This window comes from Vulpes lagopus, chromosome 14 (genome assembly GCF_018345385.1).
Source record: "Vulpes lagopus strain Blue_001 chromosome 14, ASM1834538v1, whole genome shotgun sequence".
NCBI lineage: Eukaryota > Metazoa > Chordata > Mammalia > Carnivora > Canidae > Vulpes > Vulpes lagopus.
The window spans coordinates 29,150,137-29,272,032 of record NC_054837.1 but is presented as its reverse complement, the minus strand read 5'-3'; the positions used below and the strand labels follow the sequence as shown (position 1 = coordinate 29,272,032).

At 50.2% G+C, this 121,896-nt stretch overlaps 4 protein-coding genes across 24 annotated transcripts; 2 read left to right on the top strand and 2 right to left on the bottom strand.

Annotated features, from left to right (window-relative positions):
* The first annotated feature begins 622 nt into the window (after positions 1-622).
* Positions 623-10,933, top strand: HPD (4-hydroxyphenylpyruvate dioxygenase). The gene is made up of 14 exons (XM_041728712.1): positions 623-739; positions 855-881; positions 1,668-1,730; positions 2,062-2,166; positions 2,750-2,792; positions 2,982-3,064; positions 4,017-4,106; positions 5,464-5,567; positions 6,223-6,300; positions 6,873-7,035; positions 7,169-7,240; positions 8,872-8,994; positions 10,445-10,561; positions 10,655-10,933. The coding sequence occupies exons 1-14, from the start codon at positions 737-739 to the stop codon at positions 10,763-10,765; spliced, it is 1,182 nt and encodes a 393-aa protein (XP_041584646.1). The 5' UTR covers positions 623-736; the 3' UTR covers positions 10,766-10,933.
* Positions 10,934-14,255: 3,322 nt separating this feature from the next.
* Positions 14,256-38,106, bottom strand: SETD1B (SET domain containing 1B, histone lysine methyltransferase). 2 transcript variants are annotated; one of them, XM_041728710.1, is made up of 17 exons: positions 37,876-38,106; positions 37,155-37,342; positions 36,829-36,927; positions 35,931-36,201; positions 33,754-33,866; positions 31,658-32,896; positions 27,356-28,183; positions 26,727-26,988; positions 26,281-26,636; positions 26,079-26,193; positions 25,032-25,511; positions 22,460-23,713; positions 21,434-21,600; positions 19,214-19,345; positions 18,998-19,117; positions 18,783-18,920; positions 14,256-16,866 (listed from the first exon to the last, which is right to left on the bottom strand). In XM_041728710.1, exons 2-17 carry the CDS (start codon positions 37,326-37,328, stop codon positions 16,693-16,695), a joined length of 5,922 nt encoding a protein of 1,973 aa, XP_041584644.1. In that variant the 5' UTR covers positions 37,329-37,342; positions 37,876-38,106; the 3' UTR covers positions 14,256-16,692. The 2 variants fall into 2 exon arrangements, with proteins under 2 accessions (XP_041584644.1, XP_041584645.1); XM_041728711.1 differs by lacking the exon at positions 37,876-38,106 and adding an exon at positions 37,454-37,580.
* A 221-nt stretch (positions 38,107-38,327) lies between these two features.
* RHOF (ras homolog family member F, filopodia associated) lies at positions 38,328-63,291 on the top strand. 20 transcript variants are annotated; one of them, XM_041728717.1, is made up of 9 exons: positions 38,328-38,475; positions 38,902-38,944; positions 40,345-40,450; positions 42,338-46,486; positions 47,211-48,670; positions 48,915-49,002; positions 57,278-57,387; positions 57,475-57,609; positions 58,505-60,100. In XM_041728717.1, exons 5-9 carry the CDS (start codon positions 48,545-48,547, stop codon positions 58,667-58,669), a joined length of 624 nt encoding a protein of 207 aa, XP_041584651.1. In that variant the 5' UTR covers positions 38,328-38,475; positions 38,902-38,944; positions 40,345-40,450; positions 42,338-46,486; positions 47,211-48,544; the 3' UTR covers positions 58,670-60,100. The 20 variants fall into 20 exon arrangements, 17 of the variants coding, with proteins under 17 accessions (XP_041584651.1, XP_041584654.1, XP_041584647.1 ...); XM_041728720.1 differs by lacking the exons at positions 38,328-38,475; positions 38,902-38,944 and adding exons at positions 38,963-39,272; positions 40,555-40,591; XR_005983761.1 differs by lacking the exons at positions 38,328-38,475; positions 38,902-38,944 and adding an exon at positions 61,664-63,291 and having other exon boundaries at positions 39,577-40,450; positions 58,505-59,067; positions 59,587-59,672.
* Positions 59,702-109,133, bottom strand: TMEM120B (transmembrane protein 120B). The gene is made up of 12 exons (XM_041728731.1): positions 108,924-109,133; positions 90,683-90,801; positions 88,843-88,959; positions 84,504-84,563; positions 83,781-83,876; positions 73,492-73,581; positions 66,768-66,833; positions 65,783-65,844; positions 64,241-64,333; positions 62,504-62,568; positions 62,100-62,168; positions 59,702-61,741 (listed from the first exon to the last, which is right to left on the bottom strand). Exons 1-12 carry the CDS (start codon positions 108,990-108,992, stop codon positions 61,628-61,630), a joined length of 1,020 nt encoding a protein of 339 aa, XP_041584665.1. The 5' UTR covers positions 108,993-109,133; the 3' UTR covers positions 59,702-61,627.
* Positions 109,134-121,896: the final 12,763 nt, after the last annotated feature.

Genomic DNA, 121,896 nt, shown 5'->3' with positions numbered 1-121,896 from the left:
CCCTATTCTCTATCAGCTGCCCAAAGCCCTAAAGAAACATAAGTAATCATAACCAACATTAGCAGAGATCTTCCTATGTGCCTGTCTCTATTCCAAAGACTTATGTTTTATCTCACTCAATCCCAACCATACTATTATTGCTTCCATTTTACACAAGGGGAAACTGAGGCTCAGGGGGGTTCCATGACTTTCCCCAGTCACATAGTATATGGCAGGCCCAGGATTCAAACCCCCAACCCATACCTCTAACCACTATGGAGTAGGACCCTTTTAACTAATTATAAACCACATACTCACTCTTCAAACAGGGCTTCAAGACCAGTCCCTAATTCCCTCTCAAATTCTCCCTAAACAACAATTCTACAGCCACTACTGACTGCACTCTGTGTGGCCTTGATTTCTGAGCTTTGGATTCTGGAGAGCAGAGATCACAGTCCCAACTTGGGGTCCTGGAGTGTGCCCTTGGCTCTTTGCCTTGGCTCTACCTCACTGGCTAGCAGGCCTGGGAGAGTCCCTCCCCTGCTCTGGGCCTGACAACATCACCTTGTCCACTGAGATGGCAGCTGGATCAGAGGCTCCGAAGCCTAGGAGCTTTCATGGTTGGATGAGCTCCCGCCCACCCCTAGGAAGGCCAGGAGGCCAGGGGCGGGATCTGCTCTGTGTTAAATACTTCTGTCCAGCACTCCACTGGCCTCTTGTCCCAGTCTTAGAGGAGGACGTTTGACCAAGATTAATCATGGTAAGTGCCTGCATGGGGCCATGGAAGACTCCCCCAGTGATGATCTGAAGTGAAACTTCCAGAAGTGCCTTATGTCTGAGCTTCCAAGTCTTATTGTCCTTTTCTTTCTCCTTAGACGACTTACAGCGACAAAGGAAAGAAGGTAAGCAGGAGGGGGAAATGTGGGGTCAGGGCAAAGAGTAGAAAAGGAATTTCAATAGGTATGTGATATCCAAGAGTCACACTCAGGTTCATCTGTGCTCACCCCCTCGTTCCCCTGAGATTGAGCTGGACTCAACCCGGTTCTCCTAAGAAAAACGTTACCTCTTCTTAAATTCCTGCCAATCTCTTAATCCTGTCTACAAGTTCTTTCTAGATTTTTAAAAATTATTTATTTATTTATTAATGAGAGACACAGAGAGAGAGGCAGAGACATAGGCAGAGGGAGAGAAGCAGGCTCCTTGCAGGGAGCCTGATGTGGGACTCAATCTCCAGACCCAGGATCACACCCTGAGCCAAAGGCAGATGCTCAACCGCTGAGCCACCCAGGCGTCCCACTAGATTTTTTTTTATGTGTAACCTCTACTCACAATGTGGGGCTCAAGCTCATGACCCCAAGATCAAGAGTCACATGCTCTACTGAGCCTGTCAGGTGCCCCTGGAAGATCTTTCTAAGGTCTAACTTAAATCCGTGTTGCTGTACCATATAGCAGTTCCCCTCTATGAAATCTGGGCATGCCTCCTAAGGGGGCTTTCCAATCCCAAACACCCAGGGGCTTGGTTTCTACATGAGAAACATCTTTTGAGGCTTGACAAGGCTGCAGGGTGTTTGGCTTCTCAGTTTTGGAATTGAGGCTGCGACAAGGAAAGGTGTTAGGGGACACCTCTCCATCTACACTTTTCTAGGCCCACATCCAGAGACAGCCTCTCCCCTTCTCTCTTCTTGCAGCCCGAGAGAGGCCGATTTCTCCACTTCCACTCCGTGACCTTCTGGGTTGGAAATGCCAAGCAGGTAAAAGCCGGGGCCAGGTATCAGAGTAGGAGAAGGCGGGCCTCCAGCTGGGCCTGTGATTGGCCCCTGTGTGGGGAGGATCAGAGCCAGTGTTGGGACCATCCCAGGAAAAACAGTCTTTAGATACTAATTACACAATCAGGCCCTCAGACCCCAGCAGGAAACTTAATCTGACGTCAGAATGGGCCAGGGAGCAGCCTTTCCTCCCAGGATGGACTCTGTACCTGGGGCAATGGGGCAGACAGGCTGAGGGGGACCAGAGGCCCTTAGCTGAGGGCGAGGGATGCCCAGGCTGGCTCCTTGGAAACCCGGTTGCAACTCTGTGATTCAGGCTGCATCATTCTACTGCAACAAGATGGGCTTTGAACCACTAGCCTACAAGGGCCTGGAGACGGGTTCCCGGGAGGTAGTCAGCCACGTGATCAAGCAAGGCAAGGTGAGTCCCCACCCCAGGACCCCACTCGCCCAGGAGGCCAGCTCATCTGCCCCTGCTGATCTCTGAGCCTCCTAAGGGCTCTGGTGCCTCTTGAGTGAAGTGGAACAGGAGGCTGTTTCTCCAGGCCCACCTGGTTTTCTCCCAGGATGTCTGGTGAGGCTGAGGGAGCATGAGCTGAGAGCCCCCACCAACCCCTCCACTGGCACCTTTGTACAACAGATCTTAGGGATCTTCGTTTTATCTCCTTCTTAGCCTGGCCCAACACTGGCCTCACAGATGTTTCGGAGAAGTTAACAGAGGCCTCAGACATCAGACCTGAAAGTCTGAGGAATGCCCTGATCCCTAGGAACCCTGGGGCTCTCTCCCATGGGCAGCCTGAGCAACAGCTCATCTCAGCGGGGATGTTGAGGCAGAGAAGGGGCTGGAACCCACAGTCAAGGGATCCTTCCTGGCTGGGAGGAGTGATGTGATCCTAATGCCCCACTGGGGTGCTTCATGGGTGGGTGGGGAGGAGGGGCTGGGGTACACCTGCACGTGCTAACCTGAACCACCAGCTACACCTCCTTTCTCCTCTACATCTTAGATTGTGTTTGTCTTCTCCTCTGCCCTCAACCCCTGGAACAAAGGTGAGGAGGCCCAAGGGGCTCAGGGTACCAGGGAGTGAAGACACGGTATGGTGGGTAGGGTCAGGGACAAGGGAGTATGTCTGGTTCAGCAAGGATTCCCCAGCCTAGAAGGAGATAGAGCTCAAAGGCTGACAGTAGAAGTGAGGGGGGCTGTGACTCCAGTGCCATGACCTCCCCTACCGGCCACAGAGATGGGTGACCACCTGGTAAAACACGGTGATGGAGTGAAGGACATCGCATTTGAGGTGGAAGATTGTGACTACATCGTGCAGGTGAGTGTGCATGCAGGCTGCCCTCTGTCCGCCACAGGAAGCCCTGCTGGTCAGGGCTGGGGGACCCGCCGTGTTGGAGTGACAAGCCCAGACACTCGTGTGATGCACACCCAGGTTCCAGGGATGCCCTGCCCCTCGCTAGCTGCCTGCCCTCTCACTCAGCCTCAGTTTCCACATCTGTAAAATGGGGACAACCACAGCACCTACCTTACCAAGTCTGACACAGAGGAAATGCGATCATAATTACCATTTCATGAGCACGACTCTGAACCAAACACTATATTCAAGAGGCAGCTTAGAGGTTCAGAGCATAGAAGCCAGAGGCACACTGCCCAGGTCTGAAACTTACTATCTGTGAGACTTTGGGGAAGTGACTTAACTTCACCACTTACAGAATGGGGACAAGAGCAGTACCTTTCCTGTAATGCTGCTGTGAGGAAGAAGGAGTTTGGTAAATACCTTCACCTTTGCCTGACATGTGATAAGCATAGACATACAGTAAGGTTTCACTAAATAAATGCATGAGCCAGGCATATAAGGCACCCTGCAGAGGGTCTGACACATAGTAGGTGCTCAACCAATGCCAGCTCTTATTCTTATCCAACCACCTGGTTTACAGATGGGCAAGATGAGGACTAGGAGCAGGGAAGTGTCACAAAGTGAGATAGCAGAGGTGGGATACCCCCCACCCCCCAACTAGTTTGTCTCTCATGCGTGGACCCAACTCTGGGCCTGGGCCTCAGTTTCCCTATCTGCCAAACAGGCACAAGGCATGGGTGTCAGGGGCAACAGTAAAGCTGGCTGTCATTCATGCCCAGGGCTAGGAAAGCTGGAGGAGCCTGTGGCAGGACGAAGTAGGGGGCCATACAGCAGAGGCAGGACCATGGGGCAGCCAGCCAGGGCTCTGGGAGGGTCCAGCACCTACTGCCTCTGAGATCCATCTTCTTTGTAGAAAGCCCGGGAACAGGGTGCCAAAATCGTGCGGGAGCCCTGGATAGAGGAAGATAAGTTTGGGAAGGTGAAGCTGGCTGTGCTGCAGACGGTGAGTTTGCTTGGATGCCCCTACCACTCCCTGTTAGCTCCTCTGAGATGCCAGGATGCCCCACACCCATCCCTCTCCCCCCCAACTCCCTAATGCCATCCCCCCCTGGTGCCTCAACACAGACATTCTTCTTCAAGTCTGACTGTCTGTAAGGCTTGGCCAGTGTGCAGAGGCTGGTTCCAGTTCCTGCTGGGTGCTTCCCTTCCTCCCCTGCAAATGGAGGGGAGGGGGAAGGTGGTAATGATAGCACAGGGATGTAACCCAAGGACAGGAGCTTTGAAGGAGGGAGCAAATAGGATCTGGGGAAGTTCCACTCTGCTCTGGCTGTGTGACTTTGGGCAAAGTACTCCACCTCTCTGGGATTCATTTAAATGAGCAAGGACTGCAGCTGGACCACCTATGTGATCTGCAATATGCCACCTAATCTTTCTGTGCCTCCAATTTCTTCAACCATCACTGATCCAGGTTCATTGGATGGGCCCAAAGGCTCAAATGAGATCATTCAGCATTTAGAACAACAGTGCTTGGTATATTGCAGACACCCAGCAAAGATTCCCAAGTCTATGCTCTTGTCATACAGAGACGATCACAGGTCCCACCTCCTCAAGATAAATACAACCTAAAGATCATTAAGATGATTGAAAGAACCTTTTTTATATAGATTTAATTTTTTTAAGATTTAATTTTTTTATGTATTTATTTAGTCATTGAGACAGAGAGAGTATGGGGAGAGGGACAACAGGACTGGCAGAGAGAGAATTTCAAACAGACTCTCTAAGCTGAGCACAGAGTACAACACAGGGCTCGATCTGACGACCCTGAGATCATGACCTGAGCTGAAATCAAGAGCCAGTCGCTTAACTGACTGAGCCACCCAGGCACCCCTTAAGATACAATTTTTATGTAATCTCTACACCCAACATGGGGCTTGAATTCACAGCCCCAAGATTAAGTCTTACACTTCACAGATGGAGCCAAATAGGTGCCCCAGAACCTTTTGATATAATTTGATCCAAAGCCCTCATCATTCTCACTTAGTTGACACATTTTTATTGAGCACGCATAATGAGCCAGGCACTACCCCAGGTGCTGAGGGCACCATGATGAGCAAAAACAGTGTTCCTACTCTCCCAGAGATTCTGGTCCCCTGCGGCAGGCCAACTGTCAAAGAAAGTCCCGAACAAATGACAGATTGCAATTCATTTCAGAAAGGGGAACTGACTTGCCCAAGATCACACAGAGAGTTAGGAGTTAGGGTCAGAGCCTAGGTGGGAACTGTGTTGGGTACCAGAAAAGTGGCCCAGTCTTGGCAGGGAGGGGAGTTCAGGGGCCAAGCCAGGCTGTTTTCCACCCACAGTACGGGGACACTACACACACCCTGGTGGAAAAGATGAACTATACCGGCCGGTTCTTGCCTGGATTCGAAGCCCCAGCATGCGTGGACCCCCTGCTTTCCAAGCTGTGAGTGCCCCTCGGGCTGGGGAAAGGAAGGGGGATAGAGAGTCCTGAGTGCAGAGTGGAAAGTGATGCCCTGATGCTCCATGCAGACTGGGCTTCTCTGAGGGGCAGAGCATCTGGGAGCCTTCTGAGGAACTCCTAAGGGTCCCCAAGGGTGACTTGAAGAGGCGGCACAGAGGCTGAGCACCAAGGCTCTTGAACCAACTACCTGGGCTCAAACCCCAGCTCTGTCATCTTTTTAAAGATTTTATTTATTTCTTTGAGAGAGACAGTGCATACTTGAGCAGGGGGAGGGGCAGAGGGAGAGGGAGAAGCAGACTACCTGCTGAGAAGGGAGCCCAATGATGTGATGTGGGGCTCAATCCCAGGACCCAGGACCCAGGACTATGACCTGAGTCAAAGGCAGATGCTTAACTGATTGAGCCACCCAGGTGGCCTATAGCTCTGTCATTTTCTAGCTATTTAACCTTCAGAGTGACTTTATTTCTCTCTGCCTCAGTTCCCCATCTGTAAAATGGGGCTAGTAATAGCGTGCAAGTTGACAGCAACGAGGTCCGTCTAGTGTGTGCCATGTCACAGTGAGCTGTCACTGCGGGGAGGTGAAGATTTAGGACGTAGCCTGTCCTCATCTCCTAACAGCTTCCCACCCTACCGCTAGGCCCAGCTGCAGTCTTGAGATTATTGACCACATCGTGGGAAACCAGCCTGATCAGGAGATGGTGTCCGCCTCAGAGTGGTGAGTCCCTGGCCCAACCCCTTGCTGCAAAGGAGACAGGCCCACTCCCCAGTTCTTGTCTCTAGACACCAGAGTGGGAAATGGAGCACAAGCCCTCAGCAGCTTACCCTGATGTCACTTGAGTCATCTGTTTCCTGGAGACCAGAGGCTTTCAGGCTCAAGGTGATCCACAAGTCCTCCCTCTGAGGACCCTTGGGGAAGCTTGGCACAGAGGGTGTCACAGTCCAGGGAGACCTGGAGGAAGCCTGTCACTACCCCAGATGGCACTCTTGTGCAAATGAGAGGCACGTGCCCTTCTCAAAGCACTTCTATCTGTTGGACCATTGCCATACCAATGGCAATGGTATGTTATAAGACACTTGTTATAAGGTCTTGTTATAAGACACTTCCCTTCCACCTGAAGGAAAATTGTGATAATAAAGATACAAGTCTACAGTGTGTGTGATGTGGATGGTGGTGGGTTCCTTTCTGGAGACTAGTCAGGGGACAAATTCTGGAAGGTGGAAGTAGGGACAAGGAGCCAGTCCCTGGCTGGCACTCAGAGTCAATGTGTCCTTACGGCCATCCCACAGGTACCTGAAGAATCTGCAGTTCCACCGTTTCTGGTCTGTAGATGACACACAGGTGCACACAGAATACAGCTCTCTGCGCTCCATCGTGGTGGCCAATTATGAGGAGTCCATCAAGATGCCCATTAATGAGCCAGCACCTGGCAAAAAGAAATCCCAAATCCAGGTGAGGTCTTACCTGGACCATGAGTGTTTGGCTGGGGAAGAAGAAAGCAGGGATGAGCTTTGAAGACTCTTGGGGGAGCGGAATGTGGGTGACAGGAGCTAATGACAATGTTTTCCTTGTTTCCGTCCCACAGGAATATGTGGACTATAATGGGGGTGCTGGGGTCCAGCACATTGCTCTCAAGACCCAAGACATCATCACAGCGGTTAGAAGCCCATTCTTGGCCCTAATTTCCCTTTCAACTCAGCTCCAGAACCAATCTGCAAAATGGAGGAGAGTGGGGCAGGAGGCAGGCAGGGAGGTAGTAGCAATCCTAGGCGCCCCCCACCAGCTCAGGTGGCTGACCAGGATCTCTCACTGGTTCCTGACACTCTGGTGCAGGCACAGTCCCACCCCAGAGAGTTGTGTTTCTCTGCAGATCACTGCTGGCTTTAAAAGTAGCAGGTGCCAGAGTAAGAGGAAGCCTGGATTCTAGTCCTAGTTCTGCAAGTGATTTGCCGTGTGTCCATGGAGGATTCAACACCCTCTCTGGGCTTTAGTTGCCTCACCTTGAAAATGAGGATATTAGGCTAGGAGATTGATTAGGTCCTTAGAGCCAGGTTAAATATGCTGAGTCTGTGGAACCAGCCCTTGGAGAATCTGGGTCTTGGCTATTCCTGAGGTGGCAGGATATCAGAGTGGACAAGAGCCTGGACTGTCCCACTCCGTCCTGGCCTAACCAAGAAATCACTGGACGACCTTTGCAATTTCACTCATTCATTCACCCACTCACTGGATGTGTAGTGGGCACCTACTATGTGCCAAGCACCCTTTTAGCTACTTGGGATACATCAGCCAACAAGACAAGAGTCTCTGCTCTAATGGATACAGGAAACAAAACAAGTAAAACACAAGTGTTAGGTGGCGTGAGTGCTCTGGAGGAGCACCAAGCAGGGCGATGAGAGAGGGAGGGTAAAGATATTGCACATTTAAATAGGGCCATCGTGAAGGGCCACATGGAGAAGGAGGCATCTGAGAAGGCAGAGCTGGAAGGAGGGAAGCATGTGGACACGTAGGAAAAGTGCTCCAAGCAGAAGTGACAGGCAGGCAGGGGAGAGTTGAAGGCACAGCAAGGAGATCAGTGCTGCTGGAACAGAATGAGTGAGGGAGAGGGTAGGAGATGAGGTCGGGAGGTGGGAGTGAAGGCAGATGGTGAGGGCTTTCAATCTGACTCTGAGACAAGACACCACCATGGGGTGAGCAAGGGAGTGACATGATTTGACTTGTCTTTTTAAATAAAATCACTCCGCAACTATGTTGAAAATAGATATTTTTTTTATTTTTTTTTTATTATTTATTTATGAGAGTCATACAGAGAGAGAGAGAGAGAGAGAGGCAGAGACATAGGTAGAGGGAGAAGCAGGCTCCATGCACTGGGAGCCTGACGTGGGATTCGATCCCGGGTCTCCAGGATCGCGCCCTGGGCCAAAGGCAGGCGCCAAACCGCTGCGCCACCCAGGGATCCCGAAAATAGATATTTAATCTCTTGATGCCTTGGTTTCCCTAGCTATGAAATGGGGATAGTAATTGTCCAGATATCTCAAGAAATTACTGCACAGACATAATGAGGCAATACATGGGAAGTACTTAAGACAGACACATAATGAGAATTCCATAAATGTCAGTGATTGCTGTTCTACCAACCAAGCCTACAGGCCCCAGGCGTGGAAGGGCATGAGGTCTGGGGGGGATGCATCCTGGCAGGCAGGGAGAACTAGGATAGGCACTCCACCTCCTCCTGGCTAGGGGTGCGGAGCAGGGAGCCAGGAGACTGACCTTGACCCTTCCCTGAGACAGATTCGCCACTTGAGAGACAGAGGCATGGAGTTCTTGGCTGTTCCATCAACATACTACAAACAACTGCGGGAGAAGCTCAAGTCGGCCAAGATTCAAGTGAAGGAGAGCATTGATGTCCTGGAGGTGAGGCTAGTGCAGGAGTGGTTTTTGTTGTTGTTTTTAACAGCTTTATTGATACAAAAGTCATATAACATATAAGGCACTCTTAAAATGCTCACTTCCGGGCTCCTGGGTGGCTCAGTCACTTGAGCATCCATCTGCCTTTAGCTCAGGTCATGATCCTCGAGTCCAGGGACAGAGCCCCACATCAGGAGGTCTGCTTCTCCCTCACCCTCTGTCCCTCCCCCTGCTCCTTCTCTCTCAAATAAATAAATAAAATCTTTAAAAAATAAAGTGCACAATTCAATGGTTTTTAGCTATTCACTATGTTGTGCAGCTGCCATCAGAATCAATTTTAGGGCAGCCCCAGTGGCTCAGCGGTTTAACGCCACCTTCAGCCCAGGGCGTGATCCTGGAGGCCTAGGATGGAGTCCCACGTCGGGCTCCCTGCATGGAGCCTGCTTCTCCCTCTGCCTGTGTCTCTGCCTCTCTCTCTCTCTGTCTCTCATGAATAAATAAATAAAAATCTTTTTGCAGCGCCACTCAGGGATCCCTTAAAACTCAATTTTAGAACATTTTCAGCACCCAAAAAGAAACCTCACACCCCTCATCACCACCCAGTGCCACCTTCCAGTGGCTCCCTGCAGCCCTAGGCAAGAATTCATCTATCTTCTGTCTCCATAGATTTTCCTATTCTGAACATGTCATATGAATGGAATCACACACTACGGGATCTTTTGTGTCTGGCTTCTCTCACTGAGCATCATATTTGCAAGGCTCACCCAGGTTGTAGCAGATGTCAGCACTTCCTTCCACTTCATGGCTTAATCATAGTCCACTGTGTGGGTATATCACATTTTTTAAATCTACTCATCAGTTGATGGACATTGGGTTGTTTCCACTTTTTGGCGATAATTGTGAGTAATGCTGCTGTAGTCATTCGTATACAGGTTTTTGTGTGGACATATGTTTTTAATTCTCTTGGGTTTATACCTAGGAGTGGAACTGCCAGGTTGCAGGTAACCACCCTGTGTTTAACCTTTTGAGGAAGTGCCAGTTTTCCCTAGGGGCTGCAACCACTTTACATATTCCACCAACAACATAGGAGGGTCCTGATTTCCACCAGAGGATTTTAAATAGGAAGGATACGATCTGATTTGTAAAAGATCCCTTGGGGTGTTTGTGGGGAGGGTGGATTGTAAGGAGGCAAGCCGGAAGCAGGGGGACCTGTGCAGAGACTACTGGGGTGATCCAGGACAACCTTGATGGTGGCTTACACGCCGCAGACTGTGGCGGGAAGGTGGTAATGGGAACTTTAAGGATCTGCTTGGAGGTGTCTGGAACTGCGGGAGAATGGGGTCTTTTCTTGGCTTTCAGGTGCAGGAGCTCTTACAGGCTTTCTAAAGACTGCACCGTGTCAGAGTAGAGTGTGGGCCAGCTGCCCCCCTAACCCAGCCTCCTGTATCCTACCTAGGAGCTGAAAATCCTGGTAGACTACGACGAGAAAGGCTACCTCCTGCAGATCTTCACCAAGCCCATGCAGGATCGGCCGACGCTCTTCTTGGAGGTCATTCAGCGCCACAATCACCAGGTAGCAGCAATTCCCAACCAGCCCCCGAGGGCAGGCAGGTAGCCTGGCTGGCTCTGGGGCCCGCCGCTCACTCTCGTCTCTCTCCCCCTCCAGGGCTTTGGAGCCGGCAACTTCAACTCACTGTTCAAGGCTTTCGAGGAGGAGCAGGACCTGCGGGGCAACCTCACCGACTTGGAGACCAACGGGACGATGCCGGGCATGTAACATCAAGGCCCATGTTTCCTGCGGAGACACCGAGGCCCCGCCCACCTGCCGGCGTGCGGCGGGCCACGCCCCCAAGCCTGGAGCCCGCCCACCCACCGCGGACCACGCCCCCATCGGCTGGGCCGCTCCCTGCGCCCGCGCTCCCGAATAAAGCCGACGGGTCCTGTGCGGGGACGTGGTGTTTGTGCCGCCCTTTGGCCTGCAGGGGGAGCTCCGGGCCCTAACGCTGCCGCACGCCTCCGAGTTCTGGTCTCAGCCCTACCGAAGCCGGGGAGGCACCGGGTGCACGCGTTTTGTGCTCAGTGGGACCGCGCGGGTCAGGGAGAATTCTGGAACCAAGGGGTGCAGAGGGATGACAGTCTAGAGGGGAAGACAGTATCATTTCACAGAGTGGCAAATGCTGCTATGAAGGTAAAGCGGTGATTGGGAGATTGTGCAAAGGTAACGCTGGGAGATGTTACAAATTTCGGTCGAGAGAAAGCCCCTCTTGGGGAGGGAGGTGAGGGAATCAGCCAAGGAAGAGCCTGCGGAGAGCACACTCAGGAAGGGTAGTAAGCCTCGAGGTGAAACCGCCCTTGACAGCATCCCCTCTGACGGCTTTACGAGAGCTAAAGATGAGCTCTCCCCAGGTTTGCTGCCCTGCGCCCACCTTGGAGAGGGGAGAGTGTCAGCCAAGGGGCTTCGGCGCACTTGCCTGCTGAGCAACCTAGGGACACGGCTCCTGGTCTGAGAAGGAGAACAGGTGGGAGGGATCTGAGCCCTTAGGCTTCGGCCCTCCCGTTTTAAAACCGGAGAAAGGAATTGGGAGCTTCTGATACTTGTCAGATCTTCCTGCGAGTGAGTCAGCTCAGAACTGGGAGCAGACGGATCTGAGTCTAAGGAAAAATTCTAAGTTGATACAATAGGGAAATTGGGGATTTTTTTCCCCCCAGCAGATTATAGAAGTCAGGGCTTCTGGGATCATGAACTTCAGAAATGAAAAGAACAGCAGTGAGAAGCCAGAGGAACAATGGCAGCCTCAGTTAAAAATACCTTCCTCTGTTTTCCCATGGCTTATGCAAAGCAGAGAAATTCTGTATCACAGAAGGTTGCAAACTGGTGGCTCATGGGCCAAATCTGGCTCACAGATGTATTTTATTTAGTCTGTATAGTTTTAAATGAATTTGAGTCATCATTTCAGAAAGTTGGGATATTTCACATACAAATTCTAGGATTCTGGTTCTTCTTGGTACAACCAAGCAGTTCTGGGCTGGCTTCTTGTGGAGCAAGAATCAGCTGGTGCCAAGTGGTGGTGCCTCCTTAGATCGCACATGGGCAGAGCAGACCCTCATTAGCTGAGCACAGACTAGGGAGCAGGATTGCCCGGGTTCACAGCCCAGATCAGCTACCTGCTAGCTGTGTGACCTTGGGCAAGCTACTTGACCTCTCAGTGCCTCAATTTTCCTTATCTGTTAAAGGGAATGGTAACAATACCCAACTCCTAGCACTGCTGTATGTTTAATAGCAGAAGTTCACATCAGTGGCTGGCATGGTGTCAGTGCTGTGTTTGCTCTTATGATTTGGGGAGAGAGAGGCCTCGGTGAGGGGTCTTTGCCAGAGTCTGCATGGCACTTCCTCCTCCCCACCCCATCCTGGTCTACATGCAGATGGCTCAAGTTGGGGCTCCCTCGTTGGCCTCCATAGCAGGACCAAAGAAGAAAGGACTTGTCCTATGGGACTGAGGAGCAGAGGGAGAGGTAGATAGATTTGAAGAAGCAGGGAGGAAGAGAACCATCTCACTGGGTGGTGGAGGGAAAATGAGAAGTCTGGGGTTTCTGGGCTTTGAGTTTAGGTAACCAGCCACAGCAGAGTAGGTGAGGGGAGGAATAGAAGTGCCATTGACTAAGGTGGAGGAAGAGGAGGAGGTTCAAGAGGGAAGATGAAGGAAAACTCAAATTTGGGCATTTCCTTTCTGTGCCTTGGGCTAGATGCCCTAGTTTGTCTTTATGTGCCCTGCAAGGCCCTACAGCATCTGCCTCCCCCTCTCCCTTACTTGGGACCTGTCAGACCTCCTTTCCCTTACTCTCCCTTCCCTCATTCAGCTACAGCCACACAGTCATCTGTGCTGGTCTTCAAATACACCAGATGGCTTTCAGCCTCAGGACCTTTGCACTTAGGGTTCCTTCTGCCTTCAACACCCTCCCTCCAGGTGTCCATGGGGCCAGCTCCTTGATCTCCTTTGAGTTTTGCTCACATGTGGGCTAAGCAGTTTCCCCTACTGTATTCAAAATCTCATACCCTCTCAATTTATACCCCTTTCTTGTAGATATTTTTCTCCTTATCATGACATGTATTCTTCAGGTTTGCCTGGCTCACTCACAACATAATCACCTAAAGACAGGGAGTGTTTTCTCTACTCCTATGTCCCCAGTGCCTAGAGAACTGACACATAGTAGATGCTCAATATTGGTTGAATGAACGGAATAGCCAGCAGCTGCTTCCTTTTTCCTTGTTCAGTCTCACCCTCAGCTCTTCCTGTCCACATGAATCCACCTTGGGTAACATTCACCTGTCTGGATGTACAATTCCAAAAACCAGCCTGCCACCAAAGACATCTTCTTGCAAAGTGAGGCTACAAAGAACATCCTTATACATACTGTTGCCTGCTTGAGGCTGTCAGGCTTGATTCCAGACAGTTGAACATTTGTGCCAAAGTTTATGTGCAGTTTTAACTGATTGTTAATATCTAATTATCCTCCTAAAGGTTGTGGCAATGTAAGCTTACGCTACTGATGCCCAAGTGCCCACCCCCCCCCCCCCCCCCCCCCCGCTGGCCAATATTGGCTATTTTGTGTAGAATCTACATTTCACTAGTAAGAAGGGAGGTTGGGCATTTTTTCTAGCCACGCTGCTTATTGCTGGGGTTTGGCATCTGTCCTCAGGGGTAAGCAGACATCTAACAAACTCTCCATTGGGCCCCTTGGCCCCCCTGCCACTGGATCAGGCCGATTGAGACCCATAGGGGCACAGCAGCTCTGGAATACCAGAGACATTGGATCCCGAATGCTTCTCAACTGTTATATCAGTCCCCTCCCCCTGAAATGCAAACCAGGGGCCTGTCTCCTTGAAAGGAATGGCAAACATCTTTAAGGTATGACCTTTTTCAATTTCTTCCAGTGAGAGCAATAGGATATTTGAATTTGTTTCCCAATTGCAAACCTTTAGCAGTGTCAGATCCGTAAGATTTTATGAAAAGTTGTAGAAGCAAAACTTAAAAGCAAAACAAATCTTAAAAGGTCTAGTCTGACTATACCTTGGCCCAGTACACAGAATCCACCTAATAGGCTTAGGGTTTAAGAGCCACTGGTCTGAGTGGACCACACCACGCCTAGCTCCTTGTACCACCTGAGCCTCGCCAGACCACCCTCCCTTTGAGCAGGGTGTGCCCCATCAGAAAGAAAGGAGAGGGAGAGGAGAGCAAGAGAGACGGCGTATCTGTAAGAAAAGTCAGTATATTTATGGTTTGCTTTATAAAAGTTACTATAATACAATGGTACATAGTATTGAATTCACAAAAATATGAACAAATATTTACAGCAAGACACACCCACAACGGAAACACTTCTCTTCAAAACAAGTTACATACGGATGACAGAGTCTATATGCACAAACATCCCTAAAATTTATGGGTTTTCTTCTTCGCAGGAGGAGGCAGGGTGGGAGGGACAAGAGGGAAAAAAAAAAGGCAGAAACCCCCAAGTTTTCAAAAGCAAAGATTTGTTCAATGAAAACGAAGGCATTGAAAGAAAAATGAGCCATGTTTCTGGATATGGCAAACCATTTTGGGGGTGGGGTGGGGGTTCCTGGGGACAGGGAGGATGCAGCCCCTCACCGGTCAGGCAAGGTGAGGCCAGGGGGCGGGGGGAGGCAGGCCCCCCAACCCTGGTTTCCTCACACCCCCCTCCACCTCTTCTCCAGGGAGAGGGGTGAGAATGAAGGCAGCCCCTTGGGGGCCGCACAAGTGACTTTAAATCAACCATCTCTACAAACTACACATTTCCTCATGTGAAAAATAAATATTTCCTCAGTTGCACAATTAGGCAGAAAACCGCAAACGGAAGAGAAGGTCGCCGCTATGCCCCGTCCCTCCTCTGTGTCTTAATGCCACCAATTTCATCGACCTTGAAACCCTGAAACCGGCGGGCATAATCTCAAACAGGGAGGGCGTGGGGTAAAGAAATTAAAAAAAAAAAAAAAAAAAAAAAAACACCAAAAAAAAAACCCACAACAAAACCAACGACAAAAAAAAAATAATAATTCTTTGTACAGAATTTACATGATAACAAGCTTGACACAAGCTGAAGATACCAGAGGCTCCAGGCCTGCATCCGCAGGGTGGGGGTGGCCCCGTTGGGAGCTCTCCCGTCTGGGTGAGGAGGACTCCTGGTCACAACAGTCACTTTCCAGAAATTATTTACATGCCTGCTCTGCTGTCTGGGGTGCGAGGGACTTGCCTTGTGTGTGTGTGTGTGTGTGTGTGTGTGTGTGTGAGAGAGAGAGAGAGAGAGAGAGAGAGATTTTTGGAAATACAAAGAAATGAGCAAAAAAATCTTCCCACATGTTTCTACAAGAAACAATGTTCCCGAGAAAAAGTCCTTTATGGCAGCCTATATACAGAAGTTGGTTCTGAACTTCAAAAACCTATTTCTTCCCTTCGTTTTGATTTTATGCACGCACAGGAAAAAAAAAAATCCATAGAAATAAACCTTGAAGAGGATGATGGGAAGGGAGTATAAAAGGTTAAGGAAAAAAACAAAACCTGTCAGACTTAGATCTGAGTTTTAAAATCTTTTCCAAGATTTTCCTTTCTCTGGGAGAATAATCTTCTCACTCCAAAAATAAATATGCTCTTGCCTTCTTGGGATGAGGGGGCTGCTGGCGGGTTAAGTTGGGGTGTGGGCTAAGGGCAAGCAGGTGAAGCTTATAAACGAAAAAATGCCACATGCATATGGTCAGAGACCCGTAGTGGCAGGACTGGAGGACCTGCCTGCCCTGGGAGGCCCCCCCGCCCGGGTGAAGGTGAGGGCAGGAGAGAGTAGACAGGACCTTTCCCAGTACCCCCACGCCCACACCGGGGCCTCCAGGAGGCTCCCTCATTGCTGGCATTTGAATGAGAAAGTAAACATTGAACCCAAGATTTTTGGGGGGGATGGCAGGGCATGGGGTGGCAGGGAGAGCCCAGGGGGTAGTTCCTGCCTGGGATGCGCTTGGCTCCACCAGGGTCTGCTCAGGGAAATAGCGCCCTCAGGCTGCTGGGAAAGGAATGGAAGGGGGGGGTCTTCTCCTCACAGAGTCGTCACCAGCAGAGAGGGGGCCTTGCGTAGTGTTCTGAGGTCAGAGCCCAGTGGCCAACCCCCTCCTCTCTGCAGCACCTGGCCCAGCGCCCTGGCCCGGGGGTTCCGGAACGTGGGCCGACACACCATCACACCAAGGCTTTTGCGGCCTCCCCTGAGGGTCCCCGCTCTCTGGTTCTGCTTTCACATTTCAACGGTTAAAATGTCTTTTCTTAGGACAAGGAAGAGAGCAAAGAGAAGACAAAACAACATAGCAGCATTCATAGGAAGAGGCTGGGGAGGGAGGGGGAGGAATATGAGGAAAGAGAAAGACAAGAGACAAAGAGATGGAGAGTAAGAGACATGGACAGAGAGAAGTTTACGCTGGAGTTCAACAAAAATCCTGAAGGGAGCATTTTAAAAAACCAAAGGGCTGTGGGCTGAGAGACGGAGAAGCCCTTTCCCGCTGAGGGGCTGGAGCTGCGCTGGGTCCTGGGGGTAGTGTTGGGGGCGCCAGGCCCTGACGTTGCCGCTGGGTAGGGGGCAGCACCTGAAATGGGGGTGGGAAGTGGGGCTGGGCCCCGGGCAGCCTTTTGCGGGGCGCCAGTGCAGGACCTAGTTGAGGGTCCCCCGGCAGTTCTCAGAGCCGCACAGGCAGGGGATCTTGACGTCCTCGATAGGGAACTTGTAGTCATAGGTGATCTCCTCATTGACGTTGATGTGCTGCTTCGAGTAGATGACAATCTTCTTCTGCGACTCCACTGTGATCACCTTGGCATAGCAGTTGGGCTGTGGGTGAGGCAGGAGGGGAGGGTGAGCCAATGACTCACCTGACAACCCACCCGGGCCCTTGGCCACAGGGCCCCTGAACCTGACTGGGCTCCACTGGAGGCCTGACTAATCTGCAGCATGACCCCCCCGCCCCCATGCCTCCTGGCTACCCATGCTAGCCTCGACTGCTCCATCTGGGTGACAGGGACCCCTTCCTCGCCTCTGATACTAAATCAGAAAGATGATGACAATAATGATAATAAATTATTCCACAGGGCTTCAACTTCCATTTATACTACAGGTGACTCCCACAGTTAGTTTGTGGCCCAGACCTCACTTCTGAGCTCTAAAGAAGAGGTTAGCCAACTCCAGCGCTAGCTGCTTGTTTCAGCAAGCAGAGTTTTACTGGCACACAGCCATACCCATTCATTTACATACTATCTACAGCTGCTTTTGTTACAATGGCAGAGTAGTTGCTAAGAGATCCTCTGGGCCACAAAGCCAAAAGTATTGACTATTGGGCTCTTTAAAGGAAAGGTTTGCCAGACCCTGCTCCAGACCCAGAAATCCAAGTACCTGCTTGATGTCTGCCTTTGGCAGCTCCAGAGGCATTTTTGACTCTGTAAACTCAAACCTAAACTCAAGGGAGTGGCTCCACCATCCACCCAGGCCTCAGCCTCCCGCACCTCCCTCTCCCAGGGCTGGATCTGGCCCCACTGCCATACCCAATGGGTTCCACCTCCAAAGGACCTAAGGATTCTGTCTACTGCTCTCCCACTCCACTGCCAGTCAGGCCCCTATCATCATTCGGTGGGCCTTAGCCGCATCCACTACCTCTTGGTGCACTGAGAAAACCTACTCCTGACCCAGTGGCCAGGGAAATCTTTCCAAAGGAACAGCAGATCCTGTCGTCCCATGACTTAAAACCTTCTAGTAGCCTGCTTGACTTTTAGAGAAACTTCTCAGCTCTGCCTGCAAGGCTGAGTGATCTGGCCACCCTAACCCTGCCAACCTCATCCTCTTACCTGCCCCCTTTCCCCCTATACTCCATCTCTACTGCCCATTTAGCTGTTCTCTCCTCCAGGGCCTCACTGAGCAGAATGTATGCTCCACTCACTGCCACCTGGGGGATTCTGTCCTAACCCTCAGATCCCATTGGAGAGGCAAGACAAAGTCCCCACTGGCCCAAGTGATGATGCAGCCATGGTTGTGAGAGCTAGCTGTGTCAGCACTCAGAGGGCCTGCACTCAGGAACACATCCGGTTCTCTCAACAACCTACAGGGAGAGACCGTTACCATCCATGTTTTACAGATCAGGAAACTGAGCTGCTGAGACATGATGTAACTAGCCTATGGACACTAGCCACATAGCGATGTCACGACTCAAAACAAGAGTTTGGCATCTTTGCTCTGGAACTAGCTGCCTGCCCCCTGTTTGAGGCTCCCCGTGGTTGTCTTCAGCATGAGAATCGTCCTCATTATCAACACTCCCTGGCCCCTGGACCAGCGCCATCCACCACCATCACTAACTAGCCACGTGTGACTATTTATGTTTAAATTAAACTAAATTAAAAGCCACATTTCAAGTGCTCACCCCCACATGCAGCTAATATTGAGTCAGTGGACGGCACAGACGCAGAGCATTTCTACCACTGCCCAAAGTGGTAGAAATTGGCCAGCACTGCCCTAGAACGAACACTCTGAGGGTTGAGCCCAGCACAGAGGAGGAACTCTGTAACAGTGAGCTGAGCAGACTACTTCTTGAGCACTTTATCTCACTGTGCCCATTTTTCAGAACAGAAAACATCCTACCCGCCCCCATCACCCTTGGGCAACCAGAGCTTGGGAGGGAGGCCACACTGATTCTGTGCCAGAAGCTTCTGGGTCCTTCAGGCACAGGTAGGAGTGGCAGTGGACCCCTGACAGGCACTCACATTGCAGCTGTGGTTAATGAAGCGTGCAAAGTTGCCGCACTTGGTGGCATCGATGATGGTGTCATGGTCCACCCGGAACATGTAGCTGCTGCCAATACCCTCGTCCTCATAACGCTTCTCTCGCATGTCCGCGATCACCTGGCCAGGAAAAGGCCTCAGTCTGGGCTGGCCCCCCTTCTCCCACCCTTGCGCCCTGATGGCCAGGCAGTGCCTACCTGGCGGATGTTCTGACCCACATATTCGATGACCATCTCGTCAGCTGCAATGGGCTCCATGGCGAACAGGCCCCAGTCGTGAATGTGGCTCTTGCAGAATTTGAGCTTCTTCTTCCGGAACTATGGGAAGGAAGGAGTTCAGAGTTGAGAGCCCTGGTCTCTATCTCTGTCCTGCTGCCCCCCACCCCTGCTACCCTGGGCAGGGTCTAGCCTTACCTTGAGCTGGTTGAACTTGAGCAGGTCACTGTCACAGCTGCCAGTGAAGGAGGACAACAGACGGCGCTGCTCGGAACGCCGCTCTGAGCCGGCCCGAGTGGAGGCGTGAGGCTGCGCGGGGATGCTCATGCCCTGCCAAGGACAATGATGGATCAGGAGAGCTGTGGCTGCCTCAGGGGAAGCTGGCCCACTCGCCGTGGTCTGGGGTACCTGTGTCCCTAGCACATCCTTGGCGACCCTGTCTTCCCAACTTCCTTGCTCTGGGCTTGTCCGCGCCTGTCCCATCCCTACTTGTTAACTCTCTTCTTCACTTGTCCTTCTTTTTTCTTTTTTTTTTTTTTCCAGAGAGAGAGAGAGAGAGGCAGAGGGAGAAGTAGGCTCCATGCAGGGAGCCTGACGTGGGACTCGATCCCGGGTCTCCGGGATCACACCCCAGGCTGCAGGCTGTGCTAAACCACTGTGCCACCGGGGCTGCCCTCACTCGTCCTTCCTGCCAGACTCTGAATGTCCTCAATATCCTCCAGGCAAACACAACAACACAACTTTCCCTTTACACTTGCTGTCTTTCCTGTCTCGGCTGGAAGATCTGAAGTACCTCCACTTTCAGGAGAGAAGATGGTGAGTGTCTATTCACCCCGACCCCTGTGGCTCTCATCACGGCCCCTTCCTTCCCTGGGCCACCTTTGTCCTCTGCCCTCCTCCCCACATGCCCTCTCCCTGGGTGAGCTCGTCTTTGCTGTGACCTTCCCTTAACACTTCCATCCTGATGACCAGAAGGCCCCCTCCCAGGTTCTCTACTGCACTCAGAAATCCAGCAGCCTAACCCCACTACCTGGGTGTTCCACAAACCGCCAAAGTCCAGCTTCCCACCTCAGTGCTGGGCATCCAGCCAGACCCAGCAATGCCCCAGCCAATTCCTTTGTCCCCTGCAGCCAATCTGGCCCCCAGTTCTGTCCTTTCGGCTTCCTAATATTCTACTATTTCTAATAGTCTTTCAGGGCAGCCCTGGTGGCCCAGCGGCTTGGGGCCGCCTTCAGTCCAGGGCGTGATCCTAGAGACCCGGGATTGAGTCCCACGTCGGGCTCCCTGCGTGAAGCCTGCTTCTCCCTCTGCCTGTGTCTCTGCCTCTCTCTCTCTTTTTCTCTCTGTGTGTGTCTGTCATGAATAAATAAATAAAATCTTAAAAAAAAAAATAGTCTTTCAAACACACTTTTTTCTCACAGCAAACCCAGTCGAACCTACTTAAGTGTCTGGACTGGGAACTGCAGCAACCATGCTAGTCTCCCCTCAGGACTCCTGCAGCCAACTCTCCACAAAGCAGCCAGTGGCAGCTTTGGAAACCACGGGTTGAACCATGTCACCCACACCCATGCAGCTCACTGTCACACACAGATCACAAATCTAACCTCAACGCCACAGCCTTCAGGCCCTGATGACCTGTTCTCTGTCTCTGGCTTCAGCTAGACTTTCCTTCCCTTTCTCATGCCACCCAAGATCCTTCCCATTTCAGGGCCTTTGCACATGCTATTCACTCTGTGCATGATTTCCAGACTTGGCGAGTACCTCTCCTGTTTTAACTTTTTAAGTAGGCTCCACATCCAACATGAGGCTCCAACTCACAATCTCAAGAGTCGCATGCTCTACTAACTGAGACAGCCAGTCACCCTTCTGTTTTAAGTTTTTATCGAAGCCTTTTTCTACTTTTCTGTGGCCTCTCCCAGTTATCCGCGTGGCTCATTTCTTTACTCCGTTCAGATCTGGCTGAACTGTCACCGTCTCTGACCCCTCTGACTCGCCAATCCCTGACCTCCTTTCCTGCTTCTCCTACTTGAAATGCCATGTTTATATGTTCACTTGATTATTTCCTACCTCCCTACTAAAAGGTAAGTTCTGTAAAGGATTTTCTTTCATTCCCTACTGTAGACCCAGAACAGTGCCTAAAATCACCAGCACTCAACAGACATTTGCTGAATCTAAAAAGGAAAGAATGAACTTTCTGGAAACACAACTCCACTATCCTCACATCCCTGATGAAAAACTCAGAGGCTCCCACTTTCCATCCTCGCCTCTTTTCCAACCTAAGCAGCCTGGTGAGGGGTAACACCCTCTGTGCCAGCCCAATTCCACAACCCCTCCTATAGCCCGGCACCCCAGCTAGGAAATCCCCCTGCCACTGCAGCCTGGGTGGCTCCGGTGTGTCTAGGTGCCTGATGGCAGTACCTGGGTGTCTGCTGGGGGTTCGTCGGTGCTGGCGCGGCTGCTGTTGAGGTATCTGAGCTTGTCCTTCTTGTCGATGGTATAGAAGCCCTCACTGCGGGCACAGCCCGTCACGTGCTCACGGATGCCATCATCCCGTTTCTTTTTCTTAGCTGAAGAGAGGCTGGTGGGTGGGCGTGGGTTAAGGGCCACATGGACATTCTTAGAGAGCCCCTCCCAGTCCTTCCAGAGACCAGTCCCACTGGGCCCAGCCTCTACCCTAAGGCCTAACTCCAGGGGGTTCTTCCCACCCCTGGAACCTAAGCCACCTCCATGAGGCTGCCCACTGGCCAGCTCTGATGGACAAAACTCTGCCAGGGGTACCTAGCTGCATGGCCCTGGCTGTTTCTTAGCCATTTCCTGCCTCAGTTTCCCCATCAGTAAACTGGGGTGATAACAATGCCTCTCTGCATGATCATGTGCTTACAGACTTCCTGCAACAGAGGAAGTGTTCAGTAAATCAGTTTGACATAATGGGGGTGATGACTGCTCCAACCTGATTGTGCTGCCTGTGGTTATTACCAACTATCAGGGCAACATCATGGTTAAGAGCCCAGATTCTGAAGGCAGACTGGCCTGGGTTCAAATCTTAGCTCTGGTACTTCATAGCTGTAGGACTTCAGGTAGGTGGCTTAACCTCCCTGAGTCTCAGTTTCCATATAAGATATGAATAACGGCCCCCTACCTCACTGAGCTGTTGGGAAATTAAATGAGGTGATGAGGGGGAATAGGAAGAGTGGGCCCTGTCAGTCTCTGCTGCCAGGATGTTGTACAATCAGCCCTGAGACCTGCTAACTCTGGGGCTGAGATGAGCCTGACACAGAAGGTGTGTCTAGAAGTGCCAGTGAGGACTCCATATGGAGTCTGGTGTGGTGCCAGCACAGATGCTGCTTGGTAGGAGATGGGCATTTGTGCTAGTGCCTCCACGGATGTCCTGGGAGATCGGGCCCAGAGAGGGGGATGAGGACCCCGCCCTGTCAGCTAGGATATAGGGATGGTAGACCCAGAGGGTGTCATTGAGCCAGTCCATGCCGTTGTCCTGCTGCAGCAGCCGCTCATAGGTGACACACAGGAAGCGGATGTCCTCCTCGTCGATGCCACCGTTCCAGATGTCATACAGAATGGTCATCTCCTCAAACTCGGACCGGGGCCGGAAGAGGGGTTGTGGTGGCGAGAGTTCAGGTGAGGCTGGGGCCACCAGGTCCTCGTGGCGCTTCTTAGGCGGCCGGCGCCAGGGCCCCCGAACCTTGGCCAGGTCCATGAACTCCTCGGTGACCTCGTCACGCCCGCGAGGGCCTGGAGGGATGGCCTCGGAGGGCCACTGGTTCTCTAGCTCCTTAAAGGGCAGCTTGGTGGGCTCAACAGGGGGTGGAGGTGGGGGTGGAGGAGGCTGGGGGGGCAGAGGTGGTGGGGGTGCTGGGATCCCCGCGTTCCGGAAGTCCAGGGTTACGGCCCGGGGGTCATGGGTACTGGGAAAGACAGGGGTCTGAGGCTGACCTGGCAGGAGGAGGAGGTCCCTGCCAAGGGCAGCCCCCGCCGGTGGCCGGACCAAGGGCCCATCCAAGGAGAGCACAGCCGGCGGGGACCGCCGGGGCCTGCCCGGCTTCCTCTTGATGGGGGGTGGGCAGGGGGTCAGCGGCGCTGGCAGCAGAGGTGGCAGCTGGGCAGGGGCCCGTGTCTGGGCCCGCAGGACAGGTACGGGCAAGGCCAGGGGCAGGGGCAGGGGCAAAGGCAGGGGGAGAGGCAGGCCTGTCTCCAGGAGCACCGGGGAGGCCAGGGGGCCAGACCGCTCATCACGTCGGCCAGCTGGGAGGGGACAGACAGGCAGGAGCAGGGGCCCACCAGGCTCAGGGAAGGTGGGTGTGAAGCTGAAGTCCCGACCAGGTGTCCTCGGGAGACCCCCGCTGCTCAAGCTGGGGGACTGGGATGGGTAGGAGAAGGGGCTGCCAGGCACCTGTGGGGAACTCAGGGACAGACCGCTGCTGCCCCCTGACAGTGGGGGCTCCCCACTCGGTGTGGCTGGCACCATCTCTGTGCTCTGTGATTTGGCCAGGCTGCCACAGAGGCCGGGAGTACGCGGGGGCTGCTCCTCCGGAGGGGGCTCCAGAGGGGCAGGTGGATGTGCAGGGTCTGGGGTATCGGGCTCTGGTGGTGGGCTCGGCGGCCGGGGTGGTCGAGGGGGTGGTAGTGGCGGCTGCAGGGGTAAGGAGAGCAGCGGAGGGGGCTCCACTTCCAGGTCATCCTCTGCAAAGAGTTAGGCAAAAACCCGACTGTTACTATTCCATTCAAACAACTCTTGGTGCCTTATTTATGCTGTCCTACTATGTGCTTAATACCTGACCTCATAGTCCTCTGAGCCTCCTGGAGTTCTTTGAGTACGGGGACTGTCCCCCTATAGCTATACTACTAGTATAGTAGTAGCTATACTACTCAAGGCTTCTCTGTGCCCAGCCCAGGGTCAGGCACACAGTAGATGCTTGAAAATGAAGGTGGGATAAATGAAAGACATAGGAGACATGGTTGCTAGCTAGCATTTGGCATTATGTCCTTAGAATGGTGATGTCCTGTGGATCAAGAAAATGAGCTCTGCTACTGAATAAAATAAATTAAATAAAATAATAAAATAAAATAAAATGTAAAAATTCAACAAGTCCCTTTTCTGCAGGACTTATCAGAGCCCTTCTCCTAGCATTTATCTTCACTGTCATATAATACATTTTTTTAGCTTATCTGCTGTCATTTATCACCCAGCCCCAGAATGTAAGCTCCATGAAGGCAGCTATTTTTGTCTGTTTGGCCCACTGTTGTATTGTCAGTGCCTACAACAATATTCAAGACTGTGGTTCTATAGCCAAATAATACAGAATTAAACAAAATACAACAGGTTTTTTTTGCTAAAAAACTTATCAGAGGTACAAACTAACCACACATGGTTATGTTAAGTTTAAATTAATTAAACTTAAATAATGTTACAAATTCAGTTCCACAGTGGCACTTGCCACATTTCAAGTGCTCTTAGCAACACTGTGTCTAATAGCTATGGTACTGGCCAGGGCAGACAGAGGGCATCTTTATCGCTGTACAAAGTCCCACTGGATGGTATGTTAGAGCTTTTAATACACTTTGTGTAGTGCCACAGAAGTGGTGGTGCCCACAGCCCCTCTTACTTGGCCCAGCATCCCGGAGCCTCCCTCACCTGCCTGTCACTACAATGACCATGCATGCCTGCTCTCCCATCCCCCACTTTTTTGGGAGCATCCCATAGGGACTAATGGGCCAAGGACCAAACCATGGGGGGAATACTGGCACTGAGTACCTGTGACAGCAGTGGTTCCCTTAAGGGACTAGCACTTTCTGGCTAATGTGCCAGGCTCCATGCTGGCACACTGTGTCACCTCACTTTGTCCTCCCACAGGACCCCATGGAGGAGACACTAGCCATTGATCCCATATTACAGATGAGGAAGCTGGAGCTCAGGAAGGTTCAGAGATTAACCCAAAGGAGCCTGGGCAGGACATCCTTCCTCCATCCCCACCGCCCCACTGGGGGCTGCAGGTATTACCTGGGGTGCACTCTGGGGAAGGCAGGGGTCGGGCCTCCACCTCTCCAGCAGGGGGTTCTGGAGACAGCAGCTTGGCCCCTTCCTCCTTCAGGCCTGGCTCCTCGGGGGGCTCCTTGCAGCTAGCCAGCTCCTCAACACACACAGGCAAGGAGGGCTCTTCCGGCACTGGGGTCCTCTCCTCGGGAGCTTCATCCTCAGCCTCGATGTCCACTTCCTCTTCCATGACCGAGGACTCCGTTACAGGTGCCCCCGTGGCCACATTCTCCTCAAAGTCCTCGTCAGGAGCCACAGGAGCCATACTTTCATCTGCTGCTGCCTCTTCCTCTTCCTCCTCCTCCTCCTCTTTCCTTCTCTCCAGCTCCTCTTCATCCTCTGAGGACGATGAGGAGGATTCGGAGCTTGATTCAAACTCAGAAGACTCAGAACTCTCGCTGGAGGACCCAGCTCCAGCCTTGGAGGTGGGGATGCTTACAGTCTCCTCTGGGCAGGGGACACAGGCAAGAGCCCTTCAGTATCTGCTGTGCTCCAGCTAGACACTTCACCAAAAGTCTCAAACTAGGGCCCCTGCACTGAATGGGGCCCTTAGACATCTGGGGGGGGGGGTACGTGTATGTGCACACACTCACATGTACTTGTGTGTGTTAACTAATCACCATTTTTAAAATTTGAGGTGAATCCACAGAATGTAAAACTAACCATTTTAAAATGAATAATTTAGTGGCATTTACTACATTCTCAGTGTTGTACAATTACCTCTAGTTTCAAAACACCCTCTGAGCTCAAGAAGAAATCCAATACCTTTAGCGTGATATCACCCCTCTATCCTCCCACCTTCAGACCCAAGCAACCACTAGTTTACTTTTCATCTCTATGGATCGACCAACTCTAGATGTGTTAATATAAACAGAATTGTACGGTATGTCACATGTGTGTGTTTTAATGACTTCACATTTTGAAGGCCCCAAAAGTATTGCTGGAAAGCTCCCCAGGCTCTGCTCTGCAGAGGGACCCCAGGCCAGACCAGGTGCCACCACCTGTGCCACTCACCTCCATCTGAGTCCACTTCTTCCTTCTCACTCGCCTCCGACAGGGCTACGTCCTCATCGTCATTCTCAGACTCATCCTGGTCCTCACTATCTTCATCGTCATCGTCATCGTCATCCTGGGGGAGAAGGATGGGAGGCCAGGATGAGCCAAAGGGGCCCCCTCACCTGGCCCATCACCCCAGGCCTCCCCAACCCGAATGTACCTTATCTGACGTAGATGAGGTTGAGGAGGAGGAGACCTGGCTTCTGGGGCCCTCCTCCTCCTCCTCTTCCTCCTCCTCCTCTTCCTCTTCCTCCTCCCCCTCCTCTTCCTCCTCAGTGCTTTCCCGCTCCTCCTTGTCGGAGGCAGAGGACGAGGGTGAGGTCGTGGAGGAACCCGAGGACGAGGATGCTGATGACGATGAGGACACTGACAGTGACTCCTTCTCGTCCTCCTCCCCACCACTGTCCAGCTCCAGCGGCCGGGCTGGCCTTCGCCGCACGCCCACTCCCTTGGGGTCCCGCTTGGTGAGCTCGCAAGGGGCGTCCGCCATGTCCCGGTCCCGTTCACGCTCTGACTCTGCAGGAGAGAAGGGTGTCCGAGCCAGGTGGAGGAAACGCCGGAGGAGACTCCCCCGTACCGGGGGCAGCGGGGGGGGAGGGTACCTACCTTCATCTTCCTCATCCACAGAGGTTGAGGGCCGCAGGCGCTTCTGGTCACCAGCAGAGGCTGTGTCTGGTGGCTCTTTCCTTTTGACCTTGAAGGAGGGCAGGCGGATGGCCCCACGTAGCCCTATGCCCAGGCCAAGGCCTTCATAGCCCAGGCCCTCACCCTTGCCCCACGACTCCAGCAGGCATGAGGCGATGCGGTCCTTGGGCTTTGGCCTGTCCTCATCCTTGTGCTCGCCTGACTTCACCGGGGTCAGTGAGGCCTGCAGTGCCAGAGAGGAGGAGACTGTCACCCTGGTTATGGTGCTGCCAGTGACTCCTGTCGGGTGGCCCTTTCTGAGAGGCCTACCCTCCCCCAAAAGTGACAGCCACATAGTAACTGATACTTCCTTCCCATAAAACTGGCTGCACTTGGTGCCCACTGCTCCAGACATTCCCTGCACCCCTCTCTGCCTCACTGAACCTCAACTTCCTCACTCACACACAAGCTAAATGCAGAAACTATGCATCCATGTCATCACAAAATAACACCCATGCTATCCTATTGGAGCAGTGACTCTGATAACATGTCTCGGGAGGAAAGAGAGTGCTTGCTGCCCACCTGGGGAACCCCATGCACCCACGGCCTACCTTGGCCATCCGCTCTTTCTTGTCCCACCACTCGTCGAAGGCCCGGAAGGCCACTACCTCCACCATCTTGCGGTTCAGGTCACGCTTCATGATGGCCTTGAGCTCTTTGAGCACCACCAGCAAGACGCCATCTACAGTGGCCTTGTGTGGGTCCTCCTGGCGTGGCACATAGCCTGGTGGCGGCACTGATGGGTCAAACTTGGGGAGGGGTGGCCAGGGCTGCCCGCGGCCTGGTCCGCTGTTGCTCAGGGAGAACGGGCCCCGGTAGGGCGGTAGGTTGACAAACTGCAGCCCAGCTGAGGCTGCCGCTGCCGCAGCAGCCACAAAGGGTGGGTAGGGGCAAGCGCCCTGGCCAGTCATCAGACGGCTCAGCATCTGCGTTTGCATCTGGAAGGACATGGGCATGCCGCCCCACTGGCCACCCAGCACGTGGCTCATGTCCACCTGCATCACGGGAAACAGCCCTGGGGGGAAGGGTGGCAGCGGTGGCAGGATGGGTGGGGGTGGGACACCAGGCGGGGGCGCTGGGAGTGGAGGGGGGGGCACTGTCACAGCTGGGTGGGCTGGGGGTGGTGGGGGTGGGGGTGGTGGCAGAGGTGGGGGCATGGGGAAGCCTGGCTGTGGTGGGGGTGGTGGCGGGGGTGGGGGCAGTGGTGGGAAGCCAGGGGGCGGGGGCAGCGGCAGGGTTGGAGCCAGCACAGAGGGGGCTGCCACGGCCGCTGCCCCTGGGGTCACCACCATGGGTTTGGGGCAGTCGGCGCTGGTGATGGGGGCTGAGGGCATCTCATCATCCGAGATCTCCATGTCCTCGCCTGAGGACTGCTGACCCTGCAGAAAGAGCCAGGAAAGAGTGGTAAGGTGAAGCCTGGGAGGCCAAGCTGGCTTCTAGAGCCCTTCCAAACACCAGAAAGTCAGAGAAGCCTTCCATGAGACTAATGAGCAACATGGTTTCTGAGGCTCAGAATCTGGTCCCCTCCCTTATGGACTATGTGGCCTTGGTGAATCACTTAACCTCACTAAGCCCCCAGTTTCCCCATCTGCATAATGGGCATCACACTATCTGCCTCATGGTTATAAGGATCCATTCATTCACTCAACAAACATTTGTTTGGCACCTGCTGTGGGCCAGGCACTATTCTAGGTGAACAAGACAAACGGAATTCTTGCTCTCATGCAGCTAACCTTCTAAAGGGAAGAGGCAAAGGATAAGCAGAATGAAGATGTGAAATACATAGCCCACCATGGAGGAAAAGGAAGCTGGGAGGGAGACAGGGAGGTGACACTACAAATGAACACTTCTATAGTGCTTCCCACATCCAACCATCTTTCTAAGGACTTGATGTATATATTAACACAGTCCTCAGACTGACTTTACAAGGTAGGTCTGTTATCTCCATTTTTACCAAGGAAACCGGAATGCATAAAGCTTAAGTAACTTGCCCAAGGCCACAGAGCCAGTAAGAGAGGGAACCAGGATTCAAACCAGTCAGCGGCTCCCCAGCCCGCATTCCCAGTCAGCCTGCTGTCCTCACTGCAGCAAAGAGGGCCAGGTGGCGAAGGTGATGTCTAAGTAACAAGGTTTAGCAGTATTAAGGCTGTATCAATAGGAGGTATGTCTTTATTTTCCTTAGTTACTCTTTGCATCTTGTCTTGAGGCTGCACATAGTGTGGGCCAGCATGGGGTTGAGTGTTGTGGGTATGAGGTGTTTTATTTCTTATCTGCACTGTAGCCTTGCAAGGTGGGACTTGGCTCTGATCCCTCTGACAAGTGAGGAAACAGCCAAAATCCACTGGCCTAGGAGGCACAGCCCTTCAGAAAGAAGGCTGGGACTCAGCTCAGTATGCCTGCCTGGACATGGTGCTAAGTGGACAGGGGAGGAGCCAAGGATGACCCCAGCTCTGAAATGGGCATGGACCCCTTTATACTGGGACACAAGGCTTTGGGGAGTTGGAGACACAGGCCTGGAATCAGAAGGAGGTATTTTAGTGTACATGGTAGAGATGGAGTGAAAAGGCAGGGCAGGGGTAGGGGAGATGAGAGTTGGATCACCCCCAGGCTCTAGCGTCAGGACACAGGTGAGAAGGTGGCTCAGGTCCTGCCCTAGAAGAACTTGGCTGAACAGACAAGAGCCTTTGTAGGCTGGAAGAGGCAGGGAGTACATTTGAAGGCTGAGGGGGAGAGGTCTGTAGAGGCTATAAGGTCGGAGGTCAGATCCTCAGGAAAGGGACTGCTCCAGTGGAAATGGGGGAGCGCTGTGGGGAGGAATACCAAACTTTCAGCAGCAGGAAGCTCCGGATTTCGTCAGACCCCCTCTACACGTGCAGGCATCCGCACGCGCACACACCCTCCCTCCTCTCAGGGTCCGCACGCACGGGCTGGAGAGGCTGCGGGCGGGCTTAATGGGATTCGCACCGACGTACCGGAGTCAGGCCGGGACAGCGCCCAGCAAGGCGAGCGCAGCACACCGAGGGTTAACCCGGCTCCGCGGCCAGCCAATCACGAGGAGACCCGGCTCCGCGCTCCTCGGCCCTGCCCCTCCCTCCGGCGCCTGGGGGTGGGGGTGAGAACCAGCGGGAACTAGCCCGGCGCTGAGAGCTCGCTCCAGCCGCGCCGCCCGGCCTGGCCTTGCCCTGCGGCGCCTCGCGTAAGCCGTAGACAGAGTAAGGCAGGTACTTGCGCCGTCCCATTTCACAGACGATGAAACTGAGACTCAAAGAGGGAGAGTACCTTACCCAAGGTCACAGAACCCGTAAGTGACAGAGCTGGGTCTCCAGGCTCAAGGACTGGAGCCTGAACCTTTAATCACCAGCCTCTGTGAAGAAAGGGAATGGCCCTCGGCGGTTCGCCCTGCTCTCCCCGGGAGTCTTCAGCCCGGGTCGGGGCTTAGGACTGCCTCCCGGTTCCGTCTGGGAACCTGGGTGCTGCTCTCCGGGCTGCCAGCAGGGGGCTCCCGAGGGCCAGCGTGGCCGTTACCAGTACTGTGGTCGTCCCAGGGCTAAAGTCCTGAGGCATCCCGACCTCACCTCTCTTGGGCCTCAGTCTCCCCCTCCCTACAATGACAAGATGGGAGAGCCCAGTCCCTCCGGTTACTCTGGGCTTCCCAGTCCTAGACGAGCCTGCCAGCATGGTAAACAAACCCCTAACCCCCGGGCAGCAGAGAGGGAAGAAAAGATAGCAAGGTCGCTAGCCCCCCACCTCTGCACACCTGTTAACTCCTTCTGCTCTGAACCCTTGGCACCAGAAACCACTTCCCTAGAAACGCCTGGAGGCCCTCTGGAGCCCCAGCCACCTGCAGTCCCCTCCTGGGCAGGCCAAGTTCCTTTCTGTTCCTCCCTGAGGCAGCCAAATCTGCCTAATCAAAGGGCCTGGGAAGGGGGGAACCCTTCTTCCTGCCACCCACGGGGCCAGAGAGCTCTGTCCAAGTCCCTGGCTGCTCATCCCCACTGGGCGCACAGGTTCCAATCCAGGCCTTCAGGAGGGCCATGACAGGTGCCTGGACCAGGAGTGGGGAGCAGAGCCAAGGAAGGTGACCTGAGCCTTCCCTCCAAGGGACTGCAGCACACAGTAGCCCCCACCTCAACCCTGAGGCTGGATATTTGGGTAATAAGACCCCAGATGAGGATCTATGAGTGAGGATGGTGAAGAACGGTCAATTTTGCCTGTTTCTGGCTGTGGCCCTCCCCCTGGGCTAACCCTTAACTCCTTCACTCCTGGAGACAGACGGAGAGGACTAAGGGAAATTTCAATGCCCTCCCTGCCCACCCGCAGCTTCCCATCTCTTTAGAGGGCACCAGATTCTAGGAGCCAGTGCTCCAGAGCTCCCCCTGGCCTAGCCTAAGAAGGCAGTCTCTAGCTAATCCCTCTTCCCAAATAAGCTTGAGCTGCAGGATCAGCCCTGACCACCCTCCAGCCACCCAACAGAGAAGGGAATCCAGAACCATTAACCACAGTCCGTACTATCTGAGGTCTCAGCAAACTCCAACCAAAGAAGCCCAAGTCAGAACTGATCCCTAGAAGATGTCTTCCCACACCTAACAGAAGACCCGACAGAACTAGGTCAATGTTTCCCTTCTCTCTATGGCTACTAGGTTGCTCAGAGCCAAACCAGCTGCTCAATCACAGCTCCTGATGCTTTTTTCATTCTCTTTTTATTCTCTGTGTTTGACCTGTTATTTTAGCTGCCCTAACCCTGTTGCTTCTGCATTTTAGCTAATCGTCCTAAGGTGATAATGTTTCAGAGGAAAGAGGGAGACACAGAGACAAAACCAATCCAAGACAGAGGTGGACAGACATGGTGGTACCTCATCCATCTTCTCTGAGGTTGGGGTCCTGTCTCCAGCCAGGTCCAAGGCTACCTCAGTTGTCTGGCCCAGAAGACCAGAAGGGTCCGGGGGGCCTGGCTCCGGAGGGGGCCGGGGCCCTGAGCCCAGGTCAAGCTCATCATCCTCATCTGAGTCAGGCAGTGGCGTGGGGCTGATATCCTCCAGGCCAGTGCTGGAGGGGCGTGAGGATGGTGGTGTGGGGCCTCGAAAGCCTGGCTGGGAGTTGGTGCCAAAGGGGGCCAGTGGGGAAAGCTGGGAGGAGGAGGAGGAAATAGGGCTGCCCTCCATCTGCAGCTCTGTATCTGAGTCCTGCTCCCGAAGGAAGGGCAGCTTGGTGCGCTGTTCCTTCAGCAGCATCTCGATGCGGGAGTCCAAGCTATCATGGGGCTTCTCCAGCCCAGCTGGGGATGATTCCAGCGTAGGCGTGCCGGGACTGTCGCAGGGTTCAGGACTCCAGCCGAAGGTGGGCCGGCCACCCAACTCCATGCTGTTGGCATCGGGAGGTGGTGGGCCAGGTGGTGTGCCCGGCTTCTCCTTGGTCAGGGGTTCGGTGGGTGGCAGGGGTGGTGGCACAGGCGCTCTCCTGAATTCCCCACTGTCGCGGGCCCCAAAGGTGGTCGTGGTGGTGGGCTCCTCGGGCGGTGGGGGGAAAGGGGGCACAGGGGTCTGATATGGAGAGAAGGTCGACTTGAAGGTGACTCCAGAAGTGGGGGTTGCTTGGGCAGGTGGCGGAGTGTGGGCGAATGTGGCCGAGTCCTGTGGTTGGGCCTTGAATGGAGGGCCACTGTTGCCTCCACTGCTGCTCACTGCCCCAAATGGGAGGTCCACGGAGCCCCTGAAGGCTGTGGGGGCCCCTGCCACTGTGGTGACCGCACAGGAGTTATGGACGTAATGATGCTCGTGGCGGCGGTTGTAGGCATCTGTGAACTTGCTTTCGTGACGCCTGGTCTTGAAGGTCACTGTGGGGTCCTGGCTGAAGAGGTAGGAGGGTGTGGGCTGACGGCTGGAGTAGCTGGAGTCCTGCGAGAAGGGGGTGCCCAGGCGCGGCGTGAGTGGCGTGCCCTGTCCGTAGGAGTTGGGTGTGTCTAGGCGGCAGCTAGAGTACGCGGTGTCCTGGGAGAAGGGGGTCCCTCCGCTATTGGGGGTGACAGAGGATGAGCCAGAGCCACAGCCCGCAGACAGGCTACCATCCTTGAGGCGCTTCAGAGCATCTGACAGCTAGGGAGGGAGAAAGAGAGGGGGAGCCATGTGTGAGGTTCTGCAGTGGAAGGAGGCTCTTCTCCCTTCTCACTCTGGGGATCTTAGAGCCAAGCTGGTCACTCTAGAACTTCAGCACGGTAAAAGGAATGGGGGAGGGGAGATGGAAGAGGAGTTTCTGGATGGTCCTAAGTTTTCTTTAATCTTAGGATAGCTGGTTATCCTCAAGGAACCTTGAGGACTTCTTATAATCCCTAAACAGAGAAAAGAGAAGATCCTGACAGCTTGGTTTGAACTGGGATTTCCTTCCTGTCTCAGATTGTCAGAAATCAGACCTTCCAGCAGGATGAACCATGGTTTGGGTAGTGAAGGGTGGCCCTGTTCCCTCTGGTCTCCCAATGTTGTAGGAGTTTAATAGCATGACATGGTTAAAAGTGCCTAATGAACAACCTAGCAAGTCAGCAAAGACTCTTCATTCTGGAAGTGCTACTCCTGAGGATAGTTGAATTGTTGCTGGGAAAGAGCTGGATTGAGCACCTCCCCATGTAAGAGCGGTTTAGGTGGAAGGCAGTGGTTGAATAAGGAGTCAGTCTTGCTCTGGAAAGAAGGACCTATACCCTGCTTTCTAGGGGTGGGGGAAGAGCAGTACACAGGGCATTAGACACAGCAACGTTTCAGCATCACCACAGAAAGTGAGTCTTAGTAGGCTGTGGGTCTGTGGGAATCCCAGCCTAGGTGAGCCAGGCTCTGTTCCCTGCTAGGCGCTGGTCTGGCACTGGAGGTGGTGGAGTGGAGGTGGGGGGCATATCACAGGTTGGTAATGAGAGAATGTGTGTGTGTTCGTGTCAGGGGATGGGTACTGATGGTGATAAACCCACCTGCAGGGTTTCATTCACGATTGGAGAGACAGCATCCAGCTCACCCACTGGGAGGGTCTGGGGTGTGTATCGGCCCGTGACCAACAGTTCGTAGAACCGCATGCGGGTTTCCCCTGTGGGAAGGACAAGGGAAGGAGAACTGAAGGAGGCTCCAGACCCCCCAGTTTGGCTTCCTTGTGGGCCCCTGTGCCTGAAACCCCAAGCCTGGGAAACCGTGTGACCCTGACTGGGTAACCACCTCACTGAGAAGTCCTGTCTATTCAACAAAGCTGCTAAACTGTATGAATCTTTTGACCTTAAGTCTCAGAATTTAATCCTCTGTGGGGCTGGGACTCCCCCCAAAACAGAAATGCCACCCCAACACAAAGCCTCTTCCTATCACTTGGGCCACGGCACCAGAGCAAAGAGTTAGGTTTTCTCACTTAACGGCCAGAGCCTATATAGCAAGTGGAGAGACCCAGGAACCCAGAGGTGACAGTTTGTTGCTAACTATCTGGGGCTAGGTGACCAGCAGAGTTTGTCCAACACACTCTAGTACCACACTACTGTGAACTCCACCTGTCCCTCCTCTGGCAGGGCTGCCCGGGCTCCCCAGCTCTGCCTGGGACTCAGTTCCACAGAGCCAGTCTGGTAACCCTTCCTCCTCAGCAGAGAGGCCTCTATAGACCAGAGGGCCCCAGATTATTGATATTTATAGAGCCCTCTGAGGCAGCTGCTTACATATGCAAAGGAGACGCATTCCTTGAGCAACACTTTACACTTTACCGGTCTCTTTCTTGAAATACAAAGTTAGTTGGCAGTCTCTGAGGGCCTCCCACTTTTTTAATTTTTTGGTCTTTTCAGAAATGAAATTTTGGTGAAAGCTGGTTACTCCTTAAAATGGGCATGTAATGGGGAGACGATTCCACATTCAATTCTCAGGGAGACATTGGACTGCAGCCACCCAAGGGATATGCAGATTTGGAAGGGTCTGTACTCCCCAGAGTGAGAAATTAAGAGAGAGGGGGGTGCTGTGGCTTAGGCAGGAACCTGGGCTTGTGCTCTGAGGAGACTCAGAACTAGGTACGGGCTTGGCAAGACTTTGAGGGATAACTGTGCCCACCCAGTTCTAGTAAGATCTTAGAGACCCAGTCAATGTACATTCATTAGTTATTAAAAGCCAAAAAAAAGGGTTTGGATTTTCCTGTTTGGATTTGATGTGCCCTGGTTGCCCCTGAACCCTGTGCTCACAGAACTCCTGGAAGCTGCCCATCTATGCCCTCCCCCGGCAGTATCTCCCAGGAGGCCCCAAGAGGCACTGGACCCACCAACAGTGCCTGCCCAGTCACAGGGCAGGCTGCTCCTCAGGGCACCCAGCACCTTCTTCTATATTGGTGGGAACTGCCCTAGAGAGGCCACAGGCGAACTTGAGGGGGATGCCCTACAGTCCTAGTCCCGAAAGCCCCTCCATTCAGCATCCAGGAGAAGCCTCCCAGGAACCTAAGGGAGGAAGAGTGGCTTCTCCAGCAACACTCTCCCAGCAGCCAGCTCAAACTGAGCACATAGCAGGATTCCGGTGCATGGGAGGTGCTGCTGTCTCTTTAAGAGAGAGGAGGGAAGGCAGAGTGTCAACCCTTGAGCACCCAGAGCAGCCCGCCCAGCTTCCCAACGAACATCATCAATGAAACCAAACTCTGGGCCCATATTGGTTCCCACTTCCAGAGGGAAGGGATAGTATTAGGGGGGTGGAGACCCTGGATTCTTGGAGGACTCTCTTTTCAGTTGAAGGACCTACCCTTTACGTATTTAAAGGCATTCTAGTGGCTCTCCCTCAGCCCCTCACAAATAAACAAACCCTGCCTCCTTCCCTAACACAGATGGCAACACTGGGGACTACCTAAACCCAGGCCACCAGGGCTCCGAGAGGGGCCCACAGGGGTGTCAGTGGTGGGGAAGCCTCTGGGTGGTCCCTGGGGGTACATGCAGTAGCCAAGGACAGCACATTTGGTAAATTATAGCTTGTCTCCTAGCAACCGACAACACATTTAGCTCCACGTGACTCTACCCTCAGGAGGGGGCAAAGAAAAAATAGGGTTGGGGGGGGCAACACTGAAAGAGGGGCTCTGGGAGGAAAGGGAGCCATAGTGACAGGGCCTGCCTCTGGCCTGGGTAGGCTGTCCTAAGGGGCCCCCACTCACCTTTGGTGTCCAGCTCCACGTGGATGATATTGCCCATGACAGAAGTGCTATGCAGGTGCTGAACTGCCTCCTTGGCTCCCCTGACCGTGGCAAAGACCACCTTGGCAATGCCCAAGTGCTTCTTGGTCTTAGGGTTGTACAAAATCTCCACCTCCTCCACCTCTCCATACTTCTTGCACATGTCCCTCAGGAAGTTTTCTCGGATGTTATCATTTAGCTTGGCAAATGTCACCTGCTTCGGAGGCACCGGGCCCACGTAGAACTCATCGATCTGGCAGGGACGAGGGGGAAGGGAGTTGGGAGAACATTGAAACGGAAGGGAAACACAACATTCCCCAGTCCCATGCCCGTTGAAAACAATGAAGGGTGAAAAATAATTTTGGGGGGTGGAAATGCACGCGGGCGGGCCCGGGAAGCGGAGGATTAAATCGTTTGGAACGTGGAAGTCCTCTGGGTTCGAAAGGAAAGGGGAAAAAGAAACAGTTTCTCTTTCCCCACCCCCCATTCCGGCCTCCTCTCCCTGCTGCCGGGTCAGGGGCGAACCTTTGGTCTAGGAAGTTGTCCCCCTTAAGCCACAAGGCTGAGAAGGGGGGCGGGTCCCGGGGCAGAGCCGCCTGGCCCAGAGGAGCCAGGTGGGGACCCGGAGCCCCCAGCTGGGCCGGCAGGACACTGTATCAGTCCTTGATTACAGTTCCACCGAGCGTTACTCTGTTCACCGCAGCTGAGAGGGGACACCCCTCTGGCTGCCATCTCCCCCTCCCCGCCAAAACTTGCCCCGGCCGTGGCTGGCGCGGGAACTCGGAATCAGGCTGGGCTCGGTCAGGACTGGCGTTATTTTCGAACTCGGGAGTGGGGAGGGGTGGGGGAGGGCCCGCGGGGCCGGGGGGAGGGGTCCTACCTTGAATTTGGGCACCGACAACTCCAGCTCCTTGTTTTTGGTCCAGATCCCAACGACCCGGGGATCTTCGACAATTTCCACCGGGCGGTTGCTGGACATCTGTGGGGAGGAGTGGGGGGGCGGGGCGGAGTGAGAGGGCCGGTCCCACTCCCCAGGGGCAGGGACAGACCCCCCTCTCCAGGCACTTGTCAAACTCCAGGGCCGGGGACCGGCTGACAGTTGGCCGGGTGGTCGGACGGGGGTGCCGCGGGCCCCTCGGACCTCTTGCCCCCGCCCCCGGCTCGGCTGGGGGGATGGGGCGGCGGGGAGGCGCGCCGGCTACTCACCGCCAGGCTGAAATGCTGCCCATCGTAGCGGTACAGTTTATGGTGTCCCTTTTTCAGAGCCGGGTCAATCATCAACTTGTAACTTCTCCAATGGTGGTTCCTCCTCTCGCCCGAAGGGCCGGGCTGCGGCGGGGGCTGCTGGTGGTGGTGGTGGGGGGGGTGACTGTTCTCCATGCCGTTAACCCAACCTGAAAACGAGCAAGTTGTTGTCGTCTCCGCCGCGACGGCGGCGGCGGCGGCCGCTTCTACACACACGCGAAAGAATCAAATCGTCCAGCCCCCACCCCCTCCCACCTTACCAGCGCGCCCCGAAAGGGGCTGTCTCGCTGGCTCCCCCCAAAATAAGGATAGAGCGAGAGAATAAGCCTTCCGGGAGAATTAGGAGCCCGCCCGCTCGGCCACCGTCTCGGGGCGGCAGCGGGGGGCTCCCGGGGGCCCCCGGGGCGTGCTGGCGGGGCCCGGGGCGCCCGGAGGACGCGGGCTCCGGCCCATGGTGCTCGTCCGGCCGCCCGGCCGCCCGGCGTGGCGCTCGCTCTCTCGCTCGGCCCGGCTCGCGCGCTGGGCTCGCGGCAGGCCTGGCGCCGCCCGCCCGCCCGCCCGCCCGCCGGCTCGGCCGGAGCCGGGGCCGGGGCCGGGGCCGGGGCCGGGGCCGGGGCCGGGGCCGGGGGCTCGGGCCGCCCGGCTGCCGCCCGCGGCCTCTCCCTCCCCGAGCCGCGCTTACATCCCCGCCGGGCGCCGGCCTCCCTGCGCCGCCAGCCAGTACATGGTGTCCCCCGCGGGAGCCGAGGCCGGGGCGGCCGGACGGGGGGCCGGGAGGGGGGGGCGCCGCCGCCGCGGCTGCCGGGCCCGGAGCTGCTGCTGCCGCCGCCGCTGCCGCTGCTGCTGCTGCTGCTGCCCGGGAGGCGGCTGGCGGCGGAGGCTCGGCTCCCAGTAGCCGCACATCCCACAATACACCGCTAAGGAGCCCGACCCGAGCGCTCACCCTCCTCCTCTTCCTCCTCCTCCTCCTCTTCCTCCTCCCCTCTCCTTCCTCGCCGCTTCCCCAGGCACTCTCCCGGCGGCGGCAGCTGCGCCGCCAAAGCCCCGGGCCCCAGCGGCCCCCCACCCCTCACTCGCGCGCTCCCACACTGCCTCCCCCCTCCCCGGGGGAAGGCCTTTTAATTTATTTATTCTGCTGGGACTTAGGTGGGGGGCTTGGCTGGCGGGGGAGGGGGGTCTCCTCCGGCTCTACCTCCCGCGGCTGGGGCTACCCTCCGAGCCGCGGCCGCCGCGGCGTGCGCCTGGGGCCTCCAAAACTGTTTCCAAACTGCCAAGACCGGAGGTGGGCGCGTGGGGGACCGGGGCAAAGGGCTGGGCTTTTTTTGGGGGGGGTGGGGTGGGAGGTGATTGTGTGTTTAGACGCTGGGAACCGTGGGGGGAGGCAAGACGACTCAAGACGAGTTGCAATCGAGGTATCTCTGCTCCGGCTTCCTCTTCTGCCCCGAGACCCCCTCCCCTTTGGAGCTGAGCTAGGGAGGGGAAACCAGGATTTTTAACCAAATTAGCATTCACATTCCTGGGAGGATGTAGCCCTCGCCTGGACCTGGGTGATAGAGGCTTTTTGCTCCGTTTTTATTTTTGGAGAGGAGCGCCCTGTAATTGTCCTATACACATGCTTCCCCCCCCCCTTCTTCCTCCAGCCTCCAGCAGAGGAGAGAGAGTCCCCCTTTTTTGCATTTATCTTTTCCTTCCCCTTTCTTTATTAAAGGTCCGGGAGTGGCGGCGGCCAATCAGCGCGCGGCTTCCATTTTGTGAGTTCAACTCCGAGGCTCCCGGGCTTCGCGAGGACGCATTTGCAGCCCCCTCTACCTCTCCTCTCGGGCGGCCGAGACGGAGGAGCCGCCTTGCTGGGGCTTCGTGGTGGTGTATTTTATATTGGGGCTCTTTTCGGGGTTTGTAATTTGGCCGTGGGTAGGTAATTGGCTGGAGCAGGGCGGCAGGGCGCGGCAGCCAATCAGCGCGCGGCTTCTATAGGGCTTGAGTTATTAGACGCTGATCTCAAAACATCGTTCATCAGACACCAAGGAGAGGCCAACAGATGAGGGGAGCCATTTTTCTGCAATGGAATTAAATGGCCAAGTGGGTTTTTCCTTTGTTGCAAATGGGGAATGTTTTTCCTTTGACTCCACCATCCAGTTCAGGACGCCTCAGTGTTGTGTTTAACATTTGTCAACAGGCTAAAGGACTCACAATTGGAAGAATGAAGAAGACTTTTTAAAAAGATCTGGATTTTTCCTTATGACTTGGAATCCATCTTTGTCTTGTATAACTAGGTCATAGCACACCATTAATGTCAGCAGTTAACAATTTTGAATTCCAAAAAACCTAAGTAAACGACATATTTAATTTTTTTTTCCTCTTTTTTTCTTGGGTGGGTGGGTGGGAGCTTGGAGCTGTCTTAATCTGTATTCTCTTGACTGAACAATAAATTTTTAAATATATATAGTTTCCTCTATTAAACACTTAAACCTGGCCATCTTATTAACTCCTTCTGCTCTCTTTTTAACAAGGTAATGTTTTAAATGTATAGCTGTAGGATTAGCGAAATGGCAGCAACAAAAAATTGTAAGCAGTTGTTATTCTTTTAAGTTTTTAAAAACCTTTTACATTGTAAGTACCCAATCCATTCTGTCCTTATGCAGTGCAGTTTCTATGTTAATGTTGCTGAGATGTCCTTAATTTTCTGAACCTTCATCTGCATGTATGTCTTTGTCGCTCTTGTCTAATATAAGCCAGTTTAAAAATGCTTCTAGACGATTTTGCTTTCTATAAAGCTAAGGTTTTAGCCTTTAAGCTTTTGAAAATGTTTACAGCAATAAATGCTAGTCAGTTTTCTTCCCAGTAACATGTACACTTTTCTTTGAAAATCGATCTATTTGAAGAAAAACAGCTCTGTTTTTCTCGTCTTGGTAGGGGGGTGGGTGAGGGAAAGGAAGACCTTCTCTTTGTGTACAGAGACTAAAGCCGTCACAGGAAACTAGATTAAAACTGGAAAACAAGTCCTAGCTGGTTCGAGCCAAACACCAACGTTAACTCGCGGGTATTTTCTATGGTGGTTGGGATGGCCGTGCTGCTTTTGCCTTTTGTTTGATTTGACTGTGTATTTTCGCCTTTTGTCTCTTAATGACGATCACACCATTGCTATATCCAGAGCAGTAAACAGTCCTCAGCGAAGCCGCCTTTTGCCAACCCAACCCTGGAAAGTTTGCAGAAGTGGAAGGAGCAGAAAATGCCATGAGAGTGTAACTTACAAAAAGGTAACAACAAGAAAAGACACCACCATTCCCCTCCAATAATCCTAACTAAACAACCCCCCCCCCCAAGATATTTTTTACATAACACGTCCAAAACCTACGCCCAGCTTGATCTTCCAGACTCCATGGCACCGGGCTGAGCGGGTAAGTTAAAAAAAAAAAAAAAAAAAAAGTGCCTTTTGCCCCTTCGAGGAAATCTTTTTTCGAGCAGGCCAAGGGCTGCAGATGTTTGGGAGCTGAGGGGCGACGGAGGTTTCTGGAGCTTTATGTTTGGCAGCGGGTGGGGAGGGGTGGGGGGGCGAGGGCTCCGCAGACCCTCTGCCCCTTCTGCCCAGGAGGCGAGGGGAGGGTCTCCCCGGCGAGCTCGGGCATCCAGGGAGCCGCCTGCGGTCGTCCCTCCAGCTTTGCTAGGTCTGAGCCTTGATGGGGAGGAGGAAATTGAAGTGTTTTTGGAGGTGGGGGGCTCAAAAGACGAGGAAGCCTCCCCGCCCGGCCTAGGACCTCTTTCTCTCGTGACGGCGGGGCTCGCACTCCGAAGCCGGCTTTTCGGGGCTCCGGGGCGTGCCTGCGCTTCCTAAGCAGAAAAGGACAAAAGGCCGGCGTCCATGTTGGCACCATGACGCAGCATCTCTCCCGCCTGCCACCGAGCGGTGCCTGTTCTCCCGGCCGCGCTCGCTCCTCCCTCCCAAGCACGAGTTTTATTTTCAGGTTCAGAGCTGAGCCGCCGGCCGGGGCCGGGGCTGGGGCCGGGGCCGGGGTTGGGGCCGGGGCCGGGGCCGGCGGGCGGGCGGGCCGGGCTGCAAGTGCTAATGGCGGCCGCCCTCCTCCGTCCTCCCTCCTTCCCCAGTTGTCGTTGGGCGGTCCGGGCGGACGGCGGCCCCTCGCCGGGCCGGGCCCGAGAGCCCGCAGGGCGTAGCGCCCCAGGCCGGAGGGTGGTCGCGGGGACTGAGGCTGGGGCCGCGAGCCCCGGGGCGTCGCGCGCGCCGCGGCTCCCGCGCTCGCCTCCGCCGGGCGAGGCGGCCAGACGGGCGCCATTTCGCGCGCCGCCCGCGGCTCGGGCGGTGGCGGCTGCTGCGCGCCAGACGGGAGGAGGGAAGGAGGCGGCGGGGCCGGGGGGAGGGGAGGCCGGCGCGCCGCCGCCCGCGTTCCAGGCCGCCGCCCGCATGGACGCCCCTGGCTGGGGAAGGCCTCGACGACGAGCGCGGGCTCCGCCGCCGCCCCGGACCGCGCGCCGGACCCGGGGGCCCGCGCGGGCACGAGGAGGCCTCCCTGCGAGGCGCGGCCGGTCGGGGCCTCGAGGCCCCCCCACTCGGACGGCGCCGCCCGCGGCGGGCGAAGCCTCCCTCGGGGCCCGGCCCTGACCCCAGGCGGATCCCCGCCGCCTCGCCGCCTGCCCGGGCCTCGGCGCCCGCGATGGCCGAGCCCGAGGGGCGGGGGCCCCCTTGTCCCCACTTGGGCTCGAGGCCCCCGCGGAGGCCACCGACGTCCCGCCTTGGCGGCTCCGGGCACACCCTCCGACCCTGTGCCCTGGAGGCCGGGAGGGGGCGGGGAGGAGCGCGGCCTGGGAAAGCGGAGCGGGCCCTCCCCGGGACCCCCCCGGGCGGACGGCTCGGGTTAAGCCCTCGCGTCTCCGGCCCTTCTTCGGGGAGGGGATGCGGACCGGGCGGGTCTTTGGGAATGCAGATGAGCCGCCTCCTGCTGCTAGTCGCCGGGGCTGAACTTCGTGACTCAGCCACCCCCACCCCCACCCCCACCCTTTCCAGAGTGAGGGCCACGGGGCAGATGAAATAAGGGGGGGGCTTTTGTGAGGCGACTTTTCCCTCCAGGAGACCCTGCCCGGTTTGTGGCCGTCCACTCCCTAACAAACCCTCCGACTTTTTCCCCTGTCAGGCTCTTGGCTGGAGAAAAGGCAGCTGCCTGGCACCCCCGGAGTGAACTATCCTCCTTTGGACAGCACGAGCAGGCCTAATGTCACTCTGACAAGAAGGTAGGTGTGAGTCCTTTCCCAGCCTGCCAGGGAGATTCGGGGGGCTTGGGAGCTCAGGGAGGGTGAGGGTGAGCACCCCAAACCCGCTGGGCTGGTTCTGCAGCCTCTCCCCCACACAGATGTGTGGGACTATGTGTGTGAAATCGGCTCCCTGCTAGGTCCATCCATCCCCGCCTGTCAGCTTCTGTTGTCAAGAGTTTGGGGTGTGCAATTCTCTGCAGTCTTGAGCGGCATAGGAGGCTGCACTTGCAAGTATTTACCAGTTGTGTGTTTTGTGGTGGGAGAGGGCCCTGGGTGCCTCTTCTGAAACGTAGTGTCTGCTGCCAGGAAACCCGACCCTGCTCTGGCCCTCCCTTCCTGCCCAGAGTGGGGGCGTGTGGGGTGACTGTGTGAGCTGGCCTCTTCCCCTCGGATGTCTAGAGCTGCTAGGGAGGTGGAGAACACAAGTACCTGAGTTTTGGGCCAGCTTCCTCTGAGAAAGAGGTTTCTTGACTCTTCTCCCCATTCCTTGGAATTCCCACGGATTCTCTGCACCACCACCACCCTCAAAAAGAATAGTTTGTAAAATCAGACCCGGGATTTGAAACCTGGCTGGCACGTAAATACGTGCTGTGACTTTGCATGAGCTGCTTGGTCTCTGAGCCCGTTTCCCTATATTGCTTAAATGGGGCTAGATCAGTGATTCCCAGCCCTGAGCCTGCTCGTTACAAACGTCTCCCAAGGCCCAGTCCAACAGCTTTTGATTCAGTAGGTGAGACCTGAGAACTTGCATTTCTAACAAGCTCCCAGGTAATGCGGATGGCTGCAGTCTGAGGACACCTTTTGAGAACCTCTGGGCTGGGTAACACCTGGAGGTATGGCGAGGATGGCGTTAGTGCACTTGAAACCCCATGCTCCGTTCTTGACAGAGACGTTAGCTTCCCAATAATGGCAACTCTCTCCCTATTCTCCTGATACAAGCTGGCTGCTCATACATAGTTAACTACTGTCTCCAGGAAACTCCACAGCTGGAGGTGGCGTGGCCCTTGATCTCTGATCCCTTCCCCATGTGATCTCCAGTTAGGGATTACTTTGATGAACCATTTGGGTCCAGGTGCCACTGATCCCCACCACTCCCCCATTTGGGCTGAGGTTTGGCTTCCTTGTGGGATGAGCCCTGCCTACTTTTGCCCCACCCCTCAATGTGAAGGCTAAACCAAAGCTTGGGGGAGGGGCGGGGCTTGACCTGGAGATTTTGTTGAGAGCCATCCTGGCGGTTAATCTAGGGAGGCTCTAAATCCTGTGGCTGTTCTGGTGACCTTGGGCGAGTCTCCAGTGTGAAACGATAGTAAAGATGCAGACTGGAAACGGGAGTGGTAGGCGTAAGTGTGATTAGGGGGCTTGGCCTCACGTTCTGGCTGCACATTAGTTGGCCTCCTTTCCCATGTGGCTGCAGGGAGTGGGGGCTGGGCTGTCTGCGAGCTCCTCCCCCACCAACCCACCCCCGAGGCACGTGGCAAAGCCTGGGGCAAAGGGGAAGACTGACTCTCCGTAGGCAGGGAGCCAGCACCGTTTTTCCTTCTGTGTGGTTTGAGTCGGAATGGTGGCCTCTCCTCAGCCTCACCGACTGCCCCATAATGGGGTCATGATTTGGGGTCACTCCCCCAAAAACCCAGAGAATAAAAGGGACGCACCCAAGGTCACGAGGCCACCAGTGGTAGCCAGGGTGGAGTTCCAGGTGTCTTGACTTCTAGCCCATCACCCGTGTCCATGGCACCCCCTCCCACCCCAGCTGTCTGGGTTATTTTGGGCTTCCTCTCGTGCCAGCTGTCTGCTGGCATCACTGCCAGGAAGCTGGGAAAGCAGTCTGGTTGAAAGTAGCCAGTGTGGTGCTCTTCACTCCTGGCCCCCTTCCCTTGGCTCTATGAGGGTCTCCAGTCCCAGATAAGCTGGGGTTGGTTCATCTTGTCCTTTGCTGTGGGGGGGGGGGGGGGGGGAGGGGGAGGAAGGAGGCTCCCTCCCGTGCACCTGGCACCACACTTCTTTGCCCCTATGCGCACGGGGGCTGGGGGGGGGGCACTTTCTAGAAGTTGATGAGGCTCACGTTCTTAATATCTCATGGGCCCTCTTCCTTTCACACTGGCCTAAAATTTGAGGTTTAAATTTGGTTCTGCTATTGAGTTGATTATTCAACCCCCTTGATCCTCAGGTGACTGGCGTGTTGCCTGAGGGTGTCCTCTGACCCTTTAGATAGAGTCCTTAGGGTTTCCAGAGACGGGGGTCTTTCTGTCCCATGGGCGTCCGGTGGCTAAATAATTGATTTAAACTTCGCCTCTCCCAGCCCCAGGCTGGAGAGCCATAGCCGGCTTCGGAACTATTAGGGAGCAATTAGGTGCTAAACTGGTCTGGGTATGACTTCGGGGAAGGAGAGGTGTCCTTAACGACCTGTAAGGGTCATACTCCCTCCTCACTTCCATTTCTTCTTTACCTCTTTCACCTTTTTTTTTTTTTGTACCCCCACCCCACACCCATCACCTGGGGCAGGGAGAGGCGGAGCAGCCAGTCTGTCCTCTGGCCGTGTAGTTCCTCCCGGCTCGGGCTGGCCCCGCCCCCTAGTCACGGAGCGAGCCCCGGGCGGGGCGCTCCTGGCGCCAATCCGGTGGGGCCAGCCTGGAGAGGGCCACGCCAGCGGAAGGGCGGCCCAAGGCTGGGAGGTGGCTGGACCTGCCTTGCTACTGGACACCAGGGTCCCGCCTCTTCCGGCCCATCCAGCGTGAGCCCCAGCCTGGAATACGACCTTTCAGACCCTCTGGGTGGAGACTGCCTCTGCCCAGACTGTGGCAAGAGGCGCCCCGCCATCTTGGAGGCCGCCTGGGTCCAGCGCCGTCTCCAACTGGCCAGTGACCGCAGCAAGTCCCCGCCCCTCCGGAAGCTAAGGTCTCCCCATGTGAAGCAGGAGGAATGTGGACGATGACCTTTTGAGCTGTTTCTGAGCCTGGCTTTGGAGGGGGAGCTTTCTGTGTTCCAGCACGACCTCCCCACCAGCACCGCCAGGTACTGAGCCCTGGAGAGAGCCCTTGACTCACAGTCAGCCCCTGGCCACCTCCCATCTCTGGTACCTCAAAGAATTAGCTCAGTTTCTTCTGCGGCCGCTGGGTTGGATGACCCCTCAGGAGTGAGGTGACCTCCTAGGATGTTCTCAAGTACCGGGGCAAGAGAAGCTGGAAGAATTGTCCTTAACTTCCACATCCTAACCTATGCTTGGTCAGACCTTGCCCCGACAAGCCAGAAGTGGATCTGGCCCTTAGTTCTCTTCTGGGCTCAGCTGGCCTTATGGCGGGAGGCGCAGGCCATATGAGTCCACGCCACTCATGCTACCTGGCGTGCTCCCCTAGGCTTCGGTGTCCAACAGCTTTATGGCAAGAACCAATTTAAGGACTCTTGCTTGCTTTCCTAAACCTCTCCAGGAATTCCTTGTGAATAAAAGGTGAATGACTTGGGGCCTCAGAACATCTCAGGTAAGGGAGCAGGGCTCCCAGAGCATGCGAGCTGGCCCTGCTCAGCGGGCCTGCCCCGGCCCAGCTGCCTCTGAGGAAGCTCTCAGCAGCTGGCCTGGCTCCTGGGTATTTTTAGGTACAGATCCAGCCCCTGCACCACTGGAGCGGAGTCCAACTCAAACACTCCAGGCCGGGTGGGGCTGGGGTTCTGCCAGCCTCCTGGTGATGCAGGGGTGGGTGGGTGTGCCGGGGCCAGTGTCAGCTGTTCTGCCTACATGCAGGCAGGGCCGGGAAGCCTCATTTTTCTTCTGCCCCGAGCGCCCCCCACCCCCTAGTTTGGTGGAAGCCATGTGTTCTGTCTTAAGTTGAGATCGGAGCCCCATTTCTCAGGAGAGAAAATGGAAACTGAGGTCCCAGATTTTGAGGAATGTCAGGAGGTATGGTTAACCCCCACCTCCTGTGGCAGTTTGCTCAGAGTGGGTTGACCCTCCTAACTGAATCTCCCCCGGCCCCTCATTCTCTTGCCCTCCAGGCCCTCCCTGAGCCTCAGGGTCAGATCCAGGGCTGGCTGGAAAGGTAAGTGGTTCTCCCCTCATTCGGAGGCCTCCTTCATCCTTCCTCTCCTGCTGGTCTCAGGCTGCCATTACACATACCCCCAGCCCTGCCTCACCAGCCAGCCACAGCTCCTCTTAGGTCACCAGAGAGAGCTTGAGTACTTGGCTTTGGCTGAGCAAAGCTCTTTTCAGGAGCTTTCCTCTCTTGAGCCTGGCAGAAAGGCCCTCCCTGATCTGACTCCAGTTACCTTGACAACCCTGTCTGGCCTCCCTGCTCACTCTCAGGCACTGTGGAACCTAATGGGGTTTTCCAGCCACCATGCCTTTGCCCATGGTGCCCATCCTGCTTCCATTGGTCTTCCTCTCAACATTGCCTATCTTAGGTTCGACCTTCCCTAAGCCCTCATCTCTAAATTGTTCACATCTCCCAGACTCCTTTAGACTGTTCCCCAAAACTTCTTGCTTTGCAGGCAGGAACATGGTTGCCTCTCAATAAATTTGTGTTGGAAAAAAGGAATGAGTTGCTGTAAATTTGTGTGGGGGGTGCTTGACCCAGCAGGTGGCCCTCTGGCCCTTGACAGCATAGGAGACTCCCTCCCTTAACCTGCAGCTGGGACTTAAACCTCCTTTTCCCAGCTCTGGGCTCTTCATTTGTGAGCTTCGACGGGCGGTCGCTGCTGCCCTCTGGTGGTCAGACCTTATCTTGCATCTGCTGAAAACCTACCCCGTGTTCATGGAATTGCCAGGTTGGCGGTTTCCTCCGTGAAGTAGTTTACCTGGTCTTTGCTGAGAGCTTGAAGATTGAAAATCTTCCCTGGGGGCCAGGAGACCGAGAATCCTTCCAACCCTGTCTGAGGAGACTACTCCTGCCGGTAGGACCCGTCTCCCTTGGCCATGCCTCAGTGCCGGCTTGCTGCACCCCGGCTCCGGGCGTCCCCTGCCACTCCTGACAACTGGCCTGGCTTGCGCGAAGGACCGTTGGTTGGCCCAGAGTCGCGGGGAGGGAAGGAATGGGGGGCAGGGGCGACCTCACGATAGTACCTGCACATTGTGCTCAATAAATGGCTGTTTTGGTCGGGGAAGTGGGAGGAGTGATGAGAATTCTTGAGATGAAGATACGTGGCTGCTGGCTGGCGAGCGCTTTATTACATTTCAGGGTGGGATGGGGGATTATCAGGGGTCCCAGTTTATCTTCACGAGATCTGCCCTGGCTTTCCCCAACCCTTCCTCGACGGTGTCTTCCTCGGTTCACGCCTCTGGCCTGTGCTAGAAAGAGGCTTCCGCCCGCGAGGTTTGGGGCCAACCCCCAAAGGGTGTTGTTCTGGAGTCGTTCACCTGCTCTCCAAGACGCCCGCCCCAGGCGGCTGCCCGCCAGGGGGCGCCAGACGTCCACCTTGTGCTCTCGGGGAGGTGGGGGGTAGGTGAGGGGAACTGCTACTCCCCACCCCGCACCCCCACTGGCGCCCGTGGGGCTGGGCTGGGTGGGCAGACCCGCCCCCCCACCCCGTGCCAGCATCTTGCCTGCATTACCAGCCTACCTCGTGGGGAAACGGCCCGGAAGCCGACCGCCGCAGGCCACGCAGCTGAGCGGGGCGACCTAGGGGGCTTTTCCTAGAGCTGGAGACCGAGGGCTCCTGGAACCCTGGTGCTGGGGCAACAGTCCGCCGGTCAAAGGGCCCCTGTCCGACGGGGGCGGCCGAGCCGGCCAATCAGAGGGGCCTGCCAGGGGGCGGGGCCTGCCAATCAGGGGTGCCCGGGGAGGAACGGCGGAAACGACCGGCTCTGGTCGGTGGGGGGCGCGCGCCTGGCGTGCGAGGGAGAAGGCGGGAGCCGCGCTTCAGCCCGAGCACCCCCGCTTCTCAGAGGTCTCAGTTTCCCCGGGAATGAAAGGTGAACTGCGCGGGCCAGGACCCCAACAGAAGGGAAAACTGAGGCCGGGAGGTGGGCCCGGGCGGCTGCCTGGCGGAGGCGACGCCGGCACACGTGGGCGGGGCTTCCCTGGCCCCGCCCCGGATGGTTCAGCCCCCGCGGCCTGCCCCGCGGCTGCCGGTGCGGCTGCCGGTGCCGGCTGCTCTCCGCTATGGACGCCCCCGGGGCCCCGGGCCCGGGCCCGGGCAGGAAGGAGCTCAAGATCGTGATCGTGGGCGACGGCGGCTGCGGCAAGACATCACTGCTCATGGTGTACAGCCAGGGCTCCTTCCCTGAGGTGAGGCCGCCGCGGGCGCTGGCGGGGTCGGGCTCGGTGGGGAAACGGGCTTGGGGCCGCCGGGGCCACGGACGGCCTCCACCCCCGCCTCGAGCCTGGGCCCCGGCTCCCGGCGTCACCCCGGGGCGCCCCCTCGGGAGTTCCAGAGTCCAGCCGGGCGAGGGGAGCCGAGCTGGGTAGGGCGACGGGGGCGGTGCAGCTGGCCCCGGGCCCCGGGAGAACCAGCCGGCCCCTTCCCCGACAGGACTACGCCCCATCGGTGTTCGAGAAATACACGGCCAGCGTGACTGTGGGCAGCAAGGAGGTGACCCTGAACCTGTACGACACCGCGGGTGAGTGCGCCTAGGGCTTCCCCCGCTTGGGTATCCCCCCGGGCACCCCCACCCGCCAGCTTCTGTGGGGCTCAGGCCTCCCATCGCCCCTGACGGTCGCGGAGGGGCGCTGGCAGGGTGGCCTTGGAGGCTCAGAGGACCCCACTCGCTCGTCTTTGAAAGGGAGGGCACTTGAATGAGGTGAGCGCCTCGGCCGTCCTCCTGGCGCTGTGTGCTGAGGACCCACGGCTTCGTTCCCCTCCTTTGGTTCTAGAGAACCGTGGGCATCGCTTCTGCTTCCCATGGTTCCAGGATTTCGTGTGTTGCATGCTGTGGTCTCTGAAGACTCTGTGGGTTGCAGATCTGAGTTCCCTGGTGCTAGGATTCTGTGGGCTGAATTTCTGGGTCCTATGGTTCTAGAATTCTCTGAGCTACATATCAGAGCCTGTGACTCCAGGCTTTTGTGGTTGACAGTCCTGAGGCTTCAGGGTCCTGTGGACATAAACGATGAGTTCCACACGTCTGAGATTCCATGGGCTACAGTGCATAGTTCTGCAAGTCTCTGCTCTACACTTTTGTGCCTGTGATTCTAGGATTCTGGCTACAATTCTGTGTCTTCCTGGTTTCCTGGGGATAAACCAAGTACTGCAGAAGGAACAGAGCTCTAAGTCCAGAATAAGGTTCTCTCTGCCACCTGCAGCTCCTAAGGCATGTGGATTTATGCTAATCTCACGTCAATTATCAGTCCCTGCTGTGGGCTGTTGTGGGGGAAGGCAGAGTGTCCGTCCTCAAGGAGCTTCCATCCTGCCCTTAATCAATCCCCTTCTGGGCTGAACCAGCATTGGAGGACAAAGGTTAAGATCCCTAGGTGGGACCTCACCCAACCTCTGTGACTCAGTGCTTAGTGGCCTGCGTGGAACCTCGTCATCAGGTGCCCCATCCACTGCCAGCCAAGCATTGTATGTATGAGGAGAAGTCTCCACTGGCCTTGGATGGAGCCCATCCCCCACCCCAAGGCTGCCAGTAGCATCTCTCATTCCACTCTGGAGAGAATCAGAACAGGGATTGTCCCATCCCAAGACCCCTCTTCCGTTCCTGATTTTGGCAGCCTTTACTATATGGTGGGGTCCACCCTGTAGTGGTTTCTAAAGGACTCCCCCTTTGTTGGATGAGGGCCCTGCTTCCAGCCCTGTGAACTAAGAAAGCCAAAGGTTGCTGAGAAATTCCCTGGGGGCGTGACCATAAGAGCAGTAAAACTTACAGTGTGTCTGCTACACGTTTAGTTTCACATGCTTCCTGTCGGGGACCCAGGGAGGGGCAGGTCCATTAGCCCCACTTTGTGGGTGGGGTGCTGGGGAGGCAGGGAGAGTCACAGGCAGGTTTTCGTTCTCCTCTGCCCTTCACCCTCAGGGCCTCTCCTGTCAGATCCCTGGGCTTCACTGCTCATAGAAGCCTCCCCCATCGGACCCAGCACAGGGACCCACTTCTGGTCTTTGTGGCCTCACCCAGAGAAAGATGGTCAAAAGATTTTTATCAGGGCAGACTGCTGTGTGGATGTTCTAGAAAGTTTCTGTTTGGTATAAGGAAGGCTTTGCTCTCACAGCTGCTGTGGGAGGGATTGGAGGGGCTCCAGGCCCAGTCATCAGAGGCACATAGCCACCACAGCGATGATGGTCTTCCTGCCACATGCTTTGGAATCAGACCTGGGCTTTGATGCTGGCTCCCCTGGGCTGCGTGTCATTAGGGACACCTGGGCCTCAGTTTCCTTATCTATAATGAGGGCTAAAGTAGTCTTGAGGATTAAATTAGACCCATGTGACATGTAACACAGGGGTCGGCTCTTGGGAAGGGCTAAACGTTGTCATGATTTTTAAGTCTCCCCCGCACGGCCCTCCCCACAGGACGCTGGCAAGCAGCAAACAGAACTGGGGGTTGAACGAACGACTCAGTGGAGTCCTAGGGAAGTAGATTGGCTTCATGGTCAACAGGACAGCCCAAGAAGGAATACTCAGGGAGAAAGAAACGTGGCTGCTCCTTCTGGGTGTGTCACTGTGACCCAGGAAGCCCTGTCACAAGGAACATGAAGGAGAGACTGGGCATTCTTTCATATGCCAGTGCCCAGTACGGTGCCTACAGAATTAATGCGGAAGATATTTAGATGCTTGTGTGATAAAGGCAGTGAGATCGTCTCCACCTGTGGGTGGGTGGATGGAGAACAAAAATAAGTGGCAGAAAACGATGGCCGGCCAGGGGACCAACTACAGAAAAAGACTAAGGAGGGTGAGGGGAGTGGCTGAGCTGGAGACAACTCTAGTAAATGTTATGTAGAAGGTTCTGGAACCTAATGAGCTAGACCTTGTGGTGGGGGTGGGGGTGGGAGTGGTACAGAGTGGTATCTTTCCAACCAACCATCGGTGACCAGAGCTCTGGTTCAGGGGTGACCCCTGGGAGGCTGAATTTTTCCATACCCAGGACCAGACCACAGGGGTCTGCATGGGAGGCCAGTGTGGCCTTGTCTCCATCCTACGGAAGCAGATACAGACTCCTTAGCGGTGAGAAGGTGGGTGGAGGGGTGATGGAGCTCTCAGTGCTGACAGGTGAAGGGGAGGCGGGCAATGTGAGCAGTATTGCCCTCGCAGCTGCTCCTGCTGGGGGCCCTGACACCCTTGACGGCAGGAAGCTGTGGTTCTGTCTGAAGTTTCCCGGGTGGAGGGGAGGTGGGGGTAGGTGGGATGTTAAGACACCAACCAGAGATGGAGCCCTCTGGGCCTTGGGGGTGAAGTCCAGGGGTTAGGGTGGCACAGGATGGAATGGAGGTTGCCAGGGAAGTGGGGAGCCACAGGCCCCTTCCCAGCCTGAGATGGGAACAATAGGATGAGTGGGGTGGGGGAGGCAAAGGAGTTTTGCTGAGATGGGGAATCGGGGACCAGAGGGCTATCTAGGAGCCAGGAGCTCTGGGGGCTCGAAGAGCTGAAGCTGCAAGACACTCCAGCTTCAGGTCGGAGCTGCCAAAGCCCAGCTACTCCTGCCCCCCACCCACCAGGGAGGAAACCCAGGTGGGCGGGCCCCAATAGCAATAAGTGGGTTCCTCTTCTCGCAGCTTCCCCTTCTCATGTTGCCTTGCCCCTCTCTGACCAACGCCCTGATGGGAGCTGGGGACCAACTGCTGGGGATTTTGGAATCCCTGTAACCCAAAGACACCCTCTCCTCAACCTAGCCCCAGGCCTTAGAGACCCCTACCCCTAGAAAGATGACTGCCACAACAGAGGTCCTTCCCACAAAGGAAATACCCTCATGCTAGGCAAGAACCTCACTTCCTCCCTGCCCCACAGCCCTGCCGGTGTCAGGAAGATGGGCCACTTCAAGGGGGAGCTGTGGCCCAGAATACCTTTCCTCACTAGAAATAAATGCATCCCTTTGCACGTAATTCCATGTGAGCTCATCTGCAGAGGCCAGAGTGGGGCCCTAGTGTGCCCCTAGACCGGTGACTTGGCCCCTTTAAGCCTTAGCATCAGTGTGGGTAAATGGGGGAGGATAATGGTATCACCTTGTGGCTGGGGGGCCCCTAAAGCTTGTGGGTTCAAAGATCTGGGGTTAGATGCCCACCCAGGTCCCCATCCCCTGGAAGTTCCTGTTTTAATAGTAACCATAGTAGCAGGCCTTCACCTTTGTCCAGCATCGCTTAGTCTATGGTTCCTTTACTTCCAGTATCAGGGGTAGGGTTATCACCCTCTTTAAGAGATAAGGAAACTGAGGCTCAGTGAGGGAAGGCACCCAGGTCACAGAATGTGATTCTAGCCTAATTCTCCCACACTCCACATCTCCCAAGGGGACATGAGGTCAACAGCATCCAAGAATCCATCATTTGTAGACCCGGTCCCCACGTGGAGGTTCACACTGAATCTTGAGAAAAGTTGAGCCAGGCACAGTCAAGCCAGGAAGGCAACCTGGAGGAGGGAGCTAGGATCTGGGCTGGCTGCCCGTCCCCTCCCAGAGCCCTCCTCTCTTGAGATACCTGTGTTGGCAGCCTTTTGGTCAGGCCTAGGGCTTGTAGGGTAAGGCCCTCCTCCTACCCTCTGCAGTGGACTGAGAGAGAGGCACCCCCAATAGTCTCACCTTCAGTCATCTGTCTTCAGTCATCTGAGCTTCCATTTAGCTGTGTGACCTCAAGGTGATTCACTTCACCTCTCTGTGCCTCAGTTTCTGCATCTGTAAAATGGGGTAACAACAGCCCTACCTTGTTAGCGTTGTAGTGAGGAACGATGAGTTAGTGCAGTCAGTGGGCTTCAAGCGAAGCCATGAGGAGCATGAGCCTTCATAAGGAGGGAGCTTTGCCGGCACGGATTGTTGATATTCATTCACTCTTCCTAGTGTTATTCTCAAGGCTCACCTGCTCCTCACATACCTATTTCACAGGTGAGGAAATCATTTGTAAGAAAACAAGGTCCAGAGATTGATTGCCAGTTGGGAAGTCTGGGGAAGTCCTCCTAAGAAAGTTCTTGGCAATTTGAGAGTGGCATGGTCAGCAGCTGACCTTAAGAGTTGAGGACCCAGCTGGTGCTCCAGCTTACAGGGAACCCGTCCATGACCTTGAGAAAGGGCCCTCTGGCCACATGGGCTCCTAGCAGGAAGAACTTCCTCCAACTAGCTTACCTCCCAGGGTGGCTGCTTAAATTAACACAGGCTTTAGAAGTGAAATGCCCTTGCCAAAATGATCATTACACCTTATTCACCCACCCACTCCTTTGTTCGTTCATTCGCCAGTTACTGGGCTCGCCTGTGTCTCAGGGGATATAGCCGAGGGTTGTACAGAGATGGCCCCTGTCGGCAGGGACTTCTGTGCTCATAGCAGAGACAAAACCAAACCGAAACCCAACATCAGGGAGCGACATGTACTCAGAAGAATAATAAAAATGTGGTCAGGCGTGGGGCAGCAGTCAGGAAAGCTCTCCTGAGGGAGGTGACATTTCTGCAGAGACTTGAAGGGAAGGAGGGAGTGAGCCATGCTACTGCCTGGGCAAGAGGGATCAATGGGCAAGGGCCGAGGCCCCTGGGGCCGGGGAGTAGAGGAGGTGGTCAGGCCCAGTCTGACTTCCTCCTTTCACCCACTGCAGCCCAACTTCTGCCCGTTTCAGCTCTGCCGAAATCCTCACAGGCCAGCGTTGCTAAACCCCCAGGCACGTTGCAGCCCTGGTCTCTGCTGCATCTGACAGGAGCTGAACAGCTCTGGACAACCACTGGCCAGGCTTGACTGGAGGCCTGCTGGGTACCAGGGATGATTTTTTTTTTTTTTTTTAAGGACAGACATGGTGCCTGTGCGCTTACATGTTCCCTGGGGAGACAGGCAGTAGACCAGTCGGTGTCTGAGCACAGATGGTGGATGCCCAGGACAGGGGCAGTCCTCCCCGAGGAGCCAGCCAGTCAAGATGAGGGGAGCTGTTGGAGCACGAGGAGGCCCGTTTTACAACTACTGTCCATTCCCACCGTATTTCTAACAGGGAATAGACATGTATGTTGTGCCAGGATTCAGAACCTCATCCTTATACCTCAGGCTCAGAACCTGTGTTTGCACAATGCAAAGTGAAATAGAGCATTGCTGCCTATCAGCAGAAGGAACACTCAACTGGCAACCGGGGGTTGAGCCCTGGCGGGGTCTCTTCTCTGAAGCTCAGTTTCTGTGTAAATCGAAGTATTCACTCCCATCAGGTGATGGCTGTAAGGATTTCTTAACCGTTTGTGGGCAAAGTGTATAGCGTATACTTTGTATACAGTGTATAAGGCATAAAGTGTTGGTGTTGTGAAGTAGAAGACGACATTATTTGACATTTCAGGACATTATTTGTCCTGAAAAGGGAAATAATGTGGATGTTCAGTCTGAATGTTTTAAAATAAAATGCTAAGAAGAGAATGGGGGAAGGGAGTAGGGTAAGTGTTCAGGTGTGGGAGGACAGCAAGTGCAAAGGCCCTGAGGCACAGGAGTTTGCTGGGTTTGAGAAACGGTGAGGGGGGTGGAGCATGGGAGAAAGGTCAAGGTCCATGGGTGCCGGGTCATGTGGCACCTGGGGAGATGTTTGGATTTTATTTTATTTTATTTATTTATTTTATTTATTTATTTATTTATGATAGTCACACACAGAGAGAGAGAGAGGCAGAGACACAGGCAGAGGGAGAAGCAGGCTCCATGCACCGGGAGCCCGACGTGGGATTCGATCCCGGGTCTCCAGGATCGCGCCCTGGGCCAAAGGCAGGCGCCAAACCGCTGCGCCACCCAGGGATCCCAGATGTTTGGATTTTATACAAAGGGCAGTAGGGAGCTATTGAAGTTAGTTTTCACTTGAGGGTAGAGAGGCAGGATCTTATGTCTTAGATTCAGCCAGCTGCTGGGTGGAGACGGGATTGTTGAGGGGCAGCAGCCAATCATGGGAGACCAGCCATGGCTTGGACGATGATGGTGCTATGCTGCCCAACAGAACTTTCTGCAGTGTTGGGATGCCCTGCACCCATGCTGCCCATTACGGGAGCCACTAGCCCTGCGTGGCAATTAATCACTTGATCCCTGCATGGAGCCTGCTTCTCTCTCTGCCTGTGTCTCTGCTCCTCTCTCTCTGTGTCTCTCCTGAACAAATAAATAAAATCTTAAAAAAGAAATGTAGCTAGTGCAACGGAGAACCTGAATTTTTAATGTTAATTCATTGAAATTAGCCACATGGGGCTAGCAGCTACCCTATCAGACAGCATAGGTCTAGAAAGACATGGACCAAGATCAGGAGAGGGGATGGTTTGCAGGAGATGGGCTGGCACAGCATCCTGGGCCAGGTTTCCACCATTGCACAAGGATTTCTCCAGTCTTCTGGTGATGAGGGCAGAAGAGTCCGAGTCAACTGGGCCCTGACAGCCCCTCACCCCCTCCACAGTGTTGGGAGGACTCTGACTAAATGGTAGCATGGAGTCCTCCTGGCCTAGCTATTGTCATAGCTGGGAGTCCCGTTCATTGCACACCGTCAGGAGTCCTGGATCAAGAGGGAGAGCCAGTGGGAAGGGAGAGTATGGCAGTGTCCTGGCAGCAGCTGGGGGTCAGGAGCAGGATGTGGCCTGTCCTTGCGTTGGCAGGGAGGGAGCAGCAGGAGGGCAAGCTGGCACCACACAGGCACCCCCAGGCTAGGAGGAGGGGTGGGGATTCCTGGGCCTCTGTGTCTGATATAATGGAAGGAAGTCACATTTCTGTCTTTGCAGAGGTGGCTGGGGAGTTGTCAGTGAGCCCAAGGGGCTTCAGTTCTCACTGTGGGAATAATAAAATATTATTAGTGTGGTGACTACGTGCATCATCCTGGGCTGGCTTCTGGACCAGGGCAAAACTACTATTGGCCATTACCAGTGAGATCTGAACTGGGCCTGTGGGTTGGGTTCGAGCACACCGCTGGTGTTGTTTGCTCCAGCTTGACATTTGTGCTACAGGCGGTGATAGAATGGGCTTGTTCTTAGAAAACCAGAGGGAAGTATCCTGGGGTGAAGCAGCAAAATGCCTGAAATCACTCTCCCCTCACTCTCACCGGTTCGAGTGTTCAAGTGTTTACATATATGAAGGGCAAGTGGCACAAAATGTAAAATTCAGGAATCCAAGGAAGGGAAGTTTTTGGCATCCTTTTACAACCTTTCTGCGAGTTTGAAATCATCATTGTAAAAAATACTTTTTAATACCAAATAATTAATAATTAAAAAATACTTTTTAATACTAAAAAGCATAAAAAAAAAACCACACCCAGCCTGGGCGTCTGATTCAGTGGGTACAGGGGAGGGGCCGAGCACCCATAGCCTTGGGTCTCCCCAGGTAAGCCTGACAGCAGCTGTGCGGGTCCCCCCACCCCCACTCTCCTCCAGGGGTTTGCCAGAAGGGCAGGAGGAATGCAGCCCAAGGCCATGCACCTCTCAGCCTGGGGGTACCCTCCAAGATCCTGCTGATCAAGGGGAGCTGATTCGGCCTGAGTCTGTTATCTTCCACCTGAGTGCCAGGGCCGGTGGCGGGGGAGGGGGGGGGAGTAATTGCCTTGGACATAATTGCTAGTAGTTCCTCCAGCTTCCCCTGATTACCCTGTAATCAGATCCAGTTCTGAGCACTACATGGGTTTTATCCCCTGTAATCTTGGCTACTGTGGGCTGCCACCTGTCTTAGAGATGAGCACACCGAGGCCTTAGAGACAGAGTCACCAACCCTTCACCCCTTAGAGCCTAGAGGGGGGACTCGGGTGGACAGAGGAGGTGGTGCCTCCCTTACCCATTGCCTACTTTCCCATTTCAGGGCAGGAAGATTATGACCGGCTGCGACCTCTGTCCTACCAGAACACCCACCTTGTGCTCATCTGCTATGACGTCATGAACCCTACTAGCTATGATAATGTCCTCATCAAGGTGAGGCCTGGGGCCCAGCCAGCCTGCTTCAAGGGTGGGGGCCACGGATCTGGCCTCAGCCCCGATGCATGTCCTCTCCCTCCACAGTGGTTCCCTGAGGTCACACATTTCTGCCGTGGGACCCCCATGGTGCTCATTGGCTGCAAGACAGACCTGCGCAAAGATAAGGAGCAGCTGCGGAAGCTCCGGGCCGCCCAGCTGGAGCCCATCACCTACATGCAGGTCAGGGAGAGGCCCCCTCTCCGCTCCCTCCACACCCCCGTACTCCCCCCACCCCTCCTTCCCCTCCTTCCCTACTTCACTTTAATCCTTATAACCCTGAAGTGCAGACTGTTAGCATACAGGGGGCTGGTGGGCACTGAGACCCAGGGAGGTGACACAGTGGTTAAAAGTCACACAGCTAACCTGCAGCTTCGCCGGGATCCTGTCCCAGTCACTCTGGCTCCAGAGTCTGAGCCCTTAACCACCATCCTGTTCCATCTGCCACACGGGACGGGAGGGTGGGCCTGGTTCAAACACAGGGTTCCCCGACCCACGGGAGTCACAGGCAAAACCAGACCCTGCAGCTTTCTGGCTGAAGCATGGGACAATAAAAAGAACACAAAGGAAAATGAATAAGAAAGTTTAATAAAAAGGAATAAGTACTAATAAAAGTAAATTTTAGAAGGAGAGCTAGTTTTTACTGTCCTCGCCCAGCTCTGTTGCTTACATGGAGCTTGTGAGGAGGGACAAGGGAGAGGCATGCAGGAAGCCCTCCGTGTCTGGAGGCCTCTAGCTCTTCTCACAGGCCCAGCTGACACAATGGCTGGCCCAGTTGGCCCAGTTCTTGAGAGTTGGGATGTGGCTCCCTCTTCCCCTGACAAGGGACGAGAGCAGGGGGCAGGGCAGAGGCCGGGATGGGCTTCCCTCAGCCGCCCTTGGCCTTCAGGCCACACCACAGGCCCTTCCCATCCATCCACACAGGCTGCCGGGGGCTGGGCCTGGGACCAGGAGGAGGGGGGCTCCACACTCCAGAGAGCCCCGAAAGCCAGCTTCAAGTCCTCAGATCTGTGAGTGAGGGGTCAGGAGGTGCCCCAGGCTCCAGGGCTCATCTAATGCAGGCCCCTCCTCTACCCAGGGCCAGATCGCCTGTGAACAGATCCGAGCTGCACTCTACCTGGAATGTTCTGCCAAGTTTCGGGAGAACGTGGAGGACGTCTTCCGAGCAGCGGCCAAGGTTGCACTCAGTGCTTTGAAGAAAGCACAGCGGCAGAAACAACACCGGTTGTGCCTGCTCCTATGACCCCTCTGGGCAGGGCTCCCAGCCCAACGTGCAAGACTGACGGGGCCCAGGCTGCCAGGCCCAGACTGTACCCCCAGAACCTGTCCTATTGCCAGCTTTCCAAGGACACTTGGAGTTGGGTGTTTCCCTGTGCCTGGAGCCTGTGGCTAGACTCTTAGAACATTCTGGAGATGTCTCCTTTCTTAGCTGGGGCTCTGACCATGAAATCACCTCCGGGTTTACACTGGAGGTGGGCCGGCATGGAGGTGGGTGAGGATGCTGGACTCAGCCCCTCCAGACCCCAGATCCAGTGTTTGTCCCTAGGACTCAGGAGTACACAGCCTCCTCGCAGCCACGTGTGTCCCATCGCACACCGATAGGTCCTGCAGACCGATGCTTGAAACAAAGAACTACATCTGGTACGTGGATAAATGGATTTGTCAGCGTTCCACACAGTCCCCAAACCCACTGCTCCTGTGTCACCCGCCTCCCTGGGCTCCTGAGATAGGCAACTGCTGCATCCTCCGACTTCTGGCTGCTTTCCTCCAGGAACTTGGGGCCACAATGGGACAGGGACTTATCGGGACAACACAGGCACCAGCCCCGGACATGGGGGCTGGCCCCTGCCCCCACCCCCACCCAGGACTTCAGCTGGGCTGCCATCTTTCCAGAGCTGGAATGGCATGTACACATGCCTGAGGGGGAGAAGAAACATTCTAAAAACTCAAAAAGCACCCTGAACCACCAGGCAACCCTGGCTCAGGGGCTTGGCACCTGCAACCCCCCCACTGCCCCCACTGCTGGAAGCTCAAGATGAAAACTGTCATCAGTTCTGAGTGGTCGTGGGCAAGTCACTGCCCTCTCTAGACTGGTTTCCCTATCTGCAAAACGACAGCACTGACTCATTTTAGTCATCAAGCTCCCTCTGTCCCTCACAGCCTCCACTTCTGCCAAGCTGAGACTATCCTGGCCTCCTGCGAGAACACCCAACCTCCAGCTACAGAATCGCTGAACCATCTGGAAGGTCTGCGTTCAGGGGCATCCAGTTTTTATTTTTATTTTATTTTATTTTTTTCATCCAGGAGTTTTTAAACAAGTGCTCCAGGTGATTCTAATGCCCCAGAGATCAGAGCTGCTTGCTTCCTGAGTGAGCCACAAGTTAGCGTTAACTGAATACAGGATAATGGCTTGAGGTGGCTCCTGCCCTCCAGGGATCTCTTGCCTCAGCCCCCACTAAGCTTGAGCCTCTCTGAAGTCATCTGCTAGAGGAAGACTTACGTATGCCACCCCATCCCACCTCACCCCACCCTGCCATGCCCTGGGGAGTCAAAAGAGCACTCAATCCAAGGCCTCGTGGACAAATGATGGTATAGGGCAGAGGTTAAGCTAATCATACTCTATGGACCAAATCTGGCAGCTGTGTGTTTTTGTAAATAAAGTTTTGTTGGGACACAGCCATACCCATTTATTTATCCATTGGCTGCTTTTGCCCGACAACTGCAGACTGAGTGGTTATGATAGATGATCTGGCCCTTTGCAGAAAAAGTTGGTTGACTCCTGGTCTAGGAAAAACCCAAGTGCCTAAGAATCAGCTCAGAAGACCCAGGCTGGAGTGAAACAGGACAGGTATAAAAGGGAGGCCTGGGGTCTGTGGCTCACTAGAATGCAAGCACCCCATCCTAGGCAGGCAGCTCAGCCTAGCCAAGAACTTTCCATTTTTCTAGGGAAGCAGAAATCTAGGTTTTTATGTAGACTCTTACTGGGGTGGAGGGGAAGTTTCCTATTTTAAAAATGTAACAATGAAAAAAGCTTAAACTTCCCTGAGGACCAAAGCATGACTATGGAGGCCAGTGAACTCTGGTCAGAGGGGTTTGTAGGGAGGTAGTTAAGGGTAACTGAGGCCAGTGTGGGAAGCAGTGGCAAAACACTCAACCAAACCTGCTAGCTTCTTCACCTGCCCCACAAATAGAGAAGCGGATGCAAGGCGACCAGCAGACTTGTCCTAGCCTCCCAAGTGCCACCTCCTGGAGGGAGCCTGCTCAGACTCTCCCCACCACATTCCAGAACATGAGGGAACAGGAGGGAAATGGAGGGAGGTGGAGGGTGGGTGACCTCCGTGATGGCTTAAGTCTCAAACAGCGCTGAAGTCTGGGTCCCCCTCCCTGAGTACTCACTGCAAGAATTCCGGGAAGTGGGTTGAGGGGTGGCGGTCAGGAAGCCAAACTCTGAAGTGTCAAAAAAAAAAAAAAAAAAAAAAAAGCCCTCACACTACCCAAGTGATGCCAGGGCTGGGACGCCCCCTGGTGGTTGCAGCAAGCCCTCTGGAAGGGAAGCAGGGCAGCTGCTCTCCTGGGGGGGGGGTGGGGGGGCAGGCAGGCTAGAGACTCAGGAATTGCAAAGAGCACAAGACAGACAGACAGTGGTTCTCTGAGAACTTAAATACCCCGGGCACGGGGCAGCGGCGGCCAGGAGAGCTTACAGCAGGAGCAGTGTGCCCCGAGGAGGGAGGCTCCACAGGACACCGGGCGTTTCCTTCCACCCGCTGGGGACTCAGCAAGTGGCAGGTGGGCACCTGGGCGAGGCACAGCTAGACCCCAACTTGAGGGGCTCCCTGAGTCTTTAGGGCCCCCCCCGTCCCCACCCCAGGAAGACCGACCAGGGCTTGGCCCTGACCAGGAGGGCAGCGGGGGAAGACTGCGGATTAGGGAGCAGTCAGGAGGCCCCCCCATGTTAAATAGGTCATAAATAGGGAGGCTGGAGCAGGTGGACATAATGCCAACAGGCTGGAGTCACATTCCTCTTGTCTGCCAGGGACCCAGGCCTCGGCTCTTCTCACAGTCGTGCGCTGACCCCTGGGCTGGCTGCTGCCAGTGACCACGGTCACTGTGGGGACAAAACCCGGCAGCCAGCAAGGGTGCCAGCTGGAACCCCCTGCAGTCTTGAACCCCGGGGGGCCGGGGGACATCCGGTTCCCTTGGCTCACGGCTTCTTCCCCTTGTTTCTGTTCTTCTGCAGCTTTGCGTGCACAACTTTGAGTGTGGTCAGGAAATTGCCAAGGAAGAGGACGAGGAATGTGAGCGCCAACACGAACACCTGGCAGGGGCAGGGCCATGCAAGGAGATGGGGGAAGGGTGGCAGGGGGAGGAGGGGAAAGGAAGAAAAGGGGGAGCCAGCTTTGATCAGCTGCTTCTGTGACCTCGCAACCCTCTTAGCACAAGCCACTGGCAAACTGCAGAGTTCCATCCATAGAAAGCAGGGCTCTGGACCAAGTGCATGAGTCCTCAGGGTCATGCAGGGCCCCGAGGTGGGGACACCCCCCTAGCATTCAGTAGGGTTCTCAGACCACTTAGGGTCTCCTTGGCCCCAGGAGCAGGGAGCAGGGTGGCCGAGGAAGCTGGCCCAGCCTTCCCCAGGACCCCTCCTCTGCCCCACCAACACACACACACCATACCTGCCATTCTCTGCATTCCTCGTGGCTGGAGAGCTCAAATAACGTGATGGCATTGTACAGCTGCCAGAACTAGAGAGAGGAGGCAGGCACCACTTACCCCATCGGGTTCCCCTGGAGACCCACATGGGGAAGCCCAGGGGGTGGACCAGGCCCCCAGCTTCTGGTGTCCACCAGGCCAGAGCAGCCTGAAGATCTGGGGCTCAGTATGCTGGTGCTACGGGCCACTGCTGGCTCCTGCCTCAGCATCCCAGAGCACAAGGCACAGATAGGGGCCATGTCTGCTCCAGGACCCAATGAGATGCCCAGCTCAGGGACAGCTGGTGAATGAGGGAGAGGCCTGAGGACCTTTTGTTCCCAGGGGTCAGCCCAGAACAGGGGATACCCACAAACTCCAGGGGACTCACATGGCCACAGAACAGGAAAGGCAGAAGGAAGGTGAGGCCCCGCCACATCCAGGACTGGAATCCTTCTGTGGAGATGAAAGAGGAAGTAAAGGGTCTGTGTGATGGGGTTCAGTTGCCCCCACAGCCCCATCAAGCACTTACCACCAAGCCATGCCAGTCTCCGGAGATTAGCCACATGAGGCGGGGGGGGGAGCCCTCACCTGTCATCAGTGGGTGACACTCAACTATGAACACCACCCAGAGAGCGTGTAGAACACCCGTCACAGGCATGACTGCTCTCATGCCTCGAGTCACCATGAACTCCTAGGGCTTGACAACACTTAAAGCGGACATGCCAGGCACTGATTTTTAATCATGTATTTAATTTGCACAGAATTTTGCAGTTTTTTTAAGGATTATTTATTCATGAGAGACAGAGAGAGAGAGGCAGAGACACAGGCAGAGGGAGAAGCTCCCTCTGCAGGGAGCCCAACGTGGGACTCGATCCCGGGACTCCAGGATCACCTGGGCATCCCAGAATTTTGCATTTTATAATGGACTTTTGCATGTATCACTTCAACTGCATCTTGACAAAGTAGGGCCTACTCTGCAGAGTAATTCAGTTGAAATGACCATCTCAAAAGATGACAGAATTTTATTAGTTTCCTGTGAAAGTTGAGACAAGAGCTCTCCAAGCTCTATTGACTGGGGACTTGATCCATGAGTTAAAAAAAGTTAAGCACACAGGTGCCTGGGTAGCTCAGTCAGTTAAGCATCTGACTCTTGATTTCTTTCTTTCTTTTTTTTTTTTTTTTTGACTTCTTGATTTCAGCTCAAGTCATGACCTCAGGGTCTTGAGATCGAGCCCTGTGTGAGGCTCTGAGCTGGGCGTGCAGTCTGCTTAAGATTTTCTCTCTCCCTCTGCCCCTCCCCACTACATTTTCTCTCTCTCTCTCTCAAAAAAAAAAAAATATATATATATATATATATATAATAGTCTAGTACACATTCCCGATGTATATATGTGTATGTGTCTATACATATTTATATGTAGCCATATTATTATTACTCCTCTTAAGTAGGCTCAGCATAGAGCCCAACTCAAGGCTTTAACTCATGACCCTGAGATGAAGACCTGAGCTGAGATCAAGAGTCAGATGCTTAACAGACTGAGCCACCCAGGCGTCCCTATGTGTAGGCATATTATACATGCACAACACTATGCTTATATAATTATGTATATTACAAAACACAGGCAAAAAATAGACATTTAAAAAGAATAAGACAGGGGATCCCTGGGTGGCTCAGTGGTTTAGCGCCTGCCTTCAGCCCAGGGTGTGATCCTCGAGACCCAGGATTGAGTCCCATGACAGGCTCCCTGCATGGAGCCTGCTTCTCCCTCTGCCTGTGTCTCTGCCTGCCTCTCTCTCTCTCTCTCTCTCTCTCTCTCTCTGTGTGTGTGTTTCTCATGAATAAATAAATAAAATCTTTAAAAAATAAAAAGAATAAGACAGAAGCTAGCATCAAGGCCTGGCACACAGCTGGCCTCAGGCTTGTTGGCTGGAACAGAATCCATCATGAATTATGAAAAGCAACTTAAGTAGAGGCTGGCAGCCCTGGCTTTGTGGGTGGTAGGTCTTGTTACCTTCTTACTGGCTCGTGCTCCCAGTGTAGGGAGTTAGTGGTGAGGTCTGAGGGAGCAGGGAGGGACCAGCACTTGCCCCCACCCCCCACCCCTCCCCAGGCTGGGCTACTCACCCACGGTGAGGTCCAGGTGATTCCTCTCCCCCAGGGCCCGCAGCCTGTAGAGGCAGCCCCTCTGGTAATAATATTGCAGGAACTGGACACAGCCTGCAGGGGGAGCACAGCGCCCAGCTCAGGGTCTGGAGGACTGGGTGCCACCTCCGTGCAGACTCAGGGGTCTTCCATGCCCAGAGGGTGCAACCCTCTCAGCCCAACACACACACACACACACACACACACACACACACACACACACACACACACACACTTCAGCCTGAACCTACTTTATCCCTTATCCAGAATACAATGGGAGCCGGTTATCTGAAGACCCAACTAAGCACCAATGAGGTTAGAAACTTCTAGAACAGATGCTCGCTGGAATGGTGGCACCATGCTGGGAGCTGTGTGTAATGCCAAGACAGCAAGAGACATTTTCATAAAATGGGATACTTAGTAGTTACTAAAAATGAGGAGACAGAATGCCATGTATTGACACAGAAAAAAAAAAACCATAATTATTGTTAAAAGAAAAAAACAGGTTATACGCAAAGCTATATGTACAGAGATCCCAGACTTATAAACTACAAAATGCAGTATATACGTATATATGAATAAATGAAAGGACTTAAATCTATTAACAGTGATCACTTCTAAGGGTGAGATTATATATAATTTTCATTCTCGGCTTTGTTAGCAGAGTTTTCTTTAAAAATTAAATTGTGGGGGACACCTGGGTGGCTCAGCGGTTAAGTGTCTGCCTTCAAATCAGGGTGTGATCCCAGAATCCGGGATCAAGTCCCGCATGGGGCTCCCTGCATGGAGCCTGCTTCTCCCTCTGCCTGTGTCTCTGCCTCCCTCTCTCCCCCTCTGTGTCTCTCATGAATAAATAAATAAACCTTTAAAAACAATTAAATTGTATTTTTGTATCAGTTATATGCACACAATAAAATTCAAAGGGAACAACTAGGTATTTGGTAAAAAACAAAACTCTGTCTGTCCCTATCTCCAACTATCCAAACTCCTCTCAGAGGGGACCCCTAGGACCAATTCACTCATATAAATCTAGAGCTGCTTTTTTTTTTTTTTTTTTTTTTTTAGATTTTACCTTTAAGCAATCTCTATACCCAATGTGGGGCTTGAACTCACACCCCCAAGATCAAGAATCACTCACCCTACCGACTGAGCCAGCCAGAAGCCCCAAGCCAGAGCTGTTCTTAAATGAAAAAAAGAACATATACTCTATTTCCATTTTGAGGTAGTGCCCCCAACACCACTCAGTTCCCAAACATCACCATGGGTCCAGTTGTGACACAGGGAAGAAAAGGCAGTGATGGGGGCTCCTACGGGTGAGGGTGGTCAGGCTGCCCCTCCCCCAGGAATGGGTGGTGATCTGGGGGCAGACGTCTCTTTGCTGGATTTCTGGGACCCTCCCCTGCCCCAAGCTCCCTTCCATACTAGACACACCCCTTACAAGGGAGGAGGGATGACAGGGGCCTCCAAGGCAAAAGCCCCAGGAAACTGTGTTCCCTCCCCCAAACCTAGATAAGAGGCACTCACTCTGAAAAATGGAAAACGCTAAAAACTGATTACGAAACTTCTGATAAATCAGTCCGTTAGGCCTGCAAAGAAGTGGGGGAAAGCAAAGGTGAGGTATGCTGTGAAATCAGACATTCATCCCTGCCCCTCTCTATTCCAGCTAAGAGAAGTAAAGTTTTTAATTAAAAAAAAAAAAAAAAAAGTATTTGGGCAGTCCGGGTGGCTCAGGGGTTTAGTGCTGCCTTCAGCCCAGGGCGTGATCCTGGAGTCCCGGGATCAAGTCCCATGTCAGGCTCCCTGCATGGAGCCTGCTTCTCCCTCTGCCTGTGTCTCTGCCTCTCTCTCTCTCTCTCTCTCTCTCTCTCTGTGTCTCTCATGAATGAATGAATGAATGAATGAATGAATGAATGAATGAATAAGTAAATAAGTAAATCCTTTAAAAAATAATTAAATTTTAAAAAACGTATTTAAGTAATCTCTACACCCAACGTGAGGCTTGAACTCGTGACCTCGAGATCAAGAGTCACATGCTCCAACTGGGCCTGCCAGGCACCTCAAGAAGAAAAGCTTTTAAAATTAAATGGAAAAAATAAAATAAAATAAAAAATAAATAAAATTAAATGGAGGTCCCTGATTTCTGCACCAGTGTCCCTGGGGCTGGGCCAGGTTACTTTCGTCATTGTTCTTTAAGCCCATTCTAGAAGCAGGGGGCCTGGATCATCATTCTGAAGCCTAAATTCTTGCTGATCCCCACTCCCTCTGTCTGTCTCCTTTGGAGCCTCATCTATGTCCTCTTTCTGTCACTGCTCCCTGCCAGCTGTGTCCCCACTAGCAGGCCAGCGGAACACCCCCAGAAACCTCCCAGCTGGCCTAGGGGATCCCTGCCTCCCAGCTGTAAGCTCACACTTTCCTCCTTGGCCCAGAAGTCAACCCAGGCCAGGAGCCTCGAAGGTGCCCTCTCGTCCACTGCCAGCTCCCTATTCACGGGCCCCCATGAGACACTCACCAGGTCAGCATCACTCCAGAGAGGAATGTGGACACGTAGTGATGAGACACCCACCAGCCTTTAATTCTTGGAGAAGAAAAGGAGAGGGAGTTCAGGTGTGGAGGGGAACAGGTGGCTCATTCCCAGTCTATGAGCCCATGCATGTGTGCATGGGCTACTCTGCAGCCATGAAATAGATCCATGCCATGATTTCAGCCTTTCCTCTGTCCCCCAGAGCTACACAATCACACACAAACCACTCGCAGATTAGCCAGGAGACCCACAGAAGCACTCGGGCCTCCAGTGGCTTCCCGTGGCCCTAAGCACGTCCCTCACCACACCCCAACTTCAAGCCCCATCTCCCTGTCCTCTCCTTGAACCTGCCAAGCCCACTGCTACCTCAGGGCCTATTATGGACTGAATTATGTGTCCCTCCACCCCCGCCCAGGTTTCTATGTTGTAGCCCTAAGAGAGTTAGCTAGTACCTTAGAATGTAACTGTATTCAAAGACAGGAACTTTAAAGAGACGATTAAGGTTATATGACATCCTGAGGGTGTGCCCTCATCCAACAGGGGTGGGGTCCATGTAAGGGGAAGAGACACCAGGGGTGGGTATGCTCCAGAGAAGAGGCCACATGAAGACAAGGTGGGTTCTGCAAGCCAAGGAGAGGCCTCAGGAGAAACCAATGGAGCTGGCACCTTGATTTTGGACTTCTAGCCTCCAGAACTGTGAGAAAATAGATTTCTGTTGTTTCAGCTCCCCCGGCCTGTGGTATTTTGTCACGGCAGCCCAAGCAGACCAACAGGGACTTTGTACTAGCTATTCTCTCTGCTCTGAGAACTTGGCCTGCCTGGCTTCTGGTCCAAATTCAAGTTTTGGACCAACTGTCAACTCCTCCAAAAGGCCTTCTCTGACTACCTTATCTAAAACAGCCAGGCAGCCCCACTCTGGACCACATTACCCTGTTATATTTTGTTTGTGGTGCTTACCACTGTCTGAAATTATTCATTTCTTCCCTTCATGTGTACTCTGAACCCTTTTCCCCCTTAAATGTAAACATCAGAAGAGCAGGGATCTTGTCTGTGTTCTTCATTGATGTATCTGTGACACCTGGCTCAGAGCAGGTGTTCGGTAAGTGTGTTGAATAAACAGCACACACGCACACACACCCGCACTCGCACAGAGCTGTAGCTACCTCTGTTATCCTGCAGACACGGAGAAAGAACACACACACTGCCCTCGCAGCATCTCATCATCCCAGATGCACTTTCTCCCTGGGAGCTCACAACCCAGGCTCATCTGTTCCTCTACCTACAGCAGGCCCTGGCCCAACCCTGGCCCTTGTGTGTCCAGTGTAGAAGCTGTGGGAACCCTGTTTTCAGAACCCAGTACCTCCTTAAGGGCTCTCACTTCACAGCAGGGGAGGGAGCCTCATTGGCACCCCCTCCTCAGTGTTAAGGTTCCAGCCTAGGATGAAAGCTGGACCCTCAAACCTTTACCTCTCCTGGCCTGTCCAGCCCCTGTCTCAGAACTACGTGGCAGAGAACACAATGTGGCAGCGATCTGCTTTGCCAAATGCAGCCTTGGAGCAGCAGGACTCCTTCCTCCCAAGGACTAAGCAGTAGAAACTGGGTTCCCCCAAACCCTCACTAATGCTAGATTCCAAGTTTTAAATTTTCTGCCAATCTTATTAGGTGAAAATTAGTGTGTTGTTGAGGTTTAAATTTGGATTGTCCTAATAAGCAGGTTTGAGTGGCCTTAAAACCTTCCAACCAAAATGCAGATCCCATGAGCAGATACTGGATCTTACTCATCTCTCCTCTTTGCAGTCCCACAATAGATCTGGACATAAATCAGGGGTGCAGGCATGGCCTGCAGAGGCCTCAAACATTATGGTTAGAAACAAGGTTTCACATGGCTCTTTATTCCCAGCTTTAACAGCACCCAGCAAACAGTACGCACGCAATAAATGTTGAAATGATGTCCAGGAGGTGTGGCTGATGAAGCAGCAGCTGGTCTGATGCCACCAGCATGGAGGAACACGGTAGGACATCCACCCACTTCTTTGATCCCGGTTCCTCCCGTCCCACCATGTCTCTGGGTTGCCTGTCAATGTCTCCAAGGACCCCTGGCTCTCATTCTCTGACAGAAAAAGGCAGTTAACCCCAGCCTCAGACTTTCAGCCTGAAGAGTACCCAAGAAGCCTCTCTGAAACCACTTCCCCCTAAGTCCTCGCAGAGCCACACACAAGCCCTGGAAGCTTGGCCAATCCTGTGCTCCTTTGTCCTATTCCCCAAAGCCCCCCTGAAAGATGCCCCCTCCCCGTGTGGGAGCGGCCAGAGCCAGACGCAGTCTCTGTGCTGCAAGCCTGGCAGAGCAGCAGCTTTTCATTGCACAGCCACAGCACCCAGAGCCCAGCTCTGGCAGATGCCCCCGGTAAGCAGGGCTCAGCGGTACTAGGAAAGGCTAGAAATTGCTTCTTCCCTGGCACGGTGTTCGTGAGTTCCCTCATCCATCTGCACACGCCAGAGTGCTGGGCTGCTTTTGTGCACATGTGTGTTTATGCATCCGTTCTGCTACAACTTAATTCAAATATCGTACAATTCACCCATTTAAAATATATAAGTCAGTGGTAGTATATTCAGAGTTGTACAACAATGACTACATCAGTTTTAGGACATTTTTATCACCCTCAAAGAAACTTAGACCCATTAGTGGTCACTCTAATGGGTGACCAAAGAAATAAAGTTTGCAGGGGCTTATGGGCGATTTAATGAGCAGATGGTAGATACCCAAGGAAGAGCGGTACACACCCAGGCACCGTGTAGGAATAGCACGGCTTAGCATCTGGGAATTGTGTCCGAGGATACCACGGCCTCCTTTCAGGACACCCTAGCCATGCTTGCACGTGTGCATGACTTGCAGGCACCAGCAACTATTCATCCGCAGACTATTTCTGGCTTTGAGCTTCAGGTCATGTGGGTAGGTGGGGGACCGGCTTCCACACTGTGGATCCCTCCATCCTGGCCACCCCTGCACGGCTTGATCCTAGGAAAGGCCCCTATAATTGCCAGTTGGCACCAGGCACCCATGGGCTGGCTGTCCAGAAAAGCTAACACGATCCCTGATTCATTATTTATTCTGGGTGTAGAGGACATCTGCTGTTTTGCCTCTCCGTCAATCACCCCACCTCCACCCCATCCCCCACATTCTGGTATCACGCCAGGCTTTTCCTTGGGTGAACCACCTCATCCCCACACTGAGTCTGGGTGGCTGAAGGGGAGATGACGGGGACATAGCCAGGCACGTGACTCAGAGGCAGCCAATCGGGACTCTGCATCCCTCCGCCGCACTGATTAGCTCGGGAATGAGCCTGTGATCTCGGCAGCCGAGCCAATCAGAAATCTGCCTCAGAATTACAACTGGATCTGCGGAGGAAAGAGCCCTTTTCCTATGAGATTGTTGATCTGGTGAGATGCTGGCCTGGGATGCTGGAAGCCAGCACTTCCAAGGAACAAGACTTCAGGGAGGAGGACTGTTAACATTGCTGGAGCCCTTTTCACCTCCTTGAACCATTAATATAAGGCACACTTAAAAGGTATTGTGGGTTCACTTTCAGGGCGCTGCAATAAAGCAAGTCAAATGAACTTTTTGGTTTTCTATAACTTTCCTATCAAAGCTATGTTTACACTATACTGTAGTCTAGTAAGTCTGCGATAGCATGTCTAGAAAAGCAATGCACATACCTTAATATAAAAATATGTTGCTGAAAAATGCTAACCATCATCTGAGCTCTCAGTGAACTGTAATCACTGGTCACATATCACTAATAACCATACAATAATAATGAAAAGGTTTGAAATACTACAAGAATTACCAAAACATGAGACACAAAATGAGCAAATACTGTTAGAAAAATGGTGCTGATAGACCTGCTCGACACAAAGTTGTCACAAACCTTCAATTTGTAAAAACACACATTATCTGCATAGTACAGTTAGACAAGGTATGCCTGTATATGCCTCTCCCCCACCCCCGTCATGTGTACTCCTATCAGGTAGTTTCCCTCATTTGCAGGGTTTGCAAGGGAACTTGATTTGATTATTGTGCTGAGCTAATGAGCCACAGCTCTTGTAGTCATTCCAGAAGATAAAGCACCAAGCCTACCCTACCCATTCCAGATCCCAGATGCCACCACATCCAAATCCTTGCCCCAAGTGAGACCAGAGATAGGCCCACAGGAACAGTGCCATTACGACTTGAGATACTTGCTGAAGTGTTAGGCAAATGAGGCCTGGCTTTGGAACCCCACTTCTGTCCCCCAGTGTCCCCCTCCCCATTTTCCTGGTGTGCCCCACACTTGCAGGGACCTCCACTCAGGCGTGGTCCTTTCCTCCTGGTAACCACACACACCCCCTCCCACTACAGCTTGTACACTAAAGAGCTGACCAGAGTAACTCTTACTAATGTGTTAGTGACAGTTAGAGTTGAGGCATGCCTCTGAAGACTCTTAATATGAGTCCAGCAGAAGGATAAAACTTAAGACTGACAGTAAGCCCGTGGGGACAGGAAGAGAATTCATGACAAGGAGGCCTTGCCACTTGCCTTGGCCCTCTTCCCCCACTATCTACCATCCTGACTCCCCTCCGACAACACCCAAAAGCAAAAAGATACTATTCACTAAAATTAAGGAAGACTATAAATGTTATTTATTTGGTAAGAAGTTCTACTTCAGTGTTTCCCAAAGCATGGGGTACGTACCACCAAGTTTTAGATGACACTCCAACGTAACACTAGCTGATACCGAACCACATGGTGAGAGGTCATCTTTTCAGTCTTTGTTCTCCTGATTCAATCAAGGAGAGTCTCTTCAATAATGCCTCTCAAGGGACACCTGGGTGGCTCAGCAGTTTGGTATCTGCCTTTGGCCCAGGGCATGATCCTGGAGTCCCAGGATCCAGTCCCACGTCAGGCTCCCTGCATGGGGCCTGCTTCTCCCTCTGCTTGTGTGTGTGTCTCTCTCTCTGTGTCTTTCATGAATAAATAAAATCTTTTTAAAAAAATGTCTCTCAAGATCCACTAATCTTCCCTTTTTACACACATGTACACACACAGAGAGATAGCAGGCCTCAGGCTCAGAGCCTTCCGGAAGCAAGAATAATTGACTCCAATAAGTTATATGAAGAAAACAAAAGGATATTTTTACACTACTTCCTCTTTCCTGCAACTAATGCTGGTTTTCCATGTATGGTGATGAAATAAAATTTCCTTTTAAAATAAACTAGTACTTAAGTTAAAAAAAAAAAAAAGGGAGAGGTTGCTTTAAAATGTGAAAATTATCATCCAGATGGTACATGGAAAAGGTAAAAATGACAAGGATGGGTCAAGAATGCATGCTGTTTGAGAAACACTGATCTCTTCTAACAGGCTACAGGCTATAGGGCTGTATAACTAAAAATCACTGGGCCCCTGGTCCTTACCTCTAGGCTCTACCTTCAGGCTAAGGCCCAGCAGAGCAGGGATCTGCCACAAGAGAACACTGGGCAGAAAAGTGAAAAGGTGGCAAATTATTTAGGGGTTTGCAGATGCCCCCAGTCCTAAATGCACAGTTCATAACAGTTCCTTACTAGTGTCCAGGAGGAAGGAAGCAAGAAGGGGCTGGGAGATTGTTACTTTCCATTTCAGGGAAAAACACGGAACAAGCATGGCACACACAGATGAAACAGCTACCCTAAAAGGGAATCAGACCTGTGGAGAATGGGTCCTGTAGGTGCCAAGTCTAAGGTATTAACTGGGCCCCCAGACTCTCCACTCAGAGATAGGAGAGGTAGAAAGGAGAATAACAAAATAGAGAGGCTCCTTGTATTTGCAGGCCTTCAGAGGTGGGGAGCCTTGGTTGTGTGATTCACTCAGCACCATGGAGGCACACTCCCCCAGAGGGCTGTGAAATAGCAGAGAGGGGACATCAGTTGTCCAGGGCTGCAGAGCTGCTTGGGAACAGCAGTGGGATTAGAACTGAGGAAGCTTCACCCCCCAGTCTGGCTGTCTTCCTTCTCAGCACCACCTGGGTAACAGGGCAGATTTGAACCAAGCCCCTCACCACGTGTCCTCCATCCTCCCCAACTCCCTGTGGGGGACTATCCACTCTTGTCACCAGGGGCAGAGGTGAGGCTCAAGCTCGAACAATCACAGCCGCGCATTCTCCAGCCACAGTGATTGGTTCAGAGACAGGCATCAGTTCTGCAAATGCCCATGTGACCCAGGGAGACCCTTGGAAGACAGCAATGTGCCCTATTTTGCTGGGAGTGCTAGAAATAAAGATGTGGGCCTGGAGCTCCAGGGTGCCTCTGCATGGAGCCTGAGAATGAAGACAGCGCAGTAGATGGCAGAGGTGAGGGGTGGAGAGAAAGTGGGTCCTGATGCCACTGTCTGAGCACCTGGACTAAGCTTGACCTGAAGTCAGTCCCAACGGACCTGTTCCTTGATATGAGAAAACAAATTTTCTGTTGTGTTAAACCCATCTGAGTTAGAGTTTTTTGTAAGCAGGAGATGGACCACAGGAGGTGACACTGCAGCAGCGGACACAGTTTTCCTCCTCCATGGCTCTGAAGTCACGGACACCTCTCCCCTCCATGGAGGAAGGGAACACAGGCTGAGGTCGACAGCCCTCACCTGCGTCCCTTCCATGACAGATCTCCCTTTGGCCCCTCTATGCCCCCCCCTCAAAGCCGGGCCCCCAATTACCTTGAGCCATTGCTGATGAGAATACTCTCCCGAATTGTCAGGGTACAGTAATACCACACCAGCAGAAAGTTAAAAACTTCGTCCGTCACCCTGGTGGAGAGAAACAGCAGGCATGAGAATCAGGGATGGCTCTCTCACCTGCACTGCAACAGAACAGCAAACCATGATGAGGGCCGCCCACCCAGGCCACCTCTGGAGACACCCACCAATCTGGGGAAGACAGAGGAAGCCGGGCCACCACCTCGCATGCCTGTGCCCCTCCTCACCTTTCCACCAGAATCCTACTTGCCTTTAAGGCTCAAGCTGAGGTTTCATCTCCTCCCCTGAGCGCACAGCCTAGGATACCCTGTCTCCCTTCTAAATTCTTATTGTCTGATGGCAACAGGAGAACTTTAAGTAGAAAGCTTCATACTTTAGTTTAAACTGTCTAAATGTAAATTCCTTCTGTCCCCTTAAAACATCTATAAACTTTCTTGCACTTACAAAAAAATTCTTATGGCCTGAATTGTCTGTAAGATGAATTAAGAACTCCCTGCCTCTTCTACGGTACCCATAGCCCAGAGCCTGGCAGAGAAGGCCCTTAGAGGCCAACAGAACAGAGCGGCTGGAGCTGCTGCTGTGCCCTGATCAGAGGGGAGAACTGGCAGAAACGTGGCTTGTGACCTCGTCAGAGGGCTCCCTGGCCTCAGCTTTGCTGTCTATAAATAAAATTCGAAGGTTCGCCCCCTACCCGAATATTCCGGGGTGAAGGATCCTGGGACAGAGCCAATGACAGAAAGTCCCCCAGAAGGCTCCCCTGCCCCTGGCTCTAAAGAAGGCTATATCTTCCACCCCAAATGGAAGCGCCTCTGTACCTCCTAGTGCCATACACATCCACTCAGCGTGGAAACAAGGAGATGACCGTATGGGGTGCTAGGTGTCTGCAGAGGGGAGGAAGAACACTCCCAATCTCCTCCATTTCTACCTCTGAACTATGACAACTAATGATAACCCTCGGACGGAAATGGAAGGGGGTGACTCGAATACTAAGTGCAGAAGTTGGAAGGTGTCTTTTAAGCTACATGACCCTGTTTTGTGACCACAGATGACACACTTTCAACCCCAAGCCCTCCTGAACCATCGCCTGCAGAGGCAGTCTTGGGAGGGTCAGGAATAGACTCTGGAAACACAGGGCCTGAGTTCAAATCCCTGTTCTGCCTCTTCCCTGCTGTGGGAGCACAGGCAAGTTGGTGATTCTCCTGTGACATCACTTCCTCTACTGAAGTGGGGAGAATGATAGCAGGTCCCGTGCAGGCTGCTTGTGAGCATCAGCTGAGTTTAATACATGAAGCACGTAGAATGGGGCCTAGCACACAGGGAGGGCTACATATATTCCCTGTTATAATTTTGGGAAATATCACAAAGTACCCAAAGTTTGAGAAGTGAGTCCCAGACCCTTAACTCTGAGGAAGTCAAAGGCTTGACTTGTTTTGTTTTTTTGTTTTTTGTTTTTTTTTTAAAGATTTTACTTATTTACTCATGAGAGACACAGAGAGAGAGGCAGAGACACAGGCAGAGGGAGAAGCAGGCTCCATGAAGGGAGCCCAACGCGGGACTCGATCCCGGGTCTCCAGGATCACGCCCTGGGCTGAAGGCAAGCGCCAAACTGCTGAGCAACCCGGGCTGCCCCAAAACCTTGACTTGAATGGGGTGCTGGGGTGGGGACAGCCTCCCAGGGCAGAGGATCACTTACACATTGACTTCTGAGCTCACTTCCAGACAGGGGGCAGGCCCAGGCTGAGTCGTGCTTACCAGCATGTTTTTCACTAGTCCTTTCCTATATCTTATCAGTGAAGAGGGGGAATAAAAATAAAGCTGTATGGCCCCAGCACTGCAGGGACATGCTTGAGCACCGGCCTCAGCCTGCTTGGCCTGAGTGTCTGAGCTCCCTGTTGCTATTGTAACGAAATACCACAAATTTAGTGACTGGAAGCAACACACATTTATTCTCTTACAGCTCCGGAGGTCAGAAGTCTGAAATGGGTCAGCAGGGCTGGCTTCCTTCTAGAGACGCTAGGGAAGAATCCATTTGCTTACCTTTTCCAGCATCTAGAGGTGCCTGCATTCCTGTTTCGTGGCATGGCATCACCATGACTTCACTTCTATCATCATGTTTCCTTCTCTGACTCTGACCCTCCCACTTCCCTCTTATAAGGACCCATGTACTTCCATTGGGCCCACTGAATAATCCAGGATAATCTCTTCTCAAGACCCTTAATTTAATCTATCTGCGGAGATGTTCTGCCTTGTAAGGTAACATATTTGCAGGTTCTGAGGATTAGAACAAGCACATCTTTGGGGACCATGACTCAGGTGGCCACACCAGGCCCGCTCTAATTACTGGGAACTTGCAATGCGGCAGGCGTTTTACACGGACAATCTCTCTGGATCCTCAAACAACCCCACAGGACTGCTTCTTGTGGCAGATCCACTTGCCACGTCTATGCCCGTCTATCTAAGTCCCAGCAGCTGGAATCTGGAATTCCTGGCATGTCTGGGGGCTTTCTCAGGCCCTCAGAGCTCATTCTGCTGGTGAAGAGAAGCAGATCAGGAGGGACAGGGAATCAACACCTTCTGGCAGCAGTCCTCAACTCCCCTGAACAACAGCAGCTGGAAGATAAATATTCTTGCTCAGCCGCCCCTTAAGTGGGATAACTGAGGCATGTCCCATGCCTTCCCTCAGTTCTCCAGCAGCACTGGGATCCAGATGCCTACAGGATAGCCCCTCCTGTCTCACTCTCCATTCCCTTACCAATGTTTCCTGGGATTGCCTCTGAAATAAACTACTGGCACTCAAATGCTCACCCTGGGGGTTGCTTCTGGGGGAAACACAAACCAACACAGTACAACTTCCCATTTTACAGATGAGGATAATGAGGCTCAGAGAGAGAAAGTGAGCTGGCCAGGAGTGAGATCCAAACCCAAACCCAACTAACCTGAGCTTAATTCCAACCAGTTTTCCTGAAGCTTCAAAACCCAATCCTGATAGAAGACAGTCCTAACTAGACACAGCCTCTTGGCCTGAGGCAGAAGAAAGAAGCATCACACTCTCCAGCAGGCTCACCAAAGCTTCCCAAGGACCAGGCTACATGGGCAGATGTCTTCCGGCCATAGGAAAGAGGAGTAGAAAGGGCTCTACAGTCTGGGAGAGGCAGAGCTGGACCTAGAACCCACAGTTCTGAAGGACGTTGGCCATGCCTAGCCCAGCTCCAGACCTAGAGGCACCATAGAAGGGCCTTTCGGTGGGGCACCCAGCAAGGAAGCCATCCCAAGGGGGCAAAGAAAGGAAAGAGACTCCTCCTCCTTGGATGCACTGGATATTAAGCTGCAATCTCTTCCAGCCTACCCAGCCTTAGCACAAAATGATGGCAGCAATCACAACTGCTCACACTTTGATGGCACTTAGGTGCCAGGCACTAGTCTAAATACTGCAAATAGAACCTATCCAGTCCTCTCGGTCATCCTGCCAGGTAGCTCCCATTACCCTCATTTCATATGGGAAGGATCCGAGGTGGGGAGAGGTTAGGTCAGTTGCCCAAGGTTAAGCAGCAGGACAAACTTCCCTGAAGGCAGAACAGAGATGAGCTGTCCATCCAGCCCCCTTCCCCTGTCCTATTTTTAACCCACAGAACATACACTAGGTGTTCCCTCAAAATTCACATCCGCCCAGGCCGGCAGAATATGACCTTATCTGGAAATAGGGTCTTGGCAAATTTAATTAGTTAGGATAAGGTCATATCAGATTAGGGTGGACCCTGAGTTCAAAGACTGGTGTCCTCATAAGAAGGCCATGAGAGAAACACAGGGACATGCAGGGGAGAAGGCTGTGTGATGAGACCGAAGTACATGAAGCTCAGACTGGAGGGAGACAGCTTTTAGCCAAGGAAGCTGGCACCGCCAGGAGCTAGAAGAGGCAAGGCGGGATCCTCCCCTAGAGCCTTCAGAGCAAGTGTGGTCCCATCAGCACCTTCATTTCAGACTCTTAGACTCCAGAACTGTGACAGAACAGATTTCTGTTGTTCTAAGCCATCCAGCTCTTGGTGCTGTGTTCCAACAGCCCCAGGAAATGAACACAGAAAGGGGTGGGGAGAAACTGAAATACCCAGGCCCTCACTGAACTTTAAAACTTGACAACACACCATATGTTTGTCCTTTGAGGGCCCCAGATGTCCCAGTGCAAGGGAATCTGGTTGCACATCAAGAACTTCTATGCCTTCCGGAGGGGCATGTGAACAGACAGTACTGGTGTGCGCAGCCTCTACCCTCTGGGGAAACAGGCCAGGCCCGAGGCAGCAAGCAAGCATGGGCCCAGGACCTAAAAGGGCCTTTGTCTGGACATTCAAGTGGCCAGATCAGAAACTGGACTCCCAGCCAAGAGCCTGCCAGGAAATAACCCCTGACACATGGGCCAAACACCCAAGCTGTACTTGGTTGCCTCCCTTTAGAGCAGAAAACCCATGGCCAGGGGGAGAAATAAAACCCCCTGAGGCAGGGCAGCTTGAACCCACTGGACTCAGCCTCTCAGAGCAGTGTGGCCCCATTCTGCTCCCAAAGCAGTAGCCGAGCTCTCACTTGCACCACTGGTGCCAGGTGCTGGGCAGAGCTCTCCATGTGCAGCATTACCAAAGCCTGGTGTCACCCTCATTTCACAGATGGGGAGACTGAGGCTCTCAGAGGGAACCTGCTCATGGTAACCATCAGTTAGTCCCAAAGCCAGGATTCAAACCCAGGCAGTCTATGATCTATCTTTTTTTCTTCCTTCTTTCTTTCCTTTTTCTCTTTCTCTTTCCCTTTTTTATAATTGACACATAATTCATATACCCTACAATTCATCCTTTCAAAGTATATAATCAGGGCAGCCCAGGTGGCTCAGTGGTTTAGCGCCACCTTCAGCCCAGAGTGTGATCCTGGAGTCCCAGGATGGAGTCCCACGTTAGGCTCCCTGCATGGAGCCTGCTTCTCTCTATGCCTGTGTCTGTTCCTCTCTCTCTCTCTCTCATCTCTCTCTCTCTCTGTGTCTCTCATGAATAAATAAAATCTTTTTTAAAAAGTATATAATCATTACTTTTTATAGATTCAGAGCTGTACATTCATCATCTCTATCTAATTCTGGAACATTCTCCTCACTCCAACAGAAATCCCATGCCTGGGACACCTGGGTAGCTCAGTGGTTGAGTGTCTGCCTTCAGCTCAGGGTGTGACTCCGGTCCAGGGATCAAGTCCTGCATTGAACTCCCTGTGAGGGGCCTACTTCTCCCTCTGCCTGTGTCTCTGCCTCTCTCTTTGTGTCTCTCATGAATAAATCAATAAAATCTTGAAAGAAAAAGAAAAAGAAAAAGAAAAAGAAAGGAAGGAAGGAAGGAAGGAAGGAAGGAAGGAAGGAAGGAAGGAAAGAAGAAAGGAAGAAAGGAAGGGAAGGGAGAAAGAAATCCCATGTCCATCAACAGTGCCCACTCCCACTTCCCTTCCACCCAGCTCCTGACCACTAATCTGCCTTCTATCTCTATAGATCTGCCTGTTCTGGATACTTTATATAAATGGAATCATACAATATGTGGCCTTTTGTGACTAACTTCTCTCACTGAACAAAATGTTTTCAAGGTTCATCCATGTTGTAGCACGTATCAATACTTTACTCCAATTTATTACTAGAATAATATTCCATTGCATGAGTATGCCATTGGGCTCTTTCCCAAGAGTTACAAGGTCTCTCCAATAGGGGTTCAGTAGATATTTGTTAGACAGATATAGAGTGGACAGGACTGCTATTTCTCATGAGAAAAGGCTTTTCTCTACCTACAACCTACCAAACACTGCAGATACAAGAGACCCCCCCCCCATGTCTACACACACCACCACACTTCCTGTTACCTGTAGTGGAGGACAAATCGACACGCCACAGCACCCAGGAGCAGGATGATGGTCAGGTAGAGCTTGAACTTCTCATACTCATCCTTGTAAGCAAATCTGCAGTGAGCAACACCCCCAGGAAAGGTCATATAACTATTAACTATAGTTACAGTAATATAACCATATTTCATCTTGAGGCAGAATCCTCAGCCCCATTAGATCCTCCACCTACCACCACCCACTTCCCACAAGAACCTTCTGATCCCAAAGGAAAGCTCTGGTCTTGAATTAATGGTGATGATCAACTAGAGAAAGAGGACCCATACGCAAAGCTTCCCATGTCCCTGGACTCCTGGGGTAGATCTCCGGGCCGATGATGGGGATGCTACAGCAACAAAAACACCAGAGCTCTCCTACCCCCAGAACTGACCACTTTCAGATGGACAGTACTGCCTGCTGCCCAGGAGAACTAGGTGTTATAAGGAGTGGAATGGAGCAGGGCCCATTTCTCATGGGAAAGTAGCAGTTCTGTTAACCCAATGTATCAACTGCATGAAGAGAAGGAAGTAACCCTCTGAGGATGGTCTCCCCACAGAAAAGAGAGTGTCAGAAAAACTAAGAGCCAGAGCCCAACTCTTAATGTTTTCTATTTATGCAAAAATTCTAGCTTGGTTCATTTCTTCTGAGTTGAAAGAGCAAAATGCCTGGATTCCCTAAAGCCAGGTAGGAGTCTGAGATACTTACTTGGCCTGGTTGCTGAGAAGGGTCACATTCACATTGCCAAGGACCAGATTTAAGTAGAGCCTGGAAGGAAAGTACTTGTGAGTGCCAACTTGTTCCTTACCAGCCCTGGGAGTGGGCCCCAACCAAAAACATTCAAACTTAGTAAGCATGCATTAAGCACCGATGTTAGAAAATAAAGTGCTAAACTTAGCGGTAAAATTCTCACATGGAGTGAGAATGACTGGAGCATGTTACAACTGTGACACACAACAGTCATGACCAAGCCATTTCCCCCCATTTTAGCTGGCCTAGGGACCATATTTCCCAGGCTCTCTTGCAGCTAATGTGAGCATGTGACTAAATTCCAACCAGTGAGGTGAACACGTGTACAATTCTAGGTCAATTTGAAGGTTCTCTAGCACACCTGGGTGGCTCAGTGGCTCAGCAGTTAGGCATTTGCCTTCGGCTCAGGTCATGATCCCAAGGTCTTGGGATCAAGGCCTGCATCAGGCTACCTTGCAGGGAGCCTGCTTCTCCCTGTGCCTGTGTCTCTGCCTCTCTGTGTATCTCTTATAAATAAATAAATAAGATCTTTTTTTAAAAAAAGGGTTATTTTTATTTTTTTTAAATTTTTTAAAGGGTTATTTTTAAAACTGAAGTATAACCTTCAGTATATTTATAGGTATACCTACAGTGTATTTTATGCCTAGCTCCTTTCCCTCAATATTATGTTGGTGAGACTCATCCATGTTGTCTGTGTATAGTATTCCACTTAGTGGAGATACCACAACTTACTTATTCATTCTACTACTGATGAACACTTAAGATGTTTTCAGTTTTTGGCTAATAGAAATACAGCTGCTGTGAACACTTTTTTTTTTTTAATCAAGATGTAATTCATATAAAATAACATCACCCATTTTTTAAAGTTTTGTTTTTTTTAAGATTATTTATTTATTTATTCAGAGAGAGAGAGAGAGAGAGAGAGAGGCAGAGACACAGGCAGAGGGAGAAGCAGGCTCCATGCAGGAAGCCCGACGCAGGACTCGATCTCAGGTCTCCAGGACCACACCCCCAGCTGCAGGCGACACTAAACTGCTGCGCTACCAGGCTGCCCAGTTTTATTTCTTTAAATGATCTCTACACCCCACGCGGGGCTTGAACTCATGGCCCTGAGATCAAAAGTCACATGCTCTTCTGAGTGAGCCAGCCAGGCACCCCTATGACCTCACCCTTTTCAAGTATACAACTTCATGGTTTCTAGTATATTCAAAATACTATATAACTGTCACCATTACCTAATTCTAGAATATTTTCATCATCCCAAAGAAAGCCCATACCTATCAGCAGTCACTTCCTTTCCTCCTTTCTCCCAGCACCTGGCAACCACTAATCTACTCTCCATCTACGGATTTGCCTATTCCGGACATTTCATTAAAAAAAATTAATGCAACATGTGATGTGTCCTTTTTGTGTCTGGATTCTTTGCTGTTGACATTCATATACATGTCTATCGGAGGGCAGAAGCACTCATTTCCACTGGCTATAGAGATAGGAGTGGAATTTGTAGATTATAGAATTTGTGTGTTTTTGGCTTTGCTGGGGAATGACAAACTTTTTTTGTTTTGTTTTGTTTTGTTTATGATAGTCACACAGAGAGAGAGAGAGAGAGAGAGAGAGAGGCAGAGACACAGGCAGAGGGAGAAGTAGGCTCCATGCACCGGGAGCCCGACGTGGGATTCAATCCCGGGTCTCCAGGATCGCGCCCTGGGCCAAAGGCAAGCGCCAAACTGCTGCGCCACCAAGGGATCCCTTTTTTTTTTTTTTTTTTTTTTGTAAAAAGGATCTGCTTGCCCTCCACTTCCTGAGGATGTGATGGTGTAAGCCAGCTTTGGCCATGCACATGAGCACAACTCCCTGAAGAGTGGAGAGGCAGGGAGGTGGACTGGAAGGATCCTGAGTCCTCACATGACCCCATGAGCCCATCACTCTTGGTCCTCTGACCTCTGGACTGCTGTGTGAGAAGAGAAACTGCCAGCTTGCTGGAGGCCCTGCATCATCAGGCTTTGTTACAATAGCCTGTACTCCAATGACACTAATAAAGTACAAATAAATGGTTATGAAATTTTGGGAGAGGAAGGGTTAATTCCACAGAGGGAGAGGGGTTTTGGAAAGGCTTCATTTAATTGACAATATTTGAATGAGACTTTGAAGGATGAGTAGAAGGTCCAGAGGAGAAAAGCAAACAGAAGAGTCTTCTTTCTAGCTCTGAGTAAATTCTAGGGGCATTTCCAGTATGGAGTAACTGGAGCAGAGGTGTAAAAAGAACATCTTTCTTTTTTTGCCTAGTGATACAGTATACTTCCTGAAAAAGCAGTGCCATTTCCCTTCAGAGATTCATCATCCCCCCACCAACACCACCCCCCCCACCCCGAGTTCCTAAGGTAAGGCAGTGAGCGGCACTTAGCCCATCAAACCAGTGCATATCCTCCTGATTGGGTTAAGGATGGTCACGTGACACATTGGTCACAAGCCAATGAGATTCAGTCCTGGGATTTTTTTCCCCCCAGAACTACTAAGAAACAAAGAGGCTTTCTCTACTGGAACTGGTAAGCCGGCAGAATGCAAACCCAGAGCTACTGGGGCCAGTTTGCAGAGAAAGTCTCCCTAAGAACAAAACCCACATAGTAAAGAAAGTAAAAGGAAAGCTCCCTAAGAGACAGAGCCTAACAATATTACTTGAGCAGCAAGATCCAGCCAGACCCACAGCAAAATCTGCACCTTTCTATTATACAAGCCAATAAATTCCCTATTTTTTTATAAGCACTTTGAGTTGGGTTTTCTGTCACATGAAGCCAAAGATTGCCAACCAATGTAAAATGTATGGAGGACTAAGGTGACTAGAGCTGGGAAAGTGTATCTCAGCCACACTGTAAAAATGGGTCATGCGGGGGCGCCCAGGTGACTCAGTGGATTAAGCGTCTGTCTTCAGCTCAAGTCATGTACTCCGGTCCAGGGATCAAGTCCTGCATTGAACTCCCTGTGAGGGGCCTACTTCTCCCTCTGCCTGTGTCTCTGCCTCTCTCTTTGTGTCTCTCATGAATAAATCAATAAAATCTTGAAAGAAAAAGAAAAAGAAAAAGAAAAAGAAAGGAAGGAAGGAAGGAAGGAAGGAAGGAAGGAAGGAAGGAAGGAAAGAAGAAAGGAAGAAAGGAAGGGAAGGGAGAAAGAAATCCCATGTCCATCAACAGTGCCCACTCCCACTTCCCTTCCACCCAGCTCCTGACCACTAATCTGCCTTCTATCTCTATAGATCTGCCTGTTCTGGATACTTTATATAAATGGAATCATACAATATGTGGCCTTTTGTGACTAACTTCTCTCACTGAACAAAATGTTTTCAAGGTTCATCCATGTTGTAGCACGTATCAATACTTTACTCCAATTTATTACTAGAATAATATTCCATTGCATGAGTATGCCATTGGGCTCTTTCCCAAGAGTTACAAGGTCTCTCCAATAGGGGTTCAGTAGATATTTGTTAGACAGATATAGAGTGGACAGGACTGCTATTTCTCATGAGAAAAGGCTTTTCTCTACCTACAACCTACCAAACACTGCAGATACAAGAGACCCCCGCCCCCCATGTCTACACACACCACCACACTTCCTGTTACCTGTAGTGGAGGACAAATCGACACGCCACAGCACCCAGGAGCAGGATGATGGTCAGGTAGAGCTTGAACTTCTCATACTCATCCTTGTAAGCAAATCTGCAGTGAGCAACACCCCCAGGAAAGGTCATATAACTATTAACTATAGTTACAGTAATATAACCATATTTCATCTTGAGGCAGAATCCTCAGCCCCATTAGATCCTCCACCTACCACCACCCACTTCCCACAAGAACCTTCTGATCCCAAAGGAAAGCTCTGGTCTTGAATTAATGGTGATGATCAACTAGAGAAAGAGGACCCATACGCAAAGCTTCCCATGTCCCTGGACTCCTGGGGTAGATCTCCGGGCCGATGATGGGGATGCTACAGCAACAAAAACACCAGAGCTCTCCTACCCCCAGAACTGACCACTTTCAGATGGACAGTACTGCCTGCTGCCCAGGAGAACTAGGTGTTATAAGGAGTGGAATGGAGCAGGGCCCATTTCTCATGGGAAAGTAGCAGTTCTGTTAACCCAATGTATCAACTGCATGAAGAGAAGGAAGTAACCCTCTGAGGATGGTCTCCCCACAGAAAAGAGAGTGTCAGAAAAACTAAGAGCCAGAGCCCAACTCTTAATGTTTTCTATTTATGCAAAAATTCTAGCTTGGTTCATTTCTTCTGAGTTGAAAGAGCAAAATGCCTGGATTCCCTAAAGCCAGGTAGGAGTCTGAGATACTTACTTGGCCTGGTTGCTGAGAAGGGTCACATTCACATTGCCAAGGACCAGATTTAAGTAGAGCCTGGAAGGAAAGTACTTGTGAGTGCCAACTTGTTCCTTACCAGCCCTGGGAGTGGGCCCCAACCAAAAACATTCAAACTTAGTAAGCATGCATTAAGCACCGATGTTAGAAAATAAAGTGCTAAACTTAGCGGTAAAATTCTCACATGGAGTGAGAATGACTGGAGCATGTTACAACTGTGACACACAACAGTCATGACCAAGCCATTTCCCCCCATTTTAGCTGGCCTAGGGACCATATTTCCCAGGCTCTCTTGCAGCTAATGTGAGCATGTGACTAAATTCCAACCAGTGAGGTGAACACGTGTACAATTCTAGGTCAATTTGAAGGTTCTCTAGCACACCTGGGTGGCTCAGTGGCTCAGCAGTTAGGCATTTGCCTTCGGCTCAGGTCATGATCCCAAGGTCTTGGGATCAAGGCCTGCATCAGGCTACCTTGCAGGGAGCCTGCTTCTCCCTGTGCCTGTGTCTCTGCCTCTCTGTGTATCTCTTATAAATAAATAAATAAGATCTTTTTTTAAAAAAAAGGGTTATTTTTATTTTTTTTAAATTTTTTAAAGGGTTATTTTTAAAACTGAAGTATAACCTTCAGTATATTTATAGGTATACCTACAGTGTATTTTATGCCTAGCTCCTTTCCCTCAATATTATGTTGGTGAGACTCATCCATGTTGTCTGTGTATAGTATTCCACTTAGTGGAGATACCACAACTTACTTATTCATTCTACTACTGATGAACACTTAAGATGTTTTCAGTTTTTGGCTAATAGAAATACAGCTGCTGTGAACACTTTTTTTTTTTTTTAATCAAGATGTAATTCATATAAAATAACATCACCCATTTTTTAAAGTTTTGTTTTTTTTAAGATTATTTATTTATTTATTCAGAGAGAGAGAGAGAGAGAGAGAGAGAGAGGCAGAGACACAGGCAGAGGGAGAAGCAGGCTCCATGCAGGAAGCCCGACGCAGGACTCGATCTCAGGTCTCCAGGACCACACCCCCAGCTGCAGGCGACACTAAACTGCTGCGCTACCAGGCTGCCCAGTTTTATTTCTTTAAATGATCTCTACACCCCACGCGGGGCTTGAACTCATGGCCCTGAGATCAAAAGTCACATGCTCTTCTGAGTGAGCCAGCCAGGCACCCCTATGACCTCACCCTTTTCAAGTATACAACTTCATGGTTTCTAGTATATTCAAAATACTATATAACTGTCACCATTACCTAATTCTAGAATATTTTCATCATCCCAAAGAAAGCCCATACCTATCAGCAGTCACTTCCTTTCCTCCTTTCTCCCAGCACCTGGCAACCACTAATCTACTCTCCATCTACGGATTTGCCTATTCCGGACATTTCATTAAAAAAAATTAATGCAACATGTGATGTGTCCTTTTTGTGTCTGGATTCTTTGCTGTTGACATTCATATACATGTCTATCGGAGGGCAGAAGCACTCATTTCCACTGGCTATAGAGATAGGAGTGGAATTTGTAGATTATAGAATTTGTGTGTTTTTGGCTTTGCTGGGGAATGACAAACTTTTTTTGTTTTGTTTTGTTTTGTTTATGATAGTCACACAGAGAGAGAGAGAGAGAGAGAGAGAGAGGCAGAGACACAGGCAGAGGGAGAAGCAGGCTCCATGCACCGGGAGCCCGACGTGGGATTCAATCCCGGGTCTCCAGGATCGCGCCCTGGGCCAAAGGCAAGCGCCAAACTGCTGCGCCACCAAGGGATCCCTTTTTTTTTTTTTTTTTTTTTTTTGTAAAAAGGATCTGCTTGCCCTCCACTTCCTGAGGATGTGATGGTGTAAGCCAGCTTTGGCCATGCACATGAGCACAACTCCCTGAAGAGTGGAGAGGCAGGGAGGTGGACTGGAAGGATCCTGAGTCCTCACATGACCCCATGAGCCCATCACTCTTGGTCCTCTGACCTCTGGACTGCTGTGTGAGAAGAGAAACTGCCAGCTTGCTGGAGGCCCTGCATCATCAGGCTTTGTTACAATAGCCTGTACTCCAATGACACTAATAAAGTACAAATAAATGGTTATGAAATTTTGGGAGAGGAAGGGTTAATTCCACAGAGGGAGAGGGGTTTTGGAAAGGCTTCATTTAATTGACAATATTTGAATGAGACTTTGAAGGATGAGTAGAAGGTCCAGAGGAGAAAAGCAAACAGAAGAGTCTTCTTTCTAGCTCTGAGTAAATTCTAGGGGCATTTCCAGTATGGAGTAACTGGAGCAGAGGTGTAAAAAGAACATCTTTCTTTTTTTGCCTAGTGATACAGTATACTTCCTGAAAAAGCAGTGCCATTTCCCTTCAGAGATTCATCATCCCCCCACCAACACCACCACCCCCCACCCCGAGTTCCTAAGGTAAGGCAGTGAGCGGCACTTAGCCCATCAAACCAGTGCATATCCTCCTGATTGGGTTAAGGATGGTCACGTGACACATTGGTCACAAGCCAATGAGATTCAGTCCTGGGATTTTTTTCCCCCCAGAACTACTAAGAAACAAAGAGGCTTTCTCTACTGGAACTGGTAAGCCGGCAGAATGCAAACCCAGAGCTACTGGGGCCAGTTTGCAGAGAAAGTCTCCCTAAGAACAAAACCCACATAGTAAAGAAAGTAAAAGGAAAGCTCCCTAAGAGACAGAGCCTAACAATATTACTTGAGCAGCAAGATCCAGCCAGACCCACAGCAAAATCTGCACCTTTCTATTATACAAGCCAATAAATTCCCTATTTTTTTATAAGCACTTTGAGTTGGGTTTTCTGTCACATGAAGCCAAAGATTGCCAACCAATGTAAAATGTATGGAGGACTAAGGTGACTAGAGCTGGGAAAGTGTATCTCAGCCACACTGTAAAAATGGGTCATGCGGGGGCGCCCAGGTGACTCAGTGGATTAAGCGTCTGTCTTCAGCTCAAGTCATGTTCTCAAGGTCCTGGAATCGAGCCTCACATCGGGCTTCCAGCACTCAGTGGGGAGCTTACTTTTCCCTCTGCCTTTCCCCTTGCTCCTGCTCTGTGTCTCTCTCTCTTAAATAACTAAATAAAATCTTTTTTAAAAATTTTAGGGACCCCTAGGTGGCTCAGTGGTTGAGCACCTGCCTTAAGCTTAGGTTGTGATCCTGAGATCCTGGGATTTAGTTTTGCATCAGGCTCACTGTGGGAACCCTGCTTCTCCCTCTGCCTGTGTCTCTGCCTCTCTCTGGGTCTCTCATGGATAAATAAATAATATTTTTATGTATTTTTTTTAATTTTAAAAAGGGTCATGCAGTTTTATTCTATGGAAAATTATCACTACCCAACTCAAAGAGTTTTTCATCAAATATGGCAAAAGAAGAGAAGCCAAGAGGAATGGCTTTAAATGTCAAAGGGATAGTAAGCCTCCTGATAGGGCCTCTGGCTAGTGGTAGGCCAAACCAGGAGAAAGGGCCAGAGGTAACTGATGGGAGCACACTTAGCAGTCTGCACCAGGTTTTGATACAACACTGTCCGATCTTGCCCTGGAACAGGTGGCAGTGATGTCACCTGAGGGAGGAAATGGGACTTCTCCAAAGGAGGAAGACAGAAAGAACAAAAGCTCTGGAGTCAGAGTGTTTACATCCAAACATGGGCTGAGCCACCTGAGTAGAACACCCCCAATTGTCTTTGAATCTTTTAGAATTTGGATACCTGGGTCTGACTCACCAAGCTGTAGACAATTCAAAAGCCCCCAGCACAATGCTAGGCATACAACAGGCACTCAATAAATGTTTGTTCTCAAAGGAAAAGAGAGAGAGAGAGAGAGAGAGAGAGAGAGAGAGAGAAGAAACAATCTTAACTACAGAGAACAAACTGATGGTCATCAGAGGAGAGGGGCTGGGGGTGGGGGGAAACAAGTGATGGGGATGAAGGAGTGAACTCGTGCTGATGAGCATCGGCTGATGTACACCCGATACTAATACAGTACTGTCAACTATACCAGAATTTAAAATAAAAATAAAATAAAAAAATGTTTGTTCTTTAGGAAAAAACATCTCTTCTCTTGACCTTGGGTGGCACCACGCATGTGGCAGATGCTGGAAACCAGATCTTACAAAAGCCCTCCCAGGAAGGTCACTCTGAGACCCCCTCGTTCTGTGGAGAAACATCTGAGGAAGCTGCCTTCTGTCTCCTCTTGCTTCCCTCCTTTCCCTCAACCTCAAGCCCCAACAGGCAGCTGGGAATCACACAGACCAGTACTCTAGGCCTGGGTGTCTGCCCACTGCAGGGGTGGGATAAGTTCCCAGCTCCTACCCATTCTTCTTGGGCAGGTAGGCCTCCATGTCGAAGAAGATGTTCTGACGCTCCTTGATGTTGGCGCTCATCTGCTGAATGAGCTCTGCCTCCTCCCGACTGGCATGGTTCTTGTACCTGTTTGGTCAGATGTGTGGGCATAGGATAAGCGGGGTGTTACTCAAATTAGAGGAAGAATCCGGGGGCTCTGGGCACTGCCCTCCTGTCTTTATATCTCAATGCCTCTTGCAACCTCAATTCTCCCTCTGTACCCTGTGGGTTTGACACTGGGTCACTGCTAGCTTGTGACCTTGGAAAAGCCCTTTAACCTCTCCATCTTATTTTCCATACCCGAAAAACAGGGGTAACATCAGGCCTATCTCATGGACAGTACTCGTGTGAGGAGTGAGTACGCTAAATGTAACACATTTAGAATGACCCTTCACACAAGGTATGAGGACCTTAATGGACCTCTAGAGGCAATACCTTGCTTCTTACTCTTCTAAAGGAAGGGCCTGAAGATTACTAGGAGTACAGACAGGAAAGTGCTTTAAAACTATCAGCAGTTAACTGATCACTGTCTGGGGGTTTTTTGGTGATATTTAACTCTCAAGACTAGAAAAACAAGACAGTGGACACCCTCTCAGTGTATTAAGTGTGTCCTCATGGGTCAACCTTCTAACCCAATGGTTCTCAACTGGGGACAATTGTCAATGTCTAGGAGCATTTTGTTTGTCAAACAGGAATGGGGGATTCTATTCACATCTAGTGGGTAGTGTCCAGAGATGCTGCTAAACATCCTAGAATACATAGCATAGACCTTGCAGCAGAATTATCAACAGTGCCATGGATGAAAAATCCTAGACTGATAAAGACTATTGAGTCTTACCGTAAGTAAGGTGTGTTTTTCTGAGTGACAATGTCATTACATGGAAGCATTCACACTCTTACTCCATGACTAATGGGCCCCCATTTCCAAAATGGTCAGCCAAGGTTAGGGATATAATTAGTAACATTTGCAAAAATTGCCCACAAGGGGAGGGAAGAATTGACCAGGAGTTAATACACTATAGTATGGAGACCCAGCTAAGTCAACTGGATAAGCCACTCAGAGGCTCAGTCTCCTTGCCTGCCTAATCACTCTCTAGACCCCTTTACCTATGGGGGATGAGAGCTCTTTCCACACCATGAAGACATGAGGATTGGCAAGTGAACATATGATCCTGACCTCAAGAACTGAACTAAGTCATGAGCTTAAAAACTTCCCTACCCCAGGGATGCCAGACTTCCTACCGCCTACACCAGAGACCTATAATAACTTTCCTCTGGGAAACTACCTCTCCTCCTCTTTCCCACTCCATATAGTCAAGAAAGACTGTCCCATCCCCCAGGTCCATAAACTAAGCATATGACCTACTTTTGCCTAACCAGAGTCTCAGTGATTGGTTAAAATATGAGAATGTGACCAATTCCAGCAATGAGAATCACATCCAGAACTTTCACTGAAAAGCAAGTGATTGTGCTGTGGTAAAAAAAAACAATAACACCACCACCAACAACAAAAACAATAGGAAGTAAGGATGGGGAAGGTAAGTCTGGAAGCTATAATTCTGGCACTGCTGATGGCCATCTCAGTGACCATAAGGGGACAGTCAGCCAATTGAGAGTGAAGCCAATCTAGAGGACGGCAGAATTTAGAGGGGGGAAAAAAACAGAATCCTAAAAACATCTTTTGACCCCTGGATCCAGTGATGTCTGAAACTACTCCTGGTTTTTTTCCATTAAAATTTCCATTCTCTGCTCAAGCCAGCTTTGAGCTGGGCAAGTCCCTTAAAACCAGAGGAGCTGCAGCCTTGCCTACCTCTGGAGCGTGTGCTTCAAGTCCTTCAGTCGCGTCTTCTGCTTGTTGATGGAGCCGCTACACAAAGTTTGGAGTGAGGTCAGCTCCTCCAGCTTCTGCCTGTAGATCCTGTGGGTTTCCTGAGAGATAGAGGTGCCCAAGTAGGGTGTAGGGGAGAATGTGAATGGGTGGTTTTTCATATTTTGCTTGTGTCATGAAATATGGCTGTGGAAGTCAGTTTGACAGCTACAATGATACAACTATCACCATCAAAGATGTAGCTTAGAAAACTGGGACTGGAACTAGGGAAGGCAGCATGGCACAGAACCTGTGTATAGAACCAGTGTTTTATTTTGTTTTGTTTTGTTTTGTTTTGTTTTGTTTTGTTTTGTTTCCTACCTGGCTTCCATCCTTCCTAATAGCAATAGCAACCAAATATGAGGTGGCCTCTGAGAGGCCACCTCTTGTCAACCTCTTCTTGGACCAGATGGTTTGAGTAGAGCGAACAGTCTCCATGCCAGGAATGGTCATGTAATCGAGGCCTGGCCAATCAGCATCCTCCGATGCCCTAACCAGTGACTGGTTCAGAGGTAGACACGTGGCTCAAACTGGGCCAGTGAGAGTCAGCCCTGGGACTTTGGTTTAGAAGTATTGGTTTAGAAATGCCCTCCTTCTAGGTTTGCTAATCTGCTAGAAAGTACACCTGAGGCTGCTGAGCAAATGAAGCCAAACAGGAAAACAAAATTGCAATGCAGGAGGAGATAGAATTCTCACAGCATCAATTCAGCCCTGAGATCTAACCTGGTCTGAATGTAATACTCTTGGTAATATGAATTAATAAACTCTTTTTAACTTAGGCTAGTTTGAGTTGGGTTTCTGATCCAGGCAAAAAAGAGACTTCTTGCTAAGTCAAATAAGGACAAACATCTTCCCTCAAAGTCAGCCCTCCCTACCTCAGGCTCTGGAAATAACAATTCAGGGCCACGAGGCCTAGGGAAAGACTTCACTCCAATGCAGGGAGGATGAACACAGCAACTTCTTGATCATGTTGCCACAGCACACCTCACCCAACATTACACCATATGCTCAGTAACAACCCCTTCCCTCTAGAGTTCTGATCATCTAAGACAAACATCAACAATTTGGAGGAAACAGCATGAGGGACAGGGACCATGAAATTAAAAACCATAATCCAATGAACATATTTAAAGTGTCTATTTTCTTGGGTGATGGATAAATGTATTTACCAGAGGGAGGAAAAAAGGGGGATGGTCAAAGCCTAAACTCTCATGTCTGCCAGGCAGGGTCTCTAGAATATGACAGTCAAGCCAGAAAATAAAGAAGTAGTGAAGGCAATGAAGTGAAGAGATAAAATTAGGAACATCAAAGAATATTGAGCAAGTCTACCCTGGCCCTGAGATGAATGGGCTTGGTCCCCCTGAATTCACACTGCATTCTCACTCTCCTTCCTGGGTCCCTGGAGAGGAAAATCATGTCTTTTCTGTAACTTTTTAGCTTTTTTTTTTTTTTTTAAGATTTTATTTATTTATTCATGAGACACAGAGAGAAGCAGAGACATAGGCAGAGGGAGAAGCAGACTCCTTGCAGGTCCTTGCAGGGTCCTTGCAGGGAGCCCAATGCGGGACTCGATCCCTGGACCTGGGATCACACCCTGAGCCAAAGACACATGCTCAACCACTAAGCCACCCAGGTGTCCCACTTTTTAGTTTTAAATAATTTCAAACTTGCTGAAGAACTCCCGTATACCCTTCACCCAGATTCACTGTTGGCATTATGCCATACATATTTGCTTTATACTGTGTGTGTGTGTGTGTGTGTGTTTGTGTGTATGTGTTTGTGTGTTATTTTTTTTAAGATTTTATTTATTTATTCATGAGAGACAGAGAGAGAGAGAGAGAGGCAGAGACACAGGCAAAGGGAGAAGCAGGCTCCATGCAGGGAGCCTGACGTGGGACTTGATTCCGGGTCTCCAGGATCACGCCCTGGGCCAAAGGCGGCACTAAACTGCTGAGCCATCTGGGCTGCCCTGTGTGTTCTTTTTCTATAACAGGCACCAGTGAACTACAGCCCATAGGCCAAATCTCCAACCACCAGATTCTGTATGGGCAGTAAGCTAGAAATGGTTTTTGCCTGGTTGAAAAAAAAAAATCGAAAGAATATTTCATGACACGTGAAAAGCATATGAAATTGAAATTTCAGTATCCATAAATAAACTTTATTGGAGCACAGCCACACCCGTTCATTTACATATTGTCGTGGCTACTCTGGTACTACAACAGGCAGAGTGAGTAGTTGTGACACAGACCATATGGCCCACCAAAGCCTAGAATCCTTATTCCATAGCCTTTCTGCCAAAAAAAGTTTGCCCACTTCTTTCTAAACCATTTGGGAATTGGTTGTAGACAACATGCTTCTTTACTCTTAAATACTTCAGTGTGTATTTCCTAAGAACACAACATTCTCTTATATATCCATCGTCCAATGATCAAATCATCGTTTCTCTTTAGGCTCCTTTAGTCTACAACAGTTCTTCAATTCTTCTTTGTCTTTCATGACATGGATATTTTTAAAGGGTGCAGTCCAGTTGTTTTGAAGAATGTCATCCCCATCTGGGTTTGTCAGATATTTCCTCATGATTGGAGTTTGGTTATGCATTTGGATCAGAAATACCATTAAAGTGACGCTGTGTCCTCAGTGTCTCCTATCAGGAAGGACACCATGTCTGTGATTTTAACTTTGATTGCTTGCTGCCCACTGCTTTCTCCATTTACAGTGACCAGCTTCCTATCTGCAATTAACAAGTAATCTGTAAAGAGGGAGGCTGTGATTTACTCACTTTTGAATTCTTCGGCCCTCTATGTTCAACTAATCTGCTAGTATTACAGGAAACCCTCCAGAACTGGACAGGAAGGATGGGGGAAGAGAGATCCCAAGTAGACTACTCAGCTTTTGAGAAGGTGGGGCCTCTGAACCAAGAGTCCTCGGTGACACCAGCTGATGTTGAAAGATAAAGGGCCATGCTACCTCCTGGCAATCTTTGGTGCTGGATCCCACCACAGAAAAATGAGATCGAGACCGCAACATCAGCAGCCAGATGCTCACCAGGCCTCCTTCGGTTTAAATTAATATCTAACTTCTTAAGAAAACATGAAGACAATATCCTCGTTAAAAATTAAAATGCTACAAGGGGATCTCTGGGTGGCTCACGGTTTAGCGCCGCCTTCAGCCCAGGGTGTGATCCTGGAGACCCGGATCGAGTCCCACATCAGGCTCCCTGCATGGAGCCTACTTCTCCCTCTGCCTGTGTCTCTGCCTCTCTCTCTATGTGTCTCTCATGAATAAAAAAATGAAATATTCAAAAAATAAAAATTAAAAAATTAAAATGCTACAGCTATGGCTGGAGTCACCTATGAATATCCAGCATCCTGTCTTCTCCCCTTTCTCCAGAGGTAACTACTATTACCAGATTCTTCTGGACTTTTATCTATGTATTTTTCCAGACTGTAGTCTATTTACCTATGTATATCTATATAGACCTATTTCTACATATATGCACATAAATATATATACATGTACATGAAAAATACACACTGTTGCAAAAATGAATTGTTCCTAATACTTATTCTCCTTTATTTCCTTAAATAACAGGACCTTACTGAGTTGTTAGCTGGGCACATAGCCACCCAGAAACAGACATTTCCCAGCCTCCCTTGCAGCTATGTGTAGTAGGAGGACTGTGAGTTAGCCAAAGGGATGCAGGTAGAAGTGGTGTGTAAGTTCTGAATCGCATCTTTATAAGGAGCTGCTTGCCCTCCACTGTCCCCTTCCCTGGCTGGGATACGGCAACAAGAGGTGCAGTTACCTTAAAATCAGAGATGGAAGCCACTTGATGTCAATGGCAAATCCCAATGTCCCTTCCCCAGCCAAACCAACCTCTGATGACTTCATGTGACAGAGCTTCCCACCTGTAATGGTTTTAAAACATGATCTCCCATCCTTTAGCATTCCTCACATAAAAATGTGAGATATCTGTTCGCTCCTTTTAAATACAGATAGGCTTGTAGCTGTTTTAACCAATAAAATATGGCTGAAGCAACACTATAGTTTCGGAGAAAAAAGGTCATGGAAGGCCATGTGGCTTCTGCCTCATTTGCTGGAACACTTGCTTTTAGAGCAAACAGTTCATCTACCCTGAGGCCACCATGATGTATAGAAAACCTAGTCACACCTAGGCACTCTGATCAATCGTACCAACTGAGACAAACATTCTTGTCATTCCAGCTCAGACATTTAGACTAGTGGGTAAAGAAATCTCCAGATGGGAGCATCTGGTCAGTTAAGTGTCTGCCTTTGGCTCAGGTCATGATCCTAGGGTCCTGGGATCGAGCCCCATATTGGGATCCTTGCCCAGTGGGGAGCCTGCTTCTCCCCTCCCTGCTCACTAACCTCTGTCTCTCTCTCTCTCTCTCTCTGGCTCTCTCTCAAATACATAAAATCTTTTACAAAAGAGAAAAAGAAATAAACCTCCAAATGATCCCAGCCACAATCTGTAAGGTATACCCAGCCATTTATGTCTTCCTAGCTAAAGCTCTGACATCAGAACACAGTCAAGCCACTCCTATCATGCCCTGTCTAAACCCCTGACCCACAGAATCCATGAGCAAAATGTAATTACTATTGTTTTATATAGTGACACATAACTGAACACCACTTGCCCTGGACCACAGTTCTCTTTGGACTGCTATGTGACAAAGAAGCTACCTCATTTAAGCCTTTTTTTTTTTTTAACTTGGGGATCTCTTTGTTACAGCAGCATAGCTAATACACTAAAGCCCATACTTTTGATTTTTAAAAATATATTAACAGTATCAGAATACAGATATGACTCCACAAGTTTTTCTCACTCAACAATATGTCTTGAAGATCTACAAACATAAGAATGTGTATACTTCATTCTTTTCAGAGCTGTGCAAAATTTCATGCTATGGACACAGTTATTGAGCCATTCTATTGCTGGATATTTAGGTTGTTTCCAGTCTACCTATAACCAACAATGCAACATTAACAAATATCCTTGCATTGCCTCCCTGGGCATACACACAAGCATCTCTCTAGGGAAGGGAAGAAGGATTACTGGGTCAAAGTGTACAGCCTTGTTTTAATAGATCTTGGCAAACTGCCCACAGAGTGGCTGTATCAATTTACACTCCCACTTACAACATATAACATTTGTCGACATCTTACTAACACTCAATGACATCTACTTTTCTACAGGCACTTCTCTAATCTCTGCTGGTGATATTTTCTGCTCAATCCTAAAGCATCAGATTGGGTAGGGATAGGAAGTCTGTGAATCTTCCCACAATTTTGTCCCTGGGCATATGGAGTCACTCCTGTTCCCCTTTGGTTCTTTCTCTCTGCCATCAACTAGAGCCACTTCCCAGGGGAGAGCCTATAATGGAGACCATACATTGGTCCACTCCTGTCTTCAGCTCCAGACTCAGGATTTGACAGCTAAGAGGAGAACAATATGGGGTTGGGGTGTCGGGGTGGGGGAGTCAGAAACAAGGTCCTTTGTGTAACATACTCTCTACTCCCAAGGCATCCCTCACCCACACCCAGAATCTGCTGATTTCACCTCATACCAATCCCATAAGCGGTAGGAAAGATTATCAATTCATTTCATGGATCCTAACTTTTCTCCAGACTGCTACCTCTTATTCTCTCTAACTGTAATAAAATACATATAACATAAAATTTACCATTTTAATCATTTAAAATTTCTAAATTTTTTCTAATTCTAAAAAAACACATTTAAAAATTACCATCTTAATAATTTTAAGTGGAGGGGTGCCTGGGTGGTTCAATCAATTAAGGGGTTGCCTTCTGCTTAGGTCATGAACTCAGGGCCCTGGGATTGAGCCCCAAGTCAGGGGCTGATTCTCCCTCTGCCCCTCCTGCTCATCCACACACTCTCTCAAATAAATAAAATCTTTTTTAAAAATTAAAAAAAAATTAAATGTACAATTCAGTGGTATTATATATGTTCACATCATTGTGAAACCATCACCACCACCCATCTCCAGAACTTTTTCATCATCTCAACTGAAACTCCAAACCCATCAAACAATAACTCTCTTTTCTGTTTCCCCAGCCCCTGGCAACCACCATCCTACTTTGTCTATGAATTTGACCCTCTAGATACTTTATATAAGTAGAACCACATATTATTTGTTTTTTGTTTTTTTTTTTTTTTTTTTGGAAAACCAAACAGAAGAGAATATAGTTTAGTTGAATTATACAACATGTAAAAAAAAAAAAAAAAAAAAAAAAAAAAGAATTATACAACATGTGAACCCTTTCAGTTCTTCATAATTTACATCTGACTTCTCGGAAACATTTTGGGAAGAAAATGCAGAGACTTTTGGGGGGAAATAAGTGATTAAATTTTTTAAAATTCCAGTTAGTGGGACACCTGGGTGGCTAAGTGGTTAAGTGTCTGTCTTCAGATCAGGATGTGATCCCAGGGTCCCGGGATCGAGTCCCACATTGGGCTCCCTCCATGGAGCCTTCTTCTCCCTCTGCCTATGTCTCTGCCTCTCTCTCTCTCTCTCTGTGTGTGTGTGTGTGTGTGTGTGTGTCTCAGGAATAAATAAAATCTTTTTTAAAAATTCCAGTTAGTTGGGATCCCTGGGTGGTGCAGCAGTTTAGCGCCTGCCTTTGGCCCAGGGCGCGATCCTGGAGACCCGGGATCGAATCCCACGTCGGGCTCCCGGTGCATGGAGCCTGCTTCTCCCTCTGCCTATGTCTCTGCCTCTCTCTCTCTCTCTCTCTCTCTCTCTCTCTCTCTCTGTGTGACTATCATAAATAATAAATAAAAATTTAAAAAAAATAAAAAAATAAAAATTCCAGTTAGTTAACACAGTGTTATATTAGTTTCAGGTGTACAATACAGTGATTCAACAATTCCATATATTACCCAGTGCTCATCGTGACAAGTGCCCTCCTTAATCCCCATCACCTGTTTAACCCATCTCCCCACTCCTCTCTTTGGTAATGATCACTTTGTTCTCTATAATTAAGAGCTTGTTTCTTCATTTGCTTCTCTTTTATTCTCTTTGCTTGTTTGTTTCTTAGATTCCACATGAGTGTAATCATGTATTTGTCTTTCTCTGACATATTTTGTTTAGCACAATACACTCTAGCTCCATCCAAATTGTTCCAAATGGCAAGATTTCATTCTCCTTTATGACTTAATAATATTCCATTTTGTATATATATATACAATATTCCATTTTGTGTGTGTGTGTATATATATCTGTATATATACACACACACACATATCACATCTTCCTTATTCATTCCTCATTCAGTGGACACTTGGGCTGCTTTCATATCTTGACTATTGTGAATAATGTAACTATGAACATGGCTGTGTAAGTATCTATTTCAAATCTCTGCTCTCGGTTCTTTGGGGTATAGACCCAGAAGTGGGATTGCTAGATCAAATAGTAATTCTAGGGATCCCTGGGTGGTGCCTGCCTTTGACCCAGGGCGCAATCCTGGAGACCCGGGATTGAATCCCACGTCGGGCTCCCGGTGCATGGAGCCTGCTTCTCCCTCTGCCTGTGTCTCTGCCTCTCTCTCTCTCTCTCTGTGACTATCATAAGTAAATAAAAGTTAAAAAAAAATAGTAATTCTACATTTAATATTTTTTTTAGGAACCACCATACCATTTCCCATAGCAGATGCACCATTTTACAACAGCTGTCTCTTGATGCACTACTGTCCATGAAGTGGTTCTGAGAGGTAGGGTGGGGAATACAATTCTTGTTCTCCCTTGGAATTCCTAGCTATCCTCTGCAGATGAGGGTGTCTCCAGAAGACCCTCAATTAGACCTGTGCTTTGAAATGCTTTTTTCATGAGCAGAATGAGCCACACTGCAACAATTCAATCCTGGCTTTCATCCATCAGCCTTGAACCTGTGGCCTCAAATGGAACTGGTCACCATATGGAAGCCTTCTGTTGTTTTTGCCAACCAGGCAGCTATTCCTCTTCTGGTTCATGTCTCCACAGTTTCTTTGGAAATCCATCCGTCCCCACACTCAGTTATTGAAATCTGGCTAGGAATGGGGTTGAACCTGTCCCAGGTTCGAGGGCATATGACCTGGGCCTGGCCAATCAAAATATGAGTCTCCAGACCCAAGTGGCTGATTTGGGGACAGGCATTCAAAACCAACAAAACCAACAAAACTCAGCTGGCGGTCTTTTACCAGAACTGCTGAAAAAAAGAAGCTCTTCTTCTACTAGTCTGAAGGAGGAAGATCTAACGTGAGCCCAGAGCTAACAGAGCTGTTTTGCTTGAGTATGAATCAAATGATGGGAAAACAGGGCAGAGAGGTAGATGAAGGCTGAGCCCTGATGGTTTCATTTGAGCCCCTGGATCGACTCATACCTGAAGGTGATATACCTCTGACTTCTCAATTACATAAACAAATACTTTTATTCTGTTTGACTTTGCCAGTTTGGATTGAATGTCTTCATTTCAGAGGCAAGTGTCAGAATTTAGATTAAAATGCCAAAGAACACGGGATGCCTAGGTGGCTCAGCGATTGAGTGCCTGCCTTCGGCCCAGAGCATGATCCTGGAGTCCCAGGATCGAGTCCCACATCAGGCTCCCTGCATGGAGCTGGCTTCTCTCTCTGCCTATGTCTCTGCCTCTCTCGCTCTGTGTCTCTCATGAATAAATAAAATCTTAAAAAAAAAATGCCCAAAACAGGGATGCCTCAGTGGCTCAGCAGTTGAGAGTCTGCCTTTGGCTCAGGGTGTGATCCGGGGTCCCGGGATCGAGTTCCACATCCAGCTCCTTGCATGGAGCCTGCTTCTCCCCACTCCGCCTGTGTTTCTGCCTCTCTTTCTGTGTCTCTCATGAATAAATAAACAAACCTTTTAAAAAAAAAATACCAAAGAACAGTTTTCCTTCTGGGCAAAGTTAATCACTCCAGGTAAGAAAAAAAGCCAAAAATCTTGGACTCATTACTACCAACCTCTTGCCCTGGGCACTATCATCTTCAAGGAATCAAAAACAAAGACTTGGAGCCTCATTGAATGAATCCTTCACCAAGCCAGTAACTAAATAGGCACCTAAAAATGTAGATCTCTGAACAGAGACTGGGTGTTTTTCTACAAACCAAAAACCTAAGCCATCATTTTCTTAAACAACTTTATTGAAGTATAATTCACATATCATAAAATTCACTCATTTAATGTGTACAATTCAGTGATGCTTATTATATTTACCACATCCAGTTTTGGGGCATCCCACCACCACCCAGTAAGATCCCTCACATCCACGACAGCATTCCCTCCTCCCTACTCCCCTCCTTCCAATCCCTGGCAACCACTAACCTACCTTCTGTTCCTACAGATTTGTCTTTTCTGAATATTTCATATAAATGGAATCATACAATATGTGGTTTGGGGTCTGGCTTCTTTCACTCAACATCACGTTTTTGAGGTTTATTTATGTTGTAGCATACACAAGTATTCCTCCTTTCTGAAAGTTCATGTTATACCATTTTGCTTTTTATGAAAGACTTCCATTAGTAAAGCAATGGCTTTTTTCATAAAAGTGAAAATCCTCTTGGGATCTCTTTGGGTTAGCAAAAACAGGTACTAATGGAGGTCTTTCATAAAAGCAGTGGCATAAAGCTTTCGGAAAGCAGGGGATACTCTGTTTTATGCCATTCTGGCTTATGAAAGGTTTCCATAGGAAGGCTGTGCTTTTGGATAGTAGGGGGAAGCATGCATTACTATGTTTTTTTTTCATTACTATGTTTTTATTGCTACTTAACAATACAAACTTGGTATAGATGCATCACACTTTGTTTATCTATTCACCTGTTATTGGAAATTCTGGTTACTTCCACTTTTTAGCTATTATGACCATGAACATGTACTAATCTTCGTGTAGACACATTTTCATTTCTCTTAGGTAGATACCTAGGAATGGAATTGCCGGTCATATGGTAAATGTATGTTTAACTTTTAAAGAAAATGACAAACTGCCAAACCACTATTTTTATTTCTAAACTTGGCAGCAGTGGATTAGAACATGGGAAACACCAAACACTGGGAGTCCACTCTGCACACAGTGTGGGGAGTACCAGCTTATTAAATGTGATTGACTACCACATCAAGTTGCTACCTCTAAAAATAAACCAGAGTGCTAGGGGCACCAAAGCAGATAAGCAGCTGCAGAAGAAAGCACTCCATTTGGGAGCACAAGCAGACCCCCACACCTTAACTTGTCTAGTTCAAGGCCAAAGAAAAGAAACACACTTGATTTATCTACGGATGGAGCTTTAGGGGTAAAAAAAAAAAAAAAAGATAATTATGAGCAACCATTGCCAGTAAAGAATCAAATGCTAACTATATAAATGTAATTAAAATCTCCAAGAGAGAAAATACAAGCATAGTACAATTTACTCAATTCTGCAGTAAATAGTATTTGCATGCTCATAATCATATAAATGACTGACAGTGAACCTATAAAGCTGCCTTTCTTTTCTTCTTTCTTTCTTTCTTTCTTCTTTCTTTCTTTCTTTCTTTCTTTCTTTTTTTCTCAGTTTTATTTATTTAGGTAATCTCTACATCCAACATGGGGCTCGAACTCGTGACCCCAAGATCAAGAGTCACATGCTCTTCCAACGGAGTCAGCCAGGCACACTAGAGATGTTTTTCTTTATAAGCCTTTTGGTACTGTTGGGTTACTTTTTGGTCTCCTGCTCATTTTACTATGAAATATTTCAGGCATACAAAAAAAAAGATATAAAATCACATAATGGATAGAAAATCATATAATTGATAGAAAATAAACATGAGCACCCATATTCTCACCCTCAGTTTAAAAAATAATAGTGCACAGAGAGTTAAAAGCTTCTATGTATTCTTTCTGGATGGTATTCCTATCCTCTGCCCCCAAAGAGGGGAACCCCTTTACTGGTTACCTCTGCTCCTCTACCCACCCCAGATCAATTCTTTCTCTGTGCCCAAGGAGGCTGACCCCTATGGACTGCAACTCCTGCACTCCCTTGCCTTGCCTCCTACTTGGGTTTTGCCAATGGGATGCATGGTGGGAAGAGAGAGAAGCTAGGGTATTTGTTGCTTCTGCTTCCTCTCTACTTTGCTGCAACCTTCAACAATTACAGCTCCTGTCCTACACCTCTCCTTCCCCAGCAACAAGCTTTGGTCAAGCTCTGGTGATGCACCATCTCCTCCCCTCTTCAGGAACAGGAATGGCCCCAGCTCTAGGGGCCTGACCCTTAAACTGCCACATCTCTGTAAAATCCTTTCTCTAAACTCCTTTCAGTGAGACCCTTCTGGGAGTCATTTGCTTCTCACCAGGGCCCTACCGAATTTCCACTATACTGAATCTGGCCCGTATCACTCCCTTGCACTATATAAACATGTATTGACAAGCAATACATAGTATTGTTTGGAATGTTTCTAACTTTATCATCCATGTCCTACTGTATATATGTCTCTGCAACTTTCCACTCAATGTTGCTCTTCTTTTAAAAACATTTATCCAGACATCCCCGTCCCCGGTGGCCCAGCGGTTTAGTGCCGCCTTCCATCCAGGGTGTGATCCTGGAGACCTGGGATAGAGTCCCATGTCAGGTTCCCTGCATGGAGCCTACTTCTCCCTCTGCCTGTGTCTCTGCCTCTTTCTCTCTCTCTCTCTCTCTGTCACGAATAAATAAATAATCTTTTTAAAAAAATAAATAAAAACGTTTATCCATGTTGACACATGTAGCTCTAGTTTATTTATTCTGCTCATCATAGCCCATCCTATGGATGTTCAGTGGAAATATCCATTCTGAAGAACATTTAGGTTTCTGGTGATTAGCTCTTACAGACAAGTGTTCTGAAAATTCTTGAACATCTCTACTTGAATCTTTAACTTTGTGGATATGCATTACTTCTAAACATGTAGAATGGATTAAAAGGGAGGGAGAGAGAAAAACACTGATATTGGCTCTGTGAGCTGGGATGCCCATACCTTCTTTCCTACAATGGCTAATTACTACCCTTTTATATATAGCACATGTAGAAGACACAAACAAGTGAATTTCTTTCCGAGGTTTGGCGATCTGCTGCCTCTCCTGTACTCTCAGGCCCCAAGCTCTGCCCCAGTGGGAAGATGAGGTTAATGACTCCAGGTCTCAGCATGGCTGTGAAACATTTGGAAATGTCTGCTTAACACAACTTGGCTAAATCATAAGACCCAGAATTGGGGAGTCACAACCCAAGTCAACAATTATTGCAAGAATTGCCAGCAATGGAATCTCACGGCATCTTCAGAGAGGGCTCTGGCCCAGAAGCATTGCAAGTTGGTAGGCAACAGATTGCAACAGACATGGCCACCACCAAAATGTGGTGTCTGAGAGCTGTGCTTCTCTCAAGGGGTAAGGTTTTTGGTTTTTTTTTTTTTTTTTTTTAAGATTTTATTTATTTATTCATGACAGAGGGGGAGAGAGAGAGAGACAGAGAGGCAGAGGGAGAAGCTGGCTCCGTGCAGGGAGCCTGACGTGGAACTCCATCCCAGGTCTCCAGGATCAAACCCTGGGCTGAAAGCAGCACTAAACCACTGGGCCACCAGGGCTGCCCACCAAGGGGTAAGTTTTTGAGAGATTACATTTATGTAATTATCTTTCCAAGGAAGCAAATTCAAACAAAGATTTCTGGATGCTGAATATATTTAACTAAGACTCATCACCATGAAAACACTACTAAGGATGGCAAGTTGACTTCACCGAAACGGCAACAATTTTATACTGGAAAAAATTGAGTCATGTGCCAGGATTGATTCGTGATGTCTGCTACAGGAGCAGTAAGTGCAGGTATTAGACATGAGTGCCAGATGTTTGGCAGGCAGGATAACCTAACTTTTCATATCCACAGTCTGTCACTTCTTAGCTAAGTCATATAATCTCTTTGTATCTCAGTTTCCTCAGCTGTCAAGAAGTTAGGAGATGAGGTATATGTAACAGGCCATATACTGGTTTATTTTTTTTAATTGAGGTATATTATACATATCAATTTTATTGAGGTATAATTTACATATCAATTCACCAATCTTAAGGTGTACAACTCAATGAATTCTGGCAAATATACATAATTGTGTCAACACCACCATACTCAGGACATAAAAGAAAGGTTCACAAACTTTGCTGATTCACCATGCCCTTCTTGTCTCAGTATACTTTTCAAGTCAAATAACTGAAAAGTATTTATGTCCTAACAACTCAGTAGCCTTTTGAGGAAAAGAATATGCAGAAATTGACAAAAAACATTTTTATTTCATTTTGAAATAACCAAAATTATTTACTAATGGGATGTGTGTACTTATTGGGCTTTGTGTTAAATTCTCAAACCTTGGAATCAGATTGGACACTGTCACCATCATTTCTTTTCCATACAGATTTTCACATAATACTTGATTCTAATCACAGACCACTAGAAACCTAACTTCACAAAGATAAGACATCATCTAAAAGAATTTAGTGTGATCTAACGTGCAGGTGTGAACTATGCCAAATTAGCAGTTTAAGTGGTGTATGGCAGATGTCACTGTGTTTTCCTTGAAAATTTAATTTTACTCTATAGTGTCCCTGTGAGCTTGAAGCAGCTCCTTGAAGGTGCTTTGACACAGTGTGGGAATCACAAATATGGATTCCCCCCTCCAAAAGATGCGTGTCCAGCATCCCTTTCTTTCTTTTACTACGTTCTTTTACTACCCTTTCTTTCTTTCTTTTACTTACTATTTTTTTTTTAAGATTTTACTTATTTATTCATGAGAGACACACAGAGAGGCAGAGAAACAGGCAGAGGGAGGAGAAGCAGACTCCATGCAGGGAGTCCGATGCGGGGCTCTATCCCTGGACTCCGGGATCATGCCCTGAGCCAAAGGCAAAGAGGGTCAACCACTGAGCCACCCAGCCATACTACCAGTATTTTCATTTTCCTTTATAGGATTAACTGGATTTTTCTTATTTCATATAGCCCTCATTCCAGTCCTAGGCTCCAGGGAAGACATGTAACCAATGCCCAGCCAATAAGTGCCACAGTAGCTGGTTAAGTAAGGGATAATAATATGACCCACGTTAGGACAAAAAGTTGGACCTGGGACTCCTGCTGGAATTACCAGGGAATATGCTCTGTTTCTGCCGGATTTGCTAAGCTGGTAGATGCCAGCCTGGGGTTGCCAGTGCACATCTTTACCACACGTGAGAGAGACTGCCTGACAATAAGGCTGATATAGAAGACACAGAGAGGGGGTGCCTGGGTGGCTCAGTCAGTTAGGCATCCAACTCTTGATTTAGCTAGGGTCATGATCTCAGGGTCATGGGATCCAGCTCCACCTCAAGCTGTGCCCTCAATGCAAAGTCGGCTTGCCCCTCTCCCTCTGCTCCTCCCCCTGCTATGCTCTCTCTCTCTCAAATAAATAAATAAAATCTTTTTTTTTTTTTTTTAAGGGAAGAAGAAACAGAGATACACACAAAGACATCATTGGAGCGCCAAGATCAAGCCTGACTTGAAGCCATTTGTCACTGGACTTCCCAATATATGAGCCAATAAACTCCTTTTTTTGGCTTAAAGCCAGCTGAACGAGGTTTCTGTCACTTGCAACTAAGAATCCTGACTAATGCATTATGTCAAAGCACTGTACAAATTAAATGAGACCTCAAAAGTTCAATATTTCTTTCCAGAGCCAAGGGTCTCAAGATACTTTGGGAGTCCACTGTGTTAAGAACTCAAAGAATATCTGATGTACACAGCAGACTTGGGTTCAAATTCCAAAATCCCATGATTTTCAAGCTACTTAACATCTCTCAGCCTCAGTAGAAAGTAGATTAAATGAAATAATCCATAGATCATACAGTTAGCTCTTACTGTTGCTATTATTGTCAGCCTTTGTTTTATAGATAAAGAAACTCAAACTCAGAGAGGCGGCTTGCAGGTAGTAGACAGGGGCAGGCCAGGGGTTCTTTCCACACAGCCCACTTCTAAAGAAAGAGATCCATAAGGCCATGCAAGAGGAATGAGAAACAAAAGGCTACAAAAGGCACAGACCTGCCTTAGGTAGTGGTTAAGTATAGACCTTGATGTTCAACAGCCTGGGTTTGAATCCTGACTCCAATATATACAAGACATATGGCTTTGGGTATATGATTTTCTCTCTGTAAAATGGGATAAGAGGATCTATTTCATAGAGCTTTAATAAAATAATACTGACCTTGTTTCTACCCTGTCCCTCTCATAGCTATTCTATACACAGTAGCCAGAGGGCTGCCTGTTTCATTGGTAGGAAAAGCCAAAAATCTTGACACTGGCCTACCAGGCCCCTGCATTTCTGTGAAGTCAGGTTTAAGGAAAGGCCTCTTCGGGCAACCTCCTTCCTGGATGGACAGAGATGGGGTCAAGTTTCCAGTGATGCAAGTCAGGAAATGTTTATTAAATCACCTGCCACGGTGTCTGTAAGTGACCTTCTGTGGTCATACCACAGGCCACAGGGCCAAACGTGGACTGGTTTCAGACAGATGCTCAATTCACCAGCATGGCTGAAATCCCAACCAGCTGAAAACAAAGTCCCCATAGCCACTTGACCTTGCCCCCGAATCTAGTGAGGCTCTGGCAGATACAAATCACAGTCAAAAGAAAACAGGTCCTTTCCTCTAGAAAGTCCTAGAGATTATGACTTGACTTTTGCCAAGAGGGCGGGGAATTCCAAAGACCTTTCAAATCCTCTGGGGTCTGACAACTAGGTTTCCTTTTTCCTCTCCTCATTTGAAAAAGGGAAGGAGAGGTGAAACAGAGACATTAGCTATGACCTCAAGAAAGACATAATCAGAGAGGTGCAAACATGAAACCCACCAATCCCAGATTCTGAGGCAGACATAGGGAAAACTAAGATAGACAGGAATTTTCTGGTTAAAAAAATAATAATAATAAATCCTTCCTTTCTAGTTCCAATCTCTCCACCTGCCTACCTGTTGTGACTTCCTTGCTCCCCAATACATATTTGAAAGTCTGTCCAACACACACACAATGACGATGTACACCCTACTTATTATACACCTATCCCAGAAACTTTCATCTCAGGAGTTCAAAGTTCTCATATTTATTATGGGGGATGTGGAGGTAAGAGAGGGGCCTCCCAGCACAATGAGAGACATCCGAACTAAGCATTTAGAATAATAAGTTCTAGTGCCAGCTTTACCACTCAAGAGCTGTGTGACCCCAGTTGAGTGAATTAGATTCTCAAGCTTCAGCTTCCCATCTATGAACTGAAGATACAGACAATGTTTTTGCTCTAGTCTATGACCTTGACTCACAGGGGACTCTGTGGCCTTCCATCCGTCACTGGCCTCTGACCTGGGAGTTGTCCACCAAATCCTGAGGCCAGCAAGGTCCCTCTTCTCCAAAGGCCCGGTCCATTCCAGTTCCCCCATTGCTGAAGAACTGAGCAGGTGACATCACAGCTCCTCCTACCCCCCCAGTAGGCTGTCCTACAGCCCTTGCTGTGCACCAGGGGACAAAATCCAGAATTCTCCATTCCTCTCTGTCCCTCACACACCTGAACCCCAAAGATATGAAGTAAGAACATAAATCAAATGCCTCCTTTGCAAGTGCTGCCTGCCAAGACTAGCTATCTAATTGCTGTTGATTGCATTAACTGAATGGCTCTGAAGTGTTAAGACAACTCCTCCTCCTAGTATAAGGCAGGGCAAGGGAAAGCAATTCAGGAAAAAAGCTCCTCACAGTAAAACTCTTCACCCACTCTCAACCCTAACACCCCTTCCATGATTCCATGGCTGAACATGATCCGAGAGCCCAATAGGACAAAGTGTTAAGAAGCAGCTGAATCTTCTAGATGGGACTGGAGCCAGAAGGATCCCCTCGGAACTGGGTGAGCCCTACGCCCTGGACCTGAAGGAGAGGGCACCAACCCACACGTGCCCCACAGGCCAAAAAAGGCCTACGTTATTCTCTGCTCATGCTTAAAACAGACCCCACACCTCCACCTTCCTGCTCCATCTCTGCAGCACCCCTCTCTTTAAACATCAAGGTCTATTGCCTCATGTCTAGAAGACCCATCATAGACAAAATCCTCTCCCCTCCTGTGGACACTGTAAGAGGCCAACCAACTGCAGATAAGAGCTCCATGTCATTGCTCCAGCTGAGGACAGGAAGAAGTGGGGTGAGGCTGTGCAATGTGATTTCTGGCAAACAGAGCCCACCTCCACAGAAAACAAATACAATCTAGTAGCTGAAGAAGAAAAAAGCTCCATCCCCAGAAGCGCTCCAGAAGTCCCTCTTGGCCAATGCCAAGGTTTCAAATGAGGTGTCTCTAGTCACCTGAGTTGGTAGCTGGGACCTCTTTGAACCCCCTTGCAAGAACAACTCCTCCGGCCAGGACCCCACAGGGGCAATGTCATTCTCTCAAGGGGCCTCTCTTACATCTGGCCTCACCTTACCCGATGTAAAGTTCTGGGCCAGATGGGTGAGGGCTCTGAGCAGCCTCTATCACTGACGGGGGCAAACCAGCTGTCAGAACCGACAGATGTCATCCACAAGGCCAAACAGTCTGCAGCAGCGGCGGAGAGTAGGGCATAGACACCAGAGCCCCAAAAACGCAGAACAGGGGTCCTTAATCCCTAAGCAAAGCCTAGGGGTTCAAGGTGAGCGGCTCCCAAGCACATCTCGCAATATGCGGTTGCAGAAGACAGGGCCTCCTCACCAGAACAGAGAAGCTGAGCTGCCAAAAGCAGGTGGACGGGGTGAGGGTAGGGGAGACCCCTGCCGAGGTGGGGGTTGGGCTGTTTTGTGAAACCCAGGACAAATCTGTCCCCTCAGGCTTGCCCCATATGACACACCTGGAACTTCCCCTCAGAGGCCACAGACCAACTTTCTGCAGAGGAGGAGGCGTGCGGAGCAGAGCCGGTGCGAAGGCGGGGTAATGGGGGGCTACGACCGGGCGCCCCAAGTGGATGAAGAACTGAAGTGCTGGCAGTTAGGAGGGTGCTGGCCCACGCGGACCACCAGCCCCTGGTGCCCAGCCAGGGGCACCGCCCCGGACCCTGATGATCCCCACCGCGCCGGCTGGGCAAGCAGGAAGGGGGAGGCACTGCCCCGCAGGTAGCAGAGTTGCGCGACCAGGTGGCCCGGCCCTACCTGCAGTTCCTGAAATTCTCCCTCCAGCTCGTGCCACTCGCGCTCGCAACGCTCCAGCTGGCCGGACATGGCGCGGCGAGGCGAGGCGGCGGCAGCTCCCGCAGCGTGGCGCGGGCGGACACCGGCACCCCAGCGCGGCCACTCGCCCGCCGCCCTCGCAGGCACCAGCTGTTCCTGCGCAGCCGGAGCCACGCGCGCAGCTGACGTCACAGCCCCCGCCCCGCCCCCTCGCCGGGAGGCGGCCCGCGCGTGCGCACGCACCTCCCCGGGCTCCGCCCCCGCGCGCCCGCCGCGAGGCCGCGGTGGTTCTGCGGGTCTCGGCAGGGTCGATTCCTGTCTCCTGGGTGCACCCTGCCTGGGTGCTGCCGCCCTTCCGGTCTCTCCTGGCTGACGCTGGGGAACTTCTCCGCCTGCATTTGCACAGATTGTGTTTATTTGGCACGTCCGGAGTCGGGAGGAAGGAGGATTTGGGGGAGGTGAGAGCTCACCGCTCCTGGCATTCGTTGCCTGAACAGAGCCAAAGCCGATGGCCTGTAATGCTAGAACTGACATTGACCATCCAGCAAGGTCGCCAGGCAGGGACGGGAAGGGCAGAGAGGGACCCGACGTCTCACCGTGTCATTACTTACTGCAACTAATACGTCTAGACTCCTGTCATCTGCATGAGTCCCCTGCGAGAGATTCTGCGCGACTCTCGACAGCAGTGTCTGCCGCTCATGTGACACCATTGCCTCTCCTTCCCTGCATGGACTTACGATCTGTCCCTGCCTCCCTTCCCAGTGACATCTCCTATCTCACCCCCCTGGATCAGTACTTCCCAGACACTTTTTTCTCTTCCTATCCTTGCATGGAACATTCCCTCTAAATCTTCATATGGTTGCCTTTTTCTCATCATTCAAGCCTTAGTTATAGTGACACCTGTATTAATTTCCTAGGGCTGCTGGGGGCAGCTGGCTGGCTCAGTGGATAGAGCATGGAACTCTTGATCTCAGAGTCCTGAGTTCAAGCTCTACATTGGACGTGGAGCCTACTTACCAAATAAGAAAAAGAAAAGAAGTCCTAGGGGGCAGCCCAGGTGGCTCAGCAGTTTAGCACCGCCTTCTGTCCAGGACTTGATCCTGGAGACCCAGGATGGAGTCCCACTCCGGCTTCCTGCATGGAGCCTGCTTCTCCCTCTGTCTGTGTCTCTGCCTCTCTCTCTCTGTGTACCTCTCATGAATAAATAAAGTCTTCAAAAAAAAAAAAAAAGGTTCTGTACTTTTGGGCAGCCTGGGTGGCTCAGCAGTGTAGCACCACCTTCAATCCAGGGCCTGATCCTGGAGACTGGGATCGAGTCCCACGTCAGGCTTCCTGCATGGAGCCTGCTTCTCCCCCTGCCTGTGTCTCTGCCTCTCTCTCTCTCTCTCTCTCTCTCTCTCTTCTGTGTGTGTGTCTCAATAAATAAATAAAATCTTAAAAAAAAAAAAAAAAGAAATCCTAGAGCTGCCTTAACCACAGACTGGACTGCTTAAATACCATAAACTGAGTGGCTTAAACAATAGAAATATATTCTTTCACAGTTTTGGAGGCTGGAAGTGTGAAATCAAGGTGTCAGCAAAGACATGCTCCAAACTGGGTAAAGTCTTTCCTAACTTCTTCCTATCCTCAATCTTTAGCATTCCTTGCCTTGCAGCTTCATCCCTCCAGCACTGCCTGTGTTGTTATATGGCTTTCTTCCCTGTGTGCTTGTCTCTGTATCCTCTCCTCTTATAAGGACACCGGTCTTACTGGATTTAAGGGTCCACCACACTTCAGCATGACCTCATCTAAATTTAACTAATTACATCTGCAAGACCCTGTTTCCTTTTTTTTTTTTTTTTAAGACCCTGTTTCCAAATAAGATCGTGTTCTGACATAGTGGGTATTAGACCTTCAACATATCTTTCTGGGGGACACAATTCAAAGTGTAACATCTCTGAAAAAAAAAAAGACTTTTCCTGAATACCCAGAGCTTCCAGCCTCCTCCCAATCACTTATATGTTACCTGTCTTATTTCCTTTGTATAAGTCACCATTATGTGAAAGTACTTGTCTCCATGTTGGTTGTATGAATCCCTCCCTGAGTATATAATCTGCATGAGATCTCAGGGATCTTGTCTCTCTCTTGGGCATCACTGTATCCCCAGAGTGTGGCACATAGTAAGGCCTTAATATCTACTAAAGGAATACACATGAAAGATCATCTACTGCAGAGGTTCTCAACTTTTGGGGTTCACAAACCACTCCAAAAACTGCATAGGGAATATACACATAAGTACACAGAAATATATGGAATTCTTAAATGAGGCCTGAAGAAAAGCATGACTTACTCAAGATTCCCAACAAATTAATGACGAACTTAGAGTTTTGATTCTCATCCCTGGGGGTTGGAGCTTCAGCATATCTTTGGGAGACACAATTCAATTCATAACAATATCTCCCAATAAAGGTGAAAAGGCTTTGTTTGCATGCCTGGTTATTGCTGATTGGATGTCAGGCATTGTGAATTTTACCTTGTTGATTGGTTTCCTTCCTCAACCACTTTTTCTTCTCTTCCTCCCTATCTCTCCCCTCCCCCTCCTTCTTTTGTATCTCAGTTTTCCTAAAAATATTCTTGAGCTTTAAATTAGACGTAGTTACTTGGAAACAATTTTATCCTTTCAAATCTTGCTTTTAACATTTATCTGAGACTAAAACAGTGCTCAGTCTAGAGCTAATTTTTCCCCACTATGTGAGGTAGGACCAATGAATCATGAAGTTTTTCAGGGTGGCTAGTGGAACAAGGCACTATTCCTGGGCCAGTGTGAGTGCTATACATGCTTACTTCTAATTATTTTAGGTGGTTCTTTCCCTGGCTTCAGGTGGTTGTCCTTGCATACATGTTGACCAGTACTCAGCTGACTGCTGGGGGTAGGGGCAGGGTTTGGCGGGCCTCTGGATTCTCTGTGCAGCTGTTTCCTCTCTACAATTCTAACCTCCTCAGTCCCCCTGGGCTCTCAGCTCTATCTTGTCAACTCTGGGGATCTGCCAGGCTTCACGTGAGACCCCCCTCTCCCTGCACCAGTGCCTAGAAGCTCTCTCAAGCCATTAAGTGTGGGGCAGCCCTGGTGGCTCAGCGGTTTAGTGCCACCTTCAGCCCGGGGTGTGATCCTGGAGACCGGGGATCAAGTCCCACATCCGGCTCCCTGCATGGAGCCTGCTTCTCCCCCTGCCTGTGTCTCTGCTTCTCTGTGTGTGTGTGTGTCTCATGAATAAATAAATAAAAATTTAAAAAAAAAAAAGACAATAAGTGGGATAATGATAGGAATAACCCCCACAATTTGTTTCCTATTTCTCAGTGCCCCCATCCTCTGTTGATTGACATCCAGTGTTTTGAATGAAAAACATCATTTTGGGGACACCTGAGTGGCTCAGTGTTTGAGCGTTTCTGTCTGTCTCTCATGAATAAATATATTTTTAAAATATTTTTTTAAAAAACCATCATTGGGCAGCCCGGGTGGCTCAGCGGTTTAGCGCTGCCTTCAGCCAGGGGTGTGATCCTGGAGACCCGGGATGGAGTCCCACGTCGGGCTCCCTGCATGGAGCCTGCTTCTCCCTCTGCCTGCGTCTCTGCCTCTCTCTCTCTCTGTGTGTCTCTCATGAATAAGTAAAATAAAATATTTTTAAAAAAATAAAAAACTATCATTTTGGGGCAGCCCAGGTGGCTGGGCGATTTAGCGCCGTCTTCGGCCCAGGGCCTGATCCTGGAGACCCGGAATCGAGTCCCACATCAGGCTCCCTCCATGGAGCCTGCTTTTCCCTCTGCCTGTGTCTCTGCCTCTCTCTCTCTGTCTCTCATGAATAAATAAATAAATAAAATCTTAAAAAAAACCCATCATTTTGTATATAGCTTCCCCATTTTGTGGTTGTTTCAGATGAAAAGATAAATCTGGTCCATACTACTGTAACTTCACCAGCACCAAAAGATTTGGGACCACAAATGCATTATGCTGCATATTGATGCAACTATGCATCAATAGTTCATTTTTTTTCTTCTGCTGAGTATATTTCATTGTATGATCAATTTGCTTTTCCTTTCCATTCACCAGTTGAGGGACCTTTGGATTGTTTCCAGTTTGGGCTGATTATGAATAAAGCCACTATAAGCATTTATGTATTTTTTTTTTAATTAAGAAAAGGACAGGGAAGCCCCAGTGGCGCAGCGGTTTGGTGCCGCCTGCAGCCCGGGATGTGATCCTGGAGATCCCGGATCCAGTCCAACGTCGGGTTCCCTGCGTGGAGCCTGCTTCTCCCTCTGCCTGTGCCTCTGCGTCTCTCTCTCTCTCTGTGTCTCAATAAATAAAATATAAAAAAGAAAAGGACAATTTTATATTAAAATCCAAGCTTTTTTTTTTAAGATTTTGTTTATTCATGAGAGACACAGAGACAGAGGCATAGGCAGAGGGAGAAGCAGGCTCCCTGTGGGGACTCGATCTCAGGATGCTGGAATCATGACCTGAGCCAAAGGCAGACACTCAACCACTGAGCCACCAGGTGCCCCAAAATCCAAGCGTTTTAACTTTTTAGAGTGATCTCTACACCCAACTTGGAGCTCAAACTTACAACCCTAAGATCAAAAGCTGCCCGTTCTACCAACTGAGCCAACCAAGCACCCCTAACATCCTAACTCTTACTTTCTTTTGAAAAATGGGAATATCGGGGCACATGCATTATTCATGAACCCTTTTGTAGATGGCAGGGGCTGGCCACCCCAATCGGCATCGCCGCTCAGGGGCCAGAAGTATCAGATCTTCCCTGGCTGCCACCCTGACCCAGTTCCTACCCAACGTGCTCTCAGATTCACTTGTCAGCTCCCTGGGACTGGATCTGGCTCTGCTAAAGGACTTTGATCATGAGGAGTGGGAAAGTGTATTATCCTCCTCACCCCCTGCCCACACCACCAGAGGGAAATCCCTTTTCAAGGCACTCTATTTAGGAAACCTGTCAGTCTGAGACTTTGTATGACCAGCTGAAAAGAGTCATAAAAGTAGCAAACACATAGCACCCACTATGTGCCTGGTGCTCTTGTATATACTTTATGTGTATATGCATTAATGCATTAAGCCTTCACAACAGCCTTGAGGAAGGACCTCTATGCTCCCTGTTTGACAGGTGAATATTAAGGCATAGTTTCCCCAACTTTTAATGTGATCAAGAACTACTTTCTAGGGACGCCTGGGTGGCTCAGTAGTTCAGCATCTGCCTTTGGCTCGGGGCGTGATCCCGCAGTCCCATAATCAAGTCCCCGCATCGGATTCCCTGCATGGAGCCTGCTTCTCCCTCTGCCTCTGTCTCTGGGTTTGTCTCTCATGAATAAACAAATAAAACCTTTAAAAAAAAAAAAAACAACAACAACTACCTTCTAACTTCTAACTAACTTCTAACTGATTCAGTAGGTTCTAGAAAGGGCCGAGGATCCTATAATTCTACAAGCTTGCAGACAATAACATTGGTCTGAGGACCGCATTTTAAATAGCCAGAGTCCAAGTTGCAGACAGGTGAAGTGACATAACCAAGATCATTCAGCTACTGGTAGCTGTGTTACACATTACAGGATGCCAAGAGCTAATTCCAAAAAAAAAAAAAAGAGCATCTGTCCAAGGAGAACTGAAGATTCCAGGGACTTTTATTTCATCTGCTTCCCACAAATGCCCTTGCTGAAAATAGTCCCCAAAGATTTTAACAAGCGGTTTGTGCAAAGATGTTTATAGCTGCACTTTTTAGATCAACCATGCACTGGCAACATCCCAAATGCCCCACAACAGAGAAACAGTGAAGTAAGCTGTAGTCTATTTCATATAATACTAGATGGCTGTTAAAATGATCACTATGGGAACTAAATGGATGCCTGTAAACAGGTATATTCAATCATGTTAAGTAAAAAAGTAAAGCCCAAAATGACATGCATATACTGATTAAAGATACATGGTCACTCCCGCACCCTGAAAAAGGTTGCATAAACTTAGTATAACAGAAACAGTCCATCATGTAAATTGATGGAATATTTTTTCCTGAAATGTTTTTCAGATGTGTGTGTGTGTTTTTTTTTTTTTAAGATTTTATTCATTCATTCGTGAGAGACACATAGAGAGAGGCAGAGACATAGGCAGAGGGAGAAGCAGGCTCTGTATGGGGAGCCTGACGTGGGACTCGAACCCACATGGATTCCCCAGTAGGACTCCAGGATCATGACCTGAGCCAAAGGCAGACACTGAACCAATGAGCCACCCAGGCGCCTGTTTTTCAGATGTTTGATAGAAATTTTAAGTCCCTGTCTTTCTGCTCATGGGATTATTATTTTTTAAAGTTTTATTTATTTATTTATTTATTTTTAGATTTTATTTATTTATTCATGAGAGATACAGAGAGAGGCAAAGACACAGGCAGAGAGAGAAGCTCCATGCAGGGAGCCTGATGTGGGACTTGTTCCCAGGGCTCCACGATCACACCCTGGGCCAAAGGCAGGCACTCAACAGCTGAGCCACCCAGGCATCCCAAAAGCTTTATTTATTTAAATAATTTCTTTTTTTTTTTTTTTTTAAATAATTTCTACACCCAGCCTGGGGCTCAAACCCATGACCCTAAGATCAGGAGTCATGTGCTCTTCCAACTTAGCCACACACCCGTGTTCACAGGTTTATAATGTAAACAGCAAGCATGGTCATTAAATGTCATTTATTTAATATTTATACTTCGGGCATAAAAATGTCCTTTCTGTCCTTATTTAGTTAATTGCATTACTGAACCTACCTGGGCTGTAAGTCCTGGCTGGAAAGCATATGATTTATTTGGCCTAGCCAGACAAACCCAAGTTCAAATCCCAGCTCTCCCATTTGTCAGATGCCTGACCCTGAGTCCATAATTCACCTTCTCTATTAAATTGGGAGTTGCGGGCAGTCCGGGTGGCTCAGCGGTTTAGCGCTGCCTTCAGCCCAGGGCGTGATCCTGGAGACCTGGGATCGAGTCCCACATCGGACTCCCTGCATGGAGCCTGTTTCTCCCTCTGCCTGTGTCTCTGCCTTTCTCTCTGTGTGTGTCTCTCATGAATAAATAAATAAAATCTTTAAAAAATAATAATAATAAATAAGTTGGGAGTTGCTCTCTTAGGATTGTCGCAAGGATTAATGCATTGATATAGATAAAGTGCCCAACACTATGGAAGTACTGGAAAGCACTGACAGTATATTTAGGTTTAAAAAAAATAAACATTTTATTTTGGGATACTTTTAGATTTACAAAGCTGCAAAGAGAGTACAGAGAGTTCCCACATACTCTACATTCAGTTTTCCCTCATGCTGACAATTTACATAACCATGACACCTTTATCAAAACCAAGACATTAACATAGGCATATTACTATAAATGAAACTTCAGACTTTATTCAGTTTTTTCCAGTTTTTCCATTGATGTCCTTTTTCTGTTCCAGAATTCAACCTGACGTGGCATTAGGCTTCACATCTTTAATAGATTCCTCTGGTCTGTGATAGTATCTCAGTGTTTCCTTGGTTTTCATGACCTTGACAGTTTCGAAGGTTATTATATATATTTGTTGTTGCTACTGTTTAGGTAAACTGTATACCCAACATGGGGCTCAAACTTAACACCCTGAGATCAAGAGTCACACGCTGTCTGCCAACCAAGCCAGCCAGGTGCCCCAAACAATAGCTTTATTGAGATACTGTGATGGTCAATCTCATATCAACTAGCCCACACAATGCCCAGATGTCTGGTGAAATGTTACTCTTGGTGTGTCTCTGAGGGTTTTTCTGGAAAAGATCTATTGAACTGGTAGACTGAGTAAAGCAGATTGTCTTCTCCAATGTTAGGGGGCAGCTTATCCAATCAGTTAAGGGTCTGAAGAGTACCCAAAGGTGGAGAATTCTCTCTCTCTCTGCCTGACCACTTTGGGACATCTGTCTTCTCCTGCCCTCAGATGAGGATTTACAGCATCAACTCTCCTAGTTTCTCAGACGTTTGGACTTGGGCTAGAACTTACAGTGTCAGCTTTCCTGTCCTCAGGCCTTCAGATTCAGACTGGAAATACACATTTTGCTTATCCCTTCATTGGTTGATGGCAGTTCAGGTGGTTTCCACTTTTTGACTATTATGAATAATACTGCTATGACATTTGTGTACAAGTTTTTGTGTGGATGTGTGTTTTCTTTTCTCTTGGTATTAAACCTACGAGTAGGATTGCTGAGTCAAAAAAAAGGATTGCTGAGTCAGATGGTAACTGTGCTTAACATATTTTTTAAAAGATTTTATTTATCTGCTTGAGAAAGAGAGCATGGGGGCCAGGCGACAGAGGGAGGGGCACAAGCAGACTCCCCACTGAGCTCAGAGCCCCATGTGAGGCTTGATCCCAGGACCCTGAGATCACAATCTAAGCCAAAGTCAGGTGCTTAACTGTGAGCCACCCAGGTACCCCTGTGTTTAACATTTTGAGGCACTGCCAAACTATTTTCCAAAGTGGCTGCACCATTTCATACCCTCACTAGCAATGCATGAAGACTCCAATATCTCCACATCCATGTCAACACTTGTTATTGTCTGTGTTTTTCATTTTAGCCATGCTTGCAGTTTTGCATGGAGTGTATCTCATTGGGCTTTAATTTATGTTTTTCCTAATCTCTAAAAATATTGAATGTCTTTTCATGCATTTCTTGACCGTTTGTATATCTTCTTTGGGAAAAATGTCTATTTTAATCCTTTGCTCATTTTTAAATGGGATTATTTTCCTTTTTATTGTGTGTGTGTTTTTTTTTTTTTTAGACTTTATTTCTTTATTCATGAGAGACACAGGCAGAGGGAGAAGCAGGCTCTATGCAGGGAGCCCAGCGTGGGACTCAATACGGGGTCTCTAGAATCAGGCCCTGGGCTGAGGGCGGCGCTAAACCGCTGAGCTACCCGGGCTGCCCTCCTTTTCATTGTTAAGTTGTAAGGGTTCCTTATATATTCTGGATACAAGTCCTTTATCATATACACAATCACAAATATTTTTCCATTTTTTTAAAGATTTTATTTATTCATTCATGAGAGACACAGAGAGAGAGAGAGGCAGAGACACAGGCAGAGGAAGAAGCAGACTCCCCATGGGGTGCCCGATGCGGCCCAGGATCACGACCCAAGCTGAAGAGCCACCCAGGTGCCCCATTTTCTCCCTTTCTGTGATTTGATTATACATACATATAAAAATTTTTAACTGTTTCAACAATCTCAAACTTAAGGAAAAGCTGCAAGTACAATACAAAGAACTGACTTTTCAAACCCGTTTGGGTGTAGATTGCTGATCTGCTTTACCCCATCACTCCTGAATACTTTGGTGAGCATTTCCTACAATAAAGAACATTCTCCTAATCAGTCAAAGTGCAACCAATGAAATCGAGAAACTAAGACTGATATATCACTGCCCTCTAAACCTCAGACCCCATTCAAGTTTCCCACTGTGTTTGGCTGCTATGCCTCTGGAAACTTCTTTCACTTTTTTTTTTTTTTTAAGATTTTATTTATTCATGAGAGACACACAGAGAGGCAGAGACATAGGCAGAGGGAGAAGCAAGCCTGATGTGGGATGCAATCCCAGGACCCTAGGATCAGCATCTGAGCCAAAGGCAGACGCTCAACCACTAAGCCACCCAGACATCCTGGAAACTCCTTTCATATGGGATACTTCCTCAATATTTCTTTGTCTTCCTTATCTTGGTATTTCTGAAGAGGACAGAATGGTTATTTTGTAGACATTTCCTCAGTTAGGTTTGCCTAATACATCCACATGCTTAGACTAAGGTTAGGGTTAGGTTATCTTTCTTTTTTTTTTAGGTCCACCTCAGAAGTGATGCTACGTTCTCATTACAGTTCATCAGGTAGTTTAGAACCTCAATGTGTTCCACTAGAGATGATGTTCATTTTGCTTGATTAAGGTAGTGTTTTCCTGGGATACCTGGGTGGCTCAGCAGTTGAGCGTCTGCCTTTGGCTCCGGGTGTGATCCCGGAGTTCTGGGATCAGAGTTCCACATCAGGCTCCCTGCAGGGAACCTGCTTCTCCCTCGGCCTATGTCTCTGCCTCTGTGTCTCTCATGAATAAATAAATAAAATCTTAAAAACACCCAAAGGTAGTGTTTTCCCAGCTTCTCCATTGTAAAGTTACTCTCATTCCTTAGCTGACTTTTGTGCCCTCGCAAGAGGTCCCCACTTCCTTAGTTTTTTTTTTATTTTTATTTTTTGACACAAAAGATGTTCCAGGGGCACCTGGCTGGCTCAGTCAGTAGAACATGAGATTCTTGATCTAGGGGTTGTGAGTTCAATTCCCATGTTGGGTGCAGAGATTTCTTAAAAATAAAATCTTAAAAAAAAAAAGATATTCCAAACACATCTTATATTTTCCCTGCTCCAACTCTGGAATCAGCCATCTCTGATTGTTGGTTCCTTTTAGTGGAGAATGAAATCTAAAAACCAAGTTTCAGGTACTGGATGTATGTTCATCACTATGGGATATCACTACTGCCAGCTCTCTCCAAGGACAGATCTAGGGACCACATGTATGTTTGTACATATATATTTGTACCTATTTGCACCTTTATTTAGAACTTTATTCTTAATATGGAAAATTAATAAGAGAGGGACACCTGGGCCAATTCTACTCCACAGGGTTCATTCTAGCTTTCTCTCTTTTCCATATTCCCAACTCCCTTTCCAAGAGTGATAAACCTGTCTCCCATTGTCCTTAGTATAGTTACTTATCTGATCATTCCCCCTCATTGTAACCAATCTCCCATTGCCACCACCATCCTCTCCCAGTCCTGATGCCCACCTTGCCCCAAAGAAATATATCTTGATAAAAGGGATGATGAGCATGGTGATTCCTATTTTGGCTTTGTCTCCAGATTAAAAAAATATATATCCCTTATTTTATTAATTTTCTTTTTTTAAAGATTTTATTTATTTATTCACGAGAGACACAGAGAGAAAGAGGCAGAGACACAGGCAGAGGGAGAAGCAGGCTCCATGCAGGGAGCCCGATGTGGGATTCCATCCCAGGACTCTGGGATCACGCCCTGAGCCGAAGGCAGACCCTCAACCACTGAGCAACCCAGGTGTCTCTCTCATTAATTTTCTAGTGAAAAATTTTCCAACCTCCAATGGCTGTTATCAACCAGAGATGAGTGGAAGGAAGGTCTTGATAAAGGTTTAGAAACTGCACACTTCCTAATTCACCTCAAAAGCCAAATGCCATCTCAGAATATATGAGGAATGTATTAGTAGACACCTTTGCCATTCTCATTTGTTGCAGACACAAGAGGCCCTATATCACGAGTCCCAGCCATTCCTACTATTTTGAATTCCTGGTGTGAAACAAAAGGGAGAAAACATCGTATGTTTTTCTCTTTGTTCGATGCATTTGAAGAATAAAGTCTGACAGTTCCCCAGTGAAGCCCTATGTACCAGATTCTTTTGTATGATGGAAAATATTGGTGAAAGATTATAAATAATAGGAAATTCACAAAAATGTTTTCCAATGACTAGGCGGACTGCTGGCTGCTTTTTCTGTTTTTGTTTTGGTTTGCTTTTTAGGCTACAAGATTAAGTCTTGTTTAATTGCACCACCTGCTGGTGACTTCTCAGAATTTCTGTTTCTTCCAACAAAAGGCAGAAGGTTTGTTCAACAAAGATTTATTAACAAATTTTCTTTTTTCTCCCACCTAAAAAATTGCCATTCACAGAGCTTGGATGGTAGAAATATTTCAATGCTGTTCATCTTTAATAAAACAAAACACTTGATTTCCAAATTTCCAACAATGATAACCTTTTTATTGTGACATATATATAGAAAAGTACATATTGCCAGGACTCCTGGGTGACTCAGCTGTTGAGTGCCTGTCTTCAGCCCAGGGGGTGATCCTGGAGTTCCAGGATCGAGTCCCGCATCGGGCTCCCTGGATGGAGCCTACTTCTCCCTCTGCCTGTGCCTCTGCCTCTCTCTCTCTCTCTCTCTGTCTCTCTCTCAATGTGTCTCTCATGAGTAAATGAATGGAATCTTTAAAAAAAATAAATAAGTTGAAAGCAAACCAAAACGGAACTAAGTACTAATACATGCTACCACATGGAATAAACTTGAAAGCAATATGCTGGGGATCCCTGGGTGGCTCAGTGGTTTAGATCCTGCCTTAGACTCAGGGTGTGATCCTGGAGTCTCGGGATCGAGTCCCACATCAGGCTCCCTGCATGGAGCCTGCTCCTCCCTCTGCCTGTGTCTCTGCCTTTCTCTCTCTGTGTCTCTTGTGAATAAATAAATAAAATCTTTAAAAAAAGAAGAAAGAAAAAAGAAAAAGAAAGAAGAAAGAAAGAAAGAAAGAAAGAAAGAAAGATGCTAAGTGAAAGGAGTCAGTCACAAAAGACCACATAACTTGTGATTCCAGGTATATTAAATGTCCAGAATAGGCAAATCCATAGAGATGGAAAATAGATTAGTGGTTATCAAAGAATGGGAATGAGCGGGAAGAGACATGGAGAGCCTGGGTGGCTCAGTGGTTTAAGCATCAACTCTTGATTTTGACTCAAGTCATGATCTCACAGTCATGAGAGCAAGCCCTGTGTTGGGCTCTGTGCTGTGTGTAGAGACTGCTATGTGCCAAGCACCATGCTGGGCACAGGAATTACAATAATGAGCAAATTTAGTGGGATACCTGGGTGGCTCAGTGGTTGAATGCCTGCCTTCGGCTCAGCGCGTGATCCCAGGGTCCCAGGATCAAGTCCTACATTGGGCTCCCTGCATGGAGCCTGCTTCTCTGCCCCTCTCTCTCTGTGTCTCTCATGAATAAATAAATAAATCTTAAAAAAAAAAAAGAATTTTCTTATTATGAAACAAGGCTCCAGGGGTACCTGGTGGGTTTAATTGGTTGAGGATTGAACTCTCAGTT

Excerpts from the sequence above, each read along its gene's own strand:
- HPD (XM_041728712.1), top strand. Across the intron at positions 882-1,667 it reads ACAGCGACAAAGGAAAGAAG|CCCGAGAGAGGCCGATTTCT; the intron begins GTAAGCAGGAGG and ends CTCTTCTTGCAG. Across the intron at positions 4,107-5,463 it reads AGCTGGCTGTGCTGCAGACG|TACGGGGACACTACACACAC; the intron begins GTGAGTTTGCTT and ends TTCCACCCACAG.
- SETD1B (XM_041728710.1), bottom strand. The coding sequence starts at position 37,328 with ATGGAGAACAGTCACCCCCCCCACCACCACCACCAGCAGCCCCCGCCG. Across the intron at positions 28,184-31,657 it reads CCTCAGAGAAGATGGATGAG|GGTCAGCAGTCCTCAGGCGA; the intron begins GTACCACCATGT and ends CTCTTTCTGCAG. Across the intron at positions 25,512-26,078 it reads AGAAGTGGACTCAGATGGAG|AGGAGACTGTAAGCATCCCC; the intron begins GTGAGTGGCACA and ends TCCCCTGCCCAG.
- RHOF (XM_041728717.1), top strand. The coding sequence starts at position 48,545 with ATGGACGCCCCCGGGGCCCCGGGCCCGGGCCCGGGCAGGAAGGAGCTC. Across the intron at positions 48,671-48,914 it reads GCCAGGGCTCCTTCCCTGAG|GACTACGCCCCATCGGTGTT; the intron begins GTGAGGCCGCCG and ends CTTCCCCGACAG. Across the intron at positions 49,003-57,277 it reads GAACCTGTACGACACCGCGG|GGCAGGAAGATTATGACCGG; the intron begins GTGAGTGCGCCT and ends TTCCCATTTCAG.
- TMEM120B (XM_041728731.1), bottom strand. The coding sequence starts at position 108,992 with ATGTCCGGCCAGCTGGAGCGTTGCGAGCGCGAGTGGCACGAGCTGGAG. Across the intron at positions 73,582-83,780 it reads CGATTTGTCCTCCACTACAG|GGTGACGGACGAAGTTTTTA; the intron begins GTAACAGGAAGT and ends TCTCTCCACCAG. Across the intron at positions 62,569-64,240 it reads TCACCTGGACCTCACCGTGG|AAGGATTCCAGTCCTGGATG; the intron begins GTGAGTAGCCCA and ends TCATCTCCACAG.